This window comes from Salarias fasciatus, chromosome 7, assembly GCF_902148845.1.
Source record: "Salarias fasciatus chromosome 7, fSalaFa1.1, whole genome shotgun sequence".
In the NCBI taxonomy this organism is placed as follows: Eukaryota; Metazoa; Chordata; class Actinopteri; order Blenniiformes; family Blenniidae; genus Salarias; species Salarias fasciatus.
Window position 1 is genome coordinate 30,173,123 of NC_043751.1, and position 116,493 is coordinate 30,289,615.

General features: G+C 45.0%; 6 protein-coding genes across 7 annotated transcripts in view; all 6 read left to right on the top strand.

Moving 5' to 3' along the window:
- Window positions 1-9,468, top strand: part of LOC115392296 (cytochrome P450 2J6-like) — a 15,089-nt gene extending 5,621 nt beyond the window's left edge. The window contains exons 5-11 of one of the 2 annotated variants that reach the window (XM_030096882.1): window positions 1,814-1,882; window positions 2,008-2,112; window positions 2,189-2,324; window positions 8,525-8,610; window positions 8,773-8,874; window positions 8,948-9,089; window positions 9,167-9,468. In XM_030096882.1, the coding sequence (XP_029952742.1) occupies window positions 1,814-1,882; window positions 2,008-2,112; window positions 2,189-2,324; window positions 8,525-8,610; window positions 8,773-8,874; window positions 8,948-9,089; window positions 9,167-9,357 (831 nt within the window). In that variant the 3' untranslated portion in view covers window positions 9,358-9,468. The remainder of the gene's footprint in view (window positions 1-1,813; window positions 1,883-2,007; window positions 2,113-2,188; window positions 2,325-8,524; window positions 8,611-8,772; window positions 8,875-8,947; window positions 9,090-9,166) is intronic. The other variant, XM_030096883.1, reaches the window with a different exon arrangement.
- Window positions 9,469-17,328: 7,860 nt separating this feature from the next.
- On the top strand, window positions 17,329-25,532 carry LOC115392295 (cytochrome P450 2F2-like). Its single transcript, XM_030096881.1, has 11 exons — window positions 17,329-17,501; window positions 19,058-19,220; window positions 19,930-20,082; window positions 20,697-20,857; window positions 23,680-23,748; window positions 23,874-23,978; window positions 24,055-24,190; window positions 24,388-24,473; window positions 24,643-24,744; window positions 24,817-24,958; window positions 25,040-25,532. Exons 1-11 carry the CDS (start codon window positions 17,346-17,348, stop codon window positions 25,225-25,227), a joined length of 1,461 nt encoding a protein of 486 aa, XP_029952741.1. The 5' UTR covers window positions 17,329-17,345; the 3' UTR covers window positions 25,228-25,532.
- A 3,686-nt stretch (window positions 25,533-29,218) lies between these two features.
- LOC115392364 (cytochrome P450 2F2-like) lies at window positions 29,219-41,227 on the top strand. Its single transcript, XM_030096956.1, has 11 exons — window positions 29,219-29,374; window positions 31,771-31,934; window positions 33,626-33,786; window positions 33,923-34,083; window positions 34,432-34,500; window positions 34,586-34,690; window positions 34,784-34,919; window positions 37,583-37,668; window positions 40,639-40,740; window positions 40,815-40,956; window positions 41,037-41,227. Exons 1-11 carry the CDS (start codon window positions 29,219-29,221, stop codon window positions 41,225-41,227), a joined length of 1,473 nt encoding a protein of 490 aa, XP_029952816.1.
- Window positions 41,228-44,455: 3,228 nt separating this feature from the next.
- LOC115392365 (cytochrome P450 2F2-like) lies at window positions 44,456-63,290 on the top strand. The gene is made up of 11 exons (XM_030096957.1): window positions 44,456-44,611; window positions 47,642-47,804; window positions 53,512-53,664; window positions 53,795-53,955; window positions 54,308-54,376; window positions 56,683-56,787; window positions 56,886-57,021; window positions 59,546-59,631; window positions 62,702-62,803; window positions 62,878-63,019; window positions 63,100-63,290. The coding sequence occupies exons 1-11, from the start codon at window positions 44,456-44,458 to the stop codon at window positions 63,288-63,290; spliced, it is 1,464 nt and encodes a 487-aa protein (XP_029952817.1).
- Window positions 63,291-70,226: 6,936 nt separating this feature from the next.
- Window positions 70,227-82,368, top strand: LOC115392366 (cytochrome P450 2J6-like). Its single transcript, XM_030096958.1, has 11 exons — window positions 70,227-70,382; window positions 72,805-72,968; window positions 74,660-74,820; window positions 74,951-75,111; window positions 75,478-75,546; window positions 75,632-75,736; window positions 75,830-75,965; window positions 78,611-78,696; window positions 81,781-81,882; window positions 81,956-82,097; window positions 82,178-82,368. The coding sequence occupies exons 1-11, from the start codon at window positions 70,227-70,229 to the stop codon at window positions 82,366-82,368; spliced, it is 1,473 nt and encodes a 490-aa protein (XP_029952818.1).
- Window positions 82,369-91,884: 9,516 nt separating this feature from the next.
- On the top strand, window positions 91,885-102,383 carry LOC115392368 (cytochrome P450 2F2-like). The gene is made up of 11 exons (XM_030096959.1): window positions 91,885-92,040; window positions 94,454-94,617; window positions 95,520-95,680; window positions 95,817-95,977; window positions 96,321-96,389; window positions 96,475-96,579; window positions 96,673-96,808; window positions 98,637-98,722; window positions 101,794-101,895; window positions 101,970-102,111; window positions 102,193-102,383. Exons 1-11 carry the CDS (start codon window positions 91,885-91,887, stop codon window positions 102,381-102,383), a joined length of 1,473 nt encoding a protein of 490 aa, XP_029952819.1.
- The last annotated feature ends 14,110 nt before the right edge of the window (window positions 102,384-116,493 follow it).

A 116,493-nucleotide genomic window follows, 5' to 3' on the forward strand; every position in this document is an offset into this window, starting at 1 on the left:
ACGTCACGCAGTTTCTGACGAAGAATTAGATGAATCTCCTCTCCCATCCGCCTTATTCGCCAGATGTAGCCTCGAGTGACTTTTTCTTGTTCCCCAAGTTGAAGAAAGAGCTGAAGGGACAGCGGTTTGCAGATGTGGAGGAGGTGACAGAAAAATCGCAGCCGGCAAAAAATGACACAATTACGCACGGGTCTGACGACACATTAGTGAAGTGGGAGACACGGCTGGAGCACTGTAATAATGCGGATGGAGATTATTTTGAAAGCGACAGTGATGTTTTATTTTGAAATGTCAGAAATAAAAAGTTACAGTCAAATTCCGGATTCTTTTGGGTACACCCTCATATTATAAGCTGGTAGAAAGAAAACATCGAGGACCTCCTCAATCCCGTCGCCACATTTGTTGTGGAGGAAGCAGAGGCTGAGGTCTCAGAGGTGGACTCGTCCATCACCCAAGTTGAAGTCACTGAGGTGGTCGGTAAGCTCCTCAGTGGCAAAGCACCAGGGGTGGACTCATTTGATTACCTTAAATCTGTAGATGTATAGGAACTTGGTTGACACGTCTCTGTAACATCGCCTGGTGGTCGGGGACAGTGCCTCTGGTTTGGCAGACTGGGTGGTGGTTCCCCTTTTTAAAAAGGGGGACCATAGGATGTGCTCCAACCCTTCGGGGATCATATTCCTCAGCCTCCCTGGGAAAGTCTATTCCATGGTACTGGAGAGGAGGATTCGATTGATAGTCGAACCTCAGATCCAGGGGGAACAATGTGGTTTTCGTCCTGGTCGTGGAACACTGGACCAGCTCTATACCCTCCATAGGATGCGCTAGGGTTCGTGGGAGTTCCCCTAACCAGTTCACATAAGTTTTGTAGACTTGGAAAAGGCGTTTGACCGTGTCCCTTATGGTGCCTTGTTGGGGTGCTTCAGGAATACGGAGTCCGGGGCCCCTTTTTAAGGGGCGTTCGGTCTCTGTATAACCGAAGCAGGAGTCTGGTCCACATTGCTGGTAGTAATTCGGACCTTTTCCCGGTGCATGTTGGACTCCAGCAGGGCTGCCCTTTGTTCTGTTCATTAATTTTTATGGACAGAATTTCTAGGTGCAGCCAGGGGCCGGAGGGGGTCCGGTTTGGGGACCACAGGATTTCATCTCTGCTTTTTGCAGATGATGTAGTCCTGTTAGCTCCATCGAACCGCCGAGTGTGAAGCAACAGGAATGAGGATCAGCACCTCCAAATCCGAGGTCATGATCCTTGACTGGAAGAAGGTGGCTTGCCCCATCCAGGTCAGTGGAGAGACCCTGGCCCAAGTGGAGGAGTTTAAGTATCTTGAGGTCTTGTTTACGAGTTGGGGAAAGATGGAACATGAGATTGACAGGTGCATCGGTGCAGCGTCTGCAGTGATGCAGTTGTTGTATCGGTTGTATCTGGGCCATGTTCCGGGCATATCCAATCGGGAGGAGGCCCCGGGGAAGACCTTGGGCACGCTGGAGAGACTATGTCTCTCGGCTGGCCTGGGAACGCCTCAGGATCCACCTGAAAGAGCTGAAGGAAGTATCTGGGGACAGGGAAGTCTGGCCATCTCTGCTTAGACTGCCTAAGCTGAAAAAAATTAGACAGAATTAAAAAAAAACAAAAAAACAAAAAGTCTAAAGGCAAAAACAATCATGGGCGATGCTAAGCTGCAGATTGCTAAAATTATGGATTTTAACTTTTTCTGCAGTGTTCGATGACTTTTCTGTGTTTGGCACATGGGTGAATTGGGAGAAAGTTATGATATGATCATTAATATTCTCGTCTTTGCTTTCTTTTTACCAGCTGTACGATTCCTTTCCCTTCATTCGGAACCTGCCGCTACCCTTCCAAAAGGGCCTTAGAAATGTAGAGGTAATGCTTCATATAAAACTGAGCCACACACATCACCTGTTACTGTGAACACTGTTAAAGATGAAATATTAATTCATATTATATCCCATATCGATCCACATGATGGCTGATGACTTGCTTTTCAGAGAATTCAGACTCTTCTTGGGGGTTTGGTGGCTGAGCACAAGAAGACCAGAGTCCCTGGAGAGCCTCGAGACTTTGTTGACTGTTACCTGGATGAAATGGATAAGGTGTGTGTTCGCTGCACGAGTTTGAACATCACACAACCATTGTCTGATTTGGGTTTGGTTGTCGTCTCTTTTGCAGAGAGTCGATGAATCCTTCTTTTGTGACAAGCAGCTGACTGTGATTGCTCAGGATCTTTACATTGCTGGGACCGACACCACCTCCAACACCCTGCTGAGCGGTTTTCTTCACCTTACAAGCAATCCACACATTCAAGGTACATCTGCAAGACTGAGACGAACATGAAAACTTTCATAAAACTTTAAAATTCTTACTGCAGAGTAACCATCATCCAAGGCAGTCAGACTTGAATCCCACAGCGGCAAAAAGGAAAACCTTTTTTTCTATTGTTTGTAGGCAGAGGTGTCAAAAGTATTTGCATTCACTACTCAAGTAGAAGTATAGATGAAAATGTTCAAAAAGACTTTTGTAGAAGTTGAAGTATCAATTCCAGCTTTTTACTCAAGTAAAAGTATAAAAGTACTGATTTCAAAACTACCTAAAAGTATAAAAGTAAAAGTAATGTGAGGGCAAAAAATGGCTACAGTGCAATTGTAAAATGCATTTTCTAAAAGGTTAGAAAAGGTTCCATCCATCCATTCATCCATCTTCAACCGCTTATCCGGGGCCGGGTCGCGGGGGCAGCAGTCTCAGCAGAGATGCCCAGACTTCCCTGTTCCCAGACACTTCCTCCAGCTCCTCTGGCAGGATCCCAAGGCGTTCCCAGGCCAGCCGAGAGACATAGTCTCTCCAGCGTGTCCTGGGTCTTCCCTGGCATCTCCTCCCAGTGGGACATGCCCGGAAAACCTCCCCAGGGAGGCGTCCAGGAGGTATCCTAAACAGATGCCCCAGCCACCTCAGCTGGTCCCTCTCGATGTGGAGGAGAAGCGGCTCTACTCAGAGCTCCTCCCTGGTGACTGAGCTCCTCACCCTATCTCCCTATCTCTTTTGTATTTTTCTATTGTTTTTTTTTCTTTTTCTTTTTATGGTGCTATCAACATGTGCAGCACTTTGGGCAGAGTTTTCTGTATTTAATGTGCTATAGAAATAAACCTTGACCTTGACCTTGACCTCTAAGGGAGCGCCCAGCCACCTTACGGAGGAAACTCATTTTGGCTGCTTGCATCCAGGATCTTGTCCTTTCGGTCATGACCCAAAGCTTATGACCATAGGTGAGGGTGGGAACGTAGATTGACCAGTAAATCGAGAGCTTCGCCTTTCGGCTCAGCTCCCTCTTCACCACAACAGACCGATACGACTGCATCACTGCAGACGCTGCACCGATCCGCCTGTCAGTCTCACGCTCCATCCGTCCCTCACTCGTGAACAAGACCCCAAGATACTTAAACTCTTCCACCTGGGCTAGGGTCTCTCCACTGACCTGGAGAGGGCAAGTCACCTTGTTCCAGTTGAGGACCATGGCCTCGGATTTGGAGGTGCTGATCCTCATTCCTGTCGCTTCACACTCGGCTGCGAACCGCCCCAGTGCATGCTGCAGGTCCGGGTTCGATGAAGCCAACAGGACTACATCATCTGCAAAAAGCAGAGATGAAATCCTGTGGTCCCCGAACCGGACCCCCTCTGGCCCCTGGCTGCACCTAGAAATTCTGTCCATAAAAATAATGAACAGAACCGGTGACAAAGTCTGTCCGGTTTCCTCCTCTGCCAGTGAATCCAACTCATCACCAGGTGGTGATCGGTCAACAGCTCTGCCCCTCTCTTCACCCAAGTGTCCAAAACACGTGGCCGGAGGTCAGATGACACAGCAACAAAGTCGATCATCGACCTCCAACCTCGGGTGTCCTGGTGCCAAGTGCAATTATGGACCCCCCTGTGCTCGAACATGGTGTTTGTTATGGCCATCTCTGACTAGCACAGAAGTCCAATAACAAAACACCACTCGGGTTCAGATCAGAGAGGCCATGCGATCCAATCACCTCCTTCCAGGTCTCACTGTCACTACCCACGTGGGCGTTGAAGTCCCCCAGTAGAACAATGGAGTATGTGTGGAGGTGAGCCCGACTATATATAGCCGGTATCTCTCAACCTCCCTTACAAGCTTGGGCTCCTTCCCCGCCAACGAGGTGACATTCCATGTCCCTAGAGCTAGTCTCTGTGTCTGAGGATTGGGTCGCCGGGCACCCTGCTGTCGGCTGCCACCCACTCCACATTGCACCCGACCCCTACGATTCCCTCGGCGGGTGGTGGGTCCACCGGAGGGTCGGCCCACGTCGCCCCTTCGGGCTGAGCCCGGCCGGGCCCCATGGGTAAAGGCCCGGCCACCAGGCGCTTGCTTGCGAACCCCAACTCCAGGCCTGGCTCCAGGGTGGGGCCTCAGCTGCGCCATATCGGGCGACGTCACGGACCTCGATTGTAATATATTCATAAGGGCTGTTGACCTGCCCTTGGTCTGGCCCATCACCCAGGACCTGTTTGTCATGGGAGACCCTACCAGGGGCATAAAGCCCCGGACAACATAGCTCCTGGGATCACGTGGGCACTCAAACTCCCCCACCACTTTAAGGTGGCAGGTCAGGGGGGAGGTTATTGTTGTTGTTGTTATAACAACTAATGTTGAAAAATTTGGAATGCACTAGAATAGGCTAACTGTTTCCACCTCATATGTCCATTGAAAAGGAATGCATTTTAGTAAATATATTACAGAACCGTGTGTGTACTACTGACAATTAACATGTGTTTCATGGAGCAGCAGATATGATGACTAGTTGCTGTCATGGTGCAAATAGTAATTCCTTCAGATAAGGCCAGGGATGAACGAGGGTTGGTTGGTCTTCCTTGCCCACACCCTCCTCACTGGTGCTTGGTTGGAAAAGTTCCTTCTCTGCCTCCATGGACATTTTCGCTTCTTCATTCTGCTCCGGTTTGCGGGTGTGTGACGGAAATTCTCATGAGCATGCGCGTTGCATCGCTTTAAAACCAATGGAGTAAAGTAATGGTGTCACGCTGAGACTTCTCATCCAACCATAATTAAATTAATTCTATTTGGAGGGCGGAATTTATCTGGTAAGCCGGAATAAAAACAAGTTGGAATGAAGTTAGGGTGACCAAATTTTGAATTCCCAAAAACAAAAAGAGAAAAAAAAAAGGGGGGGGGGGGGCTCGCAACACAAATTCAGATAGGCTTCCTTTTCAAATATTAAATAATTTTCTAAATATGAACTCTTCTGTTAGAAAATCCAGCTTCAGCAATATATTCTTAATAACTGTAATAAGATAGAAGAATAGAAGAGTCTCACCAAAATACTAACTTAAAGGGGCTGTATCATGCTTTTTTAGCGAGTCCAAACCCAAGGAATGGCATTAACATGGTAATAGTTTATTTTTGGCACTAAGTAAAAGTCATTTTGTATGAAATAAAAGATTTTCTGGGGCTAATTCTGAAACCCGGAAGAGAAAACGCTCTGTTTCACTGAAAATCCCGCCTCTCCCCCTGTGGACTTTGATTGACAGCGTACTTCAGCCAATCAGCGCTTCAAAACAAATATGCTGGCTAGCTTTAGCTCTTTAGCTCTAGCTTCTCTACACACAAAGTTTATCAAGTTTATTTCAAGTTTATCAAGTTTATTTGTCATATACATTAGGGTACAGGGTACCATAAGCAATGAAAAATGGTTTGCCTTCAGCACCCTCTCTGCAGTGAATAAAAAATACAATAAAAATAAATAATAAGTACAATTTAAAAAAAAAAAACACACACCACCAACAACAACAAAAAATAAAACGTTATCAGTGCCTCCTCAGGCTAATGTTCATGAGCCGCACTGCCTTAGGATAAAAACCATCTCTGAATCTACAGGTCTTGGTTTGTGGGCAGTGCAGACGTCTTCCTGATGGCAGGTAGGAGAAGAGAGCATGAGCAGGGTGGCTGGGGTCCTGCATGATACTCAGGACCTTTTTCTCACAGCGCTTTTCAAACAGCTGACCAATTTGAGGCAGAGGGGATCCAATGATTTCTGATGCAGTTTTTACAGTCCGTGCCAGCCCAGCCAGATCATGTTTTGTAATGTTTCCAAACCACACCAGGAGACCAGAGGTCAGAACGCTCTCTATTGTGCAAATGTAGAAGTTTGTGAGAATTTCTTTGGACAGTCCATATCTTCTGAGGCGTCTCAGAAAATAGAGTCTCTGCTGGGCCCTTTTAATGGCACAGCTGTTTTGAAGAGACCAGGTAAGATTGTCACAGAGATAAATGCCCAGGAACTTAAAGCTGTTTACCACCTCAACTGGAGTGCTGTTAATATGAACAGGTCCACAGATAGATTTATTCCTCCTGAAATCTGTGATAAGCTCCTTTGTTTTTCCCACGTTCAGGGACAGATTGTTCTGGTGACACCAAGTGACCAGGCTTTGTACCTCTTCTCTATAGTACACCTCATTGTTGTCAGATATAAGACCTATGACTGTCGTATCATCTGCAAACTTGAAAATCCTGTTCGTGGGATGTCTTGCCACACAGTCAGAGGTATACAGATTATACAGCAAAGGACTTAAACAACATCCTTGGGGGGCCCCGGTGTTTGAAACAATAGTGGATGAGTAGGTGGTCCCTACCCTCACAGTCTGTGGACGGCCTGTCAGGAAATCATGTAACCACTGACAGATGGAATAGCTGAGGCCAAGATCTTTTAGCTTAGTTACAAGAATAGATGGAATAATTGTGTTGAAAGCACTGCTGTAATCAAAAAGCATCCTGACATATCTACCTGGCCGGTCTAGATGTTGTAACACAGTGTGTCGGGCCAATGAGACAGCATCTTCCACAGCTCTATTTTCCCTGTAGGCAAATTGTAGCTGGCCGGTGGTAGCACACAAGTTTTTGTTTATATATTGTTTAATCAGCTGCTCAAAACACTTCATTACCACTGAAGTTAGGGCTATGGGCCTAAAGTCGTTCATTGTAGTGACAGAGGATTTCTTTGGCACAGGCACTATTATAGATCGTTTAAAACATGTGGGAACTTCACAGAGTGATAGTGACAAATTCAAAATATCCACAAAGTCAGTTGCTAGTTGGTTAAAACAGCATTTTAGGACCCGTGGTGTGATGCCGCCTGGCCCCGCTGCTTTCCCAGTCTTCACAGATTTAAAAACTCTGCGCACATCAGCCTCTGTGATTTCAAGTCCTACTCCACTATCCGTATTCCAGTCCTCACTTGTTAGGATCTCTGATGAGTCCACATCTTGCTCAAAACGAGAGTAGAAATTATTCTGATCATCTGGAGAAAAGGCACAGGTGATTGAATTAGTGTTTCGCTTTAACTTATAGTTTGTGACCTCTTGTAAACCCTCCCATAGGCGCCTAGAGTCATTCTCTCGCCCACGTTCTTCCAGTTTGTCTCTGTGAGCTTTCTTTGCCGCTCTTAAGGCTTTCTGGAGCCCATACCTGGCTACCTCGTAGCGCTCTGCGTCTCCACATTTCAGGGCCACCTCTCTCTCTCTGAGCTTCTGTTTGACATCGTTGTTAAACCATGGCTGTTGATTTGAGTAGGAGCGATAAGTGCGAGTTGGAATGCACATGTCTGCACAAAATTTAATATAGTCAGAAACAGTATCAGCATACTCGTGAATATTTGAGTTGTCCCTAAAAACTTCCCAGTTCGTAGAGTCAAAACAAGCCTGAAGCTTGAGCTCACCTTCTGCAGTCCAGCGCTGTACAGTTTTCACAGTAGGCTTCTCCCGTCTGACTCTTTGCTTGTATGCAGGAAGCAGAAGCACTGAGAAATGATCTGATTTCAGAAAGTGTGGTCTTTGCACAGACTTATATGCTCCTTTTATGGTGGAATAACAATGATCTAGAGTTTTCTTTCCCCGCGTGGGGCAACTGACATGCTGGTAATATTCTGGGAGCACACTTTTGAGGTTGCCATGATTGAAGTCCCCGCTACGATGGAGATGGCTTGAGGATACCGTCTCTCACACGCACCAATAGCGCTTCGCAGCTCCTCCAGGGCAACCTTTCCGTCAGCGTCGGTTGGGATGTAAGACACGCGAAAATGTCTTTTCCTGTGAGAAACTCACCAAGCGCAGACTCTTCAGACTCTTAAGCTTGCTTGATTGTTGCTTTGAGACAATGGTCAAAGTTTATTTCCGTGGGCTCCTAAGGGTGGCGTTTCTAACACTAGCAAGGGTTTCATGTTTGTTTTATGCGCTTTTATAATTGTACTCCCGTATGGGTGCCGTAAAGGAGGTTTGTTCTCGCGAGATATAGTCGGGTCCGCGTCCTCTGAAAGTTGTAAATGCTGCTTTCAAGACGCAGACACCGGGGGGAGTGGAGGGACCAGCAAATAACCGTTCCAAGTCTTTGTTTAACCCCACAGGGATTCTGAAAAACATTTATTGAGGTAAAAAAGTTGCATAGTTGTGCCTTAAAAGTTTGAATATAATGTTATGTTGCAGAAAGAGTCCAGCGGGAGATCGATCAGGTGCTGGAAGGGAAGGCTCAGGCCACTTTCGAGGACAGACACAAAATGCCGTATGTTCAGGTATATGTCTCCTCCTGATTTCACCTGTGTCAAATGTGTGTCTGGCTCAGCACAAAGTCAACTAAAACTAAAGATTATCCACAAAAAATCTGTTCGAGGGAAAGTACCATGCTCTCTTTTTATTCCGTCCCACAACAGCTAATAATAAGTTTCTGTTTTCAGGCTGTGATCCATGAAATTCAGAGAATGTCCAACACTATTCCGCTCAGTGTTTTTCACTGTACCACCCAAAACACAGAACTCATGGGATATTCACTTCCAAAGGTAATGGCTTACTGTTTGGGAACATTTCAAACAGAAGTAAAAGATCCCTCAGGATTTTTTTTTTCCTCTTCAGGGAACCACGATCATTCAGAACTTGACCTCAGTGCTGAACGAGGAAGGCCAGTGGAAGTTCCCTCATGAATTCAACCCTGAAAACTTCCTCAACGACAAAGGAGAATTCTTCAAACCGGAGGCCTTCATGCCTTTCTCTGCAGGTACGACTGAACACCTTCATTTATGACCAGGGAGAGTCAAATCAGACGACTCTTCTCCATTTTCTTCTGCGTCTCAGGTCCTCGGATGTGTCTCGGAGAGGGTCTGGCTCGTATGATGCTCTTCCTCATCCTGGTCACTCTGCTGAGGAAGTTTAAGTTCATCTGGCCTGAAGACGCAGGAGAACCAGACTTCACTCCTGTCTTTGGGATCACCCTGACACCCAGACCGTATCGCATGAAGGTGGAGCTCAGATCAACCAGCGACTGAGAAAATTACTACAAACGTGTGAATCTGCAGATCCTTTAAAAGAAAAATTGTCCTCCTTCTAGTTAAAGCTGCTTTATTCATTTGTTCTCACAGCATATTGACTTTCATTTTTTGTCCTATCAACTCTCACTATATTTCCAGACATCTCAGCCTGCTTTATCTCCGATATCTCTAACCTCAGCAATGAGCATGACTTTATGTTTGAATTGAATATATTGAATTTGCATATACTAGTATTGACAATGAACTAGGAGTGTAAAAAGAAGAAGAAGAAGAAGAAGAAGAAGAAGAAGAAGAAGAAGAAGAAGAAGAAGAAGAAGAAGAAGAAGGAGAAGGAGAAGGAGAAGGAGAAGAAGAAGAAGAAGAAGAAGAAGAAGAAGAAGAAGAAGAAGAAGAAGAAGAAGAAACACCCCTAAAATGAACCCTGAAAAAATAGTAAAGGTGGCGCTACAAAGTAGCCTCCCCACCCCGCGGCCAACTTGCGAATAAATATTTCACACAGTTTCAAACACACACACATTCTGTCTACATAAGTGAACACAAAATAATCAATAATAATCAAACACAAATATGCCATCTGTCCCCCAAAAATAACTATAATAATAATATTTTTATTTCTTTATTCACTGGAAAATTATACAATTATACAATTTCCAACAACCTCAACACAGTTCGCAGGGCAGCGGTCCTCTGGCGCCCCCTAGCGACCCCCCCGCGGTCGCTACAATAAAAACAAAACAATCATGGACATTCAGTGGTCATTTTTACAAACATTTTTAAATAAATTTTTTCACAAAACATGAACATTTTAAATGACATTTTCATTGAAAACAACCAAAATCATCTCTCTCTCTTTTTAAACAACATAACTTCATCACTGATCAATAAATTTGAACTCTTTCACCCATAGATTATTCACTACATTTTTAACTTATTTAAAGAACATTTTGAATAACATGAAATAAAAATCCAAACCGGGTTACAGAGTCATTACGGAACGACTGCAGAATTTTGGTGAGAACTTCCACCTGCTCCCTTTGAGTACCACCATCGTATTTTTGTTTGCTGATGTGATTCTGACTTGTTTTTATTTTATCATGTTACTCAAATAAATATTGGGAAAAAAAAACCTTTTATTGTCATCATACAAGTACAATGAAATTTAAAGCTTTACTGGAAAGTGTGCACACACATAAATAATAAACAGTAAGTATAAAAAAATATGTTCAATAAAAAAGACTACTACTTAGTTACCACTACTAGTGTAAGCTCGAGTTGAGTATTGTGACAGCTCTCGGAAAGAAACTGAGTCTGTTTGTTGTAACTGATATGGTTCTGTGGCGCCTGCCAGAGGGCAGCAGGTCAAAGAGGTAGAAGCCAGGGTGTGTGTCGTCCTTAATAATGCTTTTTGCCCTGTCCAGGCATCGGGAGTTGTAGATGGTGGACAAGGAAGGCAGAGGGCAGCCGATGATTTTTTGTGCTGTTTTGGTCACCCTCTGCAGTCTCTTTCTGTCTATCCTGTGCAACTTCAGTGCCACACTGACACATCATAGATCAGCAGCAGGGCTGGTCCGGGTGTCTCTGACGCCCTAGGCGAGCCCGACACGAGCAGCCCGACAGTTGTTGGGGGGGGGCAATAATTCCGAGCGATTCCGGGTGATGCCGAGAAGTACGGTGCTCACTTGAACCGTCAGAGCGGCGCAAAGTGGGGCTCACACCAACCGTCGGGACACCCCTTGTACGGCCACGGCGCCCCCCCCAGGACGTGGCGCCCCAGGCAATGAGCTGTTTCGCCAGTAGGACGGACCGGCCCTGATCAGCAGGCTCTCAATAGCTGACCGGTAAAAGGTCACCAGCAGGTTCCTGTCTAGTGGCTCCTTCCTGAGCACTCTCAGGAAGTGTAGTCAGTAACCTGTCCCTGGAACAAGCCAACATCCCAGTCTGCCTAAAATCAACCACAATCATTCCAGTCCCCAAAAGGTCACCCACAACCACCTTCAATGACTTTCGCCCTTTTGCACTTACCCCAATTACCAAAAAGTGTTTTGAAAAACTGGTGCTGAGGCACATCAAAGCCTGTCTCCCCCCCACCCTTGAGTCCCCCCCCCCCCCATCAGTTTGCATACCGGCCAAACAGGTCCAGTGAAGATGCAATAACCATCGTCCTCCACACTGCACTCAGCCACCTTGAGAAAAAGGGGAGCTACGTCAGGATGCTTTTCATTGACTACAGCTCAACCTTGAACACAATAATACCAGGCATTCTTATACACAGCTTGGCCAACCTGTGGCTCCCACCCCTGACCTGCTCGTCTCACTCTACACGCATGACTGCAGGCCCACCCACCCTGAGAACTTCATTGTCAAATTTGCAGATGACACAACGGTGGTGGGGATGGTCACACAGGGAAATGAGGCAGCCTACAGAGATGAGGTCCTTAGACTCCGAGTGATGCGTCTTCAGCAACTTGACGCTGAATATCTCCAAAACTAAGGAACTCATCCTGGATTTCCAACGGAACAAAGCTGCCCCTGCCCCCGTGTACATCAAAGGTGAGAGGGTGGAGCGTGTGGAGTCCTTCAAATTTTTTGGGGTCCACATTTCTGCTGACCTCTCCTGGACAGCCAACACCACAATTTACAAATTACAGTTGTATTGTGGTCTGTTCAGGTGCAATAAACATTAAAACCTCTGTGCAGGTACCTGTTTTTGTTGTTCCATTCGGTGCACCTGGCTTGTGAAAGCAATGCCAGCAATGCAGACCAGACTTCGGTCATACAGAGACTGGACGGCCCTTTACATGGGGAAACACACCCCATAAGATACAACAAGGGATGCGGACATGGATTTATGTTGTTTGATAAAACATGTTTCTCTTTGCCTGTAACTTAGATTGGATCATATTTTATGCCCAAGATTTCACATCGGACAAATACTTTTTTCTTGCCACTTTAGCAATGGGTGAAAACAGAAAGCAGATGGTTACACCTTATTCATTTGCTTGTGTACAGCAGTGTGAACTCAGGACATCTTTAAATGTGGGTGTGTGTATCTGTGTTGATAGATGAAAGAGAGGGTTGGGTGCTCTCCAGATTGCGCTGAATAGAGCCGGCGACACAATGGAGGAGTGACTCCGGTTAGAGAGTCATGGAGGCAGTTTCAGGAGACATAGACGTTTTACTGATGAAGAACGTGGTTCTGTAAATACAACAGTATACAGTATGTGATTGAACTGAGACACATATCAATCTACATGAATAACAATATAAACAAACCGTCATAAAGATGTACAACATACAACTACTACTTAGAGTATGAATATACAGGAATGATCATCATAGGAAATAATGTGCTGATCCAATAAGCTGAAAGAAATACACAACGCACTATACAGAACAGAAGTCTCCATAGTGCTCAATAACAGCATGCATAGCAGATCACAGCAGATCACACAGCTAGCTTAACCAGGATGGACAAGTAAACGATCAATTAAGCTACCAGACGATTACATCACAGTATTATTTACATGTGGACGGAGCAATTAGACTCTAAGGACATGTTAACACCATACGAGGGTGGACCCAAAAGTTCCCGGACTGTAGTTATAACTTTTTATTTTTTAATCTTCGCAATTATTTGAAACTGTCACCTTCAAAGTGCTCTCCTTTGGCTTGAATACAACGCTGCACCCGAGATTTTCACTGTTCAGAAGAGTCGCCATGACCGTGCGTAACTGTGCCGGAAAGATAGAACTTCGATTTTCCCTCCCCCGCCTGTATGCCTGTCTTACCTTTCCGCTGCCGCTCCAGTTTCATCTTTGACAACAAAAAGCAGTCGTCTGGGGCCAGATCAGGGGAATACGGCGGTGGGGAGGCTGGCTGGTCGCGGTTTTAGTCCAAAAATATGCTTTACGCACAACATTTGGTGCTATTTCTGTGCGTAACGGGGCGTCCTGTGGTCTGCTGTCTGCTACGATGCGGCCATTTCCGGGTGCCTTCGTCTCCCTGCTTCTAATAACCGCCTGAGGATCATCTGTCTGGATCTCTACAATACTCCCATCAGATCTGCAATGTCATCAAAAGTCCTGCGTGGATCTACCAGGACGTCTGCTTCAGTTTTTGTGAGGTTTTCCTCTGTTCTGGAAGTGGATTGTTGTCCTCTGCGTGCCTGGTCTTCGTGATGTAATCTGATCGCTCTTAAAGGGCCCAAACCACTCAGACACCCTAAGAATCCTTATTAAAGAATGTCTGCAACATGGTGAGTGTTTCTGCCGCTGTTTTCCCAATAAAAAACAAAATGTTTTGACAGAGCGCATATCCGTGGATATCCGCCATCTTGAAAAATCGAAGAGCGGGGTGTCACTCTGTCAACATAAACAGTGACTGTCAGCTGACCGCATCACGGGGGAAGACCAAACCTGGCACAGTTATGCATGAGGCTATCCTGTAGCGACATCTAGCGGCCAAAGTCGGAAATTCATTGTATTTTTTTATTAATAGAATCAGTCCGGAAACTTTTGGGTCCCCCCTCGTATATAACAAGTATCAGCCACTACTTACATGTTTCATGTACACACATCTTCAGGTAAAAGGAGAGAGGAAGAGAGAGATGCATCTGCAGCTGTTCAGAGGCAACACATGCAGCTCCAGCATGCAGCAGAAAAAAACTTCAGTAAAACTCTCCTCTTAAAGGGCCAGTAGCACAGGAAAACATGAGATAATAAAACAACACTGGAATATCAATGGGGCTTTCCTACAATAGATGTGTAGTTTTTTGATGAGTTTTCACTCCCCACCCTGCCCTCTGTGCTCAGTACCAGCTTCACTCAAGCACATCTTGGAAGGGCACAGGACCAGTCTGACTCAGGGCAGGTATACCTGGCGACATCACCAGGTTTTGAGGTGCTTAGCAGTGGAGCTAGCGGCCAGGAGAGCAGCCATCAACACCATGCCTCTCCACCCCCGAGACCATTGAAAGCAGAGAGTGTTTTGTGATAAACCGGGTTGGGGAATAACAGATTACATGTAACGGCGTTACGTAATCAGGATACAAAAAAATTGTAACTGCCGTTACAGTACACACAAAAAATATGTAATCTCGTTACAGGTACTTCTGATAAAAACACGGATTACTGAGCGGGATTACTTTTGAAAATCAGATGGAATATACCAGCAACAACAGACATCTGTGCCGTATACAGACATCGTGACACTTTACAGCACTTTACAGCACTTTATGGCACAAACCGCCACATTGTAGATCTGTTAACAATAGACACTGCTGATATATAAATGATAGACGCCGCATCCACCGCTGTCTCGGAGCAGCCTCCCGCTCTGCTGATGTGTTTAACCGTGAATGAAACAACCGGGGGGTAACCCTGCTGCTGGAGTCATGGCTGCTCCAGAGAGAGGAACTCATTCTTCAGCTGGAAACGTAGACATTTTGTATTGAAGTCAGATGAGACCAGAACTTCTCTGTACAATGTAAATTCTGCCTCCAGCTGTGAAAATGCTCTCAACTCTGGACATCCAGGGACTCATCAAACCTGAAGACACATCTACAGGAATGAAACACACCTGAACTCACAGTGAAGCTAAAGTGTTGTTTGCCTGCTAACCTGCCAGTAACCTGCTAACCTGTCAGTAACCTGCTAACCTGTCAGTAACCTGCTAACCGGTCAGTAACCTGCTAACCTGTCAGTAACCTGCTAACCGGTCAGTAACCTGCTAACCTGCCAGTAACCTGCTAACCGGTCAGTAACCTGCTAACCTGTCAGTAACCTGCTGCTGAGAACTTCAGCCTCACCAGGCTGAACTCAGAAGAATCTGATGGAGGCAATAATATCTTCAGCCTGGATGGAGGATTTCCTGGAGACTGCATGTTTCCTTCTGTCACCGAGGAATGAATCAACTCTGAACTCTTGAAAAAATACTGTGCATGGCCGACCTGAACACACACCCTGCTCCTCACTGCAGCAGTACAGCTACACAGCAGACTGAGGATAGAATATAAATGTGTGTTAACACTGTCAGTCCGGCTCCTGGTGCTGCTGCTGTTCTGTAGAACTACTGGAGGAACACAGTCTGAACTGATGGAGCTGATCCTGAGTCAGAAAGAAAGAAAGTCAGATTCTTAGCTGGTTTAGAGGTCAAAGGTCATGTTGTTGGTATTAATTGGGGCTGAACACACAGAGTGCAGCAGAGTTCAGAACACTTAGGCTACGTTCACACTGCAGGGCTTAATGCTCAATTCGGATTTTTTTGTGAAATCCGATTTTTTTGCGAGTTCGTTCACATTTACAATAAAATGCGACTTGTATGTGATCTGTCGTCTGAACGGAATACCACCCAAAAGTGTCCCGCATGCGCAGAAGAGGACAGAACGACGTCACGCAGCAGCGCGCTTCAGTGTTTGCGGAACCCAGAAACAACATACAGAATCTGTAGCTTTTCAAGCGTCGATGATTTAAGAACTGATCAAACACGTATTCTTACAATTGAATAGTGAGCAATCATTTCAGTGCTGCGCTTCTAATCAGCCACGCCGAGCTCCTTCTGTGTGTGTGTGTGTGAGAGAGAGAGAGAGAGAGAGACAGGGAGAGAGAGAGAGAGAGAGGGAGCGAGAGAGAGGGAGAGAGATAGGGAGAGAGGGAGAGCGCGCGTTTGGATATTATTATTATTTTTCCTCCCCGTTGTCCTGGCGCTGCAGAATTTAGCGAATGAGAAGGAAGAGAGCCAAGTTTTTGGCCATGGCGTTTTGTGGGGCAGCGGCAGCAACAGAGAAACGCAGCCAGGAGTGGTGGGACAGTGATGAGAGAGGAGTTCAATAATTACGGAGTTCAATAATAATTTTCGGATGACAATAACCCCCTTAATGTACGTCTGCGAGCGCCTTTTTTTAACACTCACGGTAAGACACACATCTTCGGCGCCCCGTATTGTGACGTGCAGGTCGGATAAATGCGACCTGGCCGTTCAGACTGAAGTCGCATGGCAAAAGATCCGATACGTATCGGATTTAGGACCACATGTCCAAGTGGCCTGGGTCGCATTTGAAAAAATCGGATCTGTGTCGTTCAGACTGTCAGGAAAAGATCCGATACAGGTCGCATAGGGGCAAAAAAATCGGATTTGGGTCACTTCAGCCTGCAGTGTGAACGTAGCCTTAGAGCAGGGGTGTCCAAAGTGGGTCCTGGAGGGCCGCAGCCCTGCATGTTTTCCACGTCTCCCTGCTTCATCACACCTGAATCTCATGATGATTCCTGGCCAAGTCCAGCAGAAAGCCAGATAACGAGCCTCATTGCAATCGGCTGTGTTGAAGCAGGGAGACGTGGAAAACATGCAGGCAGGGCTGCGGCCCTCCAGGACTGACTTTGGACAGAGTTTACTGTGTGGAGTTGTCAACACACTGCGAGGATGACACATTGTGTTGCTCTTTATTTTTTTATGTCTGCTGGTGAAGTAATCTAAAAGTAATTTGGTACGTTACTTTTTAATTGAAATAATTAGAGTAAGTTAGTGATTACATTTTTTGACAAGTAACTTGTAATTGTACTGGATTACAATTTTAAAGTAACCCTCCCAACCCTGGTGATAAATGCCCGAAACACTGAATGAAGATGAGTTACACAACTCAAGACGTGTCAACGGTTGGCGTCAGGCTGTGACCACCATCGAAAGCAGTCTCTGGCAAGACGTGTGCTGAAACTTCGGGATTGTAAGATCAAGTCCTATTCACGAATCTCATCAGGAAAATGACTTCTGCTCCACTGATCATCAGCCAACCGAACTGCAAACACTGCCTGGCCCCACAGAGCAGCAGAGGAGAGGGGGGAAACAAGGCCACAGTGCAACTCCGTGGCTCAGAAGTGGAGGGCGGGGCATCCACAGTGCGATCGGAGGAGGCAGGGCTGAGACTTGGAACTCCTATTTCACAACAAACCCACCAAGTAGCCTGTTCAGTCCGTCCAGTTCATTTCAAAACAATGTTTTTCTCAGTCATCCTAATATTGGTATGCCTTTTCTTTTTAGTTCTCAAAACCCAGCGGCCCAGGAATTTTCCTCCAGGCCCCTTTGCTCTGCCAATATTGGGAAACCTTTTAAATCTAAACCTGGAGAATCCCTTGAAGGATTTTGAGAGGGTATGTATAATTTTTACTTTTAAAATGTTTAGGAAGAAATCTTTGATGAGAATTTTTTCTTGTGCATTATTCACACAGAAGCCACCTTCTGTTGAATGTTTTTGTGTTTTAAAAGCATGCTGTTGATATGAAAGCTGAGTGTCTGCACACTTGGTCCTTTAAAAATAAATTAACATCATGTAGCATCATTTTTGTATGCAATGCAAAAAGAACAACAACCAAACGGCAAAAGCACAGCCTTCCATGTAGAATGATCTCTCTGTGTGTGGCAGCTATAATAAAAGCAATTGTGTGTCTGATGACAAACTTGATTGATCCATGCTCTCATTGCTGGAAAAGTGAACAGACACAACAGTTTTTACATTCCGGATCCATCTGAATCACATTTGAATAAACCATGCACTCAAATAACATTCAGTGAAAAAATACACAGAAGTCTGTCCAAAGGTAGGTAACCCAGACCCCTGGAATTCTTTACTCAATGTGAAATGCTTGTAATTCATTTACCCTGACTTTCACCATCAAAATAACCTTTATCATTAATCTTTCTTACCTAGTATGACTCATCTCTTTTGCATGAACACACACAGTCACACAGTAGATCAAAACAAACAAATATGAAAACATCATTTTAAAATACAAACACATTTACTATAGATTTTGAAATGTCGAAACTACAAATGCACCAACAAACAACAACACACACACACACACACACACACACACACACACACACACACACACACACACACACACACACACACACACACACACACACACACACACACACACAAATAATTCAAAGATGTCCAGAGTTCAGATCACTTTACACAATCAAATAAATTAAGTTCAAAGTTTAGACTGTCTTCACCTCCTGCTGCTGTATCAAGACAAACTATGTCTGACCTTTTCATTGATGTCTGACATGATTAAATCTAAATCCAGGTCAAAGGTAATAATCAATCACTCCTCTGTGTTGCTGTATCGCTCTCTGTGTTGTGCGACTGGCAACCACCAAGACACTTTACAGCTGAACCACACAAACAATGTTTTCTGTCCTTTTTTTGTTTTTTTTAACATACTCTGCACATCAGACAGTCGGAGCACTGGTGTAAAAATTAACTCCCAGGTTAATGAGTCTAAAAAAAAAACATTGACTGGACTTTGAAGTTGGAAAAAATGGAGTCCAGACTCCAGAATGAGATTGGGAAAAGGTGGAGAGTAAAGAAAGGCAGATAAGAGGGAACCAAAGGGCTTCGAGAGTGGTTTGAAGAACTGAGCAGTTTGGTTTGGTATGGGAGCGTTTCAAACACACACTCTCACTACAAATAATAAAATTGTCCCCCAGATTTTCAATTTAACACATAACATGCTCATAACATCCTCTGTTCAGAAACTTTCGGTTTGACTTTATTCCAATTTAAATCTGCATATCTACATTGCCTTGTTTTAAAAGCTGTTATCCCAGTAAGTGATGTTCCATGATGAATGATAAAAGTCATGAATTTTGTTGTTGTGAAACTTCTAAACTGGGATATTGTTCTTGTGCTTCACAGCTGAGGAGAACTTATGGAAATGTCTACACTCTGTTCATTGGCCGCAATCCAACTGTTGTCATCAGTGGGTTAAAGGTCATGAAGGAGGCCATGGTGACCAAGGGGGTGGAATTTGCCGGACGACCCCAAGACCTTTTCATCAATGCTATCACCATGAACAAAGGTTCATATATTTATCAACTCTATGATTGTTTGACATCTCTTGTTGGAGCATGACAGATGTATTCACCATTATTTGCTTGTTTGTTTGAAGGCTTGGATATTTTATTTTGCTGTCCAGTAATGCAGTTTGACTAGAAATAAGGCAGTTTGCCTGTTCTCCCTGTGTGTGTGTGTGTGTGTGTGTGTGTGTGTGTGTGTGTGTGTGTGTGTGTGTGTGTGTGTGTGTGTGTGTGTGTGTGTGTGTGTGTGTGTGTGTGTGTGTGTGTGTGTGTGTGTGTGTGTGTGTGTGTGTGAGTGATGGTTCCCTCTGGGTACATTCCAGAACCATCCATGTGAGGTCAACTGGTTTCCAGGTGTGAGTGTGAGTTGTCGTTCTCACTGTTTGTCCTGTGGTGGACTGGACACCTGTCCAGGGTGGATTCAGGGTGGACCCATACTGACCTGGGAATAACTCCAGCGCCCGACAACCCTGGACAGGATAAAGCTGGAGAGAAGATGGATGGATGGATGGATGGATTGATTGATAAGGCATACTTGTGTTTTACACCACAGTGTTTCCTCAACAGGTTTCTGCTCGCATCAGGATGCATGTTTTCACAAATTCCTGGTCATAGTATGATTGACAACAATAATGTGGTTCTCTTTTTCTGCTACGTCACAGATTCACTTTTTCCTGAGAGTTTTTTCTGTTTCTTCTTCTTCTGTTGTAGGAGTGATTCTGGCCGACTATGGGTTAAACTGGAAGGAGCACCGTCGCTTTGCTCTGATGACTCTGAGAAACTTCGGGATGGGGAGGACCTCAATGGAGGACCGGATTCATGGGGAGATTCAGTACCTCATCAAAACTCTGGAGGGCAACGTTGGTAGGTCATCTATGGACAAGAACAGTAACATAACTAATAATCTCATATGTGATTCACACCACTTGATTTAATTCTGTTTTCCGTTCCTGCATAAAACCTTCATGCTCGGACGAGCTAACACACACACACACACACACACACACACACACACACACACACACACACACACACACATCCTCTCTTTTATCTTATTCGGTTCTATTTCTGTTTAGTTGTGGTGTTCCTGTTTATTTTTATATCTTTACTTATTTTATTTGCTTTATTTTTCCCTTTACTTGCACTGGAGTGATAAGTTCGAATATTACTATCTGCTTTCTGTTCTTTGCTCCAGTTCAGTGGAGCCATTGTTAACTCGCTATCAGTTCGTTAGCTATCTGTTCTGGTTCCGTCCATCTCTGTGTTAGTTATCGGTTCTGGTTTGGTGCTGTTCAGATTTTTCTCTGTTACATGTGATATGTCAACAAGATTATTTTGTATCGTGGATTTCTGTGTTACTCCCCCCCCCCCCCCCCCCCCCCCCATTCCCCCTCTCTTTGTTTTTCCTCTCTCTCTCTTGCTCTCTGAGTGTTGAAGAAAAAAAACCCTTCATGTTTCAATTTAAATGATCTTTACAGGCAAAACCATGAGTCCAAAGCGCATGTTTCACAACGCAGCGTCGAACATCATCTGCCAGGTTCTGTTTGGAACACGCTACGAATATGACGACGACTTTATGAAAGAGATCCTTCAATTGTTCTGTGAGAATGCCAAGTTCATCAATGGCCCATGGTCGATGGTGAGTTAAAGCAGGGTCTACAGTGTTCCAGCAGACTGCTTAACGGCACATTAACAACATGAAGCAAGAGCTCATGTTCTGTCAGCTCTGTGGACAGACACAAGGCCTGAATGCAAATCTTTATTCACACCAGGAATCAGTAAATCAGCTCTAATGAAATGTTCAAAATGTTGTTTCAGTCCAAATCCTCATTTCTTGGATAAAAAGACCCCCCTTCCCCCCCAGAACTGCCACCTTAAAGGTGCTGTAGGCAGGATTCGGCATTTCCGCCATTTGATTTGAACCATCTAAGATAGCAATTTGAAACCCAGCACACCCAATTCTGTCCTGTTTTCTCTGACATCACGCCCTTACGCAAGTTAAGCCCCTCCCACAAGAATGTGCGACGAACGCCCCTCGACCAATCATAGTTAGAGCCTCAGGGGCTCTTCTGATTGTTCAAAGATACCTGGAGCTGTCGAGATTCCTTTTCAGCTCAGAACAGAGACAGATGGAAACGCTGCGCCCTCGCGGTAGTGCAATTATGCTACACTCCTAAAGGATTATCAATGGATACTCTAACATTTAATCCAAAGAAAACACAGAAAAATTAGCATTGACTAGCAAAATCCTGCCGACAGCACCTTTAACATGATGGGGGAGTTTGAATGCTCCAATGATCCCAGGAGCGATGTTGTCGGGGGCTTTATGCCCCTGGTAGGGCCTCCCATGGCAAACAGGTCCTGGGTGATGGGCCAGATGAAAAGCAGGTCAATAACCCCCATGACACAGAATAAATCAAGGACCGTAACGTTGCCAGGCATGGCGCAGCCAGGGCCCCACCTTGGAGCCAGGCCTGGGGTTGGGGCTCACAAGTGAGTGCTTGGTAGCCGGGCCTTTGCCCACGGGGCCCGGCCGGGCTCAGCCCGAAGGGGCGACGTGTGCCTGACCTCTGGTGGGGTCACCACCCCCCGAGTTAACAGTAGTGCAATGTGGATTGGGTGGCAGCCGATGGCAGGGTGTCCAGCGAACCATCCCCGGAAACAGAGACTGGCTCGAGGGACATGGAATGTCACCTTGTTGAGGGGGAAGGAGCCTGAGGTTGTGAGGAAGGTTGAGAGGTACCGGCTCACCTCCACATAGCCTGGGCTCTGGAACCCAACCTCTTGAGAAAAGCTGGACTCTCCACTTCTCTGGCGTTGCCTACGGCGAGAGGCGGTGGGCTTGCTTATAGCCCCACAGCTCAGCCGCCATGTGCTGGAGTTCCCTGGGAAGGGTGCTGGACAATTCTCCGACTGGGGACTCCATTGTTCTACTGGGGGACTTCAGTGCTCACGTGGGCAGTGACAGTGAGACCTGAAGGGGCGTGATTGGGTCGCACAGCCTCTCTGATCTGAACCCGAGTGGTGTTCTGTTACTGGACTTCTGTGCTAGTCACAGTTTGTCCAGAACAAACACCACGTTCGAGCACAGGGGGGGTCCATAAGTGCACTTGGCACCAAGACACCCTAGGTCTGGGGTCGATGATCGACTTTGTTGTCGTGTCATCTGACCTCTGGCCGCATGTTTTGGACACTTGGGTGAAGACAGGAACAGAGCTGTGGACCGATCTCCACCTGGTGGTGAGTTGGATTCGCTGGCGGAGGAGGAAACCGGACAGACATGGCAGACCCAAACGCATTGTGAGGGTCTGCTGGGAACGTCTGGTGGAACCCTCTGTCAAAAGGGTTTTCAATTCCCACCTCCGGGAGAGCTTCTCTCATGTCCCGAGGGCGGCTGGGGACATTGAGGCCGAGTGGACCATGTTCTCCACCTCCATTGTCGAAGTAGCTTCTCGGAGCTGTGGTCGTAAGGTCTCCGGTGCTGCCGTGGCGGCAACCCCGGTGGTGGACACTGGAAGTAAGGGCTGCCGTCAAACTGAAGGAGTCCTATCAAGTCTTGTTGGCTCGAGGGACTCCTGAAGCAGCTGACAGGTACCGGCAGGCCAAGCGAACTGCAGCCTGAGTGGTTGTGGAGTCAAACACTCGGGTCTGATAGGAGTTTGGGGAGGCCATGGAGGAGGACTACCGGTCAGCCTCGAAGAAATTCTGGCAAACCACCAGAGGAAGCATTTCATTTGGATGGTTTGCCAGAGGAGGCAGAAAGCAGGTCTCCACCAACACTGTTTACAGTGGAGGTGGGGAGTTGCTGACCTTGACTGGGGTTATTTTTCAACGGTGGAAGGAATACTTCAAGGACCTCCTCAATCCCATCGTCACGTCTTCTATGGAGGAAGCAGAGGCTGGGGTCTCAGAGGTGGACTCACCCATCACCGAGATGGTTAGTAAGCTCCCTTGGAGATAGGGGGAGGAGCTCAGTCACTTGGGAGGAGCACTGCGTAGAACCGCGACTCCTCCACATCAAGAGGAGCCAGATGAGGTGGCTCGGGCATCTGTTTAGGATGCCTCCTGGGCATGTCCCAGAAGAGACCCAAAGGAATACCCAGGACACGCTGGAGGAACTTTGTCTCTGGGCTGGCCTGGGAACTTCTTGGGATCCTCCCAGAAGACCTGGAGGAAGTGTCTGGGGACAGGGAAGTCTGGACATCCCTGCTGAGCCTACTGCCCCCATGACCTGGTTCTGAATAAGCGGTAGAAAATGGATGGATGGATGGAAAGTAGAAAGAAATATGACGGGAAAAAAAAATCCAAAGGCAAAACAGTCATGGGCGATGCTAAGCTGTAGATGATTAAAATGATGGATTTTAACTTCTGCTGCAGTGTCAGATGACTTTTCTGTGTTTGGCACATGCATGCATTGATATATGATCATTAATATTCTCTTTGTTGCTTTCTTCTTACCAGCTGTACGATTCCTTCCCCTTCATTCGGAACCTGCCGCTACCCTTCAACAAGGGCCTTAGAAATACAGAGGTAATGCTTCATATTAAACTGAGCCACACACATCACCTCTTACTGTGAACACTCTTAAAGATGAAATAATAATTCATATTATATCCCGTATCAGTCCATGTGATGGGTGATGACTTGCTTTTCAGAGAATTCAGACTCTTCTTGGGGGTTTGGTGGCTGAGCACAAGAAGACCAGAGTCCCTGGAGAGCCTCGAGATTTTGTTGACTGTTACCTGGATGAAATGGATAAGGTGTGTGTTCGCTGCACCAGTTTGAACATCACACAGCCATTGTCTGATTTGGGTTTGGTTATTGTCTCTTTTGCAGAGAGTCGATGAATCTTTCTTTTGTGACGAGGAGCTGACAATGATTGCTCAGGATCTTTACGTTGCTGGGACCGACACCACCTCCAACACCCTGCTGAGCGGTTTTCTTCACCTTACAAACAATCCACACATTCAAGGTACATCTGCAAGACTGAGACGAATATGAAACCTGTCAGTTTTAAAGCTGTTACTGCAGTGTGACCATCATCCAAGGCAGTCAGACTTGAGGCAAAAAGAAACATTTTTTTTCTATTGTTTGTAGGTTATTACTTTTTTCAGATTCTTGTTTTAATACATGATGATTTAAAAGTTTGAATATAATGTTATCTTGCAGAAAGATTCCAGCGGGAGATTGATCAGGTGCTGGAAGGGAAGGCTCAGGCCACTTTCGAGGACAGACACAAAATGCCTTATGTTCAGGTAACTGAGATATGTCTCCTCATGGTTTCACTTGTGTCAAACATGTGTCTGGCTCAGCACAAAGTCAACTAAGACTCAAGATTATCCACTGAAAATCTGTTCGAGGGAAAGTACCATGCTCTCTTTGTAGGCTCTCCCACAACAGTTAATAATAAATGTCTGTTTTCAGGCTGTGATCCATGAAATTCAGAGAATGTCCAACACTGTTCCGCTCAGTGTTTTTCACTGTTCCACCAAAAACACAGAACTCATGGGATATTCACTTCCAAAGGTAATGGATTACTGTTTAGAAACATTTCAAACAGAAGTAAAAGATCCCTCAGGATTTTTTTTTCCTCTTCAGGGAACCACGATCATTCAGAACTTGACCTCGGTGCTGAATGAGGAAGGCCAGTGGAAGTTTCCTCATGAATTCAACCCTGAAAACTTCCTCAATGACAAAGGAGAATTCTTCAAACCGGAGGCCTTCATGCCTTTCTCTGCAGGTACGACTGCATGAACACCTTCATTTATGACCAGGGAGAGTCAAATCAGACGACTCTTCTCCATTTTTTTCTGCGTTTCAGGTCCTCGGATGTGTCTCGGAGAGGGTCTGGCTCGCATGGAGCTCTTCCTCATCCTGGTCACTCTGCTGAGGAAGTTCAAGTTCATCTGGCCTGAAGACGCAGGAGAGCCAGACTTCACTCCTGCCTTTGGGATCACCCTGACACCCAGACCGTATCGCATGAAGGTGGAGCTCAGATCAACCGACTGAGAAAATTACTACAGACGTGTGAATCTGCAGATCCTTTAAAAGAAAAATTGTCCTCCTTCTAGTCAAAGCTGCTTTATTCATTTGTCCTCACAGCATATTGACTTTCATTTTTTGTCCTGTCTATCAACTCTCACGACATTTCCAGACATCTCAACCTACTTTATCTCCGATTTCTCTCACCTCAGCAATTAACATCACTTTAATGACTTTGTTTGAATTGAATATCTTGTATTGAAAGTTGTGTCTCCTTTGACGTTTGAAGCTGTTTTTTTTTTTGTTTTTTTGATTCTGTTCCCAGTTGCAATAAAGAGCTCTGAACTTTGGATTTTATCCCAGTCTTCATGAGTGTTTCGCAATGAAATAATTTAAAAAACTCAATTGATCCCTTGTCGGGAACTTCCTTCATTTCACCCACTGTCCTTCTGGAAGCGCTGGGCTGCCGCAGTGCAGCGTCTGGGGAGCAGGACTACTATTGCAACAACACATCATCAGTAGAGTAAAACTAACCTGTCTCACGACGGTCTAATCCCAGCTCACGATCCCTGTTGGTGGGTGAACAATCCAACACTTGAATTCTGCTTCACAATGATAGGAAGAGCTGACATCGAAGGATCAAAAAGCGACGTCGCTATGAACGCTTGGCCGCCACAAGCCAGTTATGCCTCCGTAACCTGCTGCACATCAAATGGCAGGACAAAGTGCCAGACACAGAGGTACTCCAGAGAACCCGAGTGGAGAGCGTTCACGCGATGCTCAGGCGCTCCCAGCTCAGATGGGCAGGGCATGTTGTTCGTATGCCCGACGAGCGTCTGCCAAAGACACTGCTGTACAGCGAACTGAAAGAAGGCAAGCGCTCCCAAGGAGGTCAGAGGAAGTGCTACAAGGACACCCTGAAAGCTTCCCTGAAGTGCTGCAGTATCAACCCTGACACCTGGGAAGCAACGGCACAAGACCGCTGTGCATGGCGCACCGTGGTCAGCTCTGGTGTGTCAGACCACGAACAGAGGCGTGTGGAGGAGCAGAAGCAGAAACGCCAGCGACGCAAATGCAGAGCGAGCACCACCTCTCAGCCTGGCTCGCCCCCAGCACTTGCGTGTCCACATTGTGCCAGACTTTTTCGAGCAAGGATCGGACTGATCAGCCATCTTCGCACTCACCAAACCCAGTGATTCAAGAAGTTGTGGTCGTCTTCGCCAGCGAAGGACGAACATCAGGGACCTGCAGGGGGGTCAAAGGTCTTGCTCATGGAGCTACAGTGGTGCCCCGAGCTTCAGATCTCAAGTCTGCCTCTCTAAAACCCAGGCCACCATTGCCTTATTTTTACTTTAAATTACTTTTTTGAATCCATTTTGTAAAGGTGAATTACATTTCTTATGATTTTGTTTGAAGAGCTAAATCAAACTGTCACACATTTTATGGCCATCCGGTCCAGGGGGCACTGCAGCCCAGCTGACTGTGGCCCATTCATACTCTGGAAGAAGCAGAAATGTAGCAACAGACGGAGAGAGAGACATTGGACATGGATTTTTAAAGTACACTTATTGACAGCAGTTCTCATCAATGTTACAGTTTGTGTCAGATTTTAAAATCATTCATTCATTCAGATTAAATATTGTGCAAAACAAAGTTCATTGTTTTCTGTACAGCACAGAATATTCTTAAAACACCAGACCTTTTTAAAAGAATTAAAATCATTGTGTTGCTTAAAAAAAGGTACTCAAGCCAGAGTCTGGATTTGATGTTGACTCACCACACTTCTCTGATCTCCGCCTTGTGCAGGGACAGTTTCTTGGGCTGTGTGGTTTTCAGGAGGGGTCTGGACAGTTACCCCAGCCCCGGACTCACCAGCTAGCAGGCTCCTATCTCTGAGTGCCAATGCATTCTTCCATGTCTCCAGGAGCCTCTAGGACCCCCGGACAGAATGCACCCCCATCGGAGTCCAGGGTCTGGGCATCATTCAGGTCCGGCCCCGCGGCATTCACAAACTGACCCACAGTGAGGGTCCCAGACTGGACCAGCCTTCCCGTCAGGCTAGGAGATGTGGGAGATCAGACCTTGATTCGATTTTCACTGGATGCAAAAAAAAAGATCATGTCGCTTTAAAACCTGAGAATCTCACACTCAATGCAGGGTTTTCTTGATGATCTGCAGAATGATGATATGTACAATCAGATTGACATAATCAGTATTTCAAGATCAAATCTGGGCAGCTGCAGCAACGTGCAGTCAGGTTCCTACCGAGCGAGGCTCAGGGTTCTGAATACTGATTCCATGAATATTTTCCCCAAGTAGACAAAATGATTCATTGTTTGACCGGCAGCAGTGAAAGAGTTACTGTATGTTTCAGATCTCATAAAAATATTGTTTCCAAATAGAAAGAAAACATTTTTATTAATCCATCCATCCTGTACATCGCTTCATCCTGTGCAGGGTGAGCTGGAGCCAATCCCAGCTGACTATGAGTGAGGAGACAGGACAGGAGAGGACAGGGTCCATCCTGGACAGGAGAGGACAGGATTCATTCTGGACAGGTTTCCAGTCCATCACGGGACAATCAAAGACTGTCTTGTTCTGTGGCCCTGCGGTCATTTTTGGATCACTGGAGCCTTGTTTTTGTTTTTCTACTCTTCAGTTTCAGGTGGGCGGTGCCAGGCGGTGTTTGCAGACGCAGCAGGCTGGTTGCTGATTACTGTGATTTGTGTCACCTGTCGAGCTGGGTGAGGATTATTACCTTAATGAGCAGTGGCTCTATTTCACGTCATTTCAGAACCTCTGTCTCACTCTTGTGCATAGAAACAGACAGAACAAGAGTGGAGGTGGTGTGGCTCTATACTTCGACAAGAATCTGGAGTTTAAAGTGGTGGGAAACATGTCAATAGTCATGAAAAATATATTAGAATGTATCACAAGTCCAATACGTATGAAGAAGAATAAACATGTCATGGTGAGTTGATTTTATAGAGCACCAAGTTCAAACAGACTCTTAATGACTGGACATGTAATCAATGTTAAAATTTCCACATATGAATATAACCTTCTGATTTGGTTTTGAGATCTTTTCCTCCGACCGTAACACAGACAACCACACACTCACATTCACTTCAATTTAAAACTGACCTCACATGCATGTTTATGGCCTGTGGGAGTTCTTCTCCTTTGATGCCTGCCTGTTATTCTGCCTCTGGGTTTGGACTGTGACTTTAGCTTTGGATACTCCGTCTGGACTTGTCTGCCCTGAATAAAATCCTGCTTGGCTCCTCATTGCCTCCAGTCTACATTTGGGTTCACCTGGCAAAACAAACCAGTCCATGAATCCATTGGACTTGGAGCTGATTCGAGCTGAACTCGAGGAACAGGGGTTGGAGGTCGATGGGATCAACGCAACTCTGGGGAGCCTGATGCGTCGTACTTCATGGAAGGGTCTGCAGTCCTCCGACCATCCAGTTCCTGCGTTCGACTCTGATGTGGGCCAGAATTACCAGTCAGGAAGCCGGCATAGAGGCTGTGATAGAGAACATTTTCAGGATTGCTCCGGGGCTGGGGAGCCACGTAATTCAATCTCTGACGCCAGTTCTTAAGCCCCTGATGTTAGTATCCCAGCAGCCTCTGTCTCTGTCAGTGGCATCTGAGCCGCCTCCGCCACAGCCAGGTCTGTCTCCATCAGCAGCGTCCGAGGCGCCGCCGTCTTGATTCTGCCTCCGTCAGATGCGTGGCTGCAGCCTCTGCCTCAATCAGCAGCGTCTGAAGAGCCGCCTCTCAGCTCTGTCAAGGGCTCCCTGGGGGATGGTGCCAGAGGCCCACCGCACCACCCCTTCCAAGGAGCCTGGTAGCGTAGAGGCCCATTAAGGATATAAATGGAAATAAAGCGGACTTGGCAAATGGTATGTGAGGATATTGAACACACAGCCTGATAAGCGGAGGCAGGGCTGAGATTGGAGCGCCTCTTTTAAAGCCCGATCACCAAGTAATCTGTTCAGTTCATTCCACCACAATGTTTGTCTCAGCAGTCCTGCTGTTAGTATGCCTTTACTTTTTAATTCTCAAAACCCGGAGGCCCAGGAACTTTCCTCCAGGACCCTTTGCTCTGCCCATATTGGGAAACCTTTTACAGCTGAGCCTGGAGGATCCCTTGAAGTATGTTGAGAAGGTAAGGATAGTTTTCAAATTTTTCAAAAAATTTTTGAGGAACATTTTGCTTTGCATTTGTCCTTGAGCATTATTCACACAGAAGCCATGCTCTGTTGAATGTCTTTTATGCATTTTTAAAAGTATGTGTTGATATGAAGTTGAGATTCTGCACACTTGGAGATTTTCACACTGTCCTCTCAGAACAAACAGCCAGCTGATTCAAAGCTGTTCATGAGTCTCAGGTATCACTGCTGAGAGGTTTGCCTCTGAGTAGAATATATATAGCGGTTTGTGGTTCTGTGTTTAAAAAGTAAATATATCATTACTATATCATTATGTGTTCATTTCATGACCTAAGAAACGGTGATTTTGAAGATGTTGAAAAAAAAAACTGTGTGTGAGTTAAAATAAAATGTGTACCTGTTAACAAGCGTTCCCATTAATCAAGGCTCTCATGGCAGGATAAAGAAAAGTTAAAAGACACAAAAGTTTTAAATGAACGATGTCTCACTCGATTAAACCATGCACTCAGATAAAACTGAACTGAAAAATAAACAAAAACCTTGTCTGTCCAAAGGTCACCCAGAGTCCTGGATTTCTTTATTTCTTAAAATGGTTGGTTGTTCATTTACCAAAACCTTCATCAAAGTACCTGTAATCAAAATCTGAACTATCTTACTACTATAATACTCTATTACCTGGTATCTGTCTTTTGTTTTGGAAGGATTGGGCAGCAAGAACCAAAATGGCGTGGAGATTTTGACAGCTGCTTGTGTGGCATTTGTAGATATACACAGTCAAATATGTACACATAATTCAAGTATATAGACACATTTATAGGTACTTTATGCCGTATTGTATTGTTCCTGTGGGAACCCTCATACAGGGTTGTTGATTGTAAAAATATCTGATGCACTATAAAAGCTACCACCATAAATCTGTTACTAATTAAAATCAGAATAGCTGAGCATAATGTAAATTCAGTCAAATATATTTGCTTCAGAACTGTTTACTTGTAAAGGATAGCTTGCAGTTGGACTTCAAAAATCACCAAAAAATCTAAAAATCTAGCAACACATACTTAAATACACACTTATTTAAAGATGTCCAGAGTTCAGACAGCTGTAAACAATCAACAAATGAATTAAGTATAAAGTGTAACCATTTGCTTTCTGTTTTCAGCCGTTGCTAAAGTGGAAAATAAAAGTATTTGACGTGAAATCTTGGGCATAAAATGTGAGCCATTCTAAGGGCCAGTACACACTACAGGATGATCGGGCCGAATTTTGCCCCGATCTTTACCTCCCGATCGAAGCCGACAAGGTCCGATTGTCGGGAGTATGCTAATGAGTTCGGGTCCGATCTTTGTGTAGTGTGTGGTGTGTTCCGAGAGATTTTTTTGCGGTCGGAGCCTCTCGGGAGGCGTCGGAAGGGGAGATCGTGGATACTGAACATGTTTAATATTTCCAATCGCAAATCCTGTAGTGTGTGGAGCTCCGAGAGGCGCCGATCAGCTGAGAGTCGACCTGTCGACGCCCTCGGAATAAAGCTCCCTGATTGGCTGAACAGCTCCATCTCACCAAGGTGTTGCTGCTTAAAAAAAATCCCCTCTCAGCTGTCAGAGCTGGAGACAAGAATATATGTCTGTTAAATATATTCACTATATATGACAGTGAAACAGAAAAGCCAGAGCACAAACTGAGTGGTTATTCCTCAATAACTTTATCGCTCCTCAGTGAACTGTATTTCCTCGATTCAGACTCAAACTCCTATTTAATACATTCATCTGCATCTCCGCCAGTCCTGCAATAATCCCAATGTTTTAATTCATCTCCATTATTAACCATCACGGAAGAACACGGAAGAAAAAATAATAAAACAAAACTTTCCGCTGACTCCGTGCCTTCAGAGACAGAGCGGACATATAATGAAACTTACCTAATCAAAGCTCAACGTGTTTTCATTCTGGTTTAAACTATCCAACCTGTGGACAAAAAGAATGATATCTGGCGATTTAAAAAAGTAGTCTTTATTTCTCACAGTCTGCTAATAATTTTATTCTACTGCTCCACTCGGAAATCAAAAGTAAAAAAACAAACAAAAAAAAACACACACACACACACACACACAGATTAATAAGCTGAATCATCATCAAATGTGGAGGGTAAATTATAAGAAAATGATCTGAAACTATGTTTCCCTCTTCTGTACTAGAACATTTAAATTTTCTGACAAGGTCCCGACAGTCCGTGCTCCGTGCGACCCAGCACCGCCTTCTGGTGGTCATCCGGAATTCATCGAAACATATTCATAACGTTCATTCAATCTTGAACTGAAGAATAAAAGTCATGAATTTTGTTGTTAAACCTTTAATTTGAAACTTCCAAACTGGGATATTGTTCTTGTGCTTCACAGCTGAGGAGAACTTATGGAAATGTCTACAGTCTGTTCATCGGTTCCAATCCAGCTGTTGTCATCAGTGGGTTAAAGGTCATGAAGGAGGCCATAGTGACCAAGGGGGTGGAATTTGCTGGACGACCCCAAGACCTGTTCATCAATGCTATCACCATGAAAAAAGGTTGATGTATTTATCAACTCTATATTTGTATATAACTGAGCCTCATCTCCTGTGGGAGCATGATATTATTTTGTTTGTTTGTGTGTTTGTATGTGTAGTGAGGACAGAGTGAATTGTTGTTGGGAGAATGTATTAAGAAGCACAACAACGCCACCCTGGGAATTTTACCCAGGGAAATAAATTAAAAAGATACACAAGTTTGTGGCTCAATAGAGGCATAATTCCAAATGTAAAAATACAGTTTGATTAAACACCTTAATATTAAAAATAACAAACTTGTATTAAAATTCACACTCTCGGTGAAAATGGGAATTTTTCTTTGGCTGAGGCCTACTGGATGGACACAAGCCCGTGCAGGGGAGGGATCCACCAAAAGAAATAAAGAACATCTTGAATCACCGGGCATTTATGGAAAACACACAGCCAAGCATTAGCCACCTGTTCGCATCTACGGCACTGCAAAAAGAGGATACCTGCCACGGTCGGTCAGTGCAGCAGCACGTAAGAGGGGAGCACGCCCTGCAAACATGCACCCTCTGTAGGCACAATTAATGAAATGAAGCAGCCAGCGAGGTGAAGCAGTGCAGCCACACCTGTCAATCAAACAGCCTCGACAAAATGAAGCGCCAGAGCTCAGGCTACTGGGTCACCTCATCGGCAGCCAATCAGCAGCACCCTGCACACAGTACATAGAGCAGACGCCTCTCTGCTGCTACATATAATTCATTTAGTTTTTCAATAATCTGATTTGACTGAAGATAAGAAGGCGGTTTGTGCTCTCACCTTGCATGGAGAACGTCATGGGTTCAAAAACTACAAATATACCAGCCTGTCGTGTTTGGGGGACGCTTTGATGTGGAGCCTGAAGTTGGAGCTTCGGTCCTGGACCGGGTTCTCTGTTCTGCTCACTACACTGGGTCAGGTCCTGGATCCATGTGGTCCTGGTCTGAGCTATGCTGGCTTCTCATCTGGAAGTTTTGCTCAGTCTGTTACATGGCTGGCTGATGGGCAGAGGACTATCTGGGTTGCTTGCGGCCAGGACAGCTGCGGTGGGAGTTTTGCTTTCGGTCTGGTGCAATCAATGAGCCGGGTTTCAACTTCGTCAGGCTTTACTGTCTCTCTCACATTTGGGTCTTCCAGAAAATGTCAAACCTGTATGGACAGAACTTTATAAACCACTGTTGACCAAAAAGGTTGGAGATCTCCCGTGAAGGGTGCTGCATGGTGCCATCGCTGTAAACTCTTGTTTCTACAACACGTCCTGCAGTGAAGAACAACTGTCCATTCTGCTCCAGCAGTTTCTCATTGTCTCCTGGGGAAATCTTGTCCAAAAACATGGGCATCATAGGTTGCAGGCATGATCAAGGAAACAAACTAAAATGTTAACTTTTTAACTTAATTCTCAGACAAGCAAAGGCAGCAGTGTATCTTAGCGGAAGAAACAAGGTCAAAAAAAACCATGAGTTGTAATGTGAATGTGTTTTTTTCTGAAGCTGATTGAAGTCGGGCTAAAGGTTCATTTTAATTTCTACAAATGGACAATGTGGACAAATTTGTCAGCATTTGCTCTTTTGTGTTTTATTGTGCCAAATGATCATGTTCTGAGGAGTTTCTTCACAGAAGTTGCATGATTGTAATATGTGCCTATTGCATTTTCTTTTCAAAATAAAAATAATAATAACAATCTTTAACCGTTGTAGGAGTGGCTCTGGCCGACTATGGGTTGAGTTGGAAGGAGCACCGTCGCTTTGCTCTGATGACTCTGAGAAACTTCGGGATGGGGAGGACCTCAATGGAGGACCGGATTCATGGGGAGATTCAGTACCTCATCAAAACTCTGGAGAGCAACGTTGGTAGGTCATCCATGGGCAATAACAGAAACATAACTAATAATCTGATACGTCATCATGGTTCACACCACTTGATTTAATTCTATTTTCCGTTCCTGCACAAAAGCCCTTCATGCTTCAATGTCAATGATCTTTACAGGTGAAACCATGAGTCCTGAGCACATGTTTCACAAGGCAGCGTCAAACATCATCTGCCAGGTTCTGTTTGGTACACGCTACGACTATGACAACGACTTTGTCACAGTGATAATTCAGTCTGTTGTTGAGATTACCAAGCTCATCAATGGTCCTTGGTCGATGGTGAGTTAAAGCAGAGTCTACAGCCGTACCATGACTGATGTGCAACATGAAACCAAAGCAGAATAGCAGAAAGCTGCCACCTCTGAGCCTGGTTCTGCAGGTTTCCTCCTTTTAATCGGGACTTTCTCCTTTCCACAGTGGCAAAATATAAATAAAGCTGGACTGTTTGAAGTAAATGGAAAAACTCATGTTCTGTCAGCAGTGCATTTATGTGAATGAAGAGCCTCCTGTGTATTTATACAGAGTAAAATCTTTCAATTGACTGACAGATGTTACACACACACACACACACACACACACACACACGAATGATATGATAATTTTTTCTCCTCTCCTTTATTTTACCAGCTGTATGATTCCTTTCCCTTCATTCGTAACCTGCCACTACCCTTCCAAGAGGGCATTAAAAATGCTGAGGTAATGCTAACAATCAGTTTGAACCATACACATCACCTGTTACCATGAACACCCTTTTAAAATGCAAATTTGTGATGTTTTGCAGAGAATAGTGGCTGCTATTGGGGATTTAGTTACTGAGCACAAGAAGACCAGAGTCCCCGGAGAGCCTCGAGACTTCATTGACTGTTACCTGGATGAAATGGACAAGGTGTGTGTTAGCTGCAGCAGTTTGAACAACATCACACAACCACTAAAGTTGGCTCATAACCTGATTTCAGTTTTCTTTTCTTTTCTTTTGCAGAGACTCGATGATTCTTTATTTTCAGAAGAGCAGCTGAATTTGATTGGCCAGGATCTTTACATCGCCGGGACCGACACCACCTCCAACACCCTGCTGAGTGGTTTTCTTTACCTCACAAACAATCCGCACGTACAAGGTACATCTGCAAGACTGAGGCGAACATAAAACCTTTCAGTTTCAAAGTTTAACCCTCACCCAAGGACAGATATCAGGGTTCAGGGATCTTTCCTTTCCTCACTGATCCTCATATCCATGTCTTCCTTCTCCCCTGGTCTGTGTCTGTCTCACCTCATGGGGCGACAGTAGCTCAGTTGGTAGAGTGGGTCGTCTTATGACCAGAATGTTGGCGGTTTGATCCCCGCTCCCGCAGGCATAAAACTGTCGTGTCCTTGGGCAAATCACTTCACCCACCTTGCCTAAGGCTGAATCCCATTTCACCCCTTAGCCCTCCGCCTATGAAACGGAGTGCTAAGGGGTAGGGGAGAAAGTCAACCCCTCCGAATTGGGACACCCCTCCGACAATCGCGTTCGTCATCAGTAGTCGCCGCTGCCGATGACGTAGGCAGATGCGACAATTATCTGCCGAAGAAGAATGTTTTTCTTACATTTTAAAACTTTATTAATTGACAAAATACTGACATTTATGAACGTCTTTCGTTGCGGACGCCGCCATCTTGCCGATCTTGGAAGGCTTTCTGAGAAATCTGTCATCCAGTGGCGCCGGTGGCGAGGGGCGCTTGTTTTGTTCGCCTGGACCGTCAGTGGCGGGTGGGGTTAGTTCACTTCCGCATTGGCGGGGGCGCTCATTTCCCACCCGCGCATTCCAGGCGGGCCGTGTTGAAGAAACCAGTTTATTGAAAATAATCGTCTATCTGTTGTGTTTGGAATTCGCCTGGAATGCGCGGGTGTGGAAACGATCACTCCCGTCAATGCGGAAGTGAATTAACCCCGCCCGCCAGGCATGATCTCAGCTGAAAGAACAAGCGCCCCTCGCCATCGGCCGATACCCCTCCGTTTGGAGTGTGCCTCTCGAGAATCTCCTTTTGGAGGGGTGACTGGCCCTCTTTCTTGGCCCTACCCCTCCGTCATAATGACAATTGGGACACTCCTACCCCTCCACGTGAACGCGCAAAACGAGGGGTAGGGCCAAGGGGAAGGGCTAAGGGGTGAAATGGGATTCAGCCTAAGTGTGAATGTCATGCGAGAGTGAATAGTTGGTGGTTGGAGGGGCTGATGGCGCAGATTGGCAGTTTCGCTTCTGTCAGTCTGCCGCAGGGCAGCTGTGGCTACAATAGTAGCTTACCACCACCCAGTATGGTGTGAATGGGTTAATGTGATACTGCAGTGTGAAGTGCTTTGGGCTCTGTCATGCAGGGTAAAAAGCGCTATACAAGTGTAGTCCATTTACCACATTTTCAATTATTCTATCTGTCAGCTCCTCCTCCCTGTGCGTGTTTATATGTCTGTCTCCCAGGAGTGAAAGCGATGTAAATTCTTGCTGGTACTATTAGTACATGACAGTGGAGATGAATGAAAATGGTGAAAGTTTTTGTGTGTTTTGGCCTCGTATTTACATGTAAATGCAACCGTGCAATCATCGAAAACAATATCTGAAAACTCTGGTCAGAGTGATAATTCACAAATGTTCTGTGATGTTGAGGAGCAGAGGAGAAAGACACTTTATCACACACTGCCCGTCGCAAGGATGGAGACTGTCTGGGTGAACAGTGGTGTGGGTTTGGGTGTAGCCTGGCCTCCACCTGCCATGCCGCTTCTTCTCCACCTCTGTCACTCTGTGGCTCTCTCGCTGTTCTCAGCTGACCACATGCTGTCGCTCACTCCTTTTTCTTTTGAGTGATTCCAGTGTCGCCAGCAGATAATATAAATTTCCTTCCTCCACCTCCACAACAAGCTCTTCTATTCCGCTCTCTGTTAAATGTTCGTTGTCCTCTCTGCCACCAATGAGCATAAAAGTCCATTGATCAGCAGACAGAATATTCAGGAGCTACTTTGCATTGGCCATTATGGTAGAAAGTGGACGTATCTAGGGTGGGACATGAGTTATATTCCACCTGCAACTTTCCAAGCTGACTATGATTTATAAAAGTAAAAGTGCATCTAAGTGTGTGTGCACAGTTTTATAAATCTGAATACATTCTGTCACACATTTCCCCGTTTTGGGCTCACAGACACGTTTAGGATTTAATAAACACCAAAGTGTCCGTTGTGCAGGATAAATGATCCTACAGGACGTTTTATAAATGAGGCCTCAGACGATGTGATCCTGAGATGTTGTTGGTTTAATCTATTGTTTGTCCTGTCCCGGTGCAAGTGCCGTGTCTTGTGGTGGAAAACGTCCCGGTGCTTAAAATCAAATTCCCAGAACAAATGCTGAGTGAAATCTCCAGGTGTTTTGCATCGTCAGAAGAACACAAAACAGAGCTGCTTACTGTCTGATTGGTTTCAACTGGGACATTTTGCAGCGAACGTAAAGATGTTAAAATTCAACGTGTGGTCCACATTTTGACACGTGACATATGAGTGTCTCCTCTGTCCAGCTGTGCCAGATGTTCTGTTTCATTTCACATGCAGACCTCCTGCACTTCATCCTCTCCTCTCTGTGTTTTCTGGTTTTTGAGTCTTCGCTGGTCTTTCAGATTGCTTTCTGCCTGCTCCTGCTTGGTAACCTCTGCTTCAGTCTGACCTTTATCCATAAAACCCTTGAACCCCTGTGAAACCCTGTGCTGCCTCCGTCTAATTACTTGAAATGTTCAATGTAATCTCTATTTTATCTTACAGAAAGATGTCAGCGGGAGATTGATCAGGTGCTGGAAGGGAAGGCTCGGGTCACTTTTGAGGACAGACATAAAATGCCTTATGTTCAGGTACCAGAGATATGTCTCCTTATTATTATTTCTTTTCAAACATAATAGATATTAACGAAATAATTAGTCCAATGAATACACTGCAAATTAGTTTTTTTTTTAAAAGGAGTCAGAAGAATCATCGACTTATTAAGCCCAACCCCCTCTTCAGTCTGTTTGCATCCTGCGTTTTTTTTTTTTAACCAATCACATCCTCATAAACATCATAAACTTAAATAACTGCAAAGAAAATGTAAATGAACAGAATGGGGGAACAGAAAAACCCAGTGCATGTTCCATTGCTCGTCCTCCCTGTACCTCTACTGAACTTCATTTCTAAAGCATTTTCAAACAAGTACAGTTGGCACAAAGAGCTGTACATAGTTATAAAAAAGTGCAAAGACAAAATACAGTCAGAGCAAGATAAACAATAAAAGACATTGATAAAACAGTAAAAGCAGGAGCAAAGTCTCCAGCTGAGTTAAAAGCCAGTGAATAAAAATATGTTTTAAGATCTCTTAAAAATGGACAGTGAGGGGTCCTGCCTGATGTGCAGTAGAAGCTCATTCCACAGCTTAGGGGCAGCAACAGAAAAAGCTCTGTCCCCTCCGAGCTCATGCTTGGAACTCGGTACCTCCAGGAGCAGCTGATCAGCTGACCTGAGGCACCCCATACGGTCCAGTTGGTCCTCAGACGTGGACCTGCATCGCGGTGTCTCCCTCCCTTCTTCCTCTCCTCGATCATGGCTGGACTGACTGAGGACTCTGCGTCTTTTTCTCTGTTGGATTGTAACCTGCTGTCATCTCCCATCTGACTGGCCTCTCGCTGTGTTCTCACTCACTGTCATCTCAAAGCTTCCTCTCCAGTTTATACCAGCTGGGGCTGACTTCCCATCAGGAGTCGTGACGGTGCCTCTACAGGCATAATTCGTTACTACATCAAGTTCTCAGCCTGATAATTAGACTGGAGAACCTGTTAATCCTTTGAAACTTTAATCTCCACATTGATGACCCATCTTGTACTGTGGCAGCTGAACTGATAACTATTTACTCCTTTGATTTTATTCAGCCTGACTCGTGTTAAAGGCCACACTTTGGACTTGGTGTTATGCCATGGCCTAAATATTGATTCTATGAGTGTGGAAGACTTTCACATAAGTGATCACTGCTGTATTTTATTTAACTTGTCCTCCATGTTGTCACCTTCTGCTCACTGTGTGGAAATACAGACACGTACTGTGAAATTCATGAAATCAGGGCTGATATCAAACCTCCCACAGAGTTTACCTGCTCTGCCATCTCCCTCGCACCCCTGGTCCTCCTTCTCTCCTGTCAGCCTGCAGGATGTGAAGCCTTCAGTCTGCAGGATGAAACCCTCATTGAGCCCTGCTGACGTTGTGCCTGCTCTACTTTTCCTAAATGTTTTTCACATTGTTGCTCTTTGTTCTGTGAAATTGATAAATCTCTCACTTAAATGTGGCTCGGTCCCCAGATACTTCAAACATGCTGTGGTGAAACTGATTCTGAAAAAGCCAAATTCTTTTTCTGGGGAGCCGAAAATCTGCCTTGGTCTGAGGCCTCCTTCCTTTGGCTGTTAGAGCTGGCTGTCCAGCTCCCTCCCTGCCTTTTTGGAGGTCCTGGGGCAAAAGGTTGCAAAGGTCCCTTATCTGCGAAAAGCTTTACTTTCTTACGTTCTCAGCTCCTGGAGCTCCAGAGCGTGTTTCTCCTGTGAGGCTGCAGCTGCAGCTTCCAGAGCAGCTCTCTCTGCCTCAGCCTGCAGGCGCACTGATGCAACAGGAGATCTACTGCTTCTTGAGATTGTATGATTTCTGCCGTGAGATTTTTAACTGGATACACGAGTTAACACGTTGGAGATGTCGTCACAGGGGCTCACTTCACTGTCAACACAATCCTCAGTGTTCCCATTTTCAGCAGGCCTGAGAGCACCATCGTTTTAAACCACTTGTTCACATCCTCCATAAATTTATTTCCAGCCAACAGGTTTGCATTGAACCATACTTCAGGTTTTTCCTTTTCCTCTGGAGGTAAATAATTTAACAGACTCATGTGTTTCCTTTGCTCAAACAGCACAGTGTCTTGTATTTGTTGAGATGATAATGCAGTTCTGGATCATATTGTCTAATTGTTGTTTTTAGATTACATGTTCAGGTTGGACCAGACGAGGCTGCATGACAGCTGCAGCAGTCCAGTCCCTCACTCGCAGCCGGCAGGCTCACAGTTAGGGTTTCCACTTCTTACAGTTTTTAGAAAGAGTTGCCGTTCCACCTTCACGGTTCAATGTCTTTGGGGAGTTGGACAACATTTGTTTGTACCTTCTGTTCGATCTTCATGGTTGGACTGTTCCTGACCTCCCCTGAAAATCCGTTCCACAGTTTCACTCTGCACATTGAAATATTAAATGTTTTTGATGGATGCTGACAGTTTAGTTCCTTCCTCCATTGAGTTTCAGAAACAGTTTTTGAATGTTCCCTGGGAGTGAGGTATTCAGTGCTTTGTGAGGGGCGGCTGTGGTTCAGTGGGGAGAGCGGTCGTCTTGCAGTCGGGAGGTTCTTAGTTCAATTCTTATCTCTGCATGTCGGAGTGTCATTGGGCAAGACACTGAGCCCCAAATTGCCCCCAGTGGATGGACTGAGCACCTTGCATGGCAGCTGCCTCCACTGGTGTATGAATGGGTGAATGTGGTAACGCAGTGTAAAGTCCTTTGGGCTCTGTCAATGCAGTGTAAAAGCGCTATATAAGTGTAGTCCATTTACCATTTTTTCTGTTTGAAAATGTTTTGTGAATTACTCTCATGACCTTTTCACTCATTTAAAAATAAGAATATGGGACTTCTGCGGCTCAATCAGTTAAAATTTTGAGACTATTGGCTAAAATCTGTAGGAGAGAAAGTGCTGAGGGCTTTGCTGCCATGTTTTTACTTTCCTCTGATGAAGATTTGCGACAGCAGCTAATAATAAGTTTCTGTTTTCAGGCTGTGATCCATGAAATTCAGAGAATGTCCAACACTGTTCCGCTCAGTGTTTTTCACTGTACCACCAAAAACACAGAACTCATGGGGTATTCACTTCCAAAGGTAATGGATTACTGTTTAGAAACATTTCAAATCGAAAGCGAAAAAATCCATCAGGATTTTTTTTTCCTCTTCAGGGAACCATTATCATTCAGAACTTGACCTCGGTGCTGAATGAGGAAGGCCAGTGGAAGTTCCCTCATGAATTCAACCCTGAAAACTTCCTCAATGACAAAGGAGAATTCTTCAAACCGGAGGCCTTCATGCCTTTCTCTGCAGGTACGACTGCATGAACACCTTCATTTATGACTGAGAGAGTCAAATCAGACGACTCTTCTCCATTTTCTTCTGCGTCTCAGGTCCTCGGATGTGTCTCGGAGAGGGTCTGGCTCGCATGGAGCTCTTCCTCATCCTGGTCACTCTGCTGAGGCAGTTTAAGTTCATCTGGCCTGAAGACGCAGGAGAACCAGACTTCACTCCTGTCTTTGGTCTCACCCTGACACCCAGACCGTATCGCATGAAGGTGGAGCTCAGATCAACCAACGACTGAGAAAATTACTGCAAACGTGTGAATCTACAGATCCTTTTAAAGGAAATTGTCCTCCTTCTAGTTAAAGCTGCTTTATTCATTTGTCCTCACAGCATATCGACTTCCTTCATTTTTCGTCCTGTCTATCAACTCTCACTACATTTCCAGACATCTCAGCCTACTTTATCTCCGATATCTCTCACCTCAGCAATTAACATCACTTTAATGACTTTATGTTTGAACTGAATATCTCGTATTGAAAGTTGTGTCTCCTTTGATGTTTGAAGCTGTGTTTTTTCCCCCGTTTGTTTTGATTCTGTTCCCAGTTGCAATAAAGAGCTCTGAACTTTGGATTTCATCCCAGTCTTCATGAGTCTTTCACAATGAATTAATTTAAAAAACTCAATTGATCCCTTGTAGGGAACTTCCTTCATTTCACCCATTGTCCTTCTGGAAGCGCTGGGCTGCCGCAGTGCAGCATCTGGGGACCTGCAGGGGGGTCAAAGGTCGTGCTCATGGAGCTACAGTGGTGCCCCGAGCTTCAAATCCCAAGTCTGCCTCTCTAAAACCCAGGCCACCACTGCCTTATTTTTACTTTAAATTACTTTTTTGAATCCATTTTGTGAAGGTGAATTACATTTCTTATTTTGTTTGAAGAGCTAAATCAAACTCACACATTTTATGGCTATCCGGTTCAGGGGGCACTGCAGCCCAGCTGACTGTGGCCCATTCATACTCTGGAAGAAGCAGAAATGTAGCAACAGATGGAGAGAGAGACATTGGACATGGATTTTTAAAGTACACTTATTGACAGCAGTTCTCATCAGTGTTACAGTTTGTGTCAGATTTTAAAAATCATTCATTCATTCAGATTAAATATTGTGCAAAACACGGTTCATTGTTTTCTGTACAGCACAGAATATTCTTAAAACACCAGACCTTTTTAAAAGAATTAAAGTCATTGTGTTGCTGAAAAGAAAGGTACTCAAGCCAGAGTCTGGATTTGATGTTGACTCGCCACACTTCTCTGATCTTCGCCTTGTGCAGGGACAGTTTCTTGGACTGTATGGTTTTCAGGAGGAGTCTGGACAGTTACCCCCCCAGCCCCGGACTCACCAGGACCTCAGAGAAGGGATCTGCAGGGTCCAGGGAGAGTTAGCAGGCTCCTATCTGTGAGTGCCAATGCATTCTTCCATGTCTCCAGGAGCCTCTAGGACCCCCGGACAGAATGCATCCCCATCAGAGAGCCCAAGGTCTGGGCATCATTCAGGTCCGGCCCCACAGCATTCACAAACTGACCCACAGTGAGGGTCCCAGACTGGACCAGCCTTCCCGTCAGGCTGGGAGATGTGGGAAGATCATGTCGCTTTAAAACCTGAGAATCTCACACTCAATGCAGGGTTTTCTTGATGATCTGCAGAATGATAATATGTACAATCAGAGAGACATAATCAGTATTTCAAGATCAAATCTGGCCAGCTGTCTGCAGCAACGTGCAGTCAGGTTCCTACCGAGCGAGGCTCAGGGTTCTGGATACTGATTCCATCAGGAATATTTTCCCCAAGTAGACAAAATGATTCATCGTTTGACCGGCAGCAGTGAAAGAGTTACTGTATGTTTCAGATCTCATAAAAATATTATTTCCAAATAGAAAGAAAACACTTTTATTAATCCATCCATCCTCTACATCGCTTCATCCTGTGCAGGGTGAGCTGGAGCCAATCCCAGCTGACTATGAGTGAGGAGACAGGACAGGAGAGGACAGGGTCCATCCTGGACAGGAGAGGACAGGATTCATTCTGGACAGGTTTCCAGTCCATCACGGGACAATCAAAGACTGTCTTGTTCTGTGGCCCTGCGGTCATTTTTGGATCACTGGAGCCTTGTTTTTGTTTTTCTACTCTTCAGTTTCAGGTGGGCGGTGCCGGGCGGTGTTTGCAGACGCAGCAGGCTGGTTGCTGATGTCGAGCTGCGTGAGGATTATTACCTTAATGAGCAGTGGCTCTATTTAACGTCATTTCAGAACCTCTGTCTCACTCTAGTGCATAGAAACAGACAGAACAAGAGTGGAGGTGGTGTGGCTCTATACTTTGACAAGAATCTGGAGTTTAAAGTGGTGGAAAACATGTCAATAATCGTGAAAAATATATAAGAATGCATCACAAGTCCAATACGTATGAAGAAGAATAAACATGTCATGGTGAGTTGATTTTATAGAGCACCAAGTTCAAACAGACTCTTTTAATGAGTGGACATATAATCAATGTTAAAATTTCCACATATGAATATAACCTTCTGATTTGGTTTTGAGATCTTTTCCTCCGACCGTAACACAGACAACCACACACTCACATTCACTTCAATTTAAAACTGACCTCACATGCATGTTTATGGCCTGTGGGAGTTCTTCTCCTTTGATGCCTGCCTGTTATTCTGCCTCTGGGTTTGGACTGTGACTTTAGCTTTGGATACTCTGTCTGGACTTGTCTGTCCTGAATAAAATCCTGCTTGGCTCTTCATTGCCTCCAGTCTACATTTGGGTTCACCTGGCAAAACAAACCAGTCCATGAATCCATTGGACTTGGAGCTGATTCGAGCTGAACTAGAGGAACAGGGGTTGGAGGTCGATGGGATCAACGCAACTCTGGGGAGCCTGATGCATCCTACTTCACGGAAGGGTCCGCAGTCCTCCGACCATCCAGTTCCTGTGTTCGACTCTGATGTGGGCCAGAATTACCAGTCAGGAAGCCGGCATAGAGGCTGTGATAGAGAACATTTGCAGGATTGCTCCGGGGCTGGGGAGCCACGTAATTCAATCTGTGACGCCAGTTCTTAAGTCCCTGATGTTAGTATCCCAGCAGCCTCTGTCTCTGTCAGTGGCATCTGAGCCGCCTCCGCCACAGCCAGGTCTGTCTCCATCAGCAGCATGCGAGGCGCCGCCGTCTTGATTCTGCCTCCATCAGATGCATGGCTGCAGCCTCTGCCTCAATCAGCGGCATCTGAAGAGCCGCCTCTCAGCTCTGTCAAGGGCTCCCTGGGGGATGGTGCCAGAGGCCCACCGCACCACCCCTTCCAAGGAGCCTGGTAGCGTAGAGGTCAATAAAGGACATAAATGGAAATAAAGTGGACTTGGCAAATGGTATGTGAGGATATCAAACACATAGCCTGATAAGCGGAGGCAGGGCTGAGATTGGAGCGCCTCTTTTAAAGCCTGATCACCAAGTAATCTGTTCAGTTCATTCCACCATAATGTTTGTCTCAGTCGTCCTGCTATTAGTATGCCTTTACTTTTTAATTATCAAAACCCGGAGGCCCAGGAACTTTCCTCCAGGGCCCTTTGCTCTGCCCATATTAGGAAACCTTTTACAGCTGAGCCTGGAGGATCCCTTGAAGTATGTTGAGAAGGTAAGGATAGTTTTCAAATTTTTCAAAAAATTTTTGAGGAACATTTTGCTTTGCATTTGTCCTTGAGCATTATTCACACAGAAGCCATGCTCTGTTGAATGTTTTTTATGCATTTTTAAAAGTATGTGTTGATATGAAGTTGAGATTCTGCACACTTGGAGCTTTTCCCACTGTCCTCTCAGAACAAACAGCCAGCTGATTCAAAGCTATTCATGAGCCTCAGGTATTACTGCTGAGAAGTTTGCCTCTGAGTAGAATATATATAGCGGTTTGTGGTTCTGTGTTTAAAAAGTAAATATATCATTACTGTATCATGTGTTCATTTCATGACATAAATGGCAAAAATCTTTTAAGAAAGGGTGATTTTGAAGATGTTGGAAAAAAACAACTCGGTGTGTGAGTTAAAATACAATGTGTACCTGTTGACAAGCGTTCCCATTAATCACGGCTCTCATGGCAGGATAAAGAAAAGTTAAAAGACACAAGTTTTAAATGAACGATGTCTCACTCGATTAAACCATGCACTCAGATAACACTGAACAGAAAAATAAACAAAAACCTTGTCTGTCCGAAGGTCACCCAGAGTCCTGGATTTCTTTATTTACTAAAATGGTTGGTGGTTCATTTACCCAAACCTTCATCAAAGTACCTGTAATCAAAATCTGAACTATCTTACTACTATAATACTCTATTACCTGGTATCTGTCTTTTGTTTTGGAAGGATTGGGCAGCAAGAACCAAAATGGCGTGGAGATTTTGACAGCTGCTTGTGTGGCATTTGTAGATATGCACAATCAAATATGTACACATAATTCAAGTATATAGACACATTTATAGGTACTTTATGCCATTTTGTATTGTTCCTGTGGGAACCCTCATACAGGGTTGTTGATTGTAAAAATATCTCATGCACTATAAAAGCTACCACCATAAATTTTTTGCTAGTTAAAATCAGAATAGCTGAGCATAATGTAAATTCAGTCTAATATATTTGCTTCAGAACTGTTTACTTGTAAAGGATGTCTTGCAATTGGTCTTCAAAAATCACCGAAAAACTAAAAATCTACCAACACAGAAATGTACACACACACTCATTTAAAGATGTCCAGAGTTCAGACTGCTGTACACAATCAACAAATTAATTCAATACTGTTTTCTGTTTTCACCTGTTGCTAAAGTGGCAAAAACAAGTATTTGTCTGGCAGGTGGATATCGATGCAGCGTCTGCAGTGATGCGATTATTGTGTTGGTCCGTTGTAGTGAAAAAGGAGCTGATGCCAAAAGGCGAAGCTCTCGATTTACTGGTCAATCTGCTTCTAACCTCACCTATGGTCATCAGCATCTGTTTAGGATGCTTTCTGGATGTCTCAGAAGGGGGGTGTTCCGGGCATGTCCCACTGGGTGGAGGTCTCAGCGAAGACCTATGGAGAGAGAGAGGAGAGACTGGAGAGATCACGTCTCTTGGCTGGCCTGGGAACGCCTCAGGATCCTCCTGGAAGAGCTGGAGGAAGTGTTTGGGGACAGGGAAGTCTGGGCATCCCTGCTTAGACTGCTGCCCCTGTGAGCTGGTCATGGATAAGATGGATGAATGGATGGATGGATGGATGGATAATTCCATGTTCTTTATTGCTTTGCCACCAGTACTTCACTGTTAAAACACATTCACACTGTGTGGAGTGACTGCTAACCACCACTATAATTCGCAGAACACTTGTAATCAGAGAAACAAGATTTCATGTCCATTTCATGTCATGGACAGTGGTCTTGCTCTCCTTTCCTCAGAATCAGTTGGGCACCGGGGCTTACTCGTGTACAGTTTGACAGCATTAGTCCTGTTTTGTACTAACAGCCAGAAGTGTCTTTTGAGGCTTCACGCCCCAAGAGCCCCACAGACTCCAGCTTGGGACCTGCACTTAGTGCTGGAGGGCTTGTGTCAGCCACCCAGTTAGCCCTTGGCAACAGTGGAGCTCCAGTGGGTGCCAAGCAAGACTGCATTTTTGCTGGCCATTACCTCGGCAGAATGCGTGGATGAGGTACATGCTTCGTCTGTCAGCCCATTATGCCTCAAGAGGCATTCAAATGTTGGGGGTGCACTATAAGACCAAACGTTCTTTTCCCAAAGGTGCTGTTGAGTCTACAGTCTATTCAGCCTTTAAGGCTCGCATGATATGGGTCTCCATCAAGCGTTCCTCAAGAGAACGAGGAACTCCTGTGCCCAGTCGAGCCCTGGGTTGCTACATTGACGCTACCATGGGCATTTGTACCTCTGAACAGCCTTTGGTCTGTTATTGAGGCCCTGAAGGAGACTCTGCTCTCTCCAAGCAGCGCTTATCCCACTGGATCAAAGAGGTTATTCGCCATTCTTATCAGGTGGCGAATTATACCCTCTACCACCGGGTGTGTGCTGCCACTCCACCAGAGCGGTGTCCACATCTGGGGCCACTCTGAGGGGAATTCCCCTGGACAGAATATGTGCCTCTGGGATGCCTGGCACTTTTCTCTTGGATGTACAGCTTGAACGCCTCCACTCCAGATTCACTGGTTCTTGGCTCTGCAGAGACTTCTCAGTGAGGTTGGTCTCTGGGATTCCTCGTGACTAAGTTGGGATTAATCATTTAGTGCTTTCAGCACCGCCTTCTAGCAGTCAGTAGGAATTAAATAGAACTAAAGCTATGAATGTGACTACGGTGCTATGAATCCTGGATGACCACCAGAGTGCTCTGTCACTCAGAAGTGACCACGTGAGACGATTCTGTAGGAGCTGATCCTGGGGTGACAACAGAACTTATCTTTCTAGGGTCACCCAGGGGTCACAGGTGGAATTGTTGGGATGCCTACTCGAAATGTACATGCGTGAAGGAAACATTCAGGACTTTCAGCACCGCCTTCTGGTGGTCATCCGGAATTCATAGAACCATATTTATAATGTTCGTTCAATCTTGAACTGAAGAATGATAAAAGTCATGAATTTTGTTGTTAAATCTTTAATGTGAAACTTCCAGCCTGGAATATTGTTCTTGTGCTTCACAGCTGAGAAGAAATTATGGAAATGTCTACAGTCTGTTCATCGGTTCCAATCCAGCTGTTGTCATCAGTGGGTTAAAGGTCATGAAGGAGGCCATGCTGACCAAGGGGGTGGATTTTGCTGGACGACCCCAAAACCTGTTCATCAATGCTATCACCATGAAAAGAGGTTGATGAAATTATTAATTCTGTACCAGACCAGTGATTATTAGACAATGATTATTAATACTTCCTATTATCTCTCTCCAGTACTTTTCACTGAGCCCACTTCACACTTTCTCCCCACATATTTGTTTGAAAGCAACATGTACTGAGCCTCATTTCCTGTGGGAGCATGATATTATTTTGTTTGTTTATGTGTTTGTATATGTAGTGAGGACAGAGTGAATTATTGTTGGAAGAATGTATTAAGAAGCACGATAACGCCACCCTGGGAGTTTCACCCTGGGAATTAGATTAAAAAGATACACGTTTTTTGCTCAACAGAGGCATAATTTCAAACGTAAAAATACAGTTTTAAACATATTATGTAAAACATATCTATATATATATATATATATATATATATATATATATACATACACACACACACACACACACACACACACACACACACACACACACACACACATATATATCCAGCCATGGCTGAATAGTCTAGTGGTTAGGGACACAGACTTTGGAACAGGAGGTCGGGGATTCGATTCATGCAATAACTGAGGCACTGGAGACTGCTAAGCAACGACTCACAGCCCTAGCTACCCACCTAAAGAGATACACGAGAGAAGTGGAGACCAGGAGAATAAACAGGGTGTTCTCCAACAATCCAGCTAAGGTCTACTCTCAGTGGCAGGGTAAGTAAGACCACAGCAGACCCACCAGGGGCTGAGACTGAGCAATACTGGAAGAGTATCTGGGAGAAAGATGTGTCACACAACACCAATGCCCAATGGCTGGCAGGCTTGCAGGCAGAGCACAGCAACCTCCCAGAACAAGAGCCAGTAGTAATTACAGCAGCAGATGTACAGGCAAGAGTGGCCAAAATGAAGAGCTGGACAGCTCCGGGGCCCGACAAGATTCACACCTACTGGCTTAAGAAGCTAACTGCACGCCGTGAACGCCTTGCAGCACAAATGAACCAGCTGCTAATATCAGGGACCCACCCAGAGTGGTTAACCTAAGGTCGGACAGTCAAGTCCACCTCTGTTTCCCCCCAAAGGACGCGAGGACAACTCCATTTAATTTCCAACTCCAGATTTATTCAGAATGGGAGTAGGAGTTAGCAATAGCAATAGGTTGTAAACCTTTAAAGACAGGGAAAAAAAAACAAATTAAAAATTTGTTGACATCATGAACCACAGAACCAAAATTTCAACATTAACCATTCAAGCTCTCAAACTCAACAATAAGTCAACATTCCAACAGAGTTAAGAAACATATACATATAGTCTGATTTTTTTTACTTTAACTTTAAACTTTACTTCACTTTAAACTCAAATGAACTTTCTTAATTCAAACTGCAATGTGAAATAAACAAATGCCTCAAAGTTTTAACTTTGAATTCAAAAGAAATTTCTTAAAGGTGTAATACAACATTTTGATTTCCGGGTGGATCACCTAAATAATTGGTGGGTCTGTTTGTCAATCATTCTGACGAGCTGCTTTCGTAAGGCGGTTCTCCGTGCTTGCGCCCAATCAGCTTCTCCCTTTTGCGCATGCGCATTCAGAGTGTTTATGTAGCCGGTGAGCTTCTGAGCTCGTACTTACCGATGGCGAGTCTGACATAATGAAACTGTAGCTGTTTCGGAAAAAAAAAAGCTTTATTTATGAGCGAGGCGGATCGCAGAAACTGTACAGAGCCGTGCACGCCGGAGAAGAGGAGATCGCGCTCGTACACTTCCGCGTTTTCTGGGAGAAGCAGGAGAGCCGGGCGGATGGTCTGGCGCATGCGCGTTGTTCTTAAAGTGAGTAACAGACGTGGGGCTTCGTCTTTTCGAGAAAATGTTGTATTACACCTTTAATTTAAACTCCAATCAAAATTCCAGAAAGTCCAAACCATTCACACTAGCCAACACAAACCACAACCTCAAACCCTCAAGAAAGACATCATTTTTACACACCACTGGCGTCTTTGGCTTGAAACCATGAGCGGGCTTGTGTCTCTCTGCTCTTCTTCTCGGAGACTGACTGAGCTTCCCCAGACCTCCCCAGGTGCTTTGAATCACTGAGTGATCACTGAGCTCCTGCCAGTCCTACCCAGCTGCTCTTGATCAGTGAGGACTTGCTGATGGTAGTGCATTCTGGGAAATGCAGTGTTTTACCCACATCTCAGTGGCTCAGCTCAGCAATGAAGGACACCCAGAAGGGAACAATACCATCAAACTACCGCCCTATAACCTGCCTCAGCACCACATGGAAACGCCTATCAGGCATCATAGCAGCCAAGATAAGTAGGCACATGGATCAGTACATGAGTGAAGCACAGAAAGGGATTGGCAATAACACCAGAGGGGCCAAACACCAGCTACTGGTTGACAGGGCAATCGCCCAAGACTGCAAGGCTCGCAGCACCAACCTGTGCACTGCCTGGATTGATTACAAGAAAGCCTATGACTCAGTGCCACACACGTGGATACTGGAGTGATTCAAACTGTACAACATCAACAGGACTCTAAGGAGCTTCATTCAGAACTCAATGGGGCTGTGGAAGACCAGTCTAGAGGCCAACTCAAAGCCAGTGGCACAGGTGAGCATCAAATGCGGCATATACCAAGGAGATGCCCTGTCCCCCCTGCTGTTCTGCATGGACCTGAACCCCCTCAGCCAGATCATTACCAAGAGCAGCTTTGGATACCGGTTCAAGAGCAGAACAACTGTCAGCCACCTCCTCTACATGGATGACATCAAACTGTATGCCAAGAATGAGCATGACATCGACTCCCTGATTCACCTCACCAGGATATACAGCAATGACATCGGCATGTCATTCGGACTAGATAAGTGTGGACGAATGGTATCTAGAAGAGGGAAGGTGATCACAACTGAAGGAGTTGAATTACCTGAAGGGAACATAACAGATGTGCAGGACAGCTACAAGTACCTGGGGATCCCACAGGTAAATGGTAAACATGAGGAGGCAACTCAAAAGTCAGCCACAGCCAAATACCTACAGAGAGTAAGACAAGTCCTGAAGAGTCAGCTGAATGGCAAAAATAAGATCCAGGCCATAAACACCTACGCCCTACCACTAATCAGATACCCTGCTGGCATAATATCCTGCCCACTGGAAGAAATGCAAGCCACTGATATCAAGACAAGAAAGCTCCTTACAATGCACGGAGGGTTCCACCCTAAGTCCAGCATACTGAGGCTGTACACCAAGAGAAAGGAGGGAGGCCGAGGACTAGTGAGTGTCAGAGCCACTATAAAGGAGGAAACCAAGAGCCTCCATGAGTATACCAAGAAGATGGCCCCCAGTGATGATCTGCTAAGTGAATGCCTCAGACATCAAAAGCCCAGTAAGGAGGAGCCAGAGGAGCTATCATGGACAGACAAATCCCTGCATGGCATGGACCACCGGCACATTGAAGAAGTGGCTGACATTGAGAAAACATACCAGTGGCTGGAAAAGGGTGGACTGAAGGACAGCACAGAGGCACTAATCATGGTGGCACAAGAACAGGCCCTTAACACAAGATCAATAGAGGCCAGGATCTACCACACCAAACAAGACCCCAGGTGCAGACTGTGCAAAGAAGCCCCAGAGACAGTACAGCACATCACAGCAGGGGGTAAGATGCTGGCAGGCAAGGCATACATGGAACGGCACAACCAGGTAGGGGGCTTAAGGCCCGTCCATGCTTCACATGTCCGCTTGGGTGCGCATTGCGCGTTGGTCCGCGTGACGTAAAAATCGTCATGAATTCCTGTCCGCTAGGGTCCGCGCGGACCGATCCGCGGACGTCCGCGCAGCAGCCAGAAATTGAGACCGCGTTGCGCATTGCGCGCAGGTCGCGGAAGTGTGCGCATGCGCCAGAGCGCCATAGCAAACAAAACATGACGGTAAAAGTGAAAGTAGACGGAGCTCCAGCCTGATGGCTCCACTTAAAGACACCGAAAGAGTGAAAAACTCGTGGAAAGAGAGAGAGACTGTCTGGAGGGAGGAGGAGGTCTGCAGACAGAAGTGAAAAAGTAACTAATCGCTCCGGCGCCGCCCCCGCGATTCAGAAACAGAAAAAAAAGGCTAAATAAACTTTAATACTTAAAGATAATGTACTGGTAATGTATGTGCTTAATTTTCTCTAAATAATCTGTAATAAAGGAGCAGATAAACAGTCTGTAGTGCCGGAAAAGCTTCTCGAGGCTGCGTGGATCACCGCGCCTGCATGAGACGCGCACAGCTGAGCTCAAAATGTAGCATGGGAGAAAGCGCGTCCGCATCGGTGGTGCGCGGACCTTCCAAGGCGGACGCGGAAACGCGTACATGTGAAGCATGGACGAGCCTTTAGTGTACAGGAACATATGTACCGAGTATGGACTGGAGGTCCCAGGGTCAAGATGGGAGACACCTCCAAAGGTGGTCGAGAACAATCGAGCCAAGATCCTGTGGGACTTCCAGATCCAGACTGACAAGCAGGTGATGGCCAATCAACCTGACATAGTGGTGGTGGATAAACAGCAGAAGACAGCAGTGGTGATAGATGTAGCAATCCCAAGTGATGGCAACATCAGAAAAACGGAGCATGAGAAGTTGGAGAAGTACCGAGGGCTGAGGGAAGAGATAGAGAGAGTCTGGGGCGTGAAGACAACAGTGATACCAGTAGTGATTGGGACACTGGGAGCAGGAACCCCCAAGCTGGGAGGATGGCTCCAGCAGATACCAGGAACAACATCTGAGATCTCTGTTCAAAAGAGCGCAATCCTAGGAACAGCTAAGATCCTATATATATATAAATATATATATATATATATATATATATATATATATATATATATATATATATATATATATATATATATATATATATATATATGTGTGTGTGTGTGTGTGTGTGTGTGTGTGTGTGTGTGTGTGTATATATATGTATATATATATATATATATATATATCGCCCTGCAAACATGCACCCATTCTGTAGGCACAATTAATGAAATGAAGCAGTCAGCGAGGTGAAGCAGTGCAGTCATACCTGTCAAACAAACAGCCTCGACAAAATGAAGCGCCAGAGCTCAGGCTACTGGGTCACCTCATTGGTGGCCAATCAGCAGCACCCTTTCACACAGTACATAGAGCAGACGCCTCTCTGCTGCTACATATAATTTGTTTAGTTTTTAAATAACTCTCAACTTACAGTACATGTTACAATGTTATGGCTTCAAAAACTACAAATATACCAGCCTGTCGTGTTTGGGGGATGCTTCGACGAGGAGCCTAAAGTTGAACGACAACTGTCCATTCTGCTCCCGCAGTTTCTCAATGTCTCCTGGGGAAATCTTGTCCAAAAACATGTGCATCATAGGTTGCAGACATGATCAAGGAAACAAACTAAAATATTAACTTTTTAACTTAATTCTCAGACAAGCAAAGGCAGCAGTGTATCTTAGCGGAAGAAACTAGGTAGAAAAAACCATGAATTGTAATGTGACTGTGTGGGGTTTTTTTTCTGAAGCTGATTGAAGTCGGGCTAAAGGTTAATTTTAATTTCTACAAATGGACAATGTGGACAAATTTGTCAGCATTTGCTCGTTTGTGTTTTATTGTGCCAAATGATAATGTTCTGAGGAAGTTCTTCACAAAAGTTGCATGATTGTAATATGTGCCTATTGCATTTTCTTTTCAAAATAAAAATAATAATAATAATCTTTAACCGTTGTAGGAGTGGCTCTGGCCGACTATGGGTTGAGTTGGAAGGAGCACCGTCGCTTTGCTCTGATGACTCTGAGAAACTTCGGGATGGGGAGGACCTCAATGGAGGACCGGATTCATGGGGAGATTCAGTACCTCATCAAAACTCTGGAGAGCAACGTTGGTAGGTCATCCATGGGCAATAACAGAAACATAACTAATAATCTCATACGTGATTCACAACACTTGATTTAATTCTATTTTCCGTTCCTGCACAAAAGCCCTTCATGCTTCAATGTCAATGATCTTTACAGGTGAAACCATGAGTCCTGAGCACATGTTTCACAAGGCAGCGTCAAACATCATCTGCCAGGTTCTGTTTGGTACACGCTACGACTATGACAACGACTTTGTCACAGTGATAATTCAGTCTGTTGTTGAGATTACCAAGCTCATCAATGGTCCTTGGTCGATGGTGAGTTAAAGCAGAGTCTACAGCCGTACCATGACTGATGTGCAACATGAAACCAAAGCAGAATAGCAGAAAGCTGCCACCTCTGAGCCTGGTTCTGCAGGTTTCCTCCTTTTAATCGGGACTTTCTCCTTTCCACAGTGGCAAAATATAAATAAAGATGGACTGTTTGAATTAAATGGAAAAACTCATGTTCTGTCAGCAGTGCATTTATGTGAATGAAGAGCCTCCTGTGTATTTATACAGAGTAAAATCTTTCAATTGACTGACAGATGTTTTACACACACACACACACACACACACACACACACACGAATGATATGATAATTTTTTCTCCTCTCCTTTATTTTACCAGCTGTATGATTCCTTTCCCTTCATTCGTAACCTGCCGCTACCCTTCCAAGAGGGCATTAAAAATGCAGAGGTAATGCTAACAATCAGTTTGAACCATACACATCACCTGTTACCATGAACACCCTTTTAAAATGCATTATATATATATGTATATATATATGTATATATTAGGGGTGGGACTCGATTAAAAAAATTAATCTAATTAATTAGGGCCTTTGTAATTAATTAATCTCAATTAATCGCATATCGATATTTGACCCGAGATCAGTGAGAACCTTTCTTTTTCAAATGGATTTTGGTATAGTGAATCAATATAGTGATACATGAGCTTAAGCAACAAAACACTGTTCATTTTTTCAGCAAGGAAGGAGGAATTTAACCAAGACAAATAAACCAATACACACTGATTAGTGCAACTTTTGTTGGGCTGGGCGAGGGTCCTTGAAGTAGTCGGAGTGACGTCCTCTTCAACTCTAGCTGTATGCCAGGCTTGCGTGTTGGTCGCTGCTGCGACATGCTTAGCATTCAGTTGATATAGCAGGCTCGATGTGCTGCGATGGTATGCAAATTCTTTGCTGCACAATGTGCATACAGCTTTGGTTTTATCCACGCTGCCATCCGCTGGCTTTTTAAATCTAAATTTTCTGTGCATGAGACCAAGTAGTGCGCTGTCGTCAGGAGCAGTGTTGCCAACTCCCCAGTAAGGAAAGTCACTACTGGCTGTCCTAAAAGTCGCCAGAAGTCAGATGAGGTCGTTACCTAATTTGCAATTTGCATGTAATTGTAATGGACGCTGTAGGAGAGAGGAATAACGTCATGGGAGAAGCAAAATGTGAGTTAAAAAAACACCCTAAATATGTTTAGAACTGCAAATGAATTTTCTTCTGTTTATTCTTGGTTTGTCAGCAAGTGAGCAGTGGCGTATTTGCGCACACGCGATTCATTTGAAGTGTGGAGGAGTGGTGTGGGTCTCCTCTCTGCTCTGACTGCAGCAGGGGGCGCTGCGTGAGACTGGCCGCCTGTGAGTGCTTTGGGACGGGGGAGGGGCTCACGCAGCACCGCAGCTCATTGAGGACAGCAGCTGCAGAACGAGACGTCCTGTCACGTCTCCAGAGCACCAGAAAAAATCGCTAAATTTGTTGCTAGTCGCTTTTGACAAAAAAAAAAGTCGCCAGGAGGCTTTGAAAAGTCACCAGATTTAACGAGAAACTCACCAAGTCGGGAGCTGTTCCGTTGTTGTGTCACAGCGAAATATGTCCGGGTGAAACTCGTCCGGTGACAAACGTTCCGCGACAATTTGCGATAATTTTTTTATCGCGTTAAAATTTCTGTAATTAATTAATCGTAACTAACGCGTTAAAGTCACAGCCTTAGTATATATATATATATATCAGTGGCGGACCGTGCATTTCACATTAAGGCCTTCAGAACAGATCCGCCTGAACCAATCCACCTCTCAAGAACTATTTTGTCTACAAAAAAAATCCTATTATGCAGATATGCACATAAAGAGTTGTTGCACAGCAGATAGATACTTGTGCACCCAGAATAAATGCCTTTGCTGACGTGCACAAGTCTCCTACTACATCTGTGCACATACAATGAGCATCAACAACTTAATAAAACAGCAATATTATTTAGGAAAAGAGGAACATTTTACTCACCAAAATCCCGATTATTTGAAAACAAAATACATCCTCCTTTCCTTCCTCAAAAAGAGATCAACTGCTCTGTCATATAGATTATCCGTGCGTTTCAGTTCCATAAAGCCAGGGCTGAAAGTCCAGCTGCGCTGAGTCGCGAACTCGAAATCTGATTGGTTGAAGCAACTGTCTGATTGGTTGAAGCAACTGTCTGATTGGTTGAAGCAGCTGTCTGATTGGTTGAAGCAGCTGTCTGTTTGACGCTTCACTTTACTTCACTGCGCCATCAGGAACAGATAGCGAAGGCCTCGGGCAGATTTCTTTGACCCGAGCAACAGATGATGCCTGAAATCTGATTGGTTAAATGATTTAATATGAAAAAAACATGTCTGGAAGCAGCGCAACCACGGGAAATCTATGAAAGGAACTAGAACATACCGTTTGGAATCATTTATTAATTATTTATGGACAAAATATAATTTACATCAGTCTGTAATTCAGATACTTTTTAGGCCAGCAGAGAAGGCTTTGCAGGCCCTGACGGCCCACCACTGATATATATATATATATATATATATATATATATATGTATGTATATATATATGTATATGTGTGTGTGTGTGTGTGTGTGTGTGTGTGTGTGTGTGTGTGTGTGTACATACATACATATATGTGTGTGTGTGTGTGTGTGTGTGTGTGTGTGTGTGTGTATAAAATTTGTGATGTTTTTCAGAGAATAGTGGCTGCTATTGGGGATTTAGTTACTGAGCACAAGAAGACCAGAGTCCCCGGAGAGCCTCGAGACTTCATTGACTGTTACCTGGATGAAATGGACAAGGTGTGTGTTAGCTGCAGCAGTTTGAACAACATCACACAACCATTAAAGTTGGCTCATAACCTGATTTTAGTTTTCTTTTCTTTTCTTTTCTTTTGCAGAGACTCGATGATTCTTTATTTTCAGAAGAGCAGCTGAATTTGATTGTTCAGGATCTTTACATCGACGGCACCGACACCACCTCCAACACCCTGCTGAGTGGTTTTCTTTACCTCACAAACAATCCGCACATACAAGGTACATCTGCAAGACTGAGACGAACATAAATTCTTTCAGTTTCAAAGTTTAACCCTTACCCAAGGACAGATATCAGGGTTCAGGGATCTTTCCTTTCCTCACTGATCCTCATATCCATGTCTTCCTTCTCCCCTGGTCTGTGTCTGTCTCACCTCATATTTTCAATTATTCTATCAGCTCTGTCAGCTCCTCCTCCCTGTTCTTGTTTATGTCTGTCTCCCAGGGGTGAAAGCGATTTAAATTCTTGCTGGTACTATTAGTACATGACAGTGGAGCTGAATGAAAATGGTGAAAGTTTTTGTGTGTTTTGGCCTCGTATTTACATGTAAATGCAACCGTGCAATCATCAAAAACAATATCTGAAAACCAGTGGCGGACCGTGCATTTCACATTAAGGCCTTCAGAACAGATCCGCCTGAATCAATCCACCTCTCAATAACTATTTTGTCTACAAAAAAAAAAAATCTTATTATGCAGATATGCACATAAAGAGTTGTTGCACAGCAGATAGATACTTGTGCAGCCAGAATAAATGCCTTTGCTGAAGTGCACAATTCTCCTACTACATCTGTGCACATACAATGAGCATCAACAACTTAACAAAACAGCAATATTATTTAGGAAAAGAGGAACATTTTACTCACCAAAATCCCGATTATTTGAAAACAAAATACATCAACCTTTCCTTCCTCAAAAAGAGTTCAACTGCTCTGACATATAGATTATCCGTGCGTTTCAGTTCCATAAAGCCAGGGCTGAAAGTCCAGCTTGCCCTGTGGTATTTCTGGCATAAGTTTTATTTCTCTTCAGGTCTTCTTCTTCTTCTTCTTTGGAATAATTGAGGTAGGCGACCAACAACTTAGGTGCATACCGCCCCCTACTGTATCGCTTGGTGAATGTAAATCAGAGGGCCTGGATATGCTGTTGTTAGAAGCTAGAAGGCGCTGAGTCACCAACTCGAAATCTGATTGGTTGAAGCAACTGTCTGATTGGTTGAAGCAGCTGTCTGTTTGACGCTTCACTTTACTTCACTGCGCCATCAGGAACGGACAGTGAAGGCCTCGGGCAGATTTCTTTGACCCTAGCAACAGATGATGCCTGAAATCTGATTGGTTAAATGATTTGATATGAAAAAACATGTCTGGAAGCAGCGCAACCACAGGAAAACTATGAAAGGAACTAGAACATACCGTTTGGAATCATTTATTAATTATTTATGGACAAAATATAATTTACATCAGTCTGTAATTCAGATAATTTTTAGGCCAGCAGAGAAGGCTTTGCAGGCCCTGACGACCCACCACTGCTGAAAACTCTGGTCAGAGTGATAATTCACAAATGTTCTGTGATGTTGAGGAGCAGAGGAGAAAGACACTTTATCACACACTGCCCGTCGCAAGGATGGAGACTGTCTGGGTGAACAGTGGTGTGGGTTTGGGTGTAGCCTGGCCTCCACCTGCCATGCCGCTTCTTCTCCACCTCTGTCACTCTGTGGCTCTCTCGCTGTTCTCAGCTGACCACATGCTGTCGCTCACTCCTCTTTCTTTTGAGTGATTCCAGTGTCGCCAGCAGATAATATAAATTTCCTTCCTCCACCTCCACAACAAGCTCTTCTATTCCACTCTCTGTTAAATGTTCCTTGTCCTCTCTGCCACCAATGAGCATAAAAGTCCACTGATCAGCAGACAGAATATTCAGGAGCTACTTTGCATTGGCCATTATGGTAGAAAGTGGACGTATCGAGGGTGGGACATGAGTTATATTCCACCTGCAACTTTCCAAGTTCACTATGATTTATAAAAGTAAAAGTGCATCTAAGTGTGTGTGCACAGTTTTATAAATCTGAATACATTCTGTCACACATTTCCCCGTTTTGGGCTCACAGACACGTTTAGGATTTAATAAACACCAAAGTGTCCGTTGTGCAGGATAAATGATCCTACAGGACGTTTTATAAATGAGGCCTCAGACGATGTGATCCTGAGATGTTGTTGGTTTAATCTATTGTTTGTCCTGTCCCGGTGCAAGTGCCGTGTCTTGTGGTGGAAAACGTCCCGGTGTTTAAAATCAAATTCCCAGAACAAATGCTGAGTGAAATCTCCAGGCGTTCGCTCATAGGAAGTTTCTTTTTGAGCTGTTCTGCATCGTTAAGTCACAAAACAGAGCTGCTTACTGTCCGATTGGTTTCAACTGGGACATTTTGCAGCGAACATAAAGATGTTAAAATTAAACGTGTGGTCCGCGTTTTGACACGTGACATATGAGTGTCTCCTCTGTCCAGCTGTGCCAGATGTTCTGTTTCATTTCACATGCAGACCTCCTGCACTTCATCCTCTCCTCTCTATGTGTTTTCTGGTTTTTCAGTCTTCGCTGGTCTTTCAGATTGCTTTCTGCCTGCTCCTGCTTGGTAACCTCTGCTCCAGTCTGACCTTTATACATAAAACCCTTGAACCCCTGTGAAACCCTGTGCTGCCTCCGTCTAATTACTTGAAATGTTCAATGTAATCTCTATTTTATCTTACAGAAAGATGTCAGCGGGAGATCGATCAGGTGCTGGAAGGGAAGGCTCGGGTCACTTTTGAGGACAGACATAAAATGCCTTATGTTCAGGTACCAGAGATATGTCTCCTTATTATTATTTCTTTTTAAACATAATAGATATTAACGAAATAATTAGTCCAATGAATACACTGAAATTTTATTTTTTTTTTAAAAGGAGTCAGAAGAATCATCGACTTATTAAGCCCAACCCCCTCTTCAGTCTGTTTGCATCCTGCGCTTTTTTTTTAACCAATCACATCCTCATAAACATCATAAACTTAAATAACTGCAAAGAAAATGTAAATGAACAGAATGGGGGAACAGAAAAAACCCAGTGCATGTTCCATTGCTCATCCTCCCTGTACCTCTACTGAACTTCATTTCTAAAGCATTTTAAAACAAGTACAGTTGGCACAAAGAGCTGTACATAGTTATAAAAAAGTGCAAAGACAAAATACAGTAAGAGCAAGATAAACAATAAAAGACATTGATAAAACAGTAAAAGCAGGAGCAAAGTCTCCAGCTGAGTTAAAAGCCAGTGAATAAAAATATGTTTTAAGATCTCTTAAAAATGGACGGTGAGGGGTCCTGTCTGATGTGCAGTAGAAGCTCATTCCACAGCTTAGGGGCAGCAACAGAAAAAGCTCTGTCCCCTCCGAGCTCATGCTTGGAACTCGGTACCTCCAGGAGCAGCTGATCAGCTGACCTGAGGCACCCCATACGGTCCAGTTGGTCCTCAGACGTGGACCTGCATCGCGGTGTCTCCCTCCCTTCTTCCTCTCCTCGATCATGGCTGGACTGACTGAGGACTCTGCGTCTTTTTCTCTGTTGGATTGTAACCTGCTGTCATCTCCCATCTGACTGGCCTCTCGCTGTGTTCTCACTCACTGTCATCTCAAAGCTTCCTCTCCAGTTTATACCAGCTGGGGCTGACTTCCCATCAGGAGTCGTGACGGTGCCTCTACAGGCATAATTCATTACTACATCAAGTTCTCAGCCTGATAATTAGACTGGAGAACCTGTTAATCCTTTGAAACTTTAATCTCCACATTGATGACCCATCTTGTACTGTGGCAGCTGAACTGATAACTATTTACTCCTTTGATTTTATTCAGCCTGACTCGTGTTGAAGGCCACACTTTGGACTTGGTGTTATGCCATGGCCTAAATATTGATTCTATGAGTGTGGAAGACTTTCACATAAGTGACCACTGCTGTATTTTATTTAACTTGTCCTCCATGTTGTCACCTTCTGCTCACTGTGTGGAAACACAGACACGCACTGTGAAATTCATGAAATCAGGGCGAAAATCAAACCTCCCACAGAGTTTACCTGCTCTGCCATCTCCCTCGCACCCCTGGTCCTCCTTCTCTCCTGTCAGGCTGCAGGATGTGAAGCCTTCAGTCTGCAGGATGAAACCCTCATTGAGCCCTGCTGACGTTGTGCCTGCTCTACTTTTCCTAAATGTTTTTGACATTGTTGCTCTTTGGTTCTGTGAAATTGATAAATCTCTCACTTAAATGTGGCTCGGTCCCCAGATACTTCGAACATGCTGTGGTGAAACTGATTCTGAAAAAGCCAAATTCTTTTTCTGGGGAGCCTAAAAACTGCCTTGGTCTGAGGCCTCCTTCCTTTGGCTGTTAGAGATGGCTGTCCAGCTCCCTCCCTGCCTTTTTGGAGGTCCTGGGGCAAAAGGTGACAAAGGTCCCTTATCTGCGAAAAGCTTTACTTTCTTACGTTCTCAGCTCCTGGAGCTCCAGAGCGTGTTTCTCCTGTGAGGCTGCAGCTGCAGCTTCCAGAGCAGCTCTCTCTGCCTCAGCCTGCAGGCGCACTGATGCAACAGGAGATCTACTGCTTCTTGAGATTGTATGATTTCTGCCGTGAGATTTTTAACTGGAAACACGAGTTAACACGTTGGAGATGTCGTCACAGGGGCTCACTTCACTGTCAACACAATCCTCAGTGTTCCCATTTTCAGCAGGCCTGAGAGCACCATCGTTTTAAACCACTTGTTCACATCCTCCATAAATTTATTTCCAGCCAACAGGTTTGCATTGAACCATACTTCAGGTTTTTCCTTTTCCTCTGGAGGTAAATAATTTAACAGACTCATGTGTTTCCTTTGCTCAAACAGCACAGTGTCTTGTATTTGTTGAGATGATAATGCAGTTCTGGATCATATTGTCTAATTGTTGTTTTTAGATTACATGTTCAGGTTGGACTTTCTTTTTTTTAGCAGGCTTTCTATTTTTTCCGTTAGCGCCTTTTCTGTTAACGTAATTAAGCGTTTAGTGATGGTTTGCGTTTCCGCTTTGACCACACCAGACGAGGCTGCATGACAGCTGCAGCAGTCCAGTCCCTCACTCGCAGCCGGCAGGCTCACAGTTAGGGTTTCCACTTCTTACAGTTTTTAGAAAGAGTTGCCGTTCCACCTTCACGGTTCAATGTCTTTGGGGAGTTGGACAACATTTGTTTGTACCTTCTGTTCGATCTTCATGGTTGGACTGTTCCTGACCTCCCCTGAAAATCCGTTCCACAGTTTCACTCTGCACATTGAAATATTAAATGTTTTTGATGGATGCTGACAGTTTAGTTCCTTCCTCCATTGAGTTTCAGAAACAGTTTTTGAATGTTCCCTGGGAGTGAGGTATTCAGTGCTTTGTGAGGGGCGGCTGTGGTTCAGTGGGGAGAGCGGTCGTCTTGCAGTCGGGAGGTTCTTAGTTCAATTCTTATCTCTGCATGTCGGAGTGTCATTGGGCAAGACACTGAGCCCCAAATTGCCCCCAGTGGATGGACTGAGCACCTTGCATGGCAGCTGCCTCCACTGGTGTATGAATGGGTGAATGTGGTAACGCAGTGTAAAGTCCTTTGGGCTCTGTCAATGCAGTGTAAAAGCGCTATATAAGTGTAGTCCATTTACCATTTTTTCTGTTTGAAAATGTTTTGTGAATTACTCTCATGACCTTTTCACTCATTTAAAAATAAGAATATGGGACTTCTGCGGCTCAATCAGTTAAAATTTTGAGACTATTGGCTAAAATCTGTAGGAGAGAAAGTGCTGAGGGCTTTGCTGCCATGTTTTTACTTTCCTCTGATGAAGATTTGCGACAGCAGCTAATAATAAGTTTCTGTTTTCAGGCTGTGATCCATGAAATTCAGAGAATGTCCAACACTGTTCCGCTCAGTGTTTTTCACTGTACCACCAAAAACACAGAACTCATGGGGTATTCACTTCCAAAGGTAATGGATTACTGTTTAGAAACATTTCAAATCGAAAGCGAAAAAATCCATCAGGATTTTTTTTTCCTCTTCAGGGAACCATTATCATTCAGAACTTGACCTCGGTGCTGAATGAGGAAGGCCAGTGGAAGTTCCCTCATGAATTCAACCCTGAAAACTTCCTCAATGACAAAGGAGAATTCTTCAAACCGGAGGCCTTCATGCCTTTCTCTGCAGGTATGACTGCATGAACACCTTCATTTATGACTGAGAGAGTCAAATCAGACGCCTCTTCTCCATTTTCTTGGGTGTCTCAGGTCCTCGGATGTGTCTCGGAGAGGGTCTGGCTCGCATGGAGCTCTTCCTCATCCTGGTCACTCTGCTGAGGCAGTTCAAGTTCATCTGGCCTGAAGACGCAGGAGAACCAGACTTCACTCCTGCCTTTGGGATCACCCTGACACCCAGACCGTATCGCATGAAGGTGGAGCTCAGATCAACCAAAGACTGAGAAAATTACTGCAAACGTGTGAATCTACAGATCCTTTAAAAGGAAATCATCCTCCTTCTAGTTAAAGCTGCTTTATTCATTTGTCCTCACAGCATATCAACTTTCTTCATTTTTTATCCTGTCTATCAACTCTCACTACATTTCCAGACATCTCAGCCTACTTTATCTCCGATATCTCTCACCTCAGCAATTAACATCACTTTAATGACTTTATGTTTGAACTGAATATCTCGTATTGAAAGTTGTGTCTCCTTTGATGTTTGAAGCTGTGTTTTTTCCCCCGTTTGTTTTGATTCTGTTCCCAGTTGCAATAAAGAGCTCTGAACTTTGGATTTCATCCCAGTCTTCATGAGTCTTTCACAATGAATTAATTTAAAAAACTCAATTGATCCCTTGTAGGGAACTTCCTTCATTTCACCCATTGTCCTTCTGGAAGCGCTGGGCTGTTGCAGTGCAGCATCTAGGGACCTGCAGGGGGGTCAAAGGTCTTGCTCATGGAGCTACAGTGGTGCCCCGAGCTTCAAATCCCAAGTCTGCCTCTCTAAAACCCAGGCCACCACTGCCTTATTTTTACTTTAAATTACTTTTTTGAATCCATTTTGTGAAGGTGAATTACATTTCTTATTTTGTTTGAAGAGCTAAATCAAACTGTCACACATTTTATGGCTATCCGGTTCAGGGGGCACTGCAGCCCAGCTGACTGTGGCCCATTCATACTCTGGAAGAAGCAGAAATGTAGCAACAGACGGAGAGAGAGACATTGGACATGGATTTTTAAAGTACACTTATTGACAGCAGTTCTCATCAGTGTTACAGTTTGTGTCAGATTTTAAAAATCATTCATTCAGATTAAATATTGTGCAAAACACGGTTCATTGTTTTCTGTACAGCACAGAATATTCTTAAAACACCAGACCTTTTAAAAAGAATTAAAATCATTGTGTTGCTGAAAAGAGAGGTACTCAAGCTAGAGTCTGGATTTCATGTTGACTCGCCACACTTCTCTGATCTTCGCCTTGTGCAGGGACAGTTTCTTGGGCTGTGTGGTTTTCAGGAGGGGTCTGGACAGTTACCACAGCCCCGGACTCACCAGGACCTCAGAGAAGGGATCTGCAGGGTCCAGGGAGAGTTAGCAGGCTCCTATCTGTGAGTGCCAATGCATTCTTCCATGTCTCCAGGAGCCTCCAGGACCCCCGGACAGAATGCATCCCCATCAGAGAGCCCAGGGTCTGGGCATCATTCAGGTCCGGCCCCACAGCATTCACAAACTGACCCACAGTGAGGGTCCCAGACTGGACCAGCCTTCCCGTCAGGCTGGGAGATGTGGGAAGATCATGTCGCTTTAAAACCTGAGAATCTCACACTCAATGCAGGGTTTGCTTGATGATCTGCAGAATGATAATATGTACAATCAGAGAGACATAATCAGTATTTCAAGATCAAATCTGGGCAGCTGTCTGCAGCAACGTGCAGTCAGGTTCCTACCGAGCGAGGCTCAGGGTTCTGGATACTGATTCCATCAGGAATATTTTCCCCAAGTAGACAAAATGATTCATCGTTTGACCGGCAGCAGTGAAAGAGTTACTGTATGTTTCAGATCTCATAAAAATATTATTTCCAAATAGAAAGAAAACACTTTTATTAATCCATCCATCCTCTGCATCGCTTCATCCTGTGCAGGGTGAGCTGGAGCCAATCCCAGCTGACTATGAGTGAGGAGACAGGACAGGTGAGGACAGGGTCCATCCTGGACAGGAGAGGACAGGATTCATTCTGGACAGGTTTCCAGTCCATCACGGGACAATCAAAGACTGTCTTGTTCTTTGCTCCTGCTGTCATTTTTGGATCACTGGAGCCTTGTTTTTGTTTTTCTACTCTTCGGTTTCAGGTGGGCGGTGCCGGGCGGTGTTTGCAGACGCAGCAGGCTGGTTGCTGATTACTGTGATTTGTGTCACCTGTCGAGCTGGGTGAGGATTATTACCTTAATGAGCAGTGGCTCTATTTCACGTCATTTCAGAACCTCTGTCTCATTCTAGTGCATATGTGGCAGGATGGGTGTGTTTGTGGTTGGTCTCAGCCTATTGGCTGGGGGCACTATAAAAACCCCTCCCACGTCTGTGTCGCCCTCTGGTTCTTGCACTTCCGGGTTGGTGCTGGCTGGTAGTGGTGGTTCGTGAGAGCAGGTAAAGGCTAACATCCCACATGAAATGTATCGTATTGGTTTTGATGAAAGTTACGCCTTGCAGTGTCGCGAGGGCTCCGGGGGGAGCGCGTCAAGCGCATGCCGCAGCAGTTGTAGATCGGGCGCGTGGGTCCCGATGGTCCGGTGCTGGTCTGAGCATTTGTCCCGCTAACGGAAGTCGGAAGCAGTATGTTATTGTTTAACTTTCTGGTAATCAACAGGTGTGCAGGCTGTAACAAATCCTTTTCTTATTAGGTTCTGCCCTGTTCGAGCCCTGTTTCCAGCGCAGACACACCACGGCTGTCTTTGTCCTTGTGTTTGTCCATCCTGGAGCTGCTGCCATGTTAAATGTTATCCTGTGTCGTGTCCTCCGCACGGTGGCGTGTTGGTGTGGGCCAGCCCAAACACGCATGGGACTTTGGACCGGAATGATGCGCGCGCTCCTGTCAATTAAGTGTTTTTGTTTGAAACAATAACTTGAACGAATGTAACTGAACTTAACGAGGAATAGAATAAATTATTTTCACCTGGAACCTCTGTACTCCTTTTTGTCATCCGGCGAACCTGTGTAGCCTTTTTAACAATTTAGTTTATTTCCTGGGGTGAAATTCCCCAGGTGGCGTTGTCTGGCAACACCTATATAATATTTAGATTCCCCACTTTGCCACACATAGAAACAGACAGAACAAGAGTGGAGGTGGTGTGGCTCTATACTTTGACAAGAATCTGGAGTTTAAAGTGGTGGAAAACATGTCGATAGTCGTGAAAAATATATTAGAATGTATCACAAGTCCAATACGTATGGAGAAGAAGAAACATGTCATGGTGAGTTGATTTTATAGAGCACCAAGTTCAAAAAGACTCTTTTAATGAGTGGATAGTTAAAGCTTGTGTCTGGAGTTTTGAAAGAGCGAGAGTTTTTCTAATCCAACGTCTCGAGGTTCCGCCCTCCCTCTGCTTTCATGAGCTACCCAGCCACGCCCCTTTAATTGTGCACGCGCATTACCCGTGGTGTCAAAATGAGAGCCTTCGAGTCCCCAAGACATCCTACATGTTTATCTGTTTACGGTGGATGTTCAGCAGACAGCGGATATATCCGAGGGAAGCGCGGTGGCTGCTGCGCAGCTAACTCTCCTCTGCCTGGGCGAGTGCGCGTGCTCTCTGGCTGCTCCGCACGTTGATTGACAGCATGACAAAGCGGAAGTTCGAACTCTATTGGCTGAAGCTGACCGGTACTTTTTCAGATAACATGGGGGTCTATGAGACGAAGGCGGAGCCTAATTTTTATGTTGCTTTATGCTAATACTATATTGTATCGAACCAGACTGACACATTTAAAGCTCGTGTCTGGAGTTTTGAAAGAGAGGTTTTTTTTTTAATCCAACGTCTCGAGGTTCTGCCCTCCCTCTGCTTTCATGAGCGACCAAGCCACGCCCCCTTAATTGTGCACGCTATTATCCGTCGGGTGAAAATGAGAGCCTCCGAGTCCTACAACATCCTCCATGTTTAGCTGTTTACGGTGGATGTTCAGCAGACAGTGGATATATCCGAGGGACAGACAACCACACACTCACATTCACTTCAATTTAAAACTGACCTCACATGCATGTTTATGGCCTGTGGGAGTTCTTCTCCTTTGATGCCTGCCTGTTATTCTGCCTCTGGGTTTGGACTGTGACTTTAGCTTTGGATACTCTGTCTGGACTTGTCTGCCCTGAATAAAATCCTGCTTGGCTCCTCATTACCTCCAGTCTACATTTGGGTTCACCTGGCAAAACAAACCAGTCCATGAATCCATTGGACTTGGAGCTGATTCGAGCTGAACTCGAGGAACAGGGGTTGGAGGTCGATGGGATCAACGCAACTCCCATCAGATATAGAGCTTATCACAGCACTGGAACTGTGTTAGTTAAAGTCACTAATGACTTGCTATTGGCGGCTGATGCAGGTCGAGTCTCAGTCCTGGTTCTCTTAGACCTCAGTGCAGCTTTTGATACAATTGACCACAATATTCTCCTGCAGAGGTTAGAATGTGAGGTTGGCATCAGAGGAAAAGCCCTCTGCTGGTTCAAATCCTATTTATCTAATAGGTACCAATTTGTTCACGTTAACCAACAGTCCTCACCGTGCTCCCAGGTCAGCTATGGGGTTCCTCAAGGGTCCGTGCTCGGGCCAATTTTATTTCTGTTGTATATGCTTCCTTTAGGGAACATAATTAGAAGCCACGATATCAATTTTCATTGTTATACAGATGACACACAATTGTATTTATCTATGAAACCTGATCAAACTAATTAAATAGACAGACTCAGTGACTGTATCAGAGAAATTAAATCCTGGATGACTACGAGCTATCTCCGTCTTAATCCTGGCAAAACAGAGGTCATTATACTAGGCCCCCATAAACTGAGAGAGTGTCTATCTGAACAGATTATCACCTTAGATAACGTCAGTGTATCCTCCTCCTCTACTGTGAGGAACCTCGGGGTCTTATTTGATCAGGATATCTCCTTTAAAGCACACATCAACCTGGCTTGTAAAACAGCATATTTCCACTTGTGCAACATAGCTAAAATAAGAAACATTTTACCTAGAAGCGATGCAGAAAAACTCAACCATGCATTTGTTTCCACTAGACTGGACTACTGCAACTCCCTTCTTGCAGCCTGCCCAAAAAGAGCGTTAAAAAACTTTCAGTTGGTTCAAAATGCGGCCGCCAGATTATTAACCGGAACTAGAAGACGTGAACACATTACTCCCGTTCTAAAATCTCTTCACTGGCTTCCTATCGAGTTTAGAGTTAGATTTAAAATCCTTCTCCTCACTTACAAAATCCTAAATGGGATGGCTATGACCTATCTTCAAGATGCTTTAACGCCTTATCAACCAATCAGAGCACTCCGCTCTCAAAATGCAGGGTTACTGGTGACTCCTAGGGTCTCTAAATGGACATTAGGTGGAAGAGCCTTTAGCTATCAGGCACCGTTTTTATGGAACCAGCTTCCAAGTGGTGTCAAAGAGGCAGACACAGTCTCCACATTTAAGGTTAGGCTCAAGACGTTTCTCTTCGATGCAGCCTATGATCAGGTCAGCTAGGGGGTCTAAACTAAACTAAACTAAACCAAACTAAGTTAAACTAAACCAAACTAAATTAAACTAAACCAAACTAAACCAAACTAAATTAAACAAAACTGAACTATCTAAACTATACTAACTAAATACTAGTTTAAATACTAAACTATCCACAAAGCTGCTCTAGGAGCTAGAATGCTGTGGGAAGTACGGTGCACTGAGTCCTATCCTCTAATGTCTGAATGTTATTCCCTTTAGTCCGTTCATTGCTTTCACCTGCTGTCCCCCCCTTCGAGGGGGAGTCTTCTTGAGTTTCAGTTGCTGACTCCACTATCACGAGGGCCTACGAACAAGCTTCGGCCGGACCGGGAGGACACTCCTGTCGGTCCTGCCCGCGGACTGGCTTCAGTTCTACCTCTGGGATCCGTAGTTCCTGTGCTGGACCGTCCAACGGACTGTACTCAACATAGTCCTAGGCTTTACTTCTTATTGTCTCATGCTAGCTGTTGCCAAAGCTGTCCGTCCCTGGGAGAGGGATCCCTCCATACTGTGGTTCTCCCCAAGATTTCTTCTTTTCCCACTGGGTTTTTGGATTTTTTTCTTGCCGGATGTGAGGGTCTGAGGCGGTGGTTGCTTCGTTTTGTCTCGTTACTGAATTTGACATATTAATATTATGCTTATTCATTGTTTTTATTTTTACCAATCAATGTAACATCTTGAAGCCCTCTGAGGCAACTGTTGTTGTGATACTGGGCTATACAAAAATAAAATTGAAATTGAAATTGAACTCCGGGGAGCCTGATGCGTCCTACTTCATGGAAGGGTCCGCAGTCCTCCGACCATCCAGTTCCTGTGTTCGACTCTGATGTGGGCCAGAATTACCAGTCAGGAAGCCGGCATAGAGGCTGTGATAGAGAACATTTGCAGGATTGCGCCGGGGCTGGGGAGCCACGTAATTCAATCTCTGACACCGGTTCTTAAGTCCCTGATGTTAGTATCCCAGTTAGTATCCATCAGCAGCGTCCAAGGCGCCGTCGTCTTGATTCTGCCTCCATCAGATGCGTGGCTGCAGCCTCTGCCTCAATCAGCGGCATCTGAAGAGCCGCCTCTCAGCTCTGTCAAGGGGTCCCTGGGGGATGGTGCCAGACACCGACTGCAAACAATTACTATAGGTTACCAAACATGGCTGAACCACAGAGATGCAAGATACAAAGTGAGTCCAAAAAGTTTCAGACATGGTGGGTCGATGAATATTTAAAGAATTCAAAGACAAAAGTGTTTGTTTGATTTGCAATGAAGCTGTGGCAGTGATCAAAGCATAATACACACAGACACTACGAAACCAAACATCAGCTGTACCCATCCTCCACTGGTTCTGAGAGAGAGCAAAAAGTAAAGCAAATGACAGGTGCTCTGCAAGGTCAGCGACAGTGTTTAAGTGTTCAAAAAATCCAGGAAAATGCTTCAATAGCCAGCTGGAAGGCCACTCAGCTCATCGCAGTGAAGCTTTCTCTGATGGAGACTTCATTGAACAGTGCTAAAGTGGTGGAACTAAAGTGGACTTGGCAAATGGTATGTGAGGATATCGAACACACAGCCTGATAAGCGGAGGCAGGGCTGAGATTGGAGCGCCTCTTTTAAAGCCTGATCACCAAGTAATCTGTTCAGTTCATTCCACCATAATGTTTGTCTCAGTCGTCCTGCTATTAGTATGCCTTTACTTTTTAATTATCAAAACCCGGAGGCCCAGGAACTTTCCTCCAGGGCCCTTTGCTCTGCCCATATTGGGAAACCTTTTACAGCTGAGCCTGGAGGATCCCGTGAAGTATGTTGAGAAGGTAAGGTAAAATGTTTCAAATTTTTTTAAAAAACATTTTGCTTTGCATTTGTCCTCGAGCATTATTCACACAGAAGCCATGCTCTGTTGAATGTTTTTTATGCTTTTTTAAAAGTATGTGTTGATATGAAGTTGAGATTCTGCACACTTGGAGCTTTTCCCACTGTCCTCTCAGAACAAACAGCCAGCTGATTCAAAGCTGTTCATGAGTCTCAGGTATCACTGCTGAGAAGTTTGCCTCTGAGTAGAATATATATAGCGGTTTGTAGTTTTGTGTTTAAAAAGTAAATATATCATTACTGTATCATGTGTTCATTTCATGACATAAATGGCAAAAATCTTTTAAGAAAGGGTGATTTTGAAGATGTTGAAAAAAAAAACTATGTGTGTGTGAGTTAAAATAAAATGTGTACCTGTTGACAAGCGTTCCCATCAATCACGGCTCTCATGGCAGGATAAAGAAAAGTTAAAAGACACAAAAGTTTTAAAAGAACAATATCTCAATTGATTAAACCATGCACTCAGATAAAACTGAACTGAAAAATAAACAAAAACCTTGTCTGTCCGAAGGTCACCCAGAGTCCTGGATTTCTTTATTTACTAAAATGGTTGGTGGTTCATTTACCCAAACCTTCATCAAAGTACCTGTAATCAAAATCTGAACTATCTTACTACTATAATACTCTATTACCTGGTATCTGTCTTTTGTTTTGGAAGGATTGGGCAGCAAGAACCAAAATGGCGTGAAGATTTTGACAGCTGCTTGTGTGGCATTTGTAGATATGCACAATCAAATATGTACACATAATTCAAGTATATAGACACATTTCTAGGTACTTTATGCCATTTTGTATTGTTCCTGTGGGAACCCTCATACAGGTTTGTTGATTGTAAAAATATCTCATGCACTATAAAAGCTACCACCATAAATTTTTTACTAATTAAAATCAGAATAGCTGAGCATATTGTAAATTCAGTCAAATATATTTGCTTCAGAACTGTTTACTTGTAAAGGATGTCTTGCAATTGGACTTCAAAAATCACCAAAAAAACTAAAAATCTACCAACACAGATACTTAAATACACACTCATTTAAAGATGTCCAGAGTTCAGACTGCTGTAAACAATCAACAAATGAATTAAGTATAAAGTGTAACCATTTGCTTTCTGTTTTCAGCCGTTGCTAAAGTGGAAAATAAAAGTATATGACGTGAAATCTTGGGCATAAAATGTGACCCATTCTAAAGGCTGGTATACACTACGGGATGATCGGGCCGAATTCTGCTCCGATCTTTTCCTCCCGATCGAAGCTGACAGGGTCCGACTGTCGGGAGTATGCAAATGAGTTCGGGTCCGATCTTTGTGTAGTGTGCGGTGTGTTCCGAGAGATTTTTTCCGGTCGGAGCCTCTCGGGAGGCGTCGGAAGGGGAGATCGTAGATCGTGAACATGTTTAATATTTCCGATCGCACATCCTGTAGTGTGTGGTGCGCTCCGAGAGGGGCTGATCAGCTCGGTGTCGACCTGTCGACGCCCTCGGAATAGAGCTCCCTGATTGGCTGAACAGCTCCGTCTCACCAAGGTGCTGCTGCTTAAAAAAAATCCCCGCTCAGCTGTCGGAGCTGGAGACAAGAATATATGTCTGTTAAATATATTCACTATATATGACAGTGAAACAGAAAAGCCAGAGCTCCGTGCACAAAGTGAGTGGTTATTCCTCAATAACTTTATCGCTCCTCAATGAACTGTATTTCCTCGATTCAGACTCAAACTCCTATTTAATACATTCATCTGCATCTCCGCCAGTCCTGCAATAATCCCAATGTTTTAATTCATCTCCATTATTAACCATCACGGAAGAACACGGAAGAAAAAATAATACAACAGAACTTTCCGCTGACTCCGTGCCTTCAGAGACAGAGCGGACATATAATGAAACTTACCTAATCAAAGCTCAACGTGTTTTCATTCTGGTTTAAACTATCCAATCTGTGGACAAAAAGAATGATATCTGGCGATTTAAAAAAAGTAGTCTTTATTTCTCACGGTCTGCTAATAATTTTATTCTACTGCTCCACTCGGGAATCAAAAGTAAAAAAACAAACAAAAAACACACACACACACACACACACACACAGATTAATAAGCTGAATCATCATCAAATGTGGAGGGTAAATTATAAGAAAATGATCTGAAACTATGTTTCCCTCTTCTGTACTAGAACATTTAAATTTTCTGACAAGGTCCCGACAGTCCGTGCTCCGTGCGACCCAGCACCGCCTTCTGGTGGTCATCCGGAATTCATCGAACCATATTCATAATGTTCATTCAATCTTGAACTGAAGAATGATAAAAGTCATGAATTTTGTTGTTAAACCTTTAATTTGAAACTTCCAAACTGGGATATTGTTCTTGTGCTTCACAGCTGAGGAGAACTTATGGAAATGTCTACAGTCTGTTCATCGGTTCCAATCCAGCTGTTGTCATCAGTGGGTTAAAGGTCATGAAGGAGGCCATAGTGACCAAGGGGGTGGAATTTGCTGGACGACCCCAAGACCTGTTCATCAATGCTATCACCATGAAAAAAGGTTGATGTATTTATCAACTCTATATTTGTATATAGCTGAGCCTCATCTCCTGTGGGAGCATGATATTATTTTGTTTGTTTGTGTGTTTGTATGTGTAGTGAGGACAGAGTGAATTGTTGTTGGGAGAATGTATTAAGAAGCACAACAACGCCACCCTGGGAATTTTACCTCTGGAATTAAATTAAAAAGATACACAAGTTTGTGGCTCAATAGAGGCATAATTCCAAATGTAAAAATACAGTTTGATTAAACATCTTAATATTAAAAATAACAAACTTGTATTCAAATTCACACTCTCGGTGAAAATGGGAATTTTTCTTTGGCTGAGGCCTACTGGATGGACACAAGCCCGTGCAGGGGAGGGATCCACCAAAAGAAATAAAGAACATCTTGAGTCACCGGGCATTTATGGAAAACACACAGCCAAGCATTAGCCACCTGTTAGCATCTACGGCACTGCAAAAAGAGGATACCTGCCACGGTCGGTCAGTGCAGCAGCACATAAGAGGGGAGCACGCCCTGCAAACATGCACCCTCTGTAGGCACAATTAATGAAATGAAGCAGCCAGCGAGGTGAAGCAGTGCAGCCACACCTGTCAATCAAACAGCCTCAACAAAATGAAGCGCCAGAGCTCAGGCTACTGGGTCACCTCATCGGCAGCCAATCAGCAGCACCCTGCACACAGTACATAGAGCAGACGCCTCTCTGCTGCTACATATAGTTCATTTAGTTTTTCAATAATCTGATTTGACTGAAGATAAGAAGGCGGTTTGTGCTCTCACCTTGCATGGAGAACGTCATGGGTTCAAAAATTACAAATATACCAGCCTGTCGTGTTTGGGGGACGCTTTGATGTGGAGCCTGAAGTTGGAGCTTCGGTCCTGGACCGGGTTCTCTGTTCTGCTCACTACACTGGGTCAGGTCCTGGATCCATGTGGTCCTGGTCTGAGCTATGCTGGCTTCTCATCTGGAAGTTTTGCTCAGTCTGTTACATGGCTGGCTGATGGGCAGAGGACTATCTGGGTTGCTTGCGGCCCGGACAGCTGCGGTGGGAGTTTTGCTTTCGGTCTGGTGCAATCAATGAGCCGGGTTTCAACTTCGTCAGGCTTTACTGTCTCTCTCACATTTGGGTCTTCCAGAAAATGTCAAACCTGTATGGACAGAACTTTATAAACCACTGTTGACCAAAAAGGTTGGAGATCTCCCGTGAAGGGTGCTGCATGGTGCCATCGCTGTAAACTCTTGTTTCTACAACACGTCCTGCAGTGAAGAACAACTGTCCATTCTGCTCCCGCAGTTTCTCATTGTCTCCTGGGGAAATCTTGTCCAAAAACATGGGCATCATAGGTTGCAGGCATGATCAAGGAAACAAACTAAAATGTTAACTTTTTAACTTAATTCTCAGACAAGCAAAGGCAGCAGTGTATCTTAGCGGAAGAAACAAGGTCGAAAAAAACCATGAGTTGTAATGTGAATGTGTTTTTTTCTGAAGCTGATCGAAGTCGGGCTAAAGGTTAATTTTAATTTCTACAAATGGACAATGTGGACAAATTTGTCAGCATTTGCTCTTTTGTGTTTTATTGTGCCAAATGATCATGTTCTGAGGAGTTTCTTCACAGAAGTTGCATGATTGTAATATGTGCCTATTGCATTTTCTTTTCAAAATAAAAATAATAATAATAATCTTTAACCGTTGTAGGAGTGGCTCTGGCCAACTATGGGTTGAGTTGGAAGGAGCACCGTCGCTTTGCTCTGATGACTCTGAGAAACTTCGGGATGGGGAGGACCTCAATGGAGGACCGGATTCATGGGGAGATTCAGTACCTCATCAAAACTCTGGAGAGCAACATTGGTAGGTCATCCATGGGCAATAACAGAAACATAACTAATAATCTGATACGTGATTCACAACACTTGATTTAATTCTATTTTCCGTTCCTGCACAAAAGCCCTTCATGCTTCAATGTCAATGATCTTTACAGGTGAAACCATGAGTCCTGAGCGCATGTTTCACAAGGCAGCGTCAAACATCATCTGCCAGGTTCTGTTTGGTACACGCTACGACTATGACAACAACTTTGTCACAGTGATAATTCAGTCTGTTGTTGAGATTACCAAGCTCATCAATGGTCCTTGGTCGATGGTGAGTTAAAGCAGAGTCTACAGCCGTTCCATGACTGATGTGCAACATGAAACCAAAGCAGAATAGCAGAAAGCTGCCACCTCTGAGCCTGGTTCTGCAGGTTTCCTCCTTTTAATCGGGACTTTCTCCTTTCCACAGTGGCAAAATATAAATAAAGCTGGACTGTTTGAAGTAAATGGAAAAACTCATGTTCTGTCAGCAGTGCATTTATGTGAATAAAGAGCCTCCTGTGTATTTATACAGAGTAAAATCTTTCAATTGACTGACAGATGTTACACACACACACACACACACACACACACACACACACAGACACACACACACGAAGGATATGATAATCTTTTCTCATCTCCTTTATTTTACCAGCTGTATGATTCCTTTCCCTTCATTCGTAACCTGCCGCTACCCTTCCAAGAGGGCATTAAAAATGCAGAGGTAATGCTAACAATCAGTTTGAACCATACACATCGCCTGTTACCATGAACACCCTTTTAAAATGCAAATCTGTGATGTTTTTCAGAGAATAGTGGCTGCTATTGGGGATTTAGTTACTGAGCACAAGAAGACCAGAGTCCCCGGAGAGCCTCGAGACTTCATTGACTGTTACCTGGATGAAATGGACAAGGTGTGTGTTAGCTGCAGCAGTTTGAACAACATCACACAACCACTAAAGTTGGCTCATAACCTGATTTCAGTTTTCTTTTCTTTTCTTTTGCAGAGACTCGATGATTCTTTATTTTCAGAAGAGCAGCTGAATTTGATTGGCCAGGATCTTTACATCGCCGGGACCGACACCACCTCCAACACCCTGCTGAGTGGTTTTCTTTACCTCACAAACAATCCGCACGTACAAGGTACATCTGCAAGACTGAGACGAACATAAAACCTTTCAGTTTCAAAGTTTAACCCTCACCCAAGGACAGATATCAGGGTTCAGGGATCTTTCCTTTCCTCACTGATCCTCATATCCATGTCTTCCTTCTCCCCTGGTCTGTGTCTCCCCTGCTCAGTTGGTAGAGTGGGTCGTCTTATGACCAGAATGTTGGCGGTTCGATCCCTGCTCCCGCAGGCATAAAACTGTCGTGTCCTTGGGCAAATCACTTCACCCACCTTGCCTAAGGCTGAATCCCATTTCACCCCTTAGCCCTCCGCCTATGAAACAGAGTGCTAAGGGGTAGGGGAGAAAGTCAACCCCTCCGAATTGGGACACCCCTCCGACAATCGCGTACGTCATCAGTAGTTGCCACTGCCGATGACGTAGGCAGATGCGACAATTATCTGCCGAAGAAGAATGTTTTTCTTACATTTTAAAACTTTATTAATTGACAAAATACTGACATTTATGAACGTCTTTCGTTGCGGACACCGCCATCTTGCCGATCTTGGAAGGCTTTCTGAGAAATCTGTCATCCAGTGGCGCCGGTGGCGAGGGGCGCTTGTTTTGTTCGCCTGGACCGTCAGTGGCGGGTGGTGTTAGTTCACTTCCGCATTGGCGGGGGCGCTCGTTTCCCACCCGCGCATTCCAGGCGGGCCGTGTTGAAGAAACCAGTTTATTGAAAATAATCGTCTATCTGTTGTGTTTGGAATTCGCCTGGAATGCGCGGGTGTGGAAACGATCACTCCCGTCAATGCGGAAGTGAACTAACCCCGCCCGCCAGGCATGATCTCAGCTGAAAGAACAAGCGCCCCTCGCCATCGGCCGATACCCCTCCGTTTGGAGTGTGCCTCTCGAGAATCTCCTTTTGGAGGGGTGACTGGCCCTCCTTCTTGGCCCTACCCCTCCGTCATAATGACAATTGGGACACTCCTACCCCTCCACGTGAACGCGCAAAACGAGGGGAAGGGCCAAGGGGAAGGGCTCAGGGGTGAAATGGGATTCAGCCGAAGTGTGAATGTCATGCGAGAGTGAATAGTTGGTGGTTGGAGGGGCTGATGGCGCAGATTGGCAGCCTCGCTTCTGTCAGTCTGCCGCAGGGCAGCTGTGGCTACAATAGTAGCTTACCACCACCCAGTATGGTGTGAATGGGTTAATGTGATATTGCAGTGTGAAGTGCTTTGGGCTCTGTCATGCAGGGTAAAAAGCGCTATACAAGTGTAGTCCATTTACCACATTTTCAATTATTCTATCTGTCAGCTCCTCCTCCCTGTGCGTGTTTATATGTCTGTTTCCCAGGGGTGAAAGCGATGTAAATTCTTGCTGGTACTATTAGTACATGACAGTGGAGATGAATGAAAATGGTGAAAGTTTTTGTGTGTTTTGGCCTCGTATTTACATGTAAATGCAACCGTGCAATCATCGAAAACAATATCTGAAAACTCTGGTCAGAGTGATAATTCACAAATGTTCTGTGATGTTGAGGAGCAGAGGAGAAAGACACTTTATCACACACTGCCCGTCGCAAGGATGGAGACTGTCTGGGTGAACAGTGGTGTGGGTTTGGGTGTAGCCTGGCCTCCACCTGCCATGCCGCTTCTTCTCCACCTCTGTCACTCTGTGGCTCTCTCGCTGTTCTCAGCTGACCACATGCTGCCGCTCACTCCTCTTTCTTTTGAGTGATTCCAGTGTCGCCAGCAGATAATATAAATTTCCTTCCTCCACCTCCACAACAAGCTCTTCTATTCCACTCTCTGTTAAATGTTCCTTGTCCTCTCTGCCACCAATGAGCATAAAAGTCCATTGATCAGCAGACAGAATATTCAGGAGCTACTTTGCATTGGCCATTATGGTAGAAAGTGGACGTATCAAGGGTGGGACATGAGTTATATTCCACCTGCAACTTTCCAAGTTCACTATGATTTATAAAAGTAAAAGTGCATCTAAGTGTGTGTGCACAGTTTTATAAATCTGAATACATTCTGTCACACATTTCCCCGTTTTGGGCTCACATACTTTTTAGGATTTAATAAACACCAAAGTGTCCGTTGTGCAGGATAAATGATCCGACAGGACGTTTTATAAATGAGGCCTCAGACGATGTGATCCTGAGATGTTGTTGGTTTAATCTATTGTTTGTCCTGTCCCGGTGCAAGTGCCGTGTCTTGTGGTGGAAAACGTCCCGGTGCTTAAAATCAAATTCCCAGAACAAATGCTGAGTGAAATCTCCAGGTGTTTTGCATCGTCAGAAGAACACAAAACAGAGCTGCTTACTGTCTGATTGGTTTCAACTGGGACATTTTGCAGCGAACGTAAAGATGTTAAAATTCAACGTGTGGTCCACATTTTGACACGTGACATATGAGTGTCTCCTCTGTCCAGCTGTGCCAGATGTTCTGTTTCATTTCACATGCAGACCTCCTGCACTTCATCCTGTCCTCTCTATGTGTTTTCTGGTTTTTCAGTCTTCGCTGGTCTTTCAGATTGCTTTCTGCCTGCTCCTGCTTGGTAACCTCTGCTTCAGTCTGACCTTTATACATAAAACCCTTGAACCCCTGTGAAACCCTGTGCTGCCTCCGTCTAATTACTTGAAATGTTCAATGTAATCTCTATTTTATCTTACAGAAAGATGTCAGCGGGAGATTGATCAGGTGCTGGAAGGGAAGGCTCGGGTCACTTTTGAGGACAGACATAAAATGCCTTATGTTCAGGTACCAGAGATATGTCTCCTTATTATTATTTCTTTTCAAACATAATAGATATTAACGAAATAATTAGTCCAATGAATACACTGCAAATTAGTTTTTTTTTTAAAAGGAGTCAGAAGAATCATCGACTTATTAAGCCCAACCCCCTCTTCAGTCTGTTTGCATCCTGCGTTTTTTTTTTAACCAATCACATCCTCATAAACATCATAAACTTAAATAACTGCAAAGAAAATGTAAATGAACAGAATGGGGGAACAGAAAAACCCAGTGCATGTTCCATTGCTCGTCCTCCCTGTACCTCTACTGAACTTCATTTCTAAAGCATTTTCAAACAAGTACAGTTGGCACAAAGAGCTGTACATAGTTATAAAAAAGTGCAAAGACAAAATACAGTCAGAGCAAGATAAACAATAAAAGACATTGATAAAACAGTAAAAGCAGGAGCAAAGTCTCCAGCTGAGTTAAAAGCCAGTGAATAAAAATATGTTTTAAGATCTCTTAAAAATAGACGGTGAGGGGGCCTGCCTGATGTGCAGTAGAAGCTCATTCCACAGCTTAGGGGCAGCAACAGAAAAAGCTCTGTCCCCTCCGAGCTCATGCTTGGAACTCGGTACCTCCAGGAGCAGCTGATCAGCTGACCTGAGGCACCCCATACGGTCCAGTTGGTCCTCAGACGTGGACCTGCATCGCGGTGTCTCCCTCCCTTCTTCCTCTCCTCGATCATGGCTGGACTGACTGAGGACTCTGCGTCTTTTTCTCTGTTGGATTGTAACCTGCTGTCATCTCCCATCTGACTGGCCTCTCGCTGTGTTCTCACTCACTGTCATCTCAAAGCTTCCTCTCCAGTTTATACCAGCTGGGGCTGACTTCCCATCAGGAGTCGTGACGGTGCCTCTACAGGCATAATTCATTACTACATCAAGTTCTCAGCCTGATAATTAGACTGGAGAACCTGTTAATCCTTTGAAACTTTAATCTCCACATTGATGACCCATCTTGTACTGTGGCAGCTGAACTGATAACTATTTACTCCTTTGATTTTATTCAGCCTGACTCGTGTTAAAGGCCACACTTTGGACTTGGTGTTATGCCATGGCCTAAATATTGATTCCATGAGTGTGGAAGACTTTCACATAAGTGATCACTGCTGTATTTTATTTAAACTTTCATGTTGTCACCTTCTGCTCACTGTGTGGAAACACAGACACGTACTGTGAAATTCATGAAATCAGGGCTGATATCAAACCTCCCACAGAGTTTACCTGCTCTGCCATCTCCCTCGCACCCCTGGTCCTCCTTCTCTCCTGTCAGCCTGCAGGATGTGAAGCCTTCAGTCTGCAGGATGAAACCCTCATTGAGCCCTGCTGACGTTGTGCCTGCTCTACTTTTCCTAAATGTTTTTCACATTGTTGCTCTTTGTTCTGTGAAATTGATAAATCTCTCACTTAAATGTGGCTCGGTCCCCAGATACTTCAAACATGCTGTGAGTGAGGTGAGTGACATGTGGTGAAACTGATTCTGAAAAAGCCAAATTCTTTTTCTGGGGAGCCTAAAAACTGCCTTGGTCTGAGGCCTCCTTCCGTTGGCTGTTAGAGATGGCTGTCCAGCTCCCTCCCTGCCTTTTTGGAGGTCCTGGGGCAAAAGGTCGCAAAGGTCCCTTATCTGCGAAAAGCTTGACTTTCTTACGTTCTCAGCTCCTGGAGCTCCAGAGCGTGTTTCTCCTGTGAGGCTGCAGCTGCAGCTTCCAGAGCAGCTCTCTCTGCCTCAGCCTGCAGGCGCACTGATGCAACAGGAGATCTACTGCTTCTTGAGATTGTACGATTTCTGCCGTGAGATTTTTAACTGGAAACACTAGTTAACACGTTGGAGATGTCGTCACAGGGGCTCACTTCACTCTCAACACAATCCTCAGTGTTCCCATTTTCAGCAGGCCTGAGAGCACCATTGTTTTAAACCACTTGTTCACATCCTCCATAAATTTATTTCCAGCCAACAGTTTTGCATTGAACCATACTTCAGGTTTTTCCTTTTCCTCTGGAGGTAAATAATTTAACAGACTCATGTGTTTCCTTTGCTCAAACAGCACAGTATCTTGTATTCGTTGAGATGATAATGCAGTTCTGGTTCATATTGTCTAATTGTTGTTTTTAGATTACATGTTCAGGTTGGACTTTCTTTTTTTTAGCAGGCTTTCTATTTTTTCCGTTAGCGCCTTTTCTGTTAAAGTAATTAAGCGTTTAGTGATGGTTTGCGTTTCCGCTTTGACCACACCAGACGAGGCTGCATGACAGCTGCAGCAGTCCAGTCCCTCACTCGCAGCCGGCAGGCTCACAGTTGGGGTTTCCACTTCTTACAGTTTTTAGAAACAGTCGCCGTTCCACCTCCACGGTTCGATGTCTTTGGGGAGTTGGACAACGTTTGTTTGTACCTTCTGTTCGATCTTCATGGTTGGACTGTTCCTGACCTCCCCTGAAAGTCCGTTCCACAGTTTCACTCTGCACATTGAAATATTAAATGTTTTTAATGGATGCTGACAGTTTAGTTCCTTCCTCCATTGAGTTTCAGAAACAGTTTTTGAATGTTCCCTGGGAGTGAGGTATTCAGTGCTTTGTGAGGGGCGGCTGTGGTTCAGTGGGGAGAGCGGTCGTCTTGCAGTCGGGAGGTTGTTAGTTCAATTCTTATCTCTGCATGTTGGAGTGTCATTGGGCAAGACACTGAGCCCCAAATTGCCTCCAGTGGATGGACTGAGCACCTTGCATGGCAGCCGCCTCCACTGGTGTATGAATGGGTGAATGTGGTAACGCAGTGTAAAGTCCTTTGGGCTCTGTCAATGCAGTGTAAAAGCGCTATATAAGTGTAGTCCATTTACCATTTTTTCTGTTTGAAAATGTTTTGTGAATTACTCTCATGACCTTTTCACTCATTTAAAAATAAGAATATGGGACTTCTGCGGCTCAATCAGTTAAAATTTTGAGACTATTGGCTAAAATCTGTAGGAGAGAAAGTGCTGAGGGCTTTGCTGCCATGTTTTTACTTTCCTCTGATGAAGATTTGCGACAGCAGCTAATAATAAGTTTCTGTTTTCAGGCTGTGATCCATGAAATTCAGAGAATGTCCAACACTGTTCCGCTCAGTGTTTTTCACTGTACCACCAAAAACACAGAACTCATGGGGTATTCACTTCCAAAGGTAATGGATTACTGTTTAGAAACATTTCAAATCGAAAGCGAAAAAATCCATCATGATTTTTTTTCCTCTTCAGGGAACCATGATCATTCAGAACTTGACCTCGGTGCTGAACGAGGAAGGCCAGTGGAAGTTCCCTCATGAATTCAACCCTGAAAACTTCCTCAATGACAAAGGAGAATTCTTCAAACCGGAGGCCTTCATGCCTTTCTCTGCAGGTACGACTGCATGAACACCTTCATTTATGACTGAGAGAGTCAAATCAGACGACTCTTCTCCATTTTCTTCTGCGTCTCAGGTCCTCGGATGTGTCTCGGAGAGGGTCTGGCTCGCATGGAGCTCTTCCTCATCCTGGTCACTCTGCTGAGGAAGTTCAAGTTCATCTGGCCTGAAGACGCAGGAGAACCAGACTTCACTCCTGCCTTTGGGATCACCCTGACACCCAGACCGTATCGCATGAAGGTGGAGCTCAGATCAACCAACGACTGAGAAAATTACTGCAAACGTGTGAATCTACAGATCCTTTAAAAGGAAATCGTCCTCCTTCTAGTTAAAGCTGCTTTATTCATTTGTCCTCACAGCATATCGACTTTCTTCATTTTTCGTCCTGTCTATCAACTCTCACTACATTTCCAGACATCTCAGCCTACTTTATCTCCAATATCTCTCACCTCAGCAATTAACATCACTTTAATGACTTTATGTTTGAATTGAATATCTCGTATTGAAAGTTGTGTCTCCTTTGATGTTTGAAGCTGTGTTTTTTCCCCCGTTTGTTTTGATTCTGTTCCCAGTTGCAATAAAGAGCTCTGAACTTTGGATTTCATCCCAGTCTTCATGAGTCTTTCACAATGAATTAATTTAAAAAACTCAATTGATCCCTTGTAGGGAACTTCCTTCATTTCACCCATTGTCCTTCTGGAAGCGCTGGGCTGCCGCAGTGCAGCATCTAGGGACCTGCAGGGGGGTCAAAGGTCTTGCTCATGGAGCTACAGTGGTGCCCCGAGCTTCAAATCCCAAGTCTGCCTCTCTAAAACCCAGGCCACCACTGCCTTATTTTTACTTTAAATTACTTTTTTGAATCCATTTTGTAAAGGTGAATTACATTTCTTATTTTGTTTGAAGAGCTAAATCAGGGCCGTTTCTAGCTTCATGGGGGCCCTAGGCCAGATGTTGTCTGGGGGCCCCTATTTTGTCAGACTGTGAAGAAGAGATTTCCTAACCCTTTAGATGGTCTACTAAGCCGAGGCTACAGTTAAAATCAAACGTCTGAAGAGTTGAGCCACTCAGGCAAGTTAAACCGATAAAACTATAATACGAGGAAAACCATCCTCTATATGTCAATAAATAAAACAGATTGAGTGTTTATAAAAAGAAACACATTTATTTCAAATAAGAAAACATAACAAATCAACATGTATTTTAAAGTGCAACAATCAAAACAAACCGCTGCTTAAAATTGTGAGGTGGGGTTATGGAAAGGTTGAGTAATGGAAAAATTTGACCTGGTTGAAGTTTACCATCAATGAAAGGGGTCTGACCGGGTGTGAGCACACTTGCCAAGGTAAACACAACACAGGGAGTTGCTCTCAGAGTTTGTATTTGTATCTTCCTCTGCTCCGATGCTTCCTGGGCAGAAAGAGGTTCTGATGTTAGCGATTGTTCTGGAGCTTCCTGGACAGAAGGAGACACCTGATGGCCCTGGGGCTTCCGGGTCAGGATGTTCGGACGATCCCTCAGGCTCGATGTCTGGAGCTCCGAAATATTTTAGAATTGCTCCTGCAAAGTCAAAGCTCATTAGGTTATCAAGCAAAAAATAGATCCTGAGTACATATTCTGTTTTATTATTAGTGTTGTTGCAGTAACACAGAAAATTAAAATTACTGGCAATCTGTTTTTATATTAAACATTGTGATGTACAGTGTCCCTTTAAAGTTTGTATCCAGTTGCAAAGTGAATTTGACATTAACATTATGCTTATTCACTGTTTTTATTTTTACCAATCAATGTAACATCTTGAAGCCCTCTGAGGCAAATGTTGTTGTGACACTGGGCTATACAAAAATAAATTGATTGATTGACAAAGTTGCCACTTTTAAGAGTTTTCTGCAATAGTTTACAAATTGTACTAAAGTAATAAAACTGAGACAAAAAAACCACTGCCACAAAAGTCTGAAATAAGGATAAAACGCCATGAATAATATTTATACATCAATTAAAACACAAAGTCAAATAAATTCCTTGTATTTGTTTTTATTGGTTTAATCTTGTTTTATTATTTGCTTTATTGGCTTTAAATTATGTAGTTATTGTTATTCATATGCTTTAATTTTGTTGGAACACACTTTGGTCACTGTATGTGTTGTAAAGGGCTCTATTAAAGAAATGTTGATTGATTAATAGATTAAAAACAAAACTTTAAAACAGTCCTTTAAATTAAAAACTAAACTAAACAGTAGCAGTTTTAAGAACAATGTGGAGACCTTGCCCTCCGGGCTCGGTCCCTAATTAGAGCCCTATACAATACACACTAAACTTAGTAAATTAATTCTAACTAATCATAAAATAAAGTGTAAAATATGTGAGACAACTTCCACTGAACACTGACAGAGCAGACTACTGCAGCATCATGCCTCCCTCCTCTCCTCTCCCTCCATCTGAATGAACGGGTCTAAGGAGTCAGCCAATCATTCCCACGGTAGGACAGGCCAACTTTCATGAGACAAACATTAAAGCTGAGTTTGTGACGAACAGATAACAGCCGGCAGCAGGCTAACTTTTATCCGACGCTAGCTAGTTGGCAAGTGGGACAAATAAACAAACTTGCAAAAAAACAAAAACAAACAAACAAAAAACTTGGTGTCACCTCCACCTCTCCAGCCCACATCACCAGCAAATGACTTACCTTTATCCTTTGAACGTTTTTCTTCCTCAGTCTTCTTTTTCTTCCGTTTTTCCGCGCCGCTGGGATAATTTCTTTTTGATGCCATTATGGTTTGTTTTGTTAATCCTCTGGCTAATGACAGGTAGCTGTCCATCATTCCCATCGTACCTGTCGGCGGCCGCTACGTGACGTCACTTGCTGTGTGACAGAGCGGTCCAACACACTAATAATGCCATAAAAGCACCAGCCACAGCTTATCATTGCAGTTTATTTTATCCAACGTTTATTTTTAAGCATGTAAGAGGTGTAATAAACACAAGAGCTAGCTACAGATAAAAACAGGACATTTTAATTATCCTCAGAAGAGATTGAACATGCAGCTTTGGGGCCCCCTGGTGGCTTGGGGGCCCTAGGCATTCGCCTAGTTGGCCTATAGGAAGAAACGGCCATGAGCTAAATCAAACTGTCACACATTTTATGGCTATCCGGTTCAGGGGGCACTGCAGCCCAGCTGACTGTGGCCCATTCATACTCTGGAAGAAGCAGAAATGTAGCAACAGACGGAGAGAGAGACATTGGACATGGATTTTTAAAGTACACTTATTGACAGCAGTTCTCATCAGTGTTACAGTTTGTGTCAGATTTTAAAAATCATTCATTCAGATTAAATATTGTGCAAAACACGGTTCATTGTTTTCTGTACAGCACAGAATATTCTTAAAACACCAGACCTTTTAAAAAGAATTAAAATCATTGTGTTGCTGAAAAGAGAGGTACTCAAGCTAGAGTCTGGATTTCATGTTGACTCGCCACACTTCTCTGATCTTCGCCTTGTGCAGGGACAGTTTCTTGGGCTGTGTGGTTTTCAGGAGGGGTCTGGACAGTTACCACAGCCCCGGACTCACCAGGACCTCAGAGAAGGGATCTGCAGGGTCCAGGGAGAGTTAGCAGGCTCCTATCTGTGAGTGCCAATGCATTCTTCCATGTCTCCAGGAGCCTCCAGGACCCCCGGACAGAATGCATCCCCATCAGAGAGCCCAGGGTCTGGGCATCATTCAGGTCCGGCCCCACAGCATTCACAAACTGACCCACAGTGAGGTTCCCAGACTGGACCAGCCTTCCCGTCAGGCTGGGAGATGTGGGAAGATCATGTCGCTTTAAAACCTGAGAATCTCACACTCAATGCAGGGTTTGCTTGATGATCTGCAGAATGATAATATGTACAATCAGAGTGACATAATCAGTATTTCAAGATCAAATCTGGGCAGCTGTCTGCAGCAACGTGCAGTCAGGTTCCTACCGAGCGAGGCTCAGGGTTCTGGATACTGATTCCATCAGGAATATTTTCCCCAAGTAGACAAAATGATTCATCGTTTGACCGGCAGCAGTGAAAGAGTTACTGTATGTTTCAGATCTCATAAAAATATTATTTCCAAATAGAAAGAAAACACTTTTATTAATCCATCCATCCTCTGCATCGCTTCATCCTGTGCAGGGTGAGCTGGAGCCAATCCCAGCTGACTATGAGTGAGGAGACAGGACAGGTGAGGACAGGGTCCATCCTGGACAGGAGAGGACAGGATTCATTCTGGACAGGTTTCCAGTCCATCACGGGACAATCAAAGACTGTCTTGTTCTTTGCTCCTGCTGTCATTTTTGGATCACTGGAGCCTTGTTTTTGTTTTTCTACTCTTCGGTTTCAGGTGGGCGGTGCCGGGCGGTGTTTGCAGACGCAGCAGGCTGGTTGCTGATTACTGTGATTTGTGTCACCTGTCGAGCTGGGTGAGGATTATTACCTTAATGAGCAGTGGCTCTATTTCACGTCATTTCAGAACCTCTGTCTCATTCTAGTGCATATGTGGCAGGATGGGTGTGTTTGTGGTTGGTCTCAGCCTATTGGCTGGGGGCACTATAAAAACCCCTCCCACGTCTGTGTCGCCCTCTGGTTCTTGCACTTCCGGGTTGGTGCTGGCTGGTCGTGGTGGTTCGTGAGAGCAGGTAAAGGCTAACATCCCACATGAAATGTATCGTATTGGTTTTGATGAAAGTTACGCCTTGCAGTGTCGCGAGGGCTCCGGGGGGAGCGCGTCAAGCGCATGCCGCAGCAGTTGTAGATCGGGCGCGTGGGTCCCGATGGTCCGGTGCTGGTCTGAGCATTTGTCCCGCTAACGGAAGTCGGAAGCAGTATGTTATTGTTTAACTTTCTGGTAATCAACAGGTGTGCAGGCTGTAACAAATCCTTTTCTTATTAGGTTCTGCCCTGTTCGAGCCCTGTTTCCAGCGCAGACACACCACGGCTGTCTTTGTCCTTGTGTTTGTCCATCCTGGAGCTGCTGCCATGTTAAATGTTATCCTGTGTCGTGTCCTCCGCACGGTGGCGTGTTGGTGTGGGCCAGCCCAAACACGCATGGGACTTTGGACCGGAATGATGCGCGCGCTCCTGTCAATTAAGTGTTTTTGTTTGAAACAATAACTTGAACGAATGTAACTGAACTTAACGAGGAATAGAATAAATTATTTTCACCTGGAACCTCTGTACTCCTTTTTGTCATCCAGCGAACCTGTGTAGCCTTTTTAACAATTTAGTTTATTTCCTGGGGTGAAATTCCCCAGGTGGCGTTGTCTGGCAACACCTATATAATATTTAGATTCCCCACTTTGCCACACATAGAAACAGACAGAACAAGAGTGGAGGTGGTGTGGCTCTATACTTTGACAAGAATCTGGAGTTTAAAGTGGTGGAAAACATGTCAATAGTTGTGAAAATATATTAGAATGTATCACAAGTCCAATACGTATGGAGAAGAAGAAACATGTCATGGTGAGTTGATTTTATAGAGCACCAAGTTCAAAAAGACTCTTTTAATGAGTGGATAGTTAAAGCTTGTGTCTGGAGTTTTGAAAGAACGAGAGTTTTTCTAATCCAACGTCTCGAGGTTCCGCCCTCCCTCTGCTTTCGTGAGCTACCCAGCCACGCCCCTTTAATTGTGCACGCGCATTACCCGTGGTGTCAAAATGAGAGCCTTCGAGTCCCCAAGACATCCTACATGTTTATCTGTTTACGGTGGATGTTCAGCAGACAGCGGATATATCCGAGGGAAGCGCGGCGGCTGCTGCGCAGCTAACTCTCCTCTGCCTGGGCGAGTGCGCGTGCTCTCTGGCTGCTCCACACGTTGATTGACAGCATGACAAAGCGGAAGTTCGAACTCTATTGGCTGAAGCTGACCGGTACTTTTCCAGATAACATGGGGGTCTATGAGATGAAGGCGGAGCCTAATTTTTATGTTGCTTTATGCTAATATTATATTGTATCGAACCAGACTGACACATTTAAAGCTCGTGTCTGGAGTTTTGAAAGAGAGGTTTTTTTTTTAATCCAACGTCTCGAGGTTCCGCCCTCCCTCTGCTTTCATGAGCGACCAAGCCACGCCCCCTTAATTGTGCACGCTATTATCCGTCGGGTGAAAATGAGAGCCTCCGAGTCCTACAACATCCTCCATGTTTAGCTGTTTACGGTGGATGTTCAGCAGACAGTGGATATATCCGAGGGAAGCGCGGCGGCTTCTGCGGAGCTAACTCTCCTCTGCTGGGCGAGCGGCCGTGCTCTCTGGCTGCTCCACACTTTGATTGACAACACGAGAATGCGGAAGCTCGAAATCTATTGGCTGAAGCTGACCGGCGCTTTTTCGGATAACATGGGGGTCTATGAGACGAAGGCGGGGCTCATAAATACATTTTTATATTGCTTTATGCTAATATTATATTGTAGTGTCGAACCAGACTGACACATTTAAGCTCTGTTGAAAAATGATACATACTTTGGAAACGAACGGAAACTCCGGGCAGCTTCAATCAATGTTAAAATTTCCACATATGAATATAACCTTCTGATTTGGTTTTGAGATCTTTTCCTCCGACCGTAACACAGACAACCACACACTCACATTCACTTCAATTTAAAACTGACCTCACATGCATGTTTATGGCCTGTGGGAGTTCTTCTCCTTTGATGCCTGCCTGTTATTCTGCCTCTGGGTTTGGACTGTGACTTTAGCTTTGGATACTCTGTCTGGACTTGTCTGCCCTGAATAAAATCCTGCTTGGCTCCTCATTGCCTCCAGTCTACATTTGGGTTCACCTGGCAAAACAAACCAGTCCATGAATCCATTGGACTTGGAGCTGATTCGAGCTGAACTCGAGGAACAGGGGTTGGAGGTCGATGGGATCAACGCAACTCCCATCAGATATAGAGCTTATCACAGCACTGGAACTGCGTTAGTTAAAGTCACTAATGACTTGCTATTGGCGGCTGATGCAGGTCGAGTCTCAGTCCTGGTTCTCTTAGACCTCAGTGCAGCTTTTGATACAATTGACCACAATATTCTCCTGCAGAGGTTAGAATGTGAGGTTGGCATCAGAGGAAAAGCCCTCTGCTGGTTCAAATCCTATTTATCTAATAGGTACCAATTTGTTCACGTTAACCAACAGTCCTCACCGTGCTCCCAGGTCAGTTATGGGGTTCCTCAAGGGTCCGTGCTCGGGCCAATTTTATTTCTGTTGTATATGCTTCCTTTAGGGAACATAATTAGAAGCCATGATATCAATTTTCATTGTTATACAGATGACACACAATTGTATTTATCTATGAAACCTGATCAAACTAATCAAATAGACAGACTCAGTGACTGTATCAGAGAAATTAAATCCTGGATGACTACGAGCTATCTCCGTCTTAATCCTGGCAAAACAGAGGTCATTATACTAGGCCCCCATAAACTGAGAGAGTGTCTATCTGAACAGATTATCACCTTAGATAACGTCAGTGTATCCTCCTCCTCTACTGTGAGGAACCTCGGGGTCTTATTTGATCAGGATATCTCCTTTAAAGCACACATCAACCTGGCTTGTAAAACAGCATATTTCCACTTGCGCAACATAGCTAAAATAAGAAACATTCTACCTAGAAGCGATGCAGAAAAACTCATCCATGCATTTGTTTCCACTAGACTGGACTACTGCAACTCCCTTCTTGCAGCCTGCCCAAAAAGAGCGTTAAAAAACTTTCAGTTGGTTCAAAATGCGGCCGCCAGATTATTAACCGGAACTAGAAGACGTGAACACATTACTCCCGTTCTAAAATCTCTTCACTGGCTTCCTATCGAGTTTAGAGTTAGATTTAAAATCCTTCTCCTCACTTACAAAATCCTAAATGGGATGGCTCCGACCTATCTCCAAGATGCTTTAACGCCTTATCAACCAATCAGAGCACTCCGCTCTCAAAATGCAGGGTTACTGGTGACTCCTAGGGTCATTAGGACATTAGGTGGAAGAGCCTTTAGCTATCAGGCACCGTTTTTATGGAACCAGCTTCCAAGTGGTGTCAAAGAGGCAGACACAGTCTCCACATTTAAGGTTAGGCTCAAGACGTTTCTCTTCGATGCAGCCTATGATCAGGTCAGCTAGGGGGTCTAAACTAAACTAAACTAAACCAAACTAAGTTAAACTAAACCAAACTAAATTAAACTAAACCAAACTAAACCAAACTAAATTAAACAAAACTGAACTATCTAAACTATACTAACTAAATACTAGTTTAAATACTAAACTATTCACAAAGCTGCTCTAGGAGCTAGAATGCTGTGGGAAGTACGGTGCACTGAGTCCTATCCTCTAATGTCTGAATGTTATTCCCTTTAGTCCGTTCATTGCTTTCACCTGCTGTCCCCCCCTTCGAGGGGGAGTCTTCTTGAGTTTCAGTTGCTGACTCCACTATCATGAGGGCCTACGAACAAGCTCCGGCCGGACCGGGAGGACACTCCTGTCGGTCCTGCCCGCGGACTGGCTTCAGTTCTACCTCTGGGATCCGTAGTTCCTGTGCTGGACCGTCCAACGGACTGTACTCAACATAGTCCAAGGCTTTACTTCTTATTGTCTCATGCTAGCTGTTGCCAAAGCTGTCCGTCCCTGGGAGAGGGATCCCTCCATACTGTGGTTCTCCCCAAGATTTCTTCTTTTCCCACTGGGTTTTTGGATTTTTTTCTTGCCGGATGTGAGGGTCTGAGGCGGTGGTTGCTTCGTTTTGTCTCGTTACTGAATTTGACATATTAATATTATGCTTATTCATTGTTTTTATTTTTACCAATCAATGTAACATCTTGAAGCCCTCTGAGGCAACTGTTGTTGTGATACTGGGCTGTACAAAAATAAAATTGATATTGAAATTGAACTCTGGGGAGCCTGATGCGTCCTACTTCATGGAAGGGTCCGCAGTCCTCCGACCATCCAGTTCCTGTGTTCGACTCTGATGTGGGCCAGAATTACCAGTCAGGAAGCCGGCATAGAGGCTGTGATAGAGAACATTTGCAGGATTGCCCCGGGGCTGGGGAGCCACGTAATTCAATCTCTGACACCGGTTCTTAAGTCCCTGATGTTAGTATCCCAGTTAGTATCCATCAGCAGCGTCCAAGGCGCCGTCGTCTTGATTCTGCCTCCGTCAGATCCGTGGCTGCAGCCTCTGCCTCAATCAGCGGCATCTGAAGAGCCGCCTCTCAGCTCTGTCAAGGGGTCCCTGGGGGATGGTGCCAGACACCGACTGCAAACAATTACTATAGGTTACCAAACATGGCTGAACCACAGAGATGCAAGATACAAAGTGAGTCCAAAAAGTTTCAGACATGGTGGGTCGATGAATATTTAAAGAATTCAAAGACAAAAGTGTTTGTTTGATTTGCAATGAAGCTGTGGCAGTGATCAAAGCATAATACACACAGACACTACGAAACCAAACATCAGCTGTACCCATCCTCCACTGGTTCTGAGAGAGAGCAAAAAGTAAAGCAAATGACAGGTGCTCTGCAAGGTCAGCGACAGTGTTTAAGTGTTCAAAAAATCCAGGAAAATGCTTCAATAGCCAGCTGGAAGGCCACTCAGCTCATCGCAGTGAAGCTTTCTCTGATGGAGACTTCATTAAACAGTGCTAAAGTGGTGGAACTAAAGTGGACTTGGCAAATGGTATGTGAGGATATCGAACACACAGCCTGATAAGCGGAGGCAGGGCTGGGATTGGAGCGCCTCTTTTAAAGCCTGATCACCAAGTAATCTGTTCAGTTCATTCCACCATAATGTTTGTCTCAGTCGTCCTGCTATTAGTATGCCTTTACTTTTTAATTATCAAAACCCGGAGGCCCAGGAACTTTCCTCCAGGGCCCTTTGCTCTGCCCATATTGGGAAACCTTTTACAGCTGAGCCTGGAGGATCCCGTGAAGTATGTTGAGAAGGTAAGGTAAAATGTTTCGAATTTTTTTAAAAAACATTTTGCTTTGCATTTGTCCTCGAGCATTATTCACACAGAAGCCATGCTCTGTTGAATGTTTTTTATGCTTTTTTAAAAGTATGTGTTGATATGAAGTTGAGATTCTGCACACTTGGAGCTTTTCCCACTGTCCTCTCAGAACAAACAGCCAGCTGATTCAAAGCTGTTCATGAGCCTCAGGTATTACTGCTGAGAAGTTTGCCTCTGAGTAGAATATATATAGCGGTTTGTAGTTTTGTGTTTAAAAAGTAAATATATCATTACTGTATCATGTGTTCATTTCATGACATAAATGGCACAAATCTTTTAAGAAAGGGTGATTTTGAAGATGTTGAAAAAAAAAAACTATGTGTGTGTGAGTTAAAATAAAATGTGTACCTGTTGACAAGCGTTCCCATCAATCACGGCTCTCATGGCAGGATAAAGAAAAGTTAAAAGACACAAAAGTTTTAAAAGAACAATATCTCAATTGATTAAACCATGCACTCAGATAAAACTGAACTGAAAAATAAACAAAAACCTTGTCTGTCCGAAGGTCACTCAGAGTCCTGGATTTCTTTATTTACTAAAATGGTTGGTGGTTCATTTACCCAAACCTTCATCAAAGTACCTGTAATCAAAATCTGAACTATCTTACTACTATAATACTCTATTACCTGGTATCTGTCTTTTGTTTTGGAAGGATTGGGCAGCAAGAACCAAAATGGCGTGGAGATTTTGACAGCTGCTTGTGTGGCATTTGTAGATATGCACAATCAAATATGTACACATAATTCAAGTATATAGACACATTTCTAGGTACTTTATGCCATTTTGTATTGTTCCTGTGGGAACCCTCATACAGGTTTGTTGATTGTAAAAATATCTCATGCACTATAAAAGCTACCACCATAAATGTTTTACTAATTAAAATCAGAATAGCTGAGCATATTGTAAATTCAGTCAAATATATTTGCTTCAGAACTGTTTACTTGTAAAGGATGTCTTGCAATTGGACTTCAAATATCACTAACAAAACTAAAAATCTACCAACACAGATACTTAAATACACACTCATTTAAAGATGTCCAGAGATCAGACTGCTGTAAACAATCAACAAATGAATTAAGTATAAAGTGTAACCATTTGCTTTCTGTTTTCAGCCGTTGCTAAAGTGGAAAATAAAAGTATTTGACGTGAAATCTTGGGCATAAAATGTGACCCATTCTAAAGGCTGGTATACACTACGGGATGATCGGGCCGAATTCTGCTCCGATCTTTTCCTCCCGATCGAAGCTGACAGGGTCCGACTGTCGGGAGTATGCTAATGAGTTCGGGTCCGATCTTCGTGTAGTGTGCGGTGTGTTCCGAGAGATTTTTTCCGGTCGGAGCCTCTCGGGAGGCGTCGGAAGGGGAGATCGTAGATCGTGAACATGTTTAATATTTCCGATCGCAAATCCTGTAGTGTGTGGTGCGCTCCGAGAGGGGCTGATCAGCTCGGTGTCGACCTGTCGACGCCCTCGGAATAGAGCTCCCTGATTGGCTGAACAGCTCCGTCTCACCAAGGTGCTGCTGCTTAAAAAAAATCCCCGCTCAGCTGTCGGAGCTGGAGACAAGAATATATGTCTGTTAAATATATTCACTATATATGACAGTGAAACAGAAAAGCCAGAGCTCCGTGCACAAAGTGAGTGGTTATTCCTCAATATCTTTATCGCTCCTCAATGAACTGTATTTCCTCGATTCAGACTCAAACTCCTATTTAATACATTCATCTGCATCTCCGCCAGTCCTGCAATAATCCCAATGTTTTAATTCATCTCCATTATTAACCATCACAGAAGAACAAAAATACAACAAAACTTTCCGCTGACTCCGTGCCTTCAGAGACAGAGCGGACATATAATGAAACTTACCTAATCAAAGCTCAACGTGTTTTCATTCTGGTTTAAACTATCCAATCTGTGGACAACAAGAATGATATCTGGCGATTTAAAAAAGTAGTCTTTATTTCTCACGGTCTGCTAATAATTTTATTCTACTGCTCCACTCGGGAATCAAAAGTAAAAAAACAAACGAAAAACACACACACACACACACACACACACACAGATTAATAAGCTGAATCATCATCAAATGTGGAGGGTAAATTATAAGAAAATGATCTGAAACTATGTTTCCCTCTTCTGTACTAGAACATTTAAATTTTCTGACAAGGTCCCGACAGTCCGTGCTCCGTGCGACCCAGCACCGCCTTCTGGTGGTCATCCGGAATTCATCGAACCATATTCATAACGTTCATTCAATCTTGAACTGAAGAATGATAAAAGTCATGAATTTTGTTGTTAAACCTTTAATTTGAAACTTCCAAACTGGGATATTGTTCTTGTGCTTCACAGCTGAGGAGAACTTATGGAAATGTCTACAGTCTGTTCATCGGTTCCAATCCAGCTGTTGTCATCAGTGGGTTAAAGGTCATGAAGGAGGCCATGGTGACCAAGGGGGTGGAATTTGCTGGACGACCCCAAGACCTGTTCATCAATGCTATCACCATGAAAAAAGGTTGATGTATTTATCAACTCTATATTTGTATATAGCTGAGCCTCATCTCCTGTGGGAGCATGATATTATTTTGTTTGTTTGTGTGTTTGTATGTGTCGTGAGGACAGAGTGAATTGTTGTTGGGAGAATGTATTAAGAAGCACAACAACGCCACCCTGGGAATTTTACCCAGGGAATTAAATTAAAAAGATACACAAGTTTGTGGCTCAATAGAGGCATAATTCCAAATGTAAAAATACAGTTTGATTAAACATCTTAATATTAAAAATAACAAACTTGTATTAAAATTCACACTCTCGGTGAAAATGGGAATTTTTCTTTGGCTGAGGCCTACTGGATGGACACAAGCCCGTGCAGGGGAGGGATCCACCAAAAGAAATAAAGAACATCTTGCATCACCGGGCATTCATGGCAAACACACAGCCAAGCATTAGCCACCTGTTAGCATCTACGGCACTGCAAAAAGAGGATACCTGCCATGGTCGGTCAGGCAGCAGCACGTAAGAGGGGAGCACGCCCTGCAAACATGCACCCTCTGTAGGCACAATTAATGAAATGAAGCAGTCAGCGAGGTGAAGCAGTGCAGCCACACCTGTCAATCAAACAGCCTCAACAAAATGAAGCGCCAGAGCTCAGGCTACTGGGTCACCTCATCGGCAGCCAATCAGCAGCACCCTGCGCACAGTACATAGAGCAGACGCCTCTCTGCTGCTACATATCATTTTTTTAGTTTTTCAATAATCTTTTAATTTATTTGTTTTGACAATAATTTGTCAGCATTTGCTCTTTTGTGTTTTATTGTGCCAAATGATCATGTTCTGAGGAGGTTCTTCACAGAAGTTGCATGATTGTAATATGTGCCTATTGTATTTTCTTTTCAAAATAAAAATAATAATCTTTAACTGTTGTAGGAGTGGCTCTGGCCGACTATGGGTTAAACTGGAAGGAGCACCGTCGCTTTGCTCTGATGACTCTGAGAAACTTCGGGATGGGGAGGACCTCAATGGAGGACCGGATTCATGGGGAGATTCAGTACCTCATCAAAACTCTGGAGAGCAACGTTGGTAGGTCATCCATGGGCAATAACAGAAACATAACGAATAATCTGATACGTGAACATGGTTCACACCACTTGATTTAATTCTATTTTCCGTTCCTGCACAAAACCCCTCCATGCTTCAATGTCAATGATCTTTACAGGTGAAACCATGAGTCCTGAGCGCATGTTTCACAAGGCAGCGTCAAACATCATCTGCCAGGTTCTGTTTGGTACACGCTACGACTATGACAACGACTTTGTCACAGTGATAATTCAGTCTGTTGTTGAGATTACCAAGCTCATCAATGGTCCTTGGTCGATGGTGAGTTAAAGCAGAGTCTACAGCCGTACCATGACTGATGTGCAACATGAAACCAAAGCAGAATAGCAGAAAGCTGCCACCTCTGAGCCTGGTTCTGCAGGTTTCCTCCTTTTAATCGGGACTTTCTCCTTTCCACAGTGGCAAAATATAAATAAAGCTGGACTGTTTGAATTAAATGGAAAAACTCATGTTCTGTCAGCAGTGCATTTATGTGAATGAAGAGCCTCCTGTGTCATTTATACAGAGTAAAATCTTTCAATTGACTGACAGATGTTACACACACACACACACACACACACACGAAGGATATGATAATCTTTTCTCCTCTCCTTTATTTTACCAGCTGTATGATTCCTTTCCCCTCATTCGTAACCTGCCGCTACCCTTCCAAGAGGGCATTAAAAATGCAGAGGTAATGCTAAAAATCCACTTGAACCATAAAAATCACCTCTTACCGTGAACACCCTTTTAAAATGCAAATTTGTGATGTTTTTCAGAGAATAGTGGCTGCTATTGGGGATTTTGTTACTGAGCACAAGAAGACCAGAGTCTCCGGAGAGCCTCGAGACTTCATTGACTGTTACCTGGATGAAATGGACAAGGTGTGTGTTAGCTGCAGCAGTTTGAACAACATCACACAACCACTAAAGTTGGCTCATAACCTGATTTCAGTTTTCTTTTCTTTTCTTTTGCAGAGACTCGATGATTCTTTATTTTCAGAAGAGCAGCTGAATTTGATTGGCCAGGATCTTTACATCGCCGGGACCGACACCACCTCCAACACCCTGCTGAGTGGTTTTCTTTACCTCACAAACAATCCGCACGTACAAGGTACATCTGCAAGACTGAGACGAACATAAAACCTTTCAGTTTCAAAGTTTAACCCTCATCCAAGGACAGATATCAGGGTTCAGAGATCTTTCCTTTCCTCACTGATCCTCATATCCATGTCTTCCTTCTCCCCTGGTCTGTGTCTGTTTCACCTCATGGGGCGACAGTAGCTCAGTCGGTAGAGGGGGTCGTCTTATGACCAGAATGTTCCGATCCCCGCTCCCGCAGGCATAGAACTGTCGTTGTGTCCTTAGGCAAGTCACTTCACCCACCTTGCCTAAGTGTTGGTGGTTGGAGGGGCTGATGGTGCAGATTGGCAGCCTCACTTCTGTCAGTCTGCTGCAGGGCAGCTATCTCCATATGAATGTGATATTGCAGTGTGCTTTGGGCTCTGTCATGCAGCGTAAAAAGCACTATACAAGTGTAGTCAATTTACCACATTTTCAATTATTCTATCTGTCAGCTCCTCCTCCCTGTGCGTGTTTATATGTCTGTCTCCCAGGGGTGAAAGCAATTTAAATTCTTGCTGGTACTATTAGTACATGGCAGTGGAGCTGAATGAAAATGGTGAAAGTTTTTGTGTGTTTTGGCCTCGTATTTGCATGTAAATGCAACCGTGCAATCATCGAAAACAATATCTGAAAACTCTGGTCAGAGTGATAATTCACAAATGTTCTGTGATGTTGAGGAGCAGAGGAGAAAGACACTTTATCACACACTGCCCGTCGCAAGGATGGAGACTGTCTGGGTGAACAGTGGTGTGGGTTTGGGTGTAGCCTGGCCTCCACCTGCCATGCCGCTTCTTCTCCACCTCTGTCACTCTGTGGCTCTCTCGCTGTTCTCAGCTGACCACATGCTGTCGCTCACTCCTTTTTCTTTTGAGTGATTCCAGTGTCGCCAGCAGATAATATACATTTCCTTCCTCCACCTCCACAACAAGCTCTTCTATTCCGCTCTCTGTTAAATGTTCCTTGTCCTCTCTGCCACCAATGAGCATAAAAGTCCATTGATCAGCAGACAGAATATTCAGGAGCTACTTTGCATTGGCCATTATGGTAGAAAGTGGACGTATCGAGGGTGGGACATGAGTTATATTCCACCTGCAACTTTCCAAGTTCACTATGATTTATAAAAGTAAAAGTGCATCTAAGTGTGTGTGCACAGTTTTATAAATCTGAATACATTCTGTCACACATTTCCCCGTTTTGGGCTCACATACTTTTTAGGATTTAATAAACACCAAAGTGTCCGTTGTGCAGGATAAATGATCCTACAGGATATTTTATAAATGAGGCCTCAGATGATGTGATCCTGAGATGTTGTTGGTTTAATCTATTGTTTGTCCTGTCCCGGTGCAAGTGCCGTGTCTTGTGGTGGAAAACGTCCCGGTGCTTAAAATCAAATTCCCAGAACAAATGCTGAGTAAAATCTCCAGACGTTTTGCATTGTTAGAAGAACACAAAACAGAGCTGCTTACTGTCCGATTGGTTTCAACTGGGACATTTTGCAGCGAACGTAAAGATGTTAAAATTAAACATGTGGTCCGCGTTTTGACACGTGACATATGAGTGTCTCCTCTGTCCAGCTGTGCCAGATGTTCTGTTTCATTTCACATGCAGACCTCCTGCACTTCATCCTCTCCTCTCTATGTGTTTTCTGGTTTTTGAGTCTTCGCTGGTCTTTCAGATTGCTTTCTGCCTGCTCCTGCTTGGTAACCTCTGCTCCAGTCTGACCTTTATCCATAAAACCCTTGAACCCCTGTGAAACCCTGTGCTGCCTCCGTCTAATTACTTGAAATGTTCAATGTAATCTCTATTTTATCTTACAGAAAGATGTCAGCGGGAGATCGATCAAGTGCTGGAAGGGAAGGCTCGGGTCACTTTTGAGGACAGACATAAAATGCCTTATGTTCAGGTACCAGAGATATGTCTCCTTATTATTATTTCTTTTCAAACATAATAGATATTAACGAAATAATTAGTCCAATGAATACACTGAATTTTTTTTTTTTTTTAAAAGGAGTCAGAAGAATCATCGACTTATTAAGCCCAACCCCCTCTTCAGTCTGTTTGCATCCTGCGCTTTTTTTTTAACCAATCACATCCTCATAAACATCATAAACTTAAATAACTGCAAAGAAAATGTAAATGGACAGAATGGGGGAACAGAAAAACCCAGTGCATGTTCCATTGCTCATCCTCCCTGTACCTCTACTGAACTTCATTTCTAAAGCATTTTAAAACAAGTACAGTTGGCACAAAGAGCTGTACATAGTTATAAAAAAGTGCAAAGACAAAATAAAGTCAGAGCAAGATAAACAATAAAAGACATTGATAAAACAGTAAAAGCAGGAGCAAAGTCTCCAGCTGAGTTAAAAGCCAGTGAATAAAAATATGTTTTAAGATCTCTTAAAAATAGACGGTGAGGGGGCCTGTCTGATGTGCAGTAGAAGCTCATTCCACAGCTTAGGGGCAGCAGCAGAAAAAGCTCTGTCCCCTCCGAGCTCATGCTTGGAACTCGGTACCTCCAGGAGCAGCTGATCAGCTGACCTGAGGCACCCCATACGGTCCAGTTGGTCCTCAGACGTGGACCTGCATCGCGGTGTCTCCCTCCCTTCTTCCTCTCCTCGATCATGGCTGGACTGACTGAGGACTCTGCATCTTTTTCTCTGTTGGATTGTAACCTGCTGTCATCTCCCATCTGACTGGCCTCTCGCTATGTTCTCACTCACTGTCATCTCAAAGCTTCCTCTCCAGTTTATACCAGCTGGGGCTGACTTCCCATCAGGAGTCGTGACAGTGCCTCTACAGGCATAATTCATTACTACATCAAGTTCTCAGCCTGATAATTAGACTGGAGAACCTGTTAATCCTTTGAAACTTTAATCTCCACATTGATGACCCATCTTGTACTGTGGCAGCTGAACTGATAACTATTTACTCCTTTGATTTTATTCAGCCTGACTTGTGTTAAAGGCCACACTTTGGACTTGGTGTTATGCCATGGCCTAAATATTGATTCCATGAGTGTGGAAGACTTTCACATAAGTGATCACTGCTGTATTTTATTTAAACTTTCATGTTGTCACCTTCTGCTCACTGTGTGGAAATACAGACACGTACTGTGAAATTCATGAAATCAGGGCGAAAATCAAACCTCCCACAGAGTTTACCTGCTCTGCCATCTCCCTCGCACCCCTGGTCCTCCTTCTCTCCTGTCAGCCTGCAGGATGTGAAGCCTTCAGTCTGCAGGATGAAACCCTCATTGAGCCCTGCTGACGTTGTGCCTGCTCTACTTTTCCTAAATGTTTTTCACATTGTTGCTCTTTGTTCTGTGAAATTGATAAATCTCTCACTTAAATGTGGCTCGGTCCCCAGATACTTCGAACATGCTGTGGTGAAACTGATTCTGAAAAAGCCAAATTCTTTTTCTGGGGAGCCTAAAAACTGCCTTGGTCTGAGGCCTCCTTCCTTTGGCTGTTAGAGATGGCTGTCCAGCTCCCTCCCTGCCTTTTTGGAGGTCCTGGGGCAAAAGGTCGCAAAGGTCCCTTATCTGCGAAAAGCTTGACTTTCTTACGTTCTCAGCTCCTGGAGCTCCAGAGCGTGTTTCTCCTGTGAGGCTGCAGCTGCAGCTTCCAGAGCAGCTCTCTCTGCCTCAGCCTGCAGGCGCACTGATGCAACAGGAGATCTACTGCTTCTTGAGATTGTATGATTTCTGCCGTGAGATTTTTAACTGGAAACACTAGTTAACACGTTGGAGATGTCGTCACAGGGGCTCACTTCACTCTCAACACAATCCTCAGTGTTCCCATTTTCAGCAGGCCTGAGAGCACCATTGTTTTAAACCACTTGTTCACATCCTCCATATATTTATTTCCAGCCAACAGGTTTGCATTGAACCATACTTCAGGTTTTTCCTTTTCCTCTGGAGGTAAATAATTTAACAGACTCATGTGTTTCCTTTGCTCAAACAGCACAGTGTCTTGTATTCGTTGAGTTGATAATGCAGTTCTGGTTCATATTGTCTAATTGTTGTTTTTAGATTACATGTTCAGGTTGGACTTTCTTTTTTCTCGCAGGCTTCGTATTTTTTCCGTTAGCACCTTTTCTGTTAATGTAATCAAGCGTTTAGTGATGGTTTGCGTTTCCGCTTTGACCACACCAGACGAGGCTGCATGACAGCTGCAGCAGTCCAGTCCCTCACTCGCAGCCGGCAGGCTCACAGTTAGGGTTTCCACTTATTACAGTTTTTAGAAACAGTCGCCGTTCCACCTTCACGGTTCGATGTCTTTGGGGAGTTGGACAACATTTGTTTGTACCTTCTGTTCGATCTTCATGGTTGGACTGTTCCCGACCTCCCATGAAAGTCCGTTCCACAGTTTCACTCTGCACATTGAAATATTAAATGTTTTTAATGGATGCTGACAGTTTAGTTCCTTCCTCCATTGAGTTTCAGAAACAGTTTTTGAATGTTCCCTGGGAGTGAGGTATTCAGTGCTTTGTGAGGGGCGGCTGTGGTTCAGTGGGGAGAGCGGTCGTCTTGCAATCGGGAGGTTGTTATTTCAGTTCCTGTCTCCCCCTGTCTGCATGTCGGAGTGTCCTTGGGCAAGACACTGAACCCCAAATTGCCCCCAGTGGATGGACTGAGCACCTTGCATGGCAGCTGCCTCCACTGGTGTATGAATGGGTGAATGTGGTAACGCAGTGTAAAGTCCTTTGGGCTCTGTCAATGCAGTGTAAAAGCGCTATAGAAGTGTAGTCCATTTACCATTTTTTCTGTTTGAAAATGTTTTGTGAATTACTCTTATGACCTTTTCACTCATTTAAAAATAAGAATATGGGACTTTTGCGGCTCAATCAGTTAAAATTTTGAGACTATTGGCTAAAATCTGTAAGAGAGAAAGTGCTGAGGGCTTTGCTGCCATGTTTTTACTTTCCTCTTATGAAGATTTGCGACAGCAGCTAATAATAAGTCTCTGTTTTCAGGCTGTGATCCATGAAATTCAGAGAGTGTCCAACGTTGGTCCACTCAGCATTTTTCACTGTACCACCAAAGACACAGAACTCATGGGATATTCACTTCCAAAGGTAATGGATTACTGTTTAGAAACATTTCAAAGAGAAGTGACAAGATCCATCAGGATTTTTTTTTTCCTCTTCAGGGAACCATTATCATTCAGAACTTGACCTCGGTGCTGAATGAGGAAGGCCAGTGGAAGTTCCCTCATGAATTCAACCCTGAAAACTTCCTCAATGACAAAGGAGAATTCTTCAAACCGGAGGCCTTCATGCCTTTCTCTGCAGGTACGACTGCATGAACACCTTCATTTATGACCAGGGAGAGTCAAATCAGACGACTCTTCTCCATTTTCTTCTGCGTCTCAGGTCCTCGGATGTGTCTCGGAGAGGGTCTGGCTCGTATGATGCTCTTCCTCATCCTGGTCACTCTGCTGAGGAAGTTTAAGTTCATCTGGCCTGAAGACGCAGGAGAACCAGACTTCACTCCTGCCTTTGGTCTCACCCTGACACCCAGACCGTATCGCATGAAGGTGGAGCTCAGATCAACCAACGACTGAGAAAATTACTGCAACCGTGTGAATCTACAGATCCTTTAAAAGGAAATCGTCCTCCTTCTAGTTAAAGCTGCTTTATTCATTTGTCCTCACAGCATATCGACTTCCTTCATTTTTCGTCCTGTCTATCAACTCTCACTACATTTCCAGACATCTCAGCCTACTTTATCTCCGATATCTCTCACCTCAGCAATTAACATCACTTTAATGACTTTATGTTTGAACTGAATATCTCGTATTGAAAGTTGTGTCTCCTTTGACGTTTGAAGCTTCCCCCCCCCCCCCCCCGTTTGTTTTGATTCTGTTCCCAGTTGCAATAAAGAGCTCTGAACTTTGGATTTCATCCCAGTCTTCATGAGTCTTTCCCAATGAAATAATAAAAAAAACTCAATTGATCCCTTGTAGGGAACTTCCTTCATTTCACCCATTGTCCTTCTGGAAGCGCTGGGCTGCCGCAGTCTAGGGACCTGCAGGGGGGTCAAAGGTCTTGCTCATGGAGCTACAGTGGTGCCCCGAGCTTCAAATCCCAAGTCTGCCTCTCTAAAACCCAGGCCACCACTGCCTTATTTTTACTTTAAATTACTTTTTTGAATCCATTTTGTAAAGGTGAATTACATTTCTTATGATTTTGTTTGAAGAGCTAAATGAAACTGTCACACATTTTATGGCTATCCGGTTCAGGGGGCACTGCAGCCCAGCTGACTGTGGCCCATTCATACTCTGGAAGAAGCCGAAATGTAGCAACAGACGGAGAGAGAGACATTGGACATGGATTTTTAAAGTACACTTATTGACAGCAGTTCTCATCAGTGTTACAGTTTGTGTCAGATTTTAAAAATCATTCATTCATTCAGATTAAATATTGTGCAAAACACGGTTCATTGTTTTCTGTACAGCACAGAATATTCTTAAAACACCAGACCTTTTTAAAAGAATTAAAGTCATTGTGTTGCTGAAAAGAAAGGTACTCAAGCCAGAGTCTGGATTTCATGTTGACTCGCCACACTTCTCTGATCTTCGCCTTGTGCAGGGACAGTTTCTTGGGCTGTGTGGTTTTCAGGAGGGGTCTGGACAGTTACCCCAGCCCCGGACTCACCAGGACCTCAGAGAAGGGATCTGCAGGGTCCAGGGAGAGTTAGCAGGCTCCTATCTGTGAGTGCCAATGCATTCTTCCATGTCTCCAGGAGCCTCTAGGACCCCCGGACAGAATGCATCCCCATCAGAGAGCCCAGGGTCTGGGCATCATTCAGGTCCGGCCCCACGGCATTCACAAACTGACCCACAGTGAGGGTCCCAGACTGGACCAGCCTTCCCGTCAGGCTGGGAGATCAGACCTTGATTCGATTTTCACTGCATGCAAAACAAAGATCATGTCGCTTTGAAACCCTCAAACACTCAATGCAGGGGTTTCTTGATGATCTGCAGAATGATAACATGTACAATCAGAGAGACATAATCAGTATTTCAAGATCAAATCTGGGCAGCTGTCTGCAGCAACGTGCAGTCAGGTTCCTACCGAGCGAGGCTCAGGGTTCTGGATACTGATTCCATCAGGAATATTTTCCCCAAGTAGACAAAATGATTCATCGTTTGACCGGCAGCAGTGAAAGAGTTACTGTATGTTTCAGATCTCATAAAAATATTATTTCCAAATAGAAAGAAAACACTTTTATTAATCCATCCATCCTCTACATCGCTTCATCCTGTGCAGGGTGAGCTGGAGCCAATCCCAGCTGACTATGAGTGAGGAGACAGGACAGGTGAGGACAGGGTCCATCCTGGACAGGAGAGGACAGGATTCATTCTGGACAGGTTTCCAGTCCATCACGGGACAATCAAAGACTGTCTTGTTCTTTGCTCCTGCTGTCATTTTTGGAGCACTGGAGCCTTGTTTTTGTTTTTCTACTCTTCGGTTTCAGGTGGGCGGTGCCGGGCGGTGTTTGCAGACGCAGCAGGCTGGTTGCTGATTACTGTGATTTGTGTCACCTGTCGAGCTGGGTGAGGATTATTACCTTAATGAGCAGTGGCTCTATTTCACGTCATTTCAGAACCTCTGTCTCATTCTAGTGCATATGTGGCAGGATGGGTGTGTTTGTGGTTGGTCTCAGCCTATTGGCTGGGGGCACTATAAAAACCCCTCCCACATCTGTGTCGCCCTCTGGTTCTTGCACTTCCGGGTTGGTGCTGGCTTGTAGTGGTGGTTCATGAGAGCAGGTAAAGGCTAACATCCCACATGAAATGTATCGTATTGGTTTTGATGAAAGTTACGCCTTGCAGTGTCGCGATGGCTCCGGGGGGAGCGCGTCAAGCGCATGCCGCAGCAGTTGTAGATCGGGCGCGTGGGTCCCGATGGTCCGGTGCTGGTCTGAGCATTTGTCCCGCTAACGGAAGTCGGAAGCGGTATGTTATTGTTTAACTTTCTGGTAATCAACAGGTGTGCAGGCTGTAACAAATCCTTTTCTTATTAGGTTCTGCCCTGTTCGAGCCCTGTTTCCAGCGCAGACACACCACGGCTGTCTTTGTCCTTGTTCTTTGTCCATCCTGGAGCTGCTGCCATGTTAAATGTTATCCTGTGTCGTGTCCTCCGCATGGTGGCGTGTTGGTGTGGGCCAGCCCAAACACGCATGGGACTTTGGACCGGAATGATGCGCGCGCTCCTGTCAATTAAGTGTTTTTGTTTGAAACAATAACTTGAACGAATGTAACTGAACTTAACGAGGAATAGAATAAATTATTTTCACCTGGAACCTCTGTACTCCTTTTTGTCATCCGGCGAACCTGTGTAGCCTTTTAACAGTTTAGTTTATTTCCTGGGGTGAAATTCCCCAGGTGGCGTTGTCTGGCAACACCTATATAATATTTAGATTCCCCGCTTTGCCACACATAGAAACAGACAGAACAAGAGTGGAGGTGGTGTGGCTCTATACTTTGACAAGAATCTGGAGTTTAAAGTGGTGGAAAACATGTCAATAGTCGTGAAAAATATATTAGAATGTATCACAAGTCCAATACGTATGGAGAAGAAGAAACATGTCATGGTGAGTTGATTTTATAGAGCACCAAGTTCAAAAAGACTCTTTTAATGAGTGGATAGTTAAAGCTTGTGTCTGGAGTTTTGAAAGAACGAGAGTTTTTCTAATCCAACGTCTCGAGGTTCCGCCCTCCCTCTGCTTTCGTGAGCTACCCAGCCACGCCCCTTTAATTGTGCACGCGCATTACCCGTGGTGTCAAAATGAGAGCCTTCGAGTCCCCAAGACATCCTGTTACCGGCCTGGGCATCTGGCTCTTTAAGAGCGAGGGAATTGTGGGTAATGTAGTTGGGTCCCTGGAAAAAGACGTGAGGTTGAGCGGGGTGTGAAGAGAGCGTTATTGTTTTGTTTTGGCCCGATTTCGCTCACTGTTTTTCTGTACGTAACTCAGCGACGGCGTTCTATTTTTTTTTTTTGTGTGACAATAAAGTCCCTTTTGAGCAAGACTTCTGCCTCCATATATGACAAGGAAAACCGGACAGCAAGTTACCATCACGAGCCATTCTGGGTGCAGAGACCCGGTCTATTTCAGCGGTTCCGTACCACGGGTTAGGAGCCACTTAAGCTGAGGAGGTAACACTGGGGGCTCGTCCGGGATAAGATTTTTCTTTGTTTTTTTTTATGAGGACCGAAGTTCTGGCGGCTTGGCGGGGAATCTAATGGACCAATCGGCAGTGGACATGTCGGCCACAGGCGCAGCTGGCAGCATCACCGCGACCCCAGAAGTCACAGTTTATGGGGTGACGTATCCAATCACTAACCCATTTTTGCCGGACTTGATAAGGAGTATGCAAGCGGACATGAACAGCGCCCAGCTGGGAGACGGACATTTATACGGACAAAGTACTAACCCGTTTGCCGTTAGCATGGAGCTAACGCTAGCATCGAGTGAGCCGGCGGGATATGCTCCCACGGCGCTACACAAGACAGCGGGACCGTTTGCCAACCCCACCTCTCCATCCATCAACCCTTTTCTAACGTCTGAGACGGCTGCTGGCGGTGAGTGTGCGTCCCATTGCTCCCATTTCACCCGTCAAAACTATGCTACATCTACCCCATTCGCTGCAGTGTTGAGAGATATTGAAGAGGATCACACACAAACTGCTAATGCTGCTGGTAGCAACCCTGCTCCTCCATTCACACCTGGGAACGTTCACCGCGGGGTCCCAAGCTCTCTACCTGTCTCCTCATCACCACAGCCCCTTCATGTAAATATGCCCCATTCAACACCGTGTGTGCTAGGCCCTGTACAAGCCAGCTGTGCACCAGTAAGGCAGAGCCATCACCCATCACCACCACACTGCACAGCTCTGTCGCCCATTAATGCTAATGGACTGTGGGAGGCCAGCCATCATGAGGCTGGGCTAGCCAGCTCTGTGCCAGGATACACCCCTTCACGTAGAGTAAACTACATTGATGACACAGAAGACAGTGGTAATGAACAGTGTGTGAGAGAAAGAATCCCTACGCTGCAGCCAGGCCAGTTTGATGGATCAAGTTCATGGAGAGACTTTTTGTATCAGTTTGAAACCTGTGCTAAAGCTAACCACTGGACTGAAAATACTATGGCCGTCCAGCTGAGGTTCAGCCTGACTGGAGCAGCTGGTGCAATTGTTCATAAGAACCCGCAGTCTTCCAGGTGGAGTTACCTGCGCATTGTTGACGAGATAGAAGCTGCCTACGGGCCGTGCTCTGAACATGCAGCAGCCATAGGCATTGAGCTGAGACAGAGGGTTCGGAGACCAGGTGAGGCCCTGCACACTCTCAGAGATGACATCTATGAGAAAGTTTCCATTGCATATGCTGACCGGTCTGAGCAGGAGCAGGACCGTATTGGTGTGGAAATCTTCACTAATTCTTTGGCAGATGCTGAGGTGGTGCAAAAGCTGCTGGAAGATCGCCCCCGCACCCTGGCCAGGGCCTACGAGATCTCGCACAGGTATGAGACCACTAAGAGGGCTGCCAGGGCTGTCACTCAGCTTATGCGTCCGGGTGGACGGGGTTCCACAACTCCAGGGGCCCGAGTGGCTGCGCTACATGAACCTGTATATGCTACAGTGAGTGAACAGAAGGAAGAAGGTCCCCGAACACTTGCCCACTCACCACCAGGGGTGCCGAAATTCTATCAGAGGGGCCACCCACACAAAAACAAGTACAGAAGGTCAAAATCAGACAATGTCAGATGTCACAACTGCTCTGGTGTGGGACACCTGCAGAGAGCCTGCCCCTCGCCCCGTCAGCCAGCACAACCTCCCACTAATGCAAGCCTAAATCCAGCCCCTGATGCCAGTACAGTGGTTATTCTCTCCAAGTCTGCAGAAAGTGAGATGTGTGTCAGGATATGGATTCATGGACTTGAATTATGTGCTTTGTTAGACTCTGGAGCACGGAGGAACGTACTGCCTCAACACCACTTCAACCGCAACCCCCAGATTTTAAACCCCCAGTCCTGCCATCCATGGCACGGGTTTTACAGGGCATTGGGCCGGACGGCCTGGCTGTCCTCGGGGAAGTCGTCCTGCCTGTGCATGTCGGTAGCAGAACCATTCAGGTGAATTTCATCATGGCCGACACTGCTGAAAGCACTGAGGTTATTCTGGGTCACCCATTCCTGCACCAGGCGCAGGCCTGCTTGGACTATGGCAGCCGGGGAATAACCCTCTTTGGTGAACAGGTGCCCCATATTGACCCCAGCCAACAACCACAATCTCACCTTGTCCGGGTAGCACGCACAACGGTACTCGAACCAGGTCGTGAGTATCTTGTCCCTGGTGCCTCCCACTTTCGCAGCGCTATGGAGAGAGACATGATGCTCAGCCCAACTAAGGGTTTCATGGATAAACACCAGGTTCTGGTAGCGCGCGTTGTAGTGCAGCCACAGCACCCCACTAACATCCCAATCAGAGTCTTTAACCCCGGCGCCGCACCTGTAACCTTAAAGAGAGGGGCTGTGGCGGGTGTTCTTCAGCCTGCACAGGTGCTAGTGGGGGTGGACTCTCACCATCCAGAGGCCCCAGCAGTATTCATGTGGAACAACACAGCCCCTGTCTCGGTCCCCAGTCACCTGCAGACCCTGTACACAGAGAGCTGCTCCCGCCTGTCAACCAGTGACCGCAGCAAACTGGCTTCTCTGTTACAGACATACAGTGATGTTTTCTCCACTGGCCCCACAGATCTCGGCCGCACTAACATTGTGCAGCATGATATTCTGACCACCCCTGGACCAGCAGTCAAACAGGCACCACGCAGAATGGCCAAAGATAAGCAGGCAGCAGCAGACCAGCAGATGCAGCAAAGCCTGGAAGCAGGTGTGGCTCAACCCAGCAACAGCAGCTGGGCTGCGCCGATTGTTATGGTCAGGAAAAAGGACCAAACAGCAAGACTGTGCGTGGATTACAGGCTCTTGAACGAACGCACTATCAAAGATGCTTACCCCCTGCCGCGTATCCAGGATACCCTTGACACCCTTTCAAACGCCAAGTACTTCAGTACACTGGATCTGACATCAGGGTACTGGCAAGTTGAAATGTCACCAAGAGCCCGCAAAGCTGCTGCTTTCTGCACACGAAAAGGCCTTTTTGAATGGAATGTGATGCCATTTGGATTGTGCAATGCTCCGGCCACCTTCCAGAGGTTAATGGACCGTGTTCTGGTGGGACTGCAGTGGGAGACATGTCTGGTGTATCTAGATGACATCATTGTTCTGGGGCAAGATGGTGCTCAAATGCTGGAGCGGTTAGAGCAAGTGTTCACCAGGCTACGTGGAGCCAACCTAAAGCTAAAACCCACCAAATGCCGTTTGTTCCAGGAGCAGGTTGCTTACCTAGGTCACATTGTCTCTGCCCAGGGCATCGCCACCGACCCCCAAAAGGTTCAGCAGGTCAGAGATTGGCCCACACCTAGAAATGTTACAGAAGTGAGGCAGTTCGTTGGCCTGGCCTCATACTACCGACGATTTGTGGCAGATTTCGCCACTATTGCCAAGCCACTTCATGAACTCACTAAGAAATATGCCCGCTTCACCTGGACAGCCGAATGCCAGGGGGCATTTGAGGAGCTAAAACAGTGTCTGATCTCGGCTCCTGTTCTCGGCTACCCGCTCGACGAAGGCGAACTATTCCTCGACACAGACGCCAGTGACTGGGGTGTTGGGGCAGTTCTCTCCCAAGTGCAAGATGAGAAGGAGAGAGTTTTGGCCTACGGGAGCAGGAGGCTGTCAGCTACGGAGCAGAATTACTGCACAACCAGGCGTGAACTACTGGCGGTGGTAGAGTTCACCGCTCATTTCAGGCAATACTTACTTGGACGGTCGTTTACTGTCCGCACCGACCACAGCAGCCTGCGCTGGCTGACCAGACTGAAGGAGCCAGAAGGCCAGCTCGCCCGCTGGTTAGAAAAACTTGCGGAATATGACTTCCAAGTCATTCACCGGCCTGGGAAAATTCACCAGAACGCAGACTCGCTCTCAAGGAGACCCTGCCGAGACTCTTGCCCCTGTACCGCATCAGACCCCATCTTCAGCGACGACCAGCGTCAGGAAAAAGGGGTGCAGTGTGACCTGACCATTGATGCAACTATGTCGGTTGCCGCTGTAACTCCTGCCATGCAACCGCCAGTGGGGGTAGTGGAGCCCAAGGGCGTTGTGGCAGAACCACAGTCAGCGGTAGTGGGGGTGGAGGCCCCAGAAAACACCTGCGACGACATCAACATTTGTCGGGTGAGTGAGGCAGCCCAAGCCGATCTGTTCAGCGGCTGGACCATGGAGCAGCTTCATACAGCCCAAAAGACTGACCCACACATAGCGCCCGTACTGGGATGGATGGAAAAGGGGACTAGCAGGCCAACTTGGACGGACGTTGCCACCTGTAGTCCGGCCACCAAAGCCTACTGGTCACAGTGGAAAAGAATGTTCATCAAAGATGGAGTCTTGCTGAGAAAATTCTACTGCGCTGATGGGAAGCTACAGCATTTACAGATTGTGCTTCCTCACCAATTACGCAATCTTGTGATGGAGCAGATGCACGACGGCCCTGTAGGAGGCCACTTTGGAGCTGAGAGGACTCTAGCACGCCTTAAAACCAGGTATTTCTGGTATAACATGAGAGACGATGTTACCTTGTGGTGTCGCACGTGCATCAGGTGTGCTGCCAAAGCACGGCCCAAGAAAACTCCCCAGGCCGCCATGGGCACAGTGCGAGTTGGCGCCCCCATGGAGAGAATTGCAGTCGACTTAATGGGACCTTTAAATGAGACTGACAGGCACAACCGTTTCATACTGGTTGTGCAGGACTATTTCAGTAAATGGGTTGAAGCCTATCCCATTCCCAATGAACAAGCAACAACAGTGGCAGAAAAGATCGTCTCCGAGTGGGTGTGTCGGTATGGAGCTCCACACTCCCTCCACAGCGACCAGGGCACCAACTTTGAGTCTGCTGTTTTCCGAGGAATGTGTGAGTTGCTCGGGATTGAAAAGACACGCACCACCCCTTTTCACCCACAATCGGATGGCCAGGTAGAGCGCTTTAATGCCACCCTGCAGAAAACACTGGCGGCTACTTCAGAGCGATGTCATTGGGACTGGGACCTCATGATTCCCTATGCAGTCATGGCCTACCGGGCAACTAAACACAGTTCCACTGGTCTGACCCCAAATATGATGCTTTTTGGCCGTGAGACAACAGAACCTGTAGACTTGGTTGCCGGCCTGCCGCCGGACAGTGAAACCCTGAACTCCCCTCCAGAGTACGTTGCGAAGCTCAGAGAACAACTAGAGCTCTCTCATCAGCTGGCCAGGGATGCTCTGGGGAAAGCTGCTGAGCGCGCTAAGAAACAGTACGACAAGAACATCTGTCAAACCCAGTACCAGGTTGGTGCCACAGTCTGGCATCTAATTAAGGACACGAAGAGAGTGAAAAACAAAGTACGGAAGTTCTTGCCCTCCTACGATGGCCCCTTCTTTGTTGTGGATCATTTGGATGATTTAATCTACTGCATCAAAAAGAGCCCCAAGTCCAAGCCCAGAGTGGTTCACCATGATAAGCTGAAGCCATACCACTCCAGAACGCCACTCGACAACAGCTGGGTTTTCAGAAACCCCAACTCATCGGCACCAGAAGAGACGACGCCCACCGCAGACGCTGAGGACATCGACCTTGGTCTCCTCGACCTGTGGGGCACTCTGTCGGATACAGAGGCCTGCTACCTTCCGTCTTCAGCTTCGGGGACCAACTTCCAGCCACCTGTCAGTCCTGCTCAGCCTCAGCGGGACGAGATCAACATTCAGCGTCCTGCCAGGAGGACACCTGTACGGCAGCCAAGGAGGACGTGCCGAGCACCACAGAAGTTTGGTGACTGGGTGCGTTACTAAGCACCTCTCCAACAGAGCTTTTAACCTGAGTTTGGGTGTAGGCGGATCGCTGCCCTACTCAGAAAAAAAAAAAAAAAAAAAAGAGTTTGGGTGTAGGCGGATCGCTGCCCTACTCAGAGAAGAAAAGAAAATATTGCACGATGGAACTGTTGAGTTAAAAAAAAAAAAAAAAAAAAAAAAAAAAAAAAAGTGTTTACTGCTGCAAGATTGTTCAGAAGTTTCACAAAGTGTTTATGACAGTAACGAGTATGCCTGTTATAGTTCCTTATGTCATACGGGTTATTTTAGTTGCAACTGAATGTTTTAGGGACTCAGTGATCTATCACCGGTTCGTGGAAGTGACGAGTAGAATACGTGGCCCACTAATAGTTTAGCTTGCCCAGCTACAGCTCTGCCCAGGCCTTAGTAAGTTTCCTCGCTTTAAAGCAGGATTTCTTTTGTATAATGCTCCCTTTATGTTGTGTGCCATGTACTAACCATAATTTCTTCCAGCTGTGAGCATCGAGGTGCCATGGACAATCTGCTGCATACGCTTGTGATTGTGAAATGATGGTAGTTCAGGTGATGGACATTTGGCTAATATAACCTCTTCCTTTTTGGATTCTCTCCCACTAAAAAGAGGACCCAGACAAAGACTCTGTGTGGGGTGGGATGAGCTGTGGTGGGGAATGTTTTAAGTGCATTTGTCCTATGTTTTCTTTTGCTAAAACTTGTGTCCTGGAGTGATATTACTGGTAATTATCATCCAGAGTGGGGGTAGTGTTACCGGCCTGGGCATCTGGCTCTTTAAGAGCGAGGGAATTGTGGGTAATGTAGTTGGGTCCCTGGAAAAAGACGTGAGGTTGAGCGGGGTGTGAAGAGAGCGTTATTGTTTTGTTTTGGCCCGATTTCGCTCACTGTTTTTCTGTACGTAACTCAGCGACGGCGTTCTATTTTTTTTTTTTTGTGTGACAATAAAGTCCCTTTTGAGCAAGACTTCTGCCTCCATATATGACAAGGAAAACCGGACAGCAAGTTACCATCACGAGCCATTCTGGGTGCAGAGACCCGGTCTATTTCAGCGGTTCCGTACCACGGGTTAGGAGCCACTTAAGCTGAGGAGGTAACAATCCTACATGTTTATCTGTTTACGGTGGATGTTCAGCAGACAGCGGATATATCCGAGGGAAGCGCGGCGGCTGCTGCGCAGCTAACTCTCCTCTGCCTGGGCGAGCGGCCGTGCTCTCTGGCTGCTCCACACGTTGATTGACAGCATGACAAAGCGGAAGTTCGAACTCTATTGGCTGAAGCTGACCGGTACTTTTCCAGATAACATGGGGGTCTATGAGACGAAGGCGGAGCCTAATTTTTATGTTGCTTTATGCTAATATATTGTATCGAACCAGACTGACACATTTAAAGCTCGTGTCTGGAGTTTCGAAAGAGGGAGGTTTTTTTTTAATCCAACGTCTCGAGGTTCTGCCCTCCCTCTGCTTTCATGAGCGACCAAGCCACGCCCCCTTAATTGTGCACGCTATTATCCGTCGGGTGAAAATGAGAGCCTCCGAGTCCTACAACATCCTCCATGTTTAGCTGTTTACGGTGGATGTTCAGCAGACAGTGGATATATCCGAGGGAAGCGCGGCGGCTTCTGCGGAGCTAACTCTCCTCTGCTGGGCGAGCGGCCGTGCTCTCTGGCTGCTCCACACTTTGACAACACGAGAATGCGGAAGCTTGAAATCTATTGGCTGAAGCTGACCGGCGCTTTTTCGGATAACATGGTCTATGAGACGAAGGCGGGGCTCATAAATAAATTTTTATATTGCTTTATGCTAATATTATATTGTAGTGTCGAACCAGACTGACACATTTAAGCTCTGTTGAAAAATGATACATACTTTGGAAACGAACGGAAACTCCGGGCAGCTTCAATCAATGTTAAAATTTCCACATATGAATATAACCTTCTGATTTGGTTTTGAGATCTTTTCCTCCGACCGTAACACAGACAACCACACACTCACATTCACTTCAATTTAAAACTGACCTCACGTGCATGTTTATGGCCTGTGGGAGTTCTTCTCCTTTGATGCCTGCCTGTTATTCTGCCTCTGGGTTTGGACTGTGACTTTAGCTTTGGATACTCTGTCTGGACTTGTCTGCCCTGAATAAAATCCTGCTTGGCTCCTCATTACCTCCAGTCTACATTTGGGTTCACCTGGCAAAACAAACCAGTCCATGAATCCATTGGACTTGGAGCTGATTCGAGCTGAACTCGAGGAACAGGGGTTGGAGGTCGATGGGATCAACGCAACTCCCATCAGATATAGAGCTTATCACAGCACTGGAACTGTGTTAGTTAAAGTCACTAATGACTTGCTATTGGCGGCTGATGCAGGTCGAGTCTCAGTCCTGGTTCTCTTAGACCTCAGGGCAGCTTTTGATACAATTGACCACAATATTCTCCTGCAGAGGTTAGAATGTGAGGTTGGCATCAGAGGAAAAGCCCTCTGCTGGTTCAAATCCTATTTATCTAATAGGTACCAATTTGTTCACGTTAACCAACAGTCCTCACCGTGCTCCCAGGTCAGTTATGGGGTTCCTCAAGGGTCCGTGCTCGGGCCAATTTTATTTCTGTTGTATATGCTTCCTTTAGGGAACATAATTAGAAGCCACGATATCAATTTTCATTGTTATACAGATGACACACAATTGTATTTATCTATGAAACCTGATCAAACTAATCAAATAGACAGACTCAGTGACTGTATCAGAGAAATTAAATCCTGGATGACTACGAGCTATCTCCGTCTTAATCCTGGCAAAACAGAGGTCATTATACTAGGCCCCCATAAACTGAGAGAGTGTCTATCTGAACAGATTATCACCTTAGATAACGTCAGTGTATCCTCCTCCTCTACTGTGAGGAACCTCGGGGTCTTATTTGATCAGGATATCTCCTTTAAAGCACACATCAACCTGGCTTGTAAAACAGCATATTTCCACTTGCGCAACATAGCTAAAATAAGAAACATTCTACCTAGAAGCGATGCAGAAAAACTCATCCATGCATTTGTTTCCACTAGACTGGACTACTGCAACTCCCTTCTCGCATCCTGCCCAAAAAGAGCGTTAAAAAACTTTCAGTTGGTTCAAAATGCGGCCGCCAGATTATTAACCGGAACTAGAAGACGTGAACACATTACTCCCGTTCTAAAATCTCTTCACTGGCTTCCTATCGAGTTTAGAGTTAGATTTAAAATCCTTCTCCTCACTTACAAAATCCTAAATGGGATGGCTATGACCTATCTCCAAGATGCTTTAACGCCTTATCAACCAATCAGAGCACTCCGCTCTCAAAATGCAGGGTTACTGGTGACTCCTAGGGTCTCTAAATGGACATTAGGTGGAAGAGCCTTTAGCTATCAGGCACCATTTTTATGGAACCAGCTTCCAAGTGGTGTCAAAGAGGCAGACACAGTCTCCACATTTAAGGTTAGGCTCAAGACGTTTCTCTTCGATGCAGCCTATGATCAGGTCAGCTAGGGGGTCTAAACTAAACTAAACTAAACCAAACTAAGTTAAACTAAACCAAACTAAATTAAACTAAACCAAACTAAACCAAACTAAATTAAACAAAACTGAACTATCTAAACTATACTAACTAAATACTAGTTTAAATACTAAACTATTCACAAAGCTGCTCTAGGAGCTAGAATGCTGTGGGAAGTACGGTGCACTGAGTCCTATCCTCTAATGTCTGAATGTTATTCCCTTTAGTCCGTTCATTGCTTTTCACCTGCTGTCCCCCCCTTCGAGGTGGAGTCTTCTTGAGTTTCAGTTGCTGACTCCACTATCACGAGGGCCTACGAACAAGCTCCGGCCGGACCGGGAGGACACTCCTGTCGGTCCTGCCCGCGGACTGGCTTCAGTTCTACCTCTGGGATCCGTAGTTCCTGTGCTGGACCGTCCAACGGACTGTACTCAACATAGTCCTAGGCTTTACTTCTTATTGTCTCATGCTAGCTGTTGCCAAAGCTGTCCGTCCCTGGGAGAGGGATCCCTCCATACTGTGGTTCTCCCCAAGATTTCTTCTTTTCCCACTGGGTTTTTGGATTTTTTTCTTGCCGGATGTGAGGGTCTGAGGCGGTGGTTGCTTCGTTTTGTCTCGTTACTGAATTTGACATATTAATATTATGCTTATTCATTGTTTTTATTTTTACCAATCAATGTAACATCTTGAAGCCCTCTGAGGCAACTGTTGTTGTGATACTGGGCTGTACAAAAATAAAATTGAAATTGAAATTGAACTCTGGGGAGCCTGATGCGTCCTACTTCATGGAAGGGTCCGCAGTCCTCCGACCATCCAGTTCCTGTGTTCGACTCTGATGTGGGCCAGAATTACCAGTCAGGAAGCCGGCATAGAGGCTGTGATAGAGAACATTTGCAGGATTGCCCCGGGGCTGGGGAGCCACGTAATTCAATCTCTGACACCGGTTCTTAAGTCCCTGATGTTAGTATCCCAGTTAGTATCCATCAGCAGCGTCCAAGGCGCCGTCGTCTTGATTCTGCCTCCATCAGATGCGTGGCTGCAGCCTCTGCCTCAATCAGCGGCATCTGAAGAGCCGCCTCTCAGCTCTGTCAAGGGGTCCCTGGGGGATGGTGCCAGACACCGACTGCAAACAATTACTATAGGTTACCAAACATGGCTGAACCACAGAGATGCAAGATACAAAGT

What these genes read in the sequence shown, in the direction of transcription:
- LOC115392295 (XM_030096881.1), top strand. Translation starts at nt 17,346, where the DNA reads ATGTTTTTCTCAGTCATCCTAATATTGGTATGCCTTTTCTTTTTAGTT. An exon ending in TGCTATCACCATGAACAAAG is followed by an intron (nt 19,221 to 19,929) that starts GTTCATATATTT and finishes CTTCTGTTGTAG; the next exon opens with GAGTGATTCTGGCCGACTAT. An exon ending in TGGGATATTCACTTCCAAAG is followed by an intron (nt 24,745 to 24,816) that starts GTAATGGATTAC and finishes TTTCCTCTTCAG; the next exon opens with GGAACCACGATCATTCAGAA.
- LOC115392364 (XM_030096956.1), top strand. Translation starts at nt 29,219, where the DNA reads ATGTTTGTCTCAGCAGTCCTGCTGTTAGTATGCCTTTACTTTTTAATT. An exon ending in AACTCTGGAGAGCAACGTTG is followed by an intron (nt 33,787 to 33,922) that starts GTAGGTCATCCA and finishes TGATCTTTACAG; the next exon opens with GTGAAACCATGAGTCCTGAG. An exon ending in TCAATGGTCCTTGGTCGATG is followed by an intron (nt 34,084 to 34,431) that starts GTGAGTTAAAGC and finishes TTATTTTACCAG; the next exon opens with CTGTATGATTCCTTTCCCTT.
- LOC115392365 (XM_030096957.1), top strand. Translation starts at nt 44,456, where the DNA reads ATGTTTGTCTCAGTCGTCCTGCTATTAGTATGCCTTTACTTTTTAATT. An exon ending in TGCTATCACCATGAAAAGAG is followed by an intron (nt 47,805 to 53,511) that starts GTTGATGAAATT and finishes TAACCGTTGTAG; the next exon opens with GAGTGGCTCTGGCCGACTAT. An exon ending in CTTCATGCCTTTCTCTGCAG is followed by an intron (nt 63,020 to 63,099) that starts GTATGACTGCAT and finishes TGGGTGTCTCAG; the next exon opens with GTCCTCGGATGTGTCTCGGA.
- LOC115392366 (XM_030096958.1), top strand. Translation starts at nt 70,227, where the DNA reads ATGTTTGTCTCAGTCGTCCTGCTATTAGTATGCCTTTACTTTTTAATT. An exon ending in ACCTGGATGAAATGGACAAG is followed by an intron (nt 75,737 to 75,829) that starts GTGTGTGTTAGC and finishes TTTCTTTTGCAG; the next exon opens with AGACTCGATGATTCTTTATT. An exon ending in TGGGGTATTCACTTCCAAAG is followed by an intron (nt 81,883 to 81,955) that starts GTAATGGATTAC and finishes TTTCCTCTTCAG; the next exon opens with GGAACCATGATCATTCAGAA.
- LOC115392368 (XM_030096959.1), top strand. Translation starts at nt 91,885, where the DNA reads ATGTTTGTCTCAGTCGTCCTGCTATTAGTATGCCTTTACTTTTTAATT. An exon ending in GCTATCACCATGAAAAAAGG is followed by an intron (nt 94,618 to 95,519) that starts TTGATGTATTTA and finishes ATAATCTTTAAC; the next exon opens with TGTTGTAGGAGTGGCTCTGG. An exon ending in ATAAAATGCCTTATGTTCAG is followed by an intron (nt 98,723 to 101,793) that starts GTACCAGAGATA and finishes CTCTGTTTTCAG; the next exon opens with GCTGTGATCCATGAAATTCA.